Here is a 121896-nt window from a genome sequence, read left to right as displayed (position 1 = left end):
ATATCATTCTGCATCCGCCATGTTTGCATATAGTTAGACTTCAAAGGAAATGTTTTAGTTTTAAATTATAACTCAAACAAGTTGATTTTTGCATCTAGTCTTCCCGCCACGCTCCTCTGTATTTTTGTTTAGGGCAATACATGCGCCTTCCATACTGTGGAGCTGATCTCCACATCCTCCTCTTTCAGTTTTCCCTGCCCAACTTCAGAGTTAATGACAACCAGCCTCATTCCACTCCTTCCTGTGAGCCCAGGCTGTCATGGACCCGCCCCCTGTGGAAGCATCAGACCAGCCTGGGCTCATAGCTCTGCTGCAGTGAATGGTGCTCACATGCTGATATGAGTGCCATTCAGAGCTGCAAGAAGGACTTCTTCCTACACAAGAAGAGGAAAGACTCCCAGCACCCCAGAAGACGGCAGAAATTAGGGAATTAAAAAAAAATGGAGGGTGGGGAGATGGAAATGGGATTGACTCTAACGAGCAGGGCTCTCTGATTCCTACTGTATTAAAGTGTATTGTAGTTGTACTGTCTACCCTCAAGTTGTAAAGTGCTGCATAAGCTATTGGCGCTATATAAATCCTGTATAATAATAATTATTGGGGAATGGACAAAAAAAATGGAGGGCTGAGGGGTGGAAATGGAATTGAATGCAATTTATCATATGACCAGCAGACAGATGATTTTTCTCAGACAATATTAGCCGGATTCACATAGGACTTACGCCGACGTATCTTCTGATACGCCGCATAAGTCCACGGATGCGCCGTCGTATCTATGCGCCTTATTCAGCAAACAAGATACGCCTGAATTTTGGCTTAATACGACCGACGTAAGTCTCCTACGCCGTCGTATCTTGGGCGCATATTTACGCTGGCCGCTAGGGGCGCTTCCATTGATTTACGCGTCGAATATGTAAATGACCTAGATACGCCGATCACGAATGTACTTGCGCCCGTCGCTGTAATCTACGCCGTTTACGTAAGGCGTACGTCCGGCGTAAAGTTATTCCACCTAAAGCAGGGGTAAGTCATGTTAGGGTATGGACGACGGAACAGCCGTCGTATTTTACGCTGTTTACGTAAGTCGTACGTGAATGGGCGTAGAATACGTTCACGTCGAAGGCATTGAGCCGGCGTATCTTAGGGAGTATATGCAACGTGATTATGAGCATGCGCCATTCATTCGGCCCTTCATTTACATGGGGGTCACGCTTCATTTTAATACAGCACGCCCACTACCTGCCTACTTTGAATTAGGCGGGCTTACGCCGGCCCATTTACGCTACGCCGCCGTAACTTAGGGAGCAAGTGCTTTGTGAATACTGGCCTTGCCTCTCTGTTACGTCGGCATAGCGCATATGAGATGCGCTACGCCCGCTCAAATATACGCCGCTCTACCTGATGAGTTAGAGTGCCAGGCCTTCTCGTCTAACATCAGCGCCTAACCTCACAAATGTGCTTCTGGAAGAATGGTCAAACATTCCCATAGACACCCTCCTAAACCTTGTGGACAGCCTTCCCAGAAGAGTTGAATCTTTTATAGCTGCAGAGGGTGGACCAACTCAATATTGAACCCAACAGACTAAGACTGGGGTGCCATTAAAGTTCATGTGCTTGTAAAGGCAGGTGTCCCAATACTTTTGGTAATATAGTGTATTTTATGTGTGTGACTTAAAGCTGAACTCCAAGCAAACAGCTAATTAATATTATATTTGTATGCAATTACAGTTTGACACTTTTAAACTGTTTGCAGACCATCCTGCTGTAAGGACTGGCATTACTTCTCAGGCAGAGCAACCCAAGTCCTGTGTGTACCAGAGACACAAAGAAATGGGGAAGTTTTTGTATTTTTGCTTCACCCAAAACTGTGTCATCATCACGCTTTCAATACTGAAACACGCAGGATGAGGAAGTGAAGGGGCTACATCACATATGACGCCTCATGTTTCCGAGGTGTAGCTCAGCATTACATGCCTCCTGAGTGCGGGACATAATACAGGCCGACATAGCAAAGACCTCTGGGTAACACGGACAGTCCTGAGCAGGTGAGTTTATAAGATATCTTTATGTAGTGATGGGGTTGCTATGGGCTGTGCAGACATCTTTCTGCACGTAAACCCAAACAATGAACTTCTCTTATCTGCTCCCTTTTTGGTCTGTTAATTATTGAAAAACATTAATAGTGTTTTGTTTATGTTTGACAAGTGCAAAATAACACCTGTTGATCCCGCCAGAATGCTTTCCTCTACAATCGTATCTAAAACATTGTTATCTGGAAGTGCGGAAGGATAACAGAACACTTTCTCTTAATGTTATAGGGAACATGAGAGGTGTTTTGTAGTCCTAACATACTTCCTGTCTTGGAGTGACAACGCTTTTCATCCAAAGATAGGACAGACAGTGCATTACTGACATTATTACCAGGTGACATCAAAAGCCTAAAAAACAGAAAACGTCTAAAGACTGGTACACAGCAATATCCACTTGACCTCCAGAAGATTTACCCCCTTTCTGACCAGACAATTTTTTGTGATACTGCACTGTGTTACTTTAACTGACAATTGCACAGGTGTGCAGCACTGTACACAAATAAAATCAATGTCCCTTTCCCCCTACAAATAGAGCTTTCTTTTAGTGGTATTTGATCACCTCTGCAGTTTTTAGTGGCTGCAGTTTGGTGAGGAGCGAGGGCAGTTGCACTGTCCGTGTCCACTTCAGTCTCGTGCCGTGTTTTATAAGTACCCCCCCTCCGGATCACAGCCTTGTGCACCTCCCATACCACCCAGGCATCGCAGCCTGGAGTGATGTTGGCATTGAAATAGTGCCCTATTTCTTTAACTATATCAGTTAGGACCTCCTGGTCCTGTACGAAGCTCTCATTGAGTCTCCACACAGGCCTCTGCTCCCCCTGTACGTCCGAAATGGCATACTTCAGGCTGATCGGGGCATGGTCCGAACATATAATTGATCCTATAGATGTGGCCTTGATTGAGTGTAGTTGGGGTATTAGGACTGCGCTCAACTCCCGGGTTTATCCTGGGCATTGACTATTTCCTAAGTGGGGTGGTGGGAAGACAAAGCCAGTGAGTGAGCTCCCAGCTCTCTCTGTCCACCCCCGGCAACTTGAAATAATAGGACCTGTATCGGTAGAACAATTTTAAGAAAAACATAGTATTCAAACGAGTTCAAAAGCAGGCATTCAAACATATACCAAAGTTAGTGCAAACATTACTATAAAACAGGCTGAGGTAGTGCAAAACAGATGCAACTGAGGATAATAAGCAACTTTTTCCATCCCTGATAATGAGTAAAACAGGTAGTCCATGCCCCCCGCTGTAGCTTCGGTATAGAAGTCCCATGGTGTGTGGGAACCTGTGCGCTACCCAACACTGAGGTGTTCTCCAACCCCTGCGTCAGCTGTCCCGTCGGGAAGCGGGTCTCTAGTTCGAGTGCTGTCAGGGTACAGTGCCAGGGAACCAAAGAGTGGGCACCTCCCCACCCCCTGGGTGATCACCCCCATCATCTCCAGAGTCAGGGAGAATCCCTCTCGGGCCTTCCTGTTATTCCCACCCCCTCGGTGCACATCAGGGGAAAACCCTCTGCCCCTCCAGCCCCCTGTGATCACAGGTGTGAGGCGTGATAGTTCAGTGCTGGACAAGGGGGGCTTATAGTCTCCATAGGTACGTCGGGGTAAGGTATAAATATGGGAGTTTCTGAGAAAGTTCTATGAGGCGTCTTGGTGGGTGGCGCAGTCCCCGCTCTGCAGCGCCATCAATGACCGGGTCTCCTGCTCCCTCACCTGGGAAGCCACATACTCTAGGGCAGTGGTCATCAACCTTGTCCTGCAGGGCCCACTAACAGGCCAGGTTTGCAAGATAACTGAAATACATCACAGCTGATATCATTTGCTCCTCAGTGATTGCAGTATTCTAGACTGCATCTCCCCAAGGTAATACATAAAACCTGGCCTGTTAGTGGGCCCTGCAGCACAGGGTTGATGACCACTGCTCTAGGGGGTGGAAAACTAGGCCCGACAGCCAAGTATCAAAGGGGGGGGGGATCAGCGGATCCACCAAAGCACTGCCACCAACAGCCCACCCGCCAGTACCAGGGGAGAAGTTTTAGATCTCAGTCAAGTTCCGGCGTTACATAACATAGCGTAGGGGGGGCAATGGGGAGCAGGAACGGATACCAGGGATGGGCTGCCCAGGGCCTACTCACGTGTGTCCCCCGATGCCGCTCGTTGTCGCCGTCTGCCTTTCAGCTGCCAGGGGGGTAGAGGGCCCCAAAACGTGGATAAGCCTGATATACCCGCAGCTCGCGGGAGAATCTGCATCCAGTCGGGCACTGGTATCGGGTCGATTTCAAAGAACTGAAATAGAGCCGGGAGATCAGCGGCGGTCAGCAAAGTGAAAGCACTGGATTCTTTGCGAAATGTCACCGTGATGCCCTTGTGTTTCGCCAACTCCAGAAGGGGGCGGGGGCGGAGGTCGTCCTGGACAGATCCGGGAGGATCGTGACCTGTGAGCCCTCTGCCTCTATGGGTCCCCAGTCCCATGCGCGGTGCAGGATGGCCTCCTTCTGGGTAATTCTATGTAGCCGGCACACTACATCGCGTGGCCTACTCGGATCCGCAGGTCTGGGGCCCAAGGCCCTGTGTGCTCTATCCAGCACTACGTCGGCATTCGGGCCTTCCAGGACTGGTTCTCACCGTCTTGCCCAGGTCTTCCATGCCCACGTCCTCAGGCATACCCCGGAGCCGCAAGTTATTACGACGGCTCCGGTCCTCTATATCTCCCAAGTGGAGTTGGAGCGCAATAGCCGTGTCGCGCTGCTGGTCGCGGGACTGCTCCAGAGCCTGCACCCGTCTCTCCAGTGTTGCAACCAAAGTCTCTCCAGTGGTCACCCGATCCGCCACAGTCGCAATCTCTCCTCTCACCTCCTGTATGTCCCCCCGATGAGTTTCCACTAGGCGGAGGATCATGGTCTCAATGTCGGTCCAGGTGGGGAGGGCCGCAATGTCAGACCATGTGGGTAGGGCCTGTAGCAATGCCCTGATGTCCTGGTCTAGCACGCCGACCTCTGGGGGTAGGAGGGAGGACATTGCATCCAGCTGCCCGTTCTCCAGTGCCGGCAGGGAGACCGCAGGTGCGGCGGGGGGGCTAGGCGGGGAAGAAGCCTCAACTTGGTGGTAAGCCTCCTGCGCGGGGCCTTGCTGTGCTGCCGCTCTGAGTCCGGGGGAGATCTCCTGGAGGAGTCTGAAGTAGCGTTGTATTTCGCCAGGTTTCTTGCCCACGGGTGTCCCCCTCGTAGTTGCTCCTGTCCTGTATTTTTTGCCTGAGTTCATACCGATTATAGATGTTTTTTTGCCAGTAGGCAAAAAAGATTTGAGGCTGGGAGCTCTGAAAGAACGCAGCTTCACTCAGCCATGTCCAGGCATCGCCCATCTCTGCAGTTTTTTGATTTTTTGCACTATAAACAAAAACAGACCGACCATTTAAAAAAATAAAACAATATTTTTAACTTTTTGCTATAAATCCTTTCCAATAAAATAAAATCGAATTTCTTTATCAGTATAGGCCAATATGTATTCTGCTTCATACTTTTGGTTAAATCAATCCCAATAAGCGTATATTGATTGGTTTGCACAAGTTATAGCGTCTACAAACTATGGGAAAGATTTATGGAATATTTATTTTCTTTTTATACCAGTTATGGCGGCGATCAGCGACTTATAGTGGGACTGCAAAATTGTAGCGAACAAATCTGACACTTGACACTTTTGACACTTTTTTGGGCACTAGTGACACCAATACGGTGATCAGTGCTAAACAAAATATATACTGTCACTGTACTAATGGCAGGGCAGAGAAAGGGGAATGGCAGGGGAAGGGGTTAACATCAGGGGTGATCAAATGTGTGCCAAGCTGATGTTTGGGTGTAGTGGGGGAGGTTTTTACGAGTGGAAGGCATAGATTGGTGTTCCTGCTTCACAGGAACACAAGATCCATGCCTTTCATACTGACAGAATGGCAATCTGGCTTGTTTACAGATCGGCATTCTGCCTGTGTACAGAATGATCAGCAGGTGCCGGTGGTCATCGGGTTCCGCGGGACCCGGTGATAAGCCCTGTGTTAATTCACAGCAGGAGCGAGCCGGCCGCTGCACGCACTCAGGATGTCGGGATGGGTAAAGAGGATTTTTTGCTAGAAGTGCAGATTTTTGGGGTTTGTGCTAGAAGGCCTGATATGGTAGATAAGGGAATTTGTGATAGGATGGGGAATTTTATGTGGTGAGCCCTGGTCTGTAGATGACCTTGTCCCAGCACTGGCTGCAATGCTAATGTTCTAGCAAGGAATACACTGGAGGAAAGAGCAGAGGGACAGAGAGATGAGCTCTTCAGTCTTCTGCATCTTATTTCACTGTCCAATCACAGGCTGGGGGTGGGACAAAGCCCATAAGGGTTACTTCACTACAGTGGAGAAAATCAGGTCTCTGTGTTGTGTAAATCTGGGGACTGGATAGACAGAAATACAAAAAAAATTTCAGGTAAAACGTCTTCTTAACACGGTATATGTCATCCATATTTTTAGCCTTTTTGCACAGTAAATTCAGCACACTAAAAATTTCAGGTAAAACGTCTTCTTAACACGGTATATGTCATCCATATTTTTAGCCTTTTTGCACAGTAAATTCAGTACTCTAATTAAAGTGGATGTAAACCCACTCATCCTTTCTAAACTCATGCCATAGTGCTGATCTATAAGAATATAGATGCCTCCTGCATATATCCTTACCTGTCAAATATCTCCCCTCTGTCTGTTATAAGAACTGAAAAACTGCAGATTCTGTGGGTGGGTCTGTTGTCTGGAGCTCTGTGGGCGGAGTCGTAATGTCACTATTGGACTTCTGCTATGATCACTAACATCCAGTCAAAATCCAGAAAAGTAACCACATGACTTCAGAAAAGGAGTGGGGGTGGGAATTGAAAAATAATGCCCATCTCCAGGCTGGTGAATGAGTGTAAATAACCTGCCCTCACAGCAAGGGGGCGGAACGGACTAAGGTTTTTCTCTGCAAGTCCGTTTTATTTCACTGAACAATAAGAGGATTGCTCAGAGCTGGATTAACTCTGTGTGGCAAGACTGGACACAGATGATAGGAAATCGTATACTGTACATTGTGACATCAAAAACATAAATAAATTGGGTGTTACATCCACTTTAACCAGTTCCCGACCCCCGCATGTACATATACGTCCACAATATGGCACGTACAGGCACATGGGCGTACACGTACGTCCTCGCCTATTAGCGGGTGGGGGGTCCGATCGGGACCCCCCCCGCTACATGCGGAGGTCGGGTCTGCTCGGGGAGCGATCCGGGACCACGGCGCGGCTATTTGTTTATAGCCGCTCCGTCGCGATCGCTCCCCGGAGCTGAAGAACGGGGAGAGCCGTGTTTAAACACGGCTTCCCCGTCCTTCACTATGGCGGCGCATCGATCGCGTCATTCCCTTTATAGGGAAGACACGATCGATGACGTCATTCCTACAGCCACACCCCCCTACAGTTGTAAACACATACTAGGTGCACCCTAACTCCTACAGCGCCACCTGTGGTTAACTCCCAAACTGCAACTGTCATTTTCACAATAAAGAATGCAATTTAAATGCATTTTTTGCTGTGAAAATGACAATGGTCCCAAAAATGTGTCAAAATTGTCCGAAGTGTCCGCCATAATGTCGCAGTCACGAAAAAAATTGCTGATCGCCGCCATTAGTAGTAAAAAAAAAAAAATTAATAAAAATGCAATAAAACTATCCCCTTTACTAAAAATAGGTAGAAGAATACGTATCGGCCTAAACTGAGAAAAAAAAATGTTTTTATATATGTTTTTGGGGGATATTTATTACAGCAAAAAGTAAAAAATATTGCATTTTTTTCAAAATTGTCGCTCTATTTTTGTTTATAGCGCAAAAACTAAAAACCGCAGATGTGATCAAATACCACCAAAAGAAAGCTATATTTGTGGGGGGGGGGGGGAAAGGACGCCAATTTTGTTTGGGAGCCACGTCGCACGACCGCGCAATTGTCTGTTAAAGCGACGCAGTCCCGAACTGTAAAAACACCTTGGGTCTTTAGGCTGCATATTGGTCCGGGGCTTAACTGGTTAAGGACAATGAAGCCATCCACTTTGTGAATAGTATTATTTCTTGTGATGTGTTCTTTAGAGAATCAGGAATAACCATCATGCCTTGTGACAAATGTCCCTATTTATGGGTCTTGTTTTTAATTTCTCCCACAGGGCAAATGGATCTGTTTGCACAGTCTGGTGATTCACAGATGATATTTAACATAGAAACTCAAGGTAATATTATGTGATTGTAACATTTACAATGCATCCATCATTAATGGGCCCCAATCCATTCCTCCAATAGGTCTATAAAAACAAATCAAGGCCCCTAGGGGTAAAGCTGGCCATACATGGTTATTTTTTGGTAGCGGTACCCCCGGAGGGGCTGCTGAGGATTGTGGTCTGTCTGTCACCCTGCCCAGCCAGGCACACACTTTTACTCCCCTGAGAGACGGTAAAGCAGTCCTTGCATTTTGTTTTTGTTTGTTTTTATTGAGGGATATTAAACTTGGAAAGGGATGGGGACCTATGAGATACCCAAGTGATTACAACATTGCAATTTGGGGCTATATATATACATTCGGTAAATACATCACTACATTACTCCTTCTGCACATTGCTTCCTCTCTAATCTTCTCCAGACAAGATAGCATTGATTTAGTAGGCCTGACACAAGCTCAGCCAGGCCTAAAGCAAGTGCCTTTTACAGGCAGGGACCGCAGGCCCCTATGGTGTAGCGAATAGAAAAGTCCCAGTGCTAGCTGCTGTCCCTGTGGCTACTGCTCCCAGTACCACCTCTTCAGGCCCTGCCATCCCTCCTGGCTGCAGCTGCCTTGCTTCACTGCCCCTGACACCACCATCCTCCAGCCTGGCTCTATACCCATCCCAGACTGCTCCTCAGTCCTCTCAGGTGTGCCTTAAAGTCCTCACCGATGGTGTGCTCACTTACCAGCCCTCCTGGCTGCCTCACTGGAACGCCTGGAGACTTAGTGTTCTCCCACTGTCATCTCTTGCTCTTCCTGTGCCTCCTATCTATCACATTTTCTTGGAGGGCCCTGTCCGCGCCCAAGTCCAGGCCCAAGGTATCCCCCCCCCCAGACTGGGGAGCTCTCTCTAAGGCCCTGACAGCCTAACACTCCATGTAATTCTTCCACCCAATCAACTCCTTCCCAGCTGGGCCGACCCTAGGTATTTAAGGAGGCCTGCCCCCTGCCAATCCAAGTTGGGGATTGGTCAGGGCTCCTTGGAAAACCCCAGGTGGCCCCACCTCCCCTCCAGCCTCTCTTTCTAGAAAACACTGGAACATTCTAGAAAGAAGTAGGAGTTCCTAGTGATGTCATCTGTGTGTCACCCAGCACTACCCTGAGCCACTCCCAGCCCAGATTTATTTTGGCCCACTGTTATGGGAGGCTACCCCACTGACCAATAGAAAGGTGCAGGCCAGTCTATAAAGGGTTAGACCCCCATACACTATGTACTATGTATATATTATGCACTATTAGATTTTCTGCAGATTTACCAAAACCATGTAGTGCCACGGGCCTGCCTGATTGCATACAAATTGAAACTCTTATGCCGCATACACACCATCACTTTTATGTGATGAAAAAAAACGACACTTTCTGTGAAGTAAAAAATTACGTTTTTGAAACTTCAATTTTCAAAGACGAAGTTGCCTACACACCATCGTTTTTCTCACAATGTTCTTGCAAAGTGAGGTTACGTTCCACCACGTTTTACCATTGAAGCTTGCTTCATAAGTAGCTTCTGGGCATGCGTGGATGAAAAAACGTCTTAGAAAACAACGTTTTTTGCTACACACGGTCAATTTCTGTGAAGTAAAAAGTGCACTTTTGAAAAACGACACATAAAATTGAAGCATGCTTCAATTTTTTTTGGTCGTTTTTTACAAGACATAAAACGACGTTTTCCCCCACACACAGTCAATTAAAGTGACGTTTTTTAAAAACGTCATTTTTTTTCATCACATAAAGTGATGGTGTGTACGCGGCATTAAGGTTTGACCTCATATAATATGGTTTTGGTAAATCTGAAGACAAAAATCTGCAGAAAATCTAATAGTGTGTATGAGGCTTTAGTTTATATTTACCAAAAAACTGCCTATGCAGATAAGGGGTGTCTGTAGACAAAAACAAACTGTGCAGTTTTGACCAAAGTTGCATAATGCCCTTGCTGTAGGTGTAGGCTATTTATATACCTCCCAAAGCCTGACTGGAAAACATCTAGGACATTGCTTAGACATGACGAGCTGCTTCTGGTCACCACCAACATCACAGGAGTGAGCTCTCAAACGCTGAGCTCAGAGCTACTGCATCAGGGGAGAGAGAGCACGCGAAGGCTAGCAGTAACACTGGCTTCTTCTAGCAACGTCCTGAGAGATTTGCAGTCAGGCTTCAGGAGGCACATAAATGGCCTACACCTGTAGCAAGGGCAGTTTGTTTTTATCAACAGATGCCCCCTATCTACATAGGCAGTTTTTTGGTAATAGTGAACGAACTACCAGAAAGTGCTGAAGATTGCAGATTAGAATGCTGTTGGTTTTGGTGGGTCCTGAGTGGGCTGAGGGAATCTTTACTTTACCAAGGGACATAGAAATAACTGTATGCATCTTCTACTCTGGTTTTTCTATAAGGCCTTTTTTTCCTGTTTGCAGGTGAAGCCAGGCGGCACCTTCAGCCTAACGCAGAAAATGACCCCAAACTTCAGGAGCTGAAGGCGGTATGTTGTATATAAATGACAGAGACATGACTGAAATTACAGTTAAAAAAATGTGATGAGTTGAAATGTACACCTCTGCACTCCTCACTGCAGCATAGTGAAAAAAACACACAGCTGCCAATACACCAAAACAGCGCATTTATTGTGCAATCAGTATGAACGAGTCCTATGGGCTGTTCATTGTTACCTTGTTTTTGGGTATAGCTTTGCTTTTCAAAGGACAAGAGCAAACCGGCTCTACACCCCATAATAGAAATATCCACAAGTTGTCTGAGGTGGCCAAACAAAGGGAAAAGAGAAAAACTGCTCCTAATTTATACAATGTTGTTTGATGCCCCTTCAAATGAAACTGTGCTTGGCATGGGCCTATGAGTGCCTTATAGCATAAACCAGGGGCATCCAAACATTCTAAACAAAGGGCCGGTTTATTGTCCTTCAGACTCTTGGAGGGCCAAATTTTGGCCAGCGGGAGTGGAAATTTTCCTGTCATCATTGTTAGTAAACATCTGTTATAAGGGGAGGGATAGTGCCCCATTGCTGGTATCATAGGGAGGAATAGTGCTCTATTAGTTGTGTCAGTGAGAGAAATGGTGCTCCATTGTAGGTGTCTCGTATCAGTGGGAGGTATAGTGCATTTTATGCATTAAGGTAAATAACCTTCTGGTTTCAGCTTCCCCCAGTTATTTACCTTATATTTACCTGAGCCCCATCTTAATCCAGTGATGTGCATGAGAGCCTCAGCTTTCCTGGGTCTCTCTCTCCTCATTGGCTCCTACTGCTGTCAATCACAGCCAGTGAGCCAATGAGGCGAGAATTGGGTCAGGGCCGAGCCATGCCTTTGTGTGTGAATGTCCATTCACAGGAGCGTGGCCTGGGAACAAGGCTGCTCAAGTGCTCCCATAGCAAGAGGCTTACTATCGGGGGGGCACTTGGCAGGGAGGAGGAGCAAGGACCGCTGGTGGGGGATCCAAAAAGAAGAGGATTAGGGCTGCTTTGTGCAAAACCATTGCACAGAGCAGGTAAGTAGAACATGTTTGTTATTTTTTTTTTTATTACAACCTTTAGGCTTCGTGCATACTGGACATTTTGTTTTTGGTATTTTCTTCTACAGCCAGTAAACTCCCAGCATGTTATCTTATGTGTCCATACACACATAGGCTGTTAACAGCATTTTTTGGCAGGGGTGTATTATGGCAGAAAAAAATAAACAGAACTAGTGGGTTTTTCATCTGTAAAAATGCTCTAACTCTGATAAAAGCTGAAAAATGCAGAAAAACTCTTTTGTGGGAGTATTGTTTTGTAAAAAAAATCTAAAATAAACGCAACAGCTAAAAAAAAGCTACAAAATTCATTCTACAGCTATAGCTACTGGTGTTTTTATAATGTCCAGTGTGCTTGAAGCATTAAAATTGCTTTAAGACTGTTACTTAACGACCGCCCAATGTAAATATACGTCGGTTTTTTAAAGATGGATATCTCGGTAACGGCAGCAGCTGCTGCCACAACCGAGATATCCATCTCTTCAGTGAGCGGTCCTGTAAACGATAACGGCGGTCTCCGCGGCGGATTCGCCGCGAGTTTGCCGTTATCGGTGGTGGGAGAGGACCCCTCCCGCCGCTCTCCCGCGCCCTCCGCCGCTTACCGGAGCCATCGGTAGCGGCGGAGGCGATCGGGTCCTGCTGTGTGAGGGTTCGAGTGAGGGCAAGATGGCCCCCACCCGTCCCCATAGCATTGCTGGGCGGAAGTGACGTCAAAACGTCAGTCCCGCCCAGCGTCTTAAAGAGACATTTTTTTGTTGTCATTTTTTTAAATCACAAAATTTCTATATTTTTTTTTTTTTTTTGCATTTAAGTGTAAATATGAGATCTGAGGTCTTTTTGACCCCATATCTCATATTTAAGAGGACCTGTCATGCTTTTTTCTATTACAAGGGATGTTTACATTCCTTGTAATAGGATTAAAAGTGATAAAAAAAATTCAGTGTAAAAAATTATAAAATAAATAAAAATAAATAAGAAAACAAAACATTTTATTTTTAAAGCGACCCGTCCCGACGAGCTCGCGCGCAGAAGCGAACGCATACGTGAGTAGCGCCCGCATATGAAAACGGTGTTCAAACCACACAAGTGAGGTATCGCCGCGATCGTTGGAGCAAGAGCAATAATTATAGCCCTAGACCTACTCTGTAGCTCAAAAAATGCAACCTATAGAATTTTTTAAACGTCGCCTATCGAGATTTTTAAGGGTAAAGGTTTGACGCCATGCCACGAGCGGGCGGAATTTTTAAGCGTGACATGTTGGGTATCATTTTACTTGGCGTAACATTATCTTTCACAATATATAAAAAAATTGGGCCAAATTTATTGTTGTCTTATTTTTTAATTAAAAAAAGTGAATTTTTTTCCCAAAAAAGTGCGCTTGTAAGACCACTGCGCAAATACGATGTGACAAAAAGTATTGCAATGATCGCCATTTTATTCTCTATGGTGTTAGAAAAAATATATATATTATGTTTGGGGGTTTTAAGTAATTTTTTAGCAAAAAAAACAGTTTTAGTCTTGTAAACGCCGAATCTGAAAAACAGGCTTGGGGCTTAAGTGGTTAAGCCAAATCATATTTCTTTTGTTTTTGATAGAAGGGATAAAACGCCTTTCAAGTTATTTTTAGCTGGAGAGCATTGAAGTAAAGAGCATTTCCATCTTAGACAGCTGTCACCAGAACAGCTGTCCCCACTGGATGATTTCCTCACAACTCCTGTTCCGGTGACAACTCAAAAAATGTGGATTTCCCATTACTTTCTGTCTTAATGGTCACCAGTCCAGGACACATAATGAGAGTGAATCTTCCCAGCAATGACACAGACAATAAGACCCCTTTCACAGTGAAGCATTTTTACAGCATTTTAGCGGTAAAAATAGTGCTATTAAAACGCTCCTAAAGCGCTCTCCATGCATCTCAATGGATCCTTTCACACTGAGTCCTGCAAGCAGCATCTTTGGAGCAGCTTTTGGGCGCTGAAAAAAACGCTCCAAAAAAACGCCCCTCTCGATTGAAATGAATTGAAAGCGCTGTAAAAACGCCTTACCTTTTCACACTGAGGCACTGCAAAAACGCCCTAAAACTTTAGGGTCTTACGGTGCAGATGCAGATGAGGAATAAAGCTCGAATAACGCCCCAGTGTGAAAGGGGCCTTATACAAACTTTACAGGGGCTCTAATCCACTCTATCCAAAACTAAAAACTAACGTTTTGCCTTCACGCACCCCTTAAAGCGGATGTTCCGCCAAAAAAAAATATTAAAAGCCAGCAGCTACAAATACTGCAGCTGCTGACTTTTAATATTAGGACACTTACCTGTCCTGGAGTCCAGCGGCGTCCGCAGCAGAGGACGAGCGATCGCTCGTCACTCTGCTGCTCCCCCCTCCATCCACGCTGAGGGAACCAGGAAGTGAAGCGCTGCGGCTTCACTGCCCGGTTCCCTTACAGCGCATGCGCGAGTCGCGCCGCGCCCGCCGATTGGCTCCCGCTGTGTGCTGGGAGCCGAGTGTTCCCAGCACACAACGGGGGGGGGGGGGGCGACGGGATGTGACGCAATGCCCGTCTTTTGCCCGGTATCTTTAGACAGGTATCTGCACCCCCCTCCCCCCTGAAAGGTGTCAAATGTGACACCGGAGGGGGGGGGGGGTTCCGATCAGCGGGACTTCACTTTAGGGTGGAGAACCGCTTTAAGATGGTCGTAGCATTCTGCAATTTCTAATAGGCTTCTTTTGTTGTGGCCATGTTGGATATAAATAGCTTGGCGGACTTCTTTAAAATAACACAACAGAGCGTGCAATTACGATTCGCCACCTGATTACAAGAGGAGGCCATGAAAAGATTCCCATTTGCCTGGTTATTAGTTGGATGAGAGGAGAAGAAGTCACAAGTGACGGACTAATTTACAAGTTATTACCCAGAATTCTGCAGTGCCGGTTAATCAGCCTGTGATGGGGAGCTTGCACAATGGAGATTGGGAAGAAACGAATGGAAATGTATTCATAACAATTTAACTGGCCTTTTATTAAAAAGTTATCAACCTGTTATCCTTTCACAAAGGGTTTTGTATAGAAAAAAGGAGGCTTTTGTTATGTAGAATGCGGATTTCACTCGGGATGTGTCAGCTAAGCGGGTTTTGTAATGTTTCAGATTAAGCATGAAATCCTAAAGGAGGGCTCTAATCAGGAAACAAATTACCAGTAAACTTGCACAGCATCTAATTATTTGAAGGGCAGATAAATTGGAGCTAAACGAAAACCCAGCTTTTCGTAAAATACGACATACAGACAATGAAGTGTTTGTTAACCCCACAAAAATACACATCCTGGTCCCTTAAAGCAGATTATACAGCACAGCTACTCTAAATTGTAAAAAAATCTTCCTGAACTTGCCACTTCCTGTATGCCCTCTATATACTGACCACGATTACCAGGGCTACAAAGCCCTGACCACTGTGGTCAGAGTGCATCCCTCCATCATACACTGCTGTCCCCTCTGCTTTCCTCTCTCCCCCTCCTTCCTGCCTGTCAGCTCCCTCTCTCTGTCTCCACCCCACCCCCACCACCGCTATTATTAAAAATTAAAAACCTAAAATTGGCACTGCCAGACCCTCTATTAGAGCCTGGCAAACCACACTATGGAAGTTATATAAAAAAAATACGAGCATTCTAAATACCCATTTACAGCTGTCTTCAGGCAGGTCACATGACTCATGGCTGCTTTACAGCTACGAGACAGGGCTTCTGCGGGAGGAGCCGTGATCTAAATACCAATTTACAGCTCTCTTCAGGCCGGTCACATGACTCGTGGCCGCTTTACAGCTACGACACAGGGCTTTTGCGGGAGGAGCCGAGCGGCCACGTGATCTCACTGACTGATGTCAGAGGGAGATCACAGCTCCTCCCGCAGAAGCCCTGTTTCGTAGCTGTAAAGCAGCCGTGAGTCATGTGACCCGCCTGAAGACAGCTGTAAATAGATATTTAGAAAGCTTGTTTTTTTAAATGACTTCCATAGTGTGGTATACTAGGCTCTAATAGAGGGTCTGGCAGTTACCGTACTTGCAATTTAGACTTCATAAACACTTTAAAGAGAACTGGTCATGATTAGGCTGGTGTTAGGATTCTACTACAAGTGTGTGTTTATATTGCTGTGTTGCTTCCTAGGGGCCTGTAAAAAAAAAAGGAGGGTACTACAAGTGTGTGTTTATATTGCTGTGTTGCTTCCTATAGGCCTGTAAAAAAAAAGGAGTGGGGGGGGGTGTTATTGCTGAAATTTGCAGACCTAAACTTATTCTCTATAGTCCTTTCTTCATCTTATCACATGTATAGTGGTTTTATATATACATAATGATCTTCATTATCTTAAGGACAAAAAAACATTCCATATGAAGATTTCATACTTACCCCGCCAGCCAGCAGCTGGAGCACCAAACTGTTCACCTGTCTGTTCTTAGCTGCTCTGTTGATTTGGTTCTGGATTTTGCTTATTGGAGCTGGCCAGTGACTGGACCATGTTGCTCCCCCCCAGGGCCATCTTAATAGAATCATGGGCCCCTGAGCAAAGCAACACAACGGGGTCCCTACTAGCCTGCCCCAATTTAGGCACCTACTATCAAGAATTAAAGTATATATAGTTGATAGAATTAAACTTATATTTATTAGTACTCTCTATAAAATCAGTTTTAAGCAATAAGAAAACATGCCATAAATAGAGTTGAGCGAACCCGAACTGTAAAGTTCGGGTTCGGTACGACTTTGGATTTTTCTTGAACCCGGACCCGAACCCGAATAATTGTTGAAAGTCCGGGTTCGGAGTTCGGGAAAAAAAAATGCGTGGAGGTCCCCCCAAATTCAATAACCAGACCCTTTAGGTCTGGTATGGATATTAAGGGGAACCCCGCCGTCAATTTAAAAAAAAAATGACGTAGGGTTCCCCCTAAATATCCATAACCAGACCACATGCCCTCAACATTGGGAGGGTGCTTTGGGGTGCCCCCCAAAGCACCTTGTCCTCATGTTGATGGGGACAAGGGTCTCATCCCCACAACCCTTGCCCGGTGGTTGTGGGGGTATGCGGGCAGGGGGCTTGTCAGAATCTGGAAGACCCCTTTAACAAAGGGGACCCCCAGATCCTGCCCCCCCCCTGTGTGAAATGGTAATGGGGTATACTGTACCCTTACCATTTCACGAAGGAAGTGTAAATAGTAGTTTTCAGAAAAAAAAACCACACACACCGTAGAACAAATTACTTTATTAATTAAACCAAAAAAAAATCCTGCGGTGAAAATAGACGATCGATGCAGCGTCGGGTGATGTCTCCAGCGACAGGTGATAAAAGAAACGTCAAAGCATCGGCGCGTCGTTCGCTGAGCTGTGCTCTGAATGGATGGATGTTCTCATCGCTGGACCAATCGCTGGAGACATCACCCGTCGCTGGAGAGATCACCCGACGCTGGAGAGAGACAACGATGGACCAGCGAGCAGCATCGATCATCTATTTTCACCGCTGGATTTTTATTTGGTTTAATTAATAGTCATTTGTTCTACGGTGTGTGTGTTTTTTTGGACAGTGCCCATGCATTAAGACAGCCCTGCTTCTCCTAGTTCAAGTCTACAGGTCAGGTCTGAGTATTTGAAAACAACAGACTGCATCAGGTTCTATTATCCGTATCTATAAAAAGACTACTGTCCCTTTTAATGTGAACCTGTTGGTAACTTGCCAAAAGTCCAACATTTTCTAAAAGTCTTTAAATCTTAAACTCCACTCTTTATCATTAAAAAGCACTGCTTGTTCTTCATTCCAGTGACTTGGGGGGGGGGGGGGGTACTAGGGTTAGAAACAGGGGTCGAGTCCTGGAGAAAAAAGTGTGGGAACTCCCACCCAAGATCCACTCCCCCACCAAAAAAAAAAAAAAAATGATACGCTCATATGCATAATTACTAAAAGCAAGTTCTTTCTAAATCCCACGATAACTCATGGCAGACCTCCGCAATGTCTCCTGGGAACAATGACAAAAGCTCCCAGGAGACAGTGCAGCGTCGAGGAAGTGACGAAATACACTACCTTAGGGGTGTCAAACTGGCGGCCCTCCAGCTGTTCCGAAACTACAAGTTCCATCATGCCTCTGCCTGTGGGAGTCATGCTTGTAACTGTTAGCCTTGCAATGCCTCATGGGACTTGTAGTTTTGCAACAGCTGGAGGGCCGCCAGTTTGACACCCCTGCACTACCTGATGAATCCATATACAGGAAGAGGCCAGTAACATAAAGGATTACTAAGGTTCGCCCTGCCCCTGAAAGTGACTCGAGCTGGGCATCACCGCTTAGTGAAGGATTGGCTCGGGCAGCTCGGCTGCTCTAGTCCTGCAAAGGGAACTGCGTTCCTGCTGTGAAAAAAGTGCAGGAACTCCGTTCCCACGCATTCCCACAGGACTTGAGCCCTGGTTAGAAAGCACCTAGAAACATGGAACAAAGTACCACATGTAGGGCAGAACTGTAAATACAATATATATTCATCTTCCTTAATATAAAGTGATGGTAATCAACAGGGATGTGCAGCGAGGTCAGTGGCTGGTGAGGCACTGGCTAGTATCAGAGCCAGATACACACAGGTTACATACTGTACGACACGATCATTAGAGTGAGAGCAATAATTCTAGCACTAGACCTCCTCTGTAACTCTAAACAGGTAACCTGTAAAACAATTGAAAATGTCGCCTATGGAGATTTTTAAGTAGCAAAGTTTGGCGCCATTCCAGGAGTGTGCACAATTTTAAAGCGTGACATGTTAGGTATCTATTTACTTGGCGTAACATTATCTTTCATAGTTTTTTTATATATTCATGAAAAATTATATTATATAATATTTGGGGGCACTGAGTCATTTTCTAGCAAAAAAAATATATATATATATATATATATATATATATGATTTTTTACATGTGGGAGAGAAGTGTCAGAAGCGGCCTGGGTGGTAGATGGTTAATTACCATCAGTAAGTAATATAGAAATAATTGTTATATATTATTTTTAAGGTAATTTACTATATTTTCAAAAACTGTACTCAAGGACAAATTACTGAAGTTTGAAGTTATAACTTCCAATCAGTAATTTCACAGTAAATAGATAATTAATAAATTATTATGTTATTACAAATGGCATATAAATGTATGATTTAGCTTGATTAGAACAGTACCTTTTCAGCAGGCAGCAGATTATCATTCTTCCTCTCAACTGCATGAAAAAAACATGGGATTATGGGTAAATCTGATGCCGCGTACACACGATCATTTTTCGGCATGTAGAAAAAACAAAGTTTTTCCAACTTCATCATTAAAACAACGTTGCCCACACACTATCGTTTTAAAAAAATGCTCTAGCAAAGCGCGGTGACGTACAACACGTACAACGGCACTATAAAGGGGAAGTTCCATTCGGATGACGCCACCCTTGGGGCTGCTTTAGCTGATTTCGTGTTAGTAAAAGACGATTCACGCTTTTCTGTCTGTTACAGCGTAATGAATGTGCTTACTCCATTATGAACAGTAGTTTTACCAGAACGAGCGCTCCCGTCTCATAACTTCTGAGCATGCGCGGGTTTTTAACGTTGTTTTAGCCCACACACGATCATTTTTTACAACCCGAAAAACAACATGGTTTAAAATGTCGTAAAAAAATGCAGCATGTTTGGAAAATTTTTTTTTCGTTTTTCAGAACCCGAAAAATGATGTGAAGCCCACAGACAATCATTTTAAATTACATTTTTTAAAAACAACGTTTTTTTCATACCGAAAAATGATCGTGTGTTTGCAGCATTATACCAATAAACACATGCTTTTTCCTTCTAGTTAAGAGGGCAGGGCTGGAAGGGAGCATTTTTCTTCTAGACACATGCGCCCTTCTATGACACTGTAGTGAGAGGAGGGCCTCCACTGCTGCATTTTTATTGGACAGCTTGTTCCAATGGTGCTTTACCAATGGTCCAAAGCCCCAAGCTGTCCATTAAGCTCAGTGCTTCTGACAAGAAGAGTGTAGAGTGTGCCAACTTGTATTTAAACTGGCTGCTCTGTATGTAGCATCTGACAGGCTGCACAAGATGCCCCATATCTCGGGAACCATAGGTGACAGTGATCAGTGGTGGGGTATAACTTCCGCTACCTACCCCCAAAATTTGGGGTCTCTGTGACCCCAGGTCGCCGAGTTACGACCCTCAAAGCTCAATAGTTTTTTTGTTTTGTTTTTTCATGACAGGTGAGGCTCTGGCTCACCTGCCTCCCCTGACTGCACATCCCTGGTAATCGCACTCCCTGGATATATAGAGATGATCAGTAGAAGGAGCAATTACAAATATGCATCTGAAATATAAGTCAAAATGTGGAAGTCATGTCAAAAATTACTTCCAGGTAATTGTCACAATGACTTCAAACATGTATGTACAAAGTACTCAGAACAGTAACTTTCCATAGGCTATAGATAATCTATTTTGTAGAGTACTTTCGATCTGGTGATTTTGTCTTTTCGTTTTCTTCCAGTTCCTTATTGACTGGATCAATGATGAATTAAAGCAGGAGCATATCGTAGTAAAGAGCTTAGAGGAAGATCTCTTTGATGGGTTAATTCTTCATCACCTTTTACGTAAGATATTTTTACACCGTCTTCTAATCTACCGGAGATCAGGAGCTCAAGCTGTTGTGATAGATTGGCTGATGGATTTGGCTGAGATTCACATCCCCGACTTGTTTACCATCTCAGGCTTAAACTTGGCTGTGTGTGAAATGCATATCTATTTTCTCCCCCAGACTTAACAAGATCTGAAAGAAAAAAGAGGAACTTAGTTTTATACTTAACGTCTGGCTGCTTGGAAAACATAGACATTGGAGTGTTAGGGTGCATTCGCATGGCAGCCAGGGCTGGTAAAAGCAAAGTGGTAAAATCGGTTGAGCTGTGGTTTTACCACCCCTTCATTGCCTACCTAAACACAGAAATGCAGCCACTCAGGGCTGTACACATGCAATGGCTGTGACGCTTCGCTCCGTAACTCCAGCAACGATTAAACAGGTTGTTGCATCCAGAGGGTGGTACTGCTGCCCAAAGCAACACATTCAAGTGAATAGGGGTGCGCCACAACTGCGGGCAAAGCAAGCAGAGGGGAGACGGCTCACAATGTTGTAACTTCTCCTTACTGCCTGTCAAACACCTCTAAAATGATCATTGATCACTTTTCAAAGGGTCGGCAATGACAGGCATATGTGTGAATGATCCCTTAAGGTGCAATTTTTTTTGTGACGGTTGGAAAATGTATCTTTGTGCCTTCGAGTAAAGTTACCCCTCCTTAAAGTAGTTGTAGGCCTTTAGTTTGCTAAAGCACCATGTAAATAATTGCAATTTTTTTTAAATAAAATAGTTGTTTTCATCTTTTTTTTCCATCTCTGTGCTACTGATCCTGCAGCCTCTTTGCAGTCACTTCATGTCTACATGCACTAGAATGAGTGGACCATGCCTGTATAAGCCAATGTGATAAGGTGACAACACAAGATCATAAATGGGAGACCTGGTCAGAGCGTTGTCACCCTATAACAAAAACTGCCTGAACAAAGATCTTCATGGCGGGATCACCAAGTACTAATTTAATAAAAGCTGCAGATTTAAAAAGATTAAAGGGACATTAAAAATTACAATAACATGTCAAAGCTTGTATAAACAGTGATTGGATTTACTTCTACTTTAACTTCCCGTCATTTTATTTACCCACTGTAGACAAAGTAAAATACTCCATACTTTTTAAAATAGTAGAACTATGACTCTGTGTACAGGCTGTGCTATCGATCACCAAACCCAAATCATGCTATGTGGAATGATCATTACCCCTGTGTAAGCTCTGACCACATTGACATGAAGCTCAGGCACAAGTCTGTGTTATTTTATAAAGACCCAGAACCATCATGAACAAAAAAATTCATGGAACCTTATCATAGCTGCTGATTCCATTGTTTACTGTCTGTGCGCTCAGATTCTCATTGATCCCCAAGTAGTAAAATAATCTTTATCCCATTTTCGCAGTCAAAGGCCATTATCCCCACTGGTGAACCTGTAGCTGGTTGACACCTTTCCAAAGACCGAATCATAGAGGTGCACCTTTCACAGTCCCTTTTTGGGGTTCCATTATGCTATAGATACATGCTAGCAAGGGGCAGTGATGGGGCAACATCTTGTTGGTTTAACCACTGGCCAAGAGACACCATAGTCTGGATAGCACCACTTGGTGCTAAAGCTGGCCACACATCGAGCAAATTTTGGCCAGATCCTGATGATTTGGTTGAAATTTGCACAGTAGGTGGCCTGGTCTGCCACTTGCTCCCTGACATACATAGATTGAAAAATCAAAAAAGCTTTGTGAACAATTGTTGGCTGAAATGCTACATACGATCCTGAGGTTAATCTATTAATTGTGAGTGAGGATTTAGCACCAGCATGAAAGAAAATAATGTGGGTAGCCCAAAGAACTCCTCTGCAATAATCTAACTATGAGGGTACTGCTCTTGGATTAGAGTGGGAGCTCTTTTCATCATTCGTGAATCATTGAAAACTAAAAGGAAAGACAAAAGCACAAAACCCCATAGTGTAGTATATTAAGCAGAAAGTATTTATTAAATTGATAAAATTGCACTCACAAAAAATGGCATGTGCTAGGAACGGTCTGAGAAGCCTAGAAGCCGGAAGTGATCAAGTGTTTACCAGGGCCCCTGCCTTGGCAACTGACAAGGGTATGAGAGGGCCCTTGTGATGGAATAAAGCCATGGTCAGTGAAGGAACACTGTCACAGAAGCATATCCCGGAAGTGGAGGCTGCCTGACATAGCCGATGTTCACATGTGCAGTAGGACACAGGGACGCATGACTAGGGCAGCCGGATAACTTACCGCACCAACCAATACAAGCATATACCCCTTAACATTAAACCTTTCCCAATAATCACACTGACACCTGCTGGATTTAAAATGGCCTGGTAGGCCTTTATTAACAAATACAAAATAACTGTATATATATATATACACAATCATATACATATATATATCACCCAACTTTAAATATTTAACCTATTCCTCAATTGTTAAACCTTTTAACCATACCTTGGTTGTCAGTCCCCCTGACAACCCCTGATCACTCTTATGGGCCTGTGGTACCCTCTTAGCTAACGACATGTCCCCAGTCGCGACTACCGACTCGAAGACCTAGCTGACCACAGACCCACCCACTTCTCCCCTGGTGGTCCAGACTGACACCAGACCACCAAGGCAGACACCATCCCTGTAACTATGCCCCCCCACCGTTTTTACCTAACCACCGTCTATTTCTACCAAACGGCAGGGGAACCCACCGCCACCGCGGCACAAGTGGGACCACCTCACACTTGGGCCCGCCGCCACACCAGGAAAGCCCTCCTAACGCCCTCCTCCAATCCCAGAGCCCAAAGATCGATCCCGATCGGGTTGAGATGAACCCCGTCCCCCCTCAGGTACCTCCAAGTCTCAACTTCCAAATCTGAATGGCGAACCGCTATCCCACCTTGCTGAACCACAAACCTGCCCACCTCTCTATTCACCTTTATCCGGGCCTTATCCAAACGCTCCAATGACCTAGCCTCCCTCCAGGCCATGCGATCCACAATATCTGACCAAACAATGATCAGGTCAGGGAAAGAGGCCCGCAGTCGGCGTATATCCCATTGTATGTCTTTGATCACCTGGCGCATCGGCCGGACGCTCAAATCATTCCCCCCCGCATGTATCACCAAAATGTCCGGGGCCCTGTCTAAGCTAGCCCCCCTGTGAACTTCGGGCAACACCTTCTGCCACATGAGACCCCTAATCCCTATCCATCGTACCCTTCCTTCCTCCCTGGGTACACCCAGCTGTCTCCCCCCAGGCTTGACATCCGCCCTTCTTGCCCCCCAAAACACAAATGAATGTCCTAGGATCCAAATCAGACAACCTTGGGGCTCTGTAAAGACATAAAAGAGAAAAACAATACCCAGCAGGACCAAAAACAACCCCCCGAAAACATCAACATCAGCATTGTCAACCACCGATACCTCATTGTTTACAACAAATGAGGCCGTACATACAGTTTATATCTATTAGACTCCCATCTGCCAATCCGCTTTACAGAATCTGCAGGCAGGCCTCCCCTTGCCGCTTCCGTTGCTGCCCCTATTCGAAACGAATGCGCCGAATATTCCCCCGGGACTAGACCCCCCTCCTTCAGACATTTCCGGAACACCGCCGTAAACTGGAACCTAGACAAACATTCCCCTTTTTGATGGATGAACAGGGCCTCCCCCCCTTTTGGGCCAACGCCCAAAAACCGTCTTAACACCTCAACCGGGCATGTTAGTGGACAATTCCCCCAGAACAACTCTATTTTTACGCCCTTACCTAGTTGATCCGTCTTTGAACGCCTAAGCCAAATCACCACCGATTCCTCCAGGACCTAACGTCCTGCAGTTGCAGCCCACCCCCCACCAACTTGGAGGGGGAAACTAATTCTCCCACCCTGAACGCCCCAAAAAAAAGCCAGAACGAAAACAGCCCGAAAGTATCTGCTCATAAAGCGATGCGCAAACCTTTTCCAAATTCCCCAATAACGTACCCAGGACTGCGAACGACACCGGACGCCTGGAATCCCGTGTAGTACTGCCCTTCCTGTACCCCTTTAGCACCCTGCGCACCACAAAGGATTTTGTAAAATCCCTGAGGCCCGCCATCTGAAATAAAAAAAAAAAAATCTTTTTGCTAATGGCGCCACCCGAGGTTCCCCTCTCGTAATTGCAGCACACAAAGTATAAGACCAACGCCTGCAGGTCTTCCGGATCTTCTGACCCTCCTACCTCCTCCCTCAGTGCGGACCATTCCTGCCACACCTTAGAGTAAGCTCGCCACGTTCCCTCGCTGATCGACTGCCGAATCAATCCTGCGGCGACTCCAGTGCAACGTCCCACAACTTCTGAGGGCAGGGTTCCCCCTGCCCTTCTGCCCCTGGCGCCAGGATCCGGAAATTCCGCCCACTGGAAACGAGATAAAGCATCCGCCAATCTGTTATCCACCCCAGGAATATGCACCGCATATATCAAGGCATTCACTTTGAGACACTTAAGTACCAAGTAACGCAGTAACCTAATCACCGGGGGCGAGGATGCCGATATGCTGTTGATCGCCCACACCACCCCCATGTTGTCGCAATTGAAGCGCACCTTTTTATTCCTGAAGGACTCCCCCCACAATTCCATCGCCACCACGATGGGGAACAACTCCAGCAGCACCAGGTTCCGGAGGAACCCTGCTGCCCTCCAAGACTCCGGCCAGGGCTCCGCGCTCCACCGTCCGTGGAAATAGGCCCCATAGCCCACTGACCCTGCCGCATCGGTAAATAGAGCCAGGTCGGCGTTGCTGACCGGCCCCGTCTGCCACATCGAGCGACCATTGAAAGAGTCCAGGAACGTTCCCCAAACCCTCAAATCGTCTCTCAGTTCATTGGTCAGGCGCACAAAATGGTTCGGCACCCGAACCCCGGCCGTGGCCCCTGAAAGCCTTCGGCTGAAAATGCGTCCCATGGGAATAATCCGACACGCGAAATTTAACTTCCCCAACAAGGATTGGAGCTCCTTCAATCGAATCTTCCGCTTCACCCGGGCCTCACTGACCTCCCTCCTCAAAGCCAACACCTTATCCTCTGGTAGCCTACATTCCATCGCCATCGAGTCAATGGTGATCCCCAAGAACACCAGCTCAGACGCAGGGCCCTCCGTCTTGTCGGGGGCCAAGGGGATCCCAAAACGTTCCGCCAAATACTGCACCGTACCTAACAGAACCCCGCAACAGCGGGAGTCCGGGGGTCCTATGCACAAGAAGTCATCCAAATAGTGGATGACGGAATTCACCCCCGCCACCTCCCTGACCGCCCATTCAAAGAACGAGCTAAACGTCTCAAACAAAGCGCACGATATGGAACAACCCATTGGCAGGCAACGATCAACAAAATACTCCCCTTGCCAGTGGCACCCCAGCAAACGCAAACTAGTGGGGTGCACCGGTAACAGCCTGAAGGCGGATTCCACATCCGTCTTTGCCATCAAAGCCCCCTTCCCGTACTTTCTAACCCAAGACACCGCCGCATCAAATGATGTATAGGTAACCGCACAACTCTGCGGATCAATACCATCGTTGACCGACCCCCCTTTTGGGTGCGACAGATGATGTATCATCCGAAATTGACCCACTTCCTTCTTCGGAACTACGCCCAACGGGGACACCACCAAACCCCCCACCGGTGGTTCCTGAAACGGGCCGGCCATCCGGCCGAGCGCCACCTCCTTGGCCAGCTTAGCCGACACCACCCCCGGATGTCGCAGAGCTGACCGCAAATTGTCCGCCACCGGAGGGACCTCCGCCAACGAACTCGGAATCACGAAACCCTCCCCGAACCCCTGCTCTAGCAAACGCGCCGCCGCCCTGTCCGGATACTTACTTAGAAAAGGCAGCATCCTTTCCAGTCTCAACGGCGTCATTCCCTTTTCCAGCGCCCTCTCCGGCCCGCTTCCCCTGTTTGAAACACCTATTGAACGCGTGCGACCCACCGCACCCTGAGCACTCGTGCTTGAAGCGGCATGATCCTCCAAAACGACAGGTTCCGTCGTTGAACTGCCAGCACACCCCTTTCTTTTTGAGGGCCGGCGATCCCGCGGAGGAAGCGCCGCCGGCCCCCCCAGGAAAGGACTGGCCCGCAGCCCTGGTCGAGGTCATCAACCTCATCCACAGGCTAATGTCCTTATGGTCCCAGCGGATGGAGGGACGCACTGCCTTGCGCTGACGAAACTGTTCGTCATACCTCAACCACGCCAAACCCCCGTATACCCTATGCGCTTCGTGAATGGCATCAAGGTAACAGAATAGGGCCGTGCAGTTCTCGGGGGCCTTTTCCCCGATCACGCTAGCCAGAATCGCAAACGCCTGTAGCCAATTCGTAAACGTCCGCGGAATGAGCCTATACCGACGTTTTTCTTCCTCATCTTTTTTGCTCTCGTCCGGCTTCACCCGGTCGAGGTGAAATTTTTCCAACGGGAGCAGGGAAAATATTTCCACAAACTCGTCCTTCTGAATTTTTTCTCTCACCTCTGGCTTCAGATGGGCACCCAACGGCCCTTCAAAGCAAATGTAAATTTCCCCCCTAGCCGCGTCATCCAGCCGTACCTTGTCCCCGTCCTTGTCCTTGCGTTCCGCCGCCGTTCCCACGCCGTCCTTGTCCGTCTGTGTCCCTGCCACGCCCGTCCCTGGATTCGCCGGCACCGGGGGGGGGACAACTGCCGCTGGCAGCGCCTGAACAGCGGGGGTAGGAACCGAGGGGGGGGGGGACCGGAACCGGGGGGACCCAAGGACCCAGCGGGCTCGCAACCTGAGGAGCACTCCCATCTAGCCTACGTAACAATTCCCGTAAAGCATCCCACACACCCCCTCCCCTGAGGGACTAAGCACCGCCACCCCCCCACTAATGTCCTGCGCCCTAACCCCACCCCTACCCCCCGCAACCAAGTTAGATGTAGTCTTACCGGTTCGGCGCGGCCGTGAAGGTCCTCCAGCCGACAGGTTCCCATAACGTCTATCCTCCGCGGGGTCCTCCGGCAGCTCCCCCTCTTCACTGCTGCTGGAACCGGTCGCCGCCTGCCCGTGTGGTCGTTGACGAACCTCCTCTCTCCTTCCCCGACCGCTGGACACAGCTGGCGTTGTGACAGGTATGGGAGCCACCACCCCCCGAGGGCTCTCGTCTCCCTCGCTGCTGAACTCCTCGATCAGATCATCCCTCAGCACTGCGGCTGCAGCCTGAGCACCACTGCCCCTCCGGTCAACCCTCCCAGACTCAGAACGGTGCCTGGAGGCGGGACCTCCCGACTGACGTGACTGGCCTGGTGTCGCTCCATCCGAATCACTGAACGCGTCCCCACCGCGTGCGAGGCCACCGCCTGTGCCCCGAGCTAGGCCGGCGCCTGTCTGAGAGTCCTTCCCACGCCGGGCCGCCCCCCCGACCGGAACATCGCCACCGGGGGCAGCCATGTGAATCTGGGCCTGCACCAACACAGGGGAGGTAGGCCTGGGCACCCGCGAGGCTCCCCCGCGCTGCGCGCTTCCCGACGGGGGCCTACTGGGACTCCGCACCCGACGCTGTGACCTGGGGGTGTTATCTGGGCTAAAGCGCTCCGGCGGTATCGACCGCCTCGCGCGCGTTGAAGCAGGCCTAGACCCGACCGGGGCCTGCTGCACCCCCCGCAGAGTGGCGGTGATCTGGCTTTGCAGCCAGTCCGCGCCGTGGACCTCCGCAACAGCTTGAAGCTGCGCTAACAACCCGGCTACCTCTGACATTTTTTCTCCCTTCCTTGCCTTTTCCACAGATGACCCGGAGCGCTGACCCGATATACAGACAGGCTGCAGAACTTCTCTCCTTGCTTCTTCCCCCGGACTGACGATGCCCCTCCTCCAGCATCGCCTAGCTAACTGAACTCTCCTCCCCCTCTCCTCACCTCCTCCAATAGTTGTTTTCCAGGGTCCTTCTAACCACCCCCTCTAACTTTAACCCTTTCTTCCCTAAGTTCCCTACACCCTGTCATGCTGTCCTCCGCCTCCATTGCATCTACGAACTTGTCTTTTTAAAGCTGCAAGCCTCAGCTAAATGAGTGCAATTTTCCATTGAATTAAATGCTTTCTGATTATTATACTATACTATGGGGTTTTTCACTCTTGTCCATCATGCAGTTTTGTGCATTGTAACTCTTGAGCACCTACCATGTAAGTTTTTTTTCCTGTCCTTGCATAAAACATCATCAATGGGTTCTACGTGAAAAGGAACCCTTATTCCGATTTCCAACCAGAACCTGTTATTTTTAGTTATGCTGATGATGCAGAAAAATGTAGCCATAAAAACCACTCACTGATGTATTTTTCTTGCAGAAACCCTAAGTTGTTGTCCATCCATAGTGACACCAAGCATAGGGAATCAGTTTCCAGATTCTGTTTTTAAAGTCATATCACTTAATGAACAATTGTTTCTTATGTCCAGAAAAAATTGGATCCCTCACACTGGAAGTGGAAGAAATAACATTGTCCACAGCCAATCAGAAGAGGAAGCTCGGTGTCATTCTGGAGGAGGTCTCCCGATGTCTACAGCTGGAGGACAGTCAACTGAAGTGGAACATGGCCTGTAAGTACCACTTATTCATGCAGCAAGATACTTGACCATTACAGTCTGTTGAAAGATTCATTTTTTATGAGCATCATGTCACCTTCACATACACAAAAGCTGTAACACTGATGCCCCTCTTGTGATGTAACGGTGAATTTGGGCCTCTTAAATTCTGGTGTGGATCACAAAATATTGCCACACGTTGTGCATAATCTCAGCAATGTAAAGGGAAACTATACTGTCTTCTAGGGAGGCACCGATATCAGTATTTGAACAGGAATGTGGTACAATTCCTGTCTGAATCACATGTGATTTCCCCCATGGCTCCTGTGTGTGTTTATAGATAAGGAAAAGTGCCATCTAGTGGGTAGTTTCATTTTTTTAGAACTCACAGTACATATCTGGCCACATGCAAAATAATCTACATAGGTGTCCCGGTCTGCTGATGATAGCAAATCAGGGCCACTGGAGCTACTCACAGGGCTGGAGGAGATGTAAAGGCGGTCTGCCCCCAAGCTGACATCACTTCTGCCTTATAGCCATGGGGTCCTGGAACTTCTCCTCCAGCCCTGTGAGCACCTCCAGCGGCCTGGATTTGCTAACATCGCCGGACCAGGACACCTATGTAGATTATTTTGCATGTGGCCAGACATGTACAGTGAGTTCTAAAAAAAAAGAAGCTGCCCACTAGATGGCGCTTTACCTTTCTATAAACACACACACAAGAGTAGTGGGGGGAATCACTAGAGGTGGGGGGGCTGTGTAATGTAAAGGAAACCAGAGGTGTGGGGGCTGTGTAATGTAAAGGGGTCTTTCTACATTTTACCCGCATTTATAGCCGCAGTCCTATAGACTTCTATAAGGTTGCACGTTTTTTCTGCATTTTCTGAAAGCGCATCAAAAAGTCCAGCATGCTGCATCTTTGTCTCACTTTCAGAAAATGGGAAAATATATATATTTTTTTGGGGGGCATGACACCATGTCTTACTGCACCAGTTGACACCAACCCTAGTGACGCATGTCATGTGCTTGTTTCCTGGAAAAGCTGGCTTAGACTGGCATATTAAACAGTGCCACCACCTCGCCCTGCCATAATTATATATATATATATATATATATATATATATATATATATAAAATCTTTTTTTATGAATAGGTTTAACCCAAGGGTTAAACAAGTGCTGTTTTTTTTAGGTTGCTGTGCTGCAGATTAGTGGAAAGTTCTATGATCTGCACATCAAAAAACTGGCGAAGATACCTTTGGTTACAATGTATTTGTCCACAAAAATCATAAAGCTGTGCAGCAGCTTTTGAGACCCAGCACAAGATTTGGCTGTCAAACATCAGCTGAGTCTCGCCATTTATAGAGACAATGCAGGCACGTAAGGGATAAGGTGCTACATAGATGGGTGAATACTGTTTGAAGTTTTTTTTTTAGGGAGTATCTCATACGCCAACTATAAAGTGGTTGTAAAGGCTGAAGATTTTTTATCTTCATGCATTTTATGTATGAAGGTAAAAAAAAGCCTTCAGTGTGCAGCTCCCCCCTCAGCCCCACCTAATACTTACCTCCTGGGTCTCTTCCTCCTGATTGACTGAGATACAGGAGCCCTTGGCTCCCACTGCTGTCAATCACAGCCAGTGCGGTAGGAGCAGAGGATGGGCCTGAGGTGTGCTCTCTGTGTCTTATGGACGCAGAGAACTGGCTGGGCAGTGAGCATGCATGAGTGCACCCACAGCAAGCGGCTTGGCAAGGAGGAGGGGCCCAAAGCACCAGCGGGAGACCCAAGAAGAGCCACTGCACAGAGCAGGTAAGTATGACATTTTTTATATTTTTTAAAAATAAAAATGTTTCCTTTACAATTACTTAAAACCTAAAATAATAAAACGCAATACAGCTGCTGCACTTCCCTTGTCTGCTGGTTCTTCCCCCTTTTAACGGCCTTTCACTGGGAAGATCAGTGTACTGCTTCTCCTCCCCCAGCTCTAATGCAGCTGGGAACATAAGGAATGTCATCAATTATAAAAAAGGAAGAAAGGGTATTTATAAAGTTTTTTTTTTTTGTTTTTTTTACAGCTATACAGAAATGTTTTACCTTTTTCTATTTTAAACGAATCGGGTTATTTTATAAGGTGATCGTTTATAATCACTTTAAAGGCTTCCCATTTTTCTGATAACAGCTCGGTGAAACCATGATGCCAGGCTGGTACTTTAAAGAAACTCACACACTATATTGTTATTCAGCAGATGTCCACATAAACTCACGTTAATTACTGGCTCATTTACCGCAACCATATCCGTGCCAGAAATATGGCACATTAAACCGTATCAGAAATAAACAGGGAACAGGAGGTGAAATTGTATTTTCTTTTTCAAAGAATTATGAGAAATGGATACAATATTTAATGTCTTAAAATTTGAAATGAACGACATTTGTAATAAATATTATTTGCAAAACAGAGGGTTTCGCTGCTTTGCCTTATCCATAGCATAGCATTATACACAGTGAGTAAGTCTTTGTACTTGAACAGAACTTAAATGGGGGGGTCAAAAATAGTGTTCCTGTTGACTTGTCCCATCATTGCACCCGGGGAAAAACACCAAACATCACTTAAAGAGATCCTGTCACCAGACTATTCTTCTCAACATCAACAACAATCTTCCCACAAGATATGTGCATTTAAAGCGAAACTAGCGTCCCACTTTGGGAAACTGCGAGCAGACAGACTCTTTATTGCAGAAGAGATATGCAATGTCTCTTCTACATTAAAAGATACCTACCTGCTCACAGTCTTCTTTGTAATGTACACGGAGCTGGGCAAGTGCAGCTCAGTCTATATACTGGTACAGTACCTGTGTGCTGGGATGACTGCAGTCCTGGGCACACGCAGAGTGACATCCCATGCCGGACAATGGCAATAGCTGCAGCCAGCCACCTGGAAGAAGCCAGGTAGAAGATGCCAGCTCCGATGAGGGACATCAGACCATTAAAGGGTGGTAAGTATCGTGGAGTTTAGCTCCACTTTGGGGTCTGGTTCACACCAGATGCAGTCTTGTGTATTTTTAATCTCACATCAAAAATGCATTGACAGTGTTTAACATGGATTCCAATGGCCCTAGTTCACACCAATGCAGTGCTTTCCAGTGTAGTCAACCAAAGTAGAACATGCTGCATTTTTTCTTTATGGAACGCACCTAGGATGTGGCAAAAAGGATCCCTGTATCAAAAATGCCATGGAATGCACATGTCCTTTAGGGCTCATTTACACTTGCTTCAACTTCAACATGTATTAAGGAGTCTACCGCTGCAACATGCTTTTTTGATGTGCTTTTAATGCTTCGATGATGCTTTACCCACTTGACCTACAGATGATTTACCCCACTTCGTGACCAGCACATTTTTTTGCAATACGATACTGCGTTACTTTAACTGACAATTTTGTGGTCATGTTTTTTTTATGCTATAATTATATCCAATAAAAAAATCTGGTTTCGTCATAAATTTGGGCCAATGTGTATTCTGCTACATATTTTTGTTAAAAAAATCCCAACAAGCGTATATTGATTGGTTTACATTATCGGTATAGCATATACAAACTATGGAATATATTTATGGAATTTGTATTTATTTTTATACTAGTAATGGCGGCAATCAACGAGTTATAGCAGGACTGCGATATTGCGGTGGCCAATCGGACACTAACTGACATTTTGCATGGAACCAGTGACAGTAATACTGTGATCACTGCTAAAAATATACACTGTCACTGTACTAATGACACCTGCTGGGAAGGGGTTAACCATCTAGGTCTAGGAAGACCAAAGGGTTAACTGTGTGCCTAGCCAATGTTCTTGTGTGTACAGTGTGGTGCTTTCATTAGGGGAAGAGATGGAACTGCTATAGGGTGGTCAGCAAGTGGTTAATGAAGCTTGGCAAATGCCCTGTGTGTGTATTGATTTTCTATTTGTTTTAAAGGGGCACAGTAGAACCGCAGCTCAGTAGTACCTCCAATCAGCAGATCCCTGGCTCATTAGTACCCCTGTTCAGCAGATCCCGAGCTCATTGGTACCCTCATTCAGCAGATCCCAGCTTATTAGTACCCTTGTTCAGCAGACCACCTGTTCAGTAGTATTCCCAGCTCTGCTGAAGCCCCACTCTGTAGTAACCCCCAGCTCTGCTGATCCCCAATTCAGTAGTAACCCCCATCTCTGCTGATCCTCTGGTTTGCTGTTCCTCCTCTCTCTCTCTCTGGTCCCTACTAACCTGCTCAGTAGTACTACAAATTATGCTGATCTCCCACTCAGTATTAACCCAAGCTTTGCTGATCTACCACTCAGTAGTAACCCCCAGCTTTGCTGATCCCTACTCAGTAGTAACCTCCAGCTCTGCTGATCCTTAGGTCTGCTGTTTTTCCTCTCTCTCTCTGGTCTCCTCTCACCTTCCACTATATATCTCCCATGGTGCGCAGCACATGTGACATTGCCAGCCTCTTCTGCTCTGGTCTGCCAGCTCTGCTGGTCCTCTTCTGCACATCTTCTGTCTCCGGTCCCTGGTCACCTTCTGCTATAGCATTGCCATGTTGCACACCATGTGTGCGCCGTCTGCTCTTCTCTGATTCGGACCAAGCTCACCTTCCTGCTGCGCACCAGATGTGACGTCTGCATCAGACACTCTCGGTATATATACACATGAACCGGAAGTGACTGTTGATGATGTCTTTCTGAGAGTCAGCTGTTGTCATACAATCGGAAACATTCTAAAATCTCATTTATGTTATTTATCTGTGAAAGTCTTCCTTGTCTAAACATCCAAAAGTCCTGCTGGGTGACGCCATCTTGGATGTAATGTAAGCATCCCCAGTAGACTGAGAGCTGCCACTCAGGTGACCCTCTAAAGTATTACCTTCACTCCTCCAGTGGCTACTGGTTATGTAGGGAAGTTAGTTTCACTGAAATTTCAAGAAAATTTAAACTAGCAATTTCGCACATCCCCAACTGAAAATACATTATCATTTGAATTTTAGGTATTTGAACCAAAATGTACCAAAACTGGGTGAATGCAACTTTTCTGGCAGCACACCGCAGCACTTCAATGCACATCTGCCACTGAGGTGTGTTGAGGTTGCCATTCTGAGTGAATAGCATACCTACCATGCATTGTGGTAATGTGCACTTTACAGCAACGCAGTATTGTGTTTAGGCCTTAAAGAAAAATACATCAAATGATGATGTAGTGCGATGAGCGAAGTTTGGGGAAAGCCCCTCATAAAACCGATGCAGATGTAAATAAATGCGCTCCACTGGAAAAACGAACAAGTTTACAATCAACAGATGGCTCAGTCCTCCCAGTAATGGGATCGGAGCTCAGACGCATCATGCAGCAGAAGAAAAGAGCATGGGATATCATACAATAGAACTCCAGATAATTATAGTTTCCCTGACAACCGTGTTGCCTTTACGTCAGCTCAGAGCAAATTTAAGCTCGGAAATATTGTGAACGAAAGACAAAAATATCAGCTAAACAGACACTAATAGATAGTACGGATGGTGCTTCCCTTTTAAAATGCTTTTTTTTTTCTACGTTTGATGTTTTTTATATGTGGAGGGTATTTTTAGAGTGCATCCCACCTAAACTTTTATTTGTTAGCTTTGGATAGTGTTGGGAAGCGTCAGAACCTCTCATTTTTTATTTTGATCCCAGGATCCATTGTAGAGAACCTCCTCTCACTTACGCAGGCCATAGATGAATCGAAATTCGGCTGGTTCAGCAGGAACCAGCCGAATTTCAATCTACGTATCGGCCGTAACTGTTCCACAGAACTTGATCTATGGCCAGCTTAACTGCATATCTCCCAACTGTCTCTGATTTCGAGAGATTGTCCCTGATTTGTAACAAAGTTCCTTTGTCCCATTTTCCTCCTCATTTGTCCCTTTTTTTTAGTCTGATCTGTATACTTGTATATAAAATGCACTAAATATCTTTCCAAAAGTGTTTCACAGTGGTAAACTTTTCATCCAAATTGCTACGTGTGTAAATTTCAAAAGCCGGTAAAAAGGAATAGTAGTTGTAAAAAAAAAAAGCATTTGTGGATTTACCTAATATTTGGGGTGTGTCCAATACCTACATACTTTTGCTATTATGTTCCCATCTCAAAAAGGTGGTAGGTATGTAACTTTGCTGGAAACAATTATTTTATCAGACAGAACATAATGGAAAATCTCCTACAGTTAAACAAATGACCAATAAACAATCAATCCCCCATCATTCCCTTCATGCTATACAAGGGGGGTGCATGGTGCCTGTTGATACCGTGATTTTTTTTATAGACAAATAGCCAGCACACAAGAATAAAACCTCAATCCTTTACTGAGGTCATAGATGCAAATAATTAAGAACAAAAAAAGTCGAAATGCAAAAAAGCAGAGTTCAACGGATGTTCTGGGGACATGAAGGACCCCTTTCTCAAGGTGATAGAATAAGTTGGCAAACAATATGTTAATGTTTTTGATAAGTGAGTCCTGCTGCATTTGAATATAGACCTGTGAAATGTTTTCTAAATCATTTATTTCCTGCTAAGACTGTTTCCACTTATTTCTGTTTTCATTGCCACGGTTTGTATCAGATACCTGTGCGGCAAGGCTTGGGAAAGCAGCAGGAATTCCTTATCAGGTCTAGTGGATGAAATTCTCTAGGAAGAAAGAAAAAATAGAAAAAAAATAAATAAAGTTCTATCAGTGAAATAGGGGCCAAAAAAAATTTGATTTGAATTATGGATATTGAAGAAGCATTTTAGCCAAACATTTTATTACCTGTTTTTGGATAGGAAAATTAATATAACCTATTTTTTAACGATATCTGAGCACTGGTAAAGCAAATGAGTGTCTGGGCAATAATAATAATATTTTTAACAATAAATTAAAAAATCAAGATATTTGCATGATACCAGGCCATAAAAAGATGACGGGGGTTGCTGTTTTTTTTAGCACAATGTTAAATGACTAACAATTTCCAAACAGTCCTCAAGTATTTCCCTTTAGCGAATGGCAGATTGGTCGGCCTTGGCCTACTTTTCTGCACAGGAACACATTTAAGTCTTGCGTCAATGAATAAATGCAGTTGCTTTCAGGTGTATGCAGCTTGGATTTCAAATCAGTATGAGATCCTTCTGAGATAATACACAGTTTATTGATAGGTACATTTGACCTGCAGTTGACTTGCTTCTGAAATTAATTTGACCTCTTTCTGGCCCGCAGTTGACCACCTCCTGAGCTGTAGTTGGTCTCCTTCTGGCCTGCAGTTAACCTCCTTCCTGGTCTGAAGTTGACCTCCTTCCTGGTCTGAAATTGACCTCCTTCCTGGTCTGAAGTTGACCTCCTTCCTGGTCTGAAGTTGACCTCCTTCCTGGTCTGAAGTTGACCTCCTTCCTGGTCTGAAGTTGACCTCCTTCCTGGTCTGAAGTTGACCTCCTTCCTGGTCTGAAGTTGACCTCCTTCCTGGTCTGAAGTTGACCTCCTTCCTGGTCTGAAGTTGACCTCCTTCTGAGCTGTAGTTGGCCTCCTCCTGGCCTGCAGTTGACCTCCTTCTGGCCAGCAGTTGATCGCCTTCTAAGCTACAGCAGCCTGTTTCAAGATTCTTTGCATTCCCATTTGCTTGTATGGGGAGAGAAGCGGTTTGACACAAACAAATCCTGTCAACACATATCCTATAATCATTTTTTTTGGATAGCATATGGAAGGGTTAACACCCCTGTAATATTTGTTTTGCTGTCTGTGTCCCTGTGTAGAAGATTTCACCTCAATTTCTGTCCTTGTGACAATTGGATTGTGAAAAATGTGGGTTGTTGTGGAAACAAGGATTGGTGATAAAGCTTCAGTGGAGACATTTTTTCATATGATACCCTAAGGCCCCGTACACACGACCGGATCTGTCCGCTGGAATTTATCCGCGGACAAATCCGGTCATGTGTACGGCCTAGCGGACATTTTTCGGCGGACATGCTAAGAAATCTATCCGCTGGAAACCTATCCTTTGGACTTATCTGGTCGTCTGTACAGATTTACCGGATAAGTCCGTCCGATCCCCATCCCTCGCATGCGTCGAAATGATTCGACGCATGCGTGGAAGTGTTTACCTTCCAGGGTCGCGCACGTCGCCGCGTCATCGCCGCTGCGACGGCGCGGCCACGTCACCACGGATGTTTTCCGCGGGGATTTTGATCTGATGGTGTGTACAGCCATCAGATCAAAATCCGCCAGCGGACATATCCGATGGAAAAGGTCCGGCGGACCGTTTTCATCGGATATCCGCCCGTGTGTACAGGGCCTAAGGGTAGATTTCCTCTCATTTCCTGTTGTCTCCCTCCTTGTCAGATATTTGCAATTCGGCGACTGCCTGTAAGTGGAAAATACAGTACAAAATGTTTATTTTAATTTTTTGATGTGTTTTTCCAAACAGTGATCCACAGCAAAGACCTTTTGGCCACCTTACACTTGCTGATTGCCTTGGCGCAACACTTCCGGCCTGATCTACCGCTTCCCGCAGATGTTTCTATAGAGGTGATTGTGGTGGAGGTAATTATGTTTTTATTATACAGTATATGTATTCTTTATATCTACCATATCAACATACCTCTTAACTTTCTAAATGGCAAAAAAAGGGACATCTTGCAGGAAAATATATGCAAGGGCACACTTCTACAATGCATCCCGGTATACAGGCCATGAAGTATAAATACACTAAAAATTATTAGTTAAACCCACAAGTGTTTTACTTTAACCACTGATATTCTTTCATACTGATATTTGTAATTAATTTTAATGAATCATTTTGTAACAGATGCTATAAATTAGTGGTTGGATGAAAGATTTATGTCTGAATAATGCTGCAGAGAACTAGAGCCTAGATCTGGCCACATGACTTTGACAGGTCATGATTTGGAGTCCTATTCTTGTCACTATTTTAAACTCCCATTAATTAATGAAGCTTCACTTGCTTTGGAACTTTCTGTGCTTACATTTCTGATTGAGACACCTAGTGTAAACTATGTTCTTTATTGGAGCAGTTATTAAACCCATAACATTTTCTAAACTTAACACACTAAGCACAAGTCAGCTTTAACAGTGAACAGTGTAGTCTCCAGCCATCTTATAGCTTGGAGCAAAAAAAGGGTAGGAGTAGGGATGGATCGGGGGATTGCCTTGCCTTCCTAGGCTACAGGGCTGTGTGTTTCTCATGATGCACACAGTGTAGGGAGACACAACTCTAGTCCCTGCATGCAAGGGTGAATCCATAACATACTGCAGGAGAAAAAAGCCACCCTGAAACAGAAAAACTGGCGTCGAGGGCATGGCACTTAAACCGATACATAGGATTAAAGATAAAGAAGCTACATACTTGACAAGTGATTAAATCAGTTGCTGAAAGGGCTTTAAAACGGAAGGTTTAACATTGCTTGAAGATCGCCTGATAAATATGTAAAACGAGGAGCTGCCATGGCTACTTATTAATTATTTACAAGCACTATTTCATATTTACGCAACCAAAACAATTTCAAAACTGATGGCCCTAAAATAAAATATAGACTAAAAACTATATATTCCCTTTAAGGCTTTATTTAAAAAAACAAAACAAAAGCAGTGCAATAAAACTTGTAATGTCTTTCGTTATTAATGATAATATAATTTGTACTCGCATGGCTTCAGTAAAAGGTATTCTGCTTGGTTGCTATGGGTTATGGCACTTTACACATCTCTACTTTATATACTCAGCAAGCCTTTAATAAATGAGAAATTGGCTTCTAATGAACTGTTTTTCAAAATTCAACCATACACTGTATGGCCATCTTGGATCTGAACAAAGCCAGCTCCATGAAGACAAGGTCTGACCAGCTTGGTGTTCAAGAACTTGAGTGTCCTGTACAGAGCCATAACCTTAACCATACTGAAAAGGTTGTAGCCTATGTAGATATAAACTAGATATGGTGTACCATCATCCAATTGGAGAAAAAAAGGGAGACTGGGAGATCGGTCCCCAACCAGTCATCCAAAGCAAAATAAAGAAAAGGACTATCTCGGTACTGACTTGAACGACATATACTAGTGTTTGTAATAGAAAATATTAAACTTTATTAATATACAATTAAAAACACAATATTTGAATACATCAAAGGAAAGCAAAATAGCAATCCATATACGGTATATCACCACCTTTATGGTCCTCTCATAGGAAGGCTCACACTATGGTGGTTGTCCACAGATATAATTGTTCTCAACATGTTTCATGGACTTAATATCGTGTCATCAGGAGAATATCTGCTATTGATCATAAGAGCCGGTTCACACAGGCGTGTCCCGTTCTGTTCAATAGAGTTGCCCCCTCCCTTGGACTACAGGAGAGTCAGGACACCCACTAACAAACAGCTCCTATCTCTATCTGCAACGTAGAGAGCGCCCTGACTCTCCTGTGGTCCAAGGGAGGGGGCGAGCACGACACTCCACATCAGGGAGAAAGCCTTGCATTACTGTGTGGAGTTACAGAAAGAACAGGAAGTGAGGATTTCTCAGAAGAAATAAGGACATTTAAAAGCAAAATCGAAGGATGAGGTAAGTGAAGGAGGACTGCACTAAGGTAAAGGAAGCTATTTAGGAAAAAAAAAAATTACCTTTACAACCCCTTTAAATGAAGACATTAAAACATTTTTTTTTTAATAATATGTAATGATGGCAATTCTCACCTATCATGTGTGTAACAGATACGCTAATCAGAGTCCCGTCTATTCAGGAAGGAGGGGAGCAGTAGGGTAAGAATCCAGTCCAAAAACAACAGGGATCGCAGGGTGGGCACCAGAAAAAAGATTTAACTACTGTACTCATATATTAGGTATAAAGAAACAGCAGTGAGAACAACACCCCTCCCAACCAAAACTTGCTGGCATACTTCTAAATCACATATATATAATGGAGGGAGCAAAGGAGAGCCCTAATAGAGATCTGTAACAGCAGAATGACCAGCATATTGATGTATAGCCCAGGAAAGAAATTAATTACCTGAAACAAAGAAATCCTGATAATGCTTGAAGGATAAGGGTGTGTATAGCTCTTACATCTAGACCAGGGGTCTCCAAACTTTTTAAACAAAGTGACTGTGGCAGGTGGGAGTAGAAAATGTCCTGGCGTCAGTGGGAGTACACAACTCCCCATGATTGGTATTAGGGGGAGTAATAGCGCTCCATCATTGGTATCAGTAGTAGTAATAGTGCTCCATCATTGGTATCAGTAGTAGTAATAGTGCCCCATCAATAGTGGTATCCCATGGTATCAATGGGATTAATAGTACCCCATCCGTGGTATCAAAGGGAGGAATAGGGCCCTATGATTGGTGCCAGTGCTAGTAATAGTACCCCATCATTGGTTGCTGACAGTGGGGGGGAATAATGCCCCAAGGGCCAGGTAAAAGCAAGCAAGGGGCTGCATCTGGCCCCTGGGCCGCAGTTTGGAGACCACTGATCTAGACTTCCAAATAGTGAGGAAAACTCAGTTTCCCAGGGCTGTAGCCCCAGACAGTTAAGGCTAGCACAGCCAATAATCGTCCCAACTGCAAAGTAAAAAGTATCCCATGGAATCAATACTGCAGGGCTATAGACTGTATCTATAGCCCCGCAGTGTTGATTCCAATGGGATACTTTTTAGTTTGCAGTTGGGACGTTCATCATTGGTTGTACTAGCCTTAACTGTCTGGGGCTACAGCCTCAGTACTGAGATAGTCCCTTTCTTTCTTTTCCTTTGGGTGACCAGTTGGGGACCGATCTCCCAGTCTCCTTGTTTTTCTTAACCATACTGAACACCTTTGGGGTGAATTGGAATATCAATTGTGTGTCAGATCTTCTCGTCCAACATGTGTACCTGACCTCACGGGCACACATTCCCAAGTGAAGACTGCTACCTATAGCTGAAAAGAGAGGTTGGTTTGAATTCCATCCACAACACTACTTGCGTGCAGTTCCATGTTATCTCTGTGTTTTGTGTGGCTTTCCTTCCACTTCTCTGGTTTCCTCCCTCACTCCATGCTGGTAGACAGTGTCATACCTAGCTCATTTTACACCCAGGGCCGATAATTTTTTTTGCACCCCCCCCCCCCCCCCCCAGATAAATTGGCAAGATGACATAAAGCACATCGCTTTGTAAAATCTTTACTTTGCACTGAGAACATTTTAAGTCCGGAGTGACACATCTGTTTCCAGGTTTATATTTCGTTTTTCTCCGTCATTTTGGAAAGATACCCTTAATGTTGTTTTAGAGAAAATCTACATGTTTTGTTTAGGAAGTCATTCTAATCTGATTTTCCGTGTGGTGGAAGTTAGCGGGTAACATAAAGGTCACGTCTTAATATGGTTCCCGCATGTCGCCGGCGATTTGTCTTGTCCTCTGCACCAATTATATCTGACATTTGTTTTGGCTGATGCTGAGCGCTCCAATGTTTTTCTGTCCTGTGTCATAGCCAACAAAATCCGGAATGAAGACAGGAAAAGCTATTGAATGCTTCACCGGCCCCAGGTGAGAAGTGTCACCTTATAATGACTACTGACAGCAGGGACTGTCACATGCTGGTAATTGAACCCAAGGTTAGCTTACCATCAAGGAGAAGTTTACAATTCCCGAATATGTACATGCAGTATATAGGTAAAATAGAACCTTCCACTTTATACCAGAGCAAAGCAAATCACCTGTGTGAAAGGTCTCAGATAGAAGGTGTAATTCTTGAGCTCATTACTAGTTCTGGGACAATGAAGGGGGGCAAAGTGACACCTCTGTATTGCATTTAGTATGTAGCCATTCAGTCGAGGATAAAGAGTCACAACAGGCTAAAGCAAAAATCAATAAAATAGCTTAAAGTGTAGAGTATGTAGAGTAAAAGATTTCCTATCATCTGTGCCCAGTCTTGCCACACAGAGTTAATCCAGCTCTGAGCAATCCTCTTTTATTGTTCAGTGAAAATTAACAGACTTCCAGATAAAAACCTGTCTAAATACAAAGTCCATTCCTCTCTACTTGCTTTGAGTGACAGGTTATTTACATATCTAGCTTGGACATGTTTATCATATGTTATGTTTATCATAATATGAGGTGATCCACGGTATAAAAAGTGAGAAATCCACCCCTCCCCCACATAACACATCCTGGTAATATACAATGACCTGTGGATCACCTCATACGGGTACACGAAGGGTACATGTTTAGGAGATATTTACTGTACCTATAGGTAAGCCCATTATATGCTCTTACCTTAAAGAGAAGCTCCTGTCTCCCCAAAAGATTAAAAGTCAGTAGCTACAAATACTGTAGCTGCTGACTTTTAATATAAGGACACTTACCTGCCCCTTGATCCAGCACTGTCGATGTGTACCAGAAGGTTCAATTGGAAGGAAGGGGCCAAACTTCCTCTCAGATCACCACAGCGATCTGACCAAAAGTGGGCGAGCAGGTACCTGTTAAAATAAGGTACCTGCTTCCCCCCAAAAAAGTGCCAAATGTAAAGAAGGAGAGTGGAGAAGGAGGAATAGCAGAACTTTTTAGTGAAGTTCTGCTTTAAAGTGGTTGTAAACACTATTTTTAAACTTTATACCTGTAGCTAACCAGGATATCTCCTAAACCTGCACGGTTTAGGAGATATCCCCTGTCCCCTGCATGTGCCGATGACATCGGCACTGGAGCAAGCTGACGCAATGGCACCTATGTGCCGCTGCATCAGTCTACGTGCCGTTGCCGGCTTCTCCCGTGCGCATGCGCAGGAGTAACGTCATCGCGGCTCCGGACAATCACAGCGCCGGAGCCACGAAACTCGGAAGTTACCCCGGGACAGATGTCTGCGGCCTGAGAGGGAGACGAGGACGGCTTCGATCGAAGGTAAGTAATTCACAATGAGCTAGTATGCTATGCATACTAGCTCATTATGCCTTTGTCCTGCAGTTTTTTTTTACAAGAGTTTACTTCACCTCTTTAAATCCTGACCCATATGTCATATAGATCAAATGGACTCTACCCACCAGGGGGCAGATTACCTCAGGATTCTTCCTCCTTGGGATCCCTGGGAGTGCATGGCCCTGTTCACACGATCAGACCGTTCAGGTCCGCCTGTCAGTTTTGACGGCAGACCTGAACAGCCACTCCATGCAGTCCTATGGAGCGTCGGATGTCAGCGGAGACATGTCCGCTAACATCTGACCCGATACGATCTGCTAAAATCGGACGGATGTCGATACGTCCCCATCCGTCCATGGCGGATCGGGTGAGATCTGATGCTGTCTGTTTTCATCAGATCTCCCCATAGGAAACAGTGGCGCTGCACAAGCCCCTCACCACTCAGTGAGCAGAGAGGGACTTGTCATCCGCCGGCTCAGCGGAGAGATCTCCCGCTGAGCCGGCGGGAGCTGGCGAACTCCGTAGCGGGTCCACCTGTGTATAAGAGGCCTAAGAGGAAGAATCCTGAGGTATTTTTCCTCCCCCTGGTAGGGAAAGCTTGTTTGACATATATGACATATGGATGAGAATTTAAAGCAATTCTTCAGCCTTTTGGATACAAATTTAAAAGTCAGCAGCTACAAATACTATAGCTGCTGTCTTTTAATTAAATGACAATTACCTGTCCCAGGATCCAGAGCTGTCCTCACCCTAGCTGCTTCTTGGCGGGTTCCCGGGCAGTAGCATGTTTAAGCTGTGCATGTGCAAGTCATGCTGGACTTTGTGATTGGTCCCGCAGCCTTCTGGGACCTGTGACATGTCTCAGAAGGTTGCAGGCGGGGGAGAAATTCTGGTGAAGGAGGAGGGAAGCAAAGGACTAAAGTCCTTTAATATGAGAGCATAAGAAACATGGTGTGATTGACACAAGGGAAGAGTAGAAGACTATAGGAGATGTATTTTGGACTTTTTGTAATTATACTTTCACAGTGAAGGTGTATTATTATTAGTTAACATTATTGGTGAAATTACCTCCATGCTGAAATTCTTCCACAGTTTGTGTTTTTTTTCCTTGCTTATATAATTTTGATGCTGGAAACAGATATACCGATAGGGGCTGATTTACTTAAACCGAAGAGTGAAAAATCTGGTGCAACTATGCATAGAGACCAATCTGCTTTCAGGTTTTTTGTCAAAGGTTAATTAACCACTTGCCACCCGCCAATGACAAATTGACGTCGGCAAAGTGGTTGTAGAATCCTGAGTGGACGGGGGGCGCGCGTCGCGGCGATCGTTGTTGCAGGGTGTCAGGCCCCGTACACACGACCGGATCTGTCCGTTGGGATTTATCCGCGGATCAGTTCCAGCAGACAAATCCGGTCGTGTGTACGGCTTAGCGGACATTTTCATTTTCTCCAGCCGACGGTTTTCAAGCGGATACAAATTTCTTAGCATGCTAAGAAATCTATCCGCTGGAAACCTGTCCGTCGGACTGATCCGGTCGTCTGTACAGACTCACCGGATAAGTCCAAGCGATCCCCATCCCTTGCATGCGTCGAAGTGATTTGACGCATGCGTGGAAGTATTTACCTTCCAGGGTCGCGCACGTCGCCGCGTCATCGTCGCGGCGAAGGCGCGGCCACGTCACCACGTATGTTTTCCGCAGGGATTTTGATCTGATGGTGTGTACAGCCATCAGATCAAAATCGGGAGCAGAAATGTCCGCTGAAAACGGTCCGGCGGACCGTTTCCAACGGATATCCTCTTGTGTGTACAGGGCCTCAGTCTGACACCCCGCAACACCGATCAAGGTAAAGAGTCTCTCACTGAGACTCTTTACCACGTGATCAGCCGTGTCCAATCATGGCTGATCACGATGTAAACAGGAAAAGCCGGTAATTGGCTTTTCCTCACTCGCGTCTGTCAGATGCGAGTACACGAGAGCCCATCGGGGGGGGGTTGTGCTGATCGATTATCAGCACAGCCCCCTCGAGGATACCCACTGGACCACCAGGGATGCCCACTGGACCACCAGGGATGCCCACTAGACCACCAGGGATGAGAAGGACACAAAAAATGGATGCCAATCAGTGCCGCAATGGATGCCAATCAGTGCCCACAATGGGCATCACTGATTGGCAGGCATTGTTTGGCACTGTTTGGCATTCATTAGTACAACACATACGATGGTGCCCATCTATGCCCATCCGTGCCACCTATCAGTGCCCATCCATGCCGCCTATCAGTACCCATCCGTGCCGCCTATCCATGCCCATCCGTGCTGCCTATCTGTGCCCATCCGTGCCGCCTATCTATGCCGCCTATCCGTGCCCAGCCGTGCCGCCTATCTGTGCCCATCTGTGCCACCTATCCGTGCCCATCCGTGCCACCTATGCAAGCCCATCCATGCCGCCTATCCGTGCCGCCCATTAGTGCCCATCTGTGCCGCCCATCAGTGCCACATATTAGTGCCCATCAATGCCACCACATCAGTGCCACCTCATCGGTGCCCATCAGTGCAGCATTTTCAGTGTCCCCGTCAGTTCAGTACCATCAGTGACCATCAGTGAAGGAGAAAACGTACTTATTTACAATGTTTTATAACAGAAACAAAAAAAAACATTTTTTTTTCAAAATTTTTGGTCATTTTTTTTTTTTTTTTTTGCAGAAAATAAATATCCCAGAGGTGATCAAATGCCACCAAAAGAAAGCTCTATTTGTGAGTACAAAATTATAAAAATTTAGTTTGGGTACAGTGTAGCATGACCGCGCAATTGTCATTCAAAGTGCAACAGCGCTGAAAGCTAAAAATTGGTCTGGGCGGGAAGGTGTATAAGTGCCCTGTATGGAAGTGGTTAAACAAGTTAGAAGCTGTTGCACAACTGCACCCGATTTTGCACTCTCCAGTTTTAGTAAATGAACCCCATAGAGTGGTAACTTTAGGTAATGCTGCACCATAATTAAGATGTACAATGAATGTGGGAACACATGACAGTGCTGGTGAGCTACTACTATTCTTATAAGTATTAAGATGGATTATTGCGTGAGAGCATATCACATAAAGAATATGTAATCCCTGTAAAATTCAAGGAGAGCCCTACACTATTCTTTTTTTTTTGTACTTGTAAAACAGCAATGTCATTCGGAAATCTAAAAAAAACTGTTTATAATTTGCAGCCAGTTTGCTTATGTTTTTCTCTTGTTTGTTCCCCTCATTAAATCACACTTTGCCTTGCAACGCACTCCCCTGGGTCACCGCAGAGCGGAAGACGCAGCTTCTAGTAAGTCATATCATGTTTAATTCATGACTTTACAGTAAGGTTTATGTTCTGAGCATCAGGTTTGGCAAGACTAAATGGAATGACCCCTCTAAAAGTGACCGAGCCTGACTCGGAGGTGGCGGGACGCCCGTTGTTGCTGTGGCAACTATAGGAGACGCTGACCAGGTCTTATTGGGTGAAGGGAAATCAAGTATAATTGGCATGGATGGGAGCGGTGGAGAACATGCTTAGGCTGTCAGGGCTTCTCTATGAGCTTTCTCTTGCTGTGTGAGCCGTGGCAGGCTGGAGAAAGTGACAGGTCTTTCGACGCACAGAGTGGGCGCACATAAAAGCCATTATTTGATAGGCAGCTTGTAAATGCTGGCAACCATAATTATCGAAGGACAAGAAGGAGCTGATTTTTTTTTTTGGAGAGACTGATATATGGAGGCCTAGAGGCTCATGACGGAGTGATTGACGGGGGCTAAAAAAAAATTAAAAGAAAGTTTCAAAGTTCTGAGAAGTGCTGAACTCGGGTTTTGGAATTTTTGTACCAGAACTTCACATGCTTGTCATATGCCCAGCTATGTGCTTCCTCATCAGTGAAAGCTGGAACTAGCATAGAAGGCAGTTTCAACTGATGTAATCACTTTATCATCTTTAGGTTTTCTCCAGTTCTCAATAGCTACACTTTAACTTTATAACTTTATTTTGCTGCTCAATATTTCAAGCAGTGATTTGTGGCCCCTTTTCCCCGTAAAACATTGTAAATTCCAGTTGTTACCAATGGTGGGGCAAGGTCCTCTGGCACCCAAGGAGAGGATGCCAGAGTGTGATCCCCCCAGCTCTTTAATTCAGCACTAAAAAAACTATCAAAGAAAAAAAAAAAAAAAACAATGTGAAAGAAGAAGTTACTAAAAAAGATTAAGGCCCAGATTCTCAAAGGACTTACGACATGTACGCCGTCGTAAGTCCTAACCTGACCCGTCGTATCTATGCGTCTGATTCTTAGAATCAGTTACGCATAGATATCCATTAGATCCGACAGGCGTAAGTCTCTTACGCCGTCGGATCTTAACTGCATTTTTTTTGACCGCTAGGTGGCGCTTCAGTCAAATTCCGCGTTGAGTATGCAAATGAGCTAGATACGCGAATTCCCGAACGTACGCGCGGCCGAAGCAGTAAAGTTACAACGTTTACATTAGGCTTTCCCGGCATAAAGTTGCCCCTGCTATATGAGGCGCAGCCAATGTTAAGTATGGCCGTCGTTCCCGCGTCGAAATTTGAAAAAGTTACGTTGTTTGCGTAAGTCGTCCGTGAATGGGGCTGGACGTCATTTACGTTCACGTCGAAACCAAGGACGTCCTTGCGGCGTACTTTGGAGCAATGCACACTGGGAAATTCCACGGACGGCGCATGCGCCGTTCCGCAAAAATGTCAATCACGTCGGGTCACAGTAGTTTTGCATAAAACACGCCCCCCTGATCCAAATTTGAATTAGGCGGGCTTACTCCGCCCGATTTACGATACGCCGCCGCAACTTACAGAGCAAGTGCTTTGAGAATACAGCACTTTCCCGTGTAAGTTGCGGTGGCGTAACGTAAATCAGATACGTTACGCCCGCTCAATTTTACGCGGATGTACAAGAATCTGGCCCTAAGAGTTAACCAAAATTGTAACCAAAAATTCTGTGATTTGACACTTTTTCTAAATGCACTAGGATCATGTTTCTTGTACAAATAATGTAATTTTTTAATATATATTTGGCACTACAAACACAGATTTAAAAAGCTTATATACACATAATAAAAAAAAGAAAAAAAAACTCTAAGGCCAGAAGGGAATGACAAACTAATTAGGGTTCACTACAGAATCTGAGCTGTCCAACTGATAGCTCAGTCCTGCAGATTATTTAAGGAGCACTGTTATAGAGGGGCACCATGCATTGATTTGCTGTTTATTGACCTGATCGATCTCCCCGTGTAGGTTCTATAAAAATAGTCAAATCTGAAAAATGAAAAAATACAATGTAACCATTATGCAGTGTTTGTCTGATTAGTGTAAGCAAAGCCTCTACGTTTGTAATATAATTATTGATATAAAATACATTTTGTATTCCAATTTACCTTCTTTCATGTTCTAGAGAAGGATGCCTTTGACCAACTCTTTGAAACGAACCCAGACAAGATAAATGATGTGAAACAGGTAATTTATATAAGCATGGGGGCAAGTGTAACAATTGGGTTTTTCATGGACATCAAAGGTTTTCTATGTGGTGTATTTGTTGTTAATTAAATAATGTCTTTATAATATTTACGTTGTTTTATTTTTTTTATTAGTTCCTTAATCTGCCCTTTGTAATATTCTACTGGTAACCTTTTAAAAATTGCTGCTGAAATTACTGTAACTTCAGCTACAGTAGCCATGCAGGAAAATGTGAATATATATGTATATTTGCCTGTATTTTTTTAAGCCCCATCCAAATAAGACCACAACCAAACTGGCAAATATAGAATCATTTAAAGGAATCAAAATTTCTTGTTTACATTTAAAAATCAGGATTTTTTGCTAGACAATTACTTGGAACCCCCAAACATTACTCTACCAGGTCCGTCACCCCCTCACATTCATATTGGCCTCAGGACGCAGAGCACTGTGCCCCAAGCCATCCCACCCTTTACTACCAGCGGCTTCCGGCTTCTCTGCCAATCAGGACAGGAGGACCCAGAGCCCGGAAAGAAGACCGGGTCAAGACAGAAGTCCAGGTGAGCCATGACAGCTGGAGGGTTCTGCCGTATGGTGAGTGCAGACCTGAAGGGGCCCCCCAAAATCCTTTAGCACCAGCCGCTACTGAACAATGAAATCATTGTTCTTCCTCTGTTAACCATGTAAACATCCCTTGTAATAGAAATAAGGGTGACAGGTCCTCTTTATGAAGAGATCTGGGGTAAAAAGACCACAAATCTCTTCTTTACCTTTAAAAGCAAAATATTTTTTTAAATCTTTTGCTTTCATTTTTTTACTCCAGCCTGGGCTGGAAGTGATGTCATGACGTTACTCCGGTCCTCCAAAGCCATAGTCGATCAAAGGGTGTTAACTATTTGATCGCCTATGGGAGCATACGTATTGGGGTCAGCAAGTGGTTAAGGATGGAACTTATCATGCAAATTTGAATAAGGCCTTAGGTTGCCCTTAGGAATGAATGCTCCTTTTACTGCATGTAAAACAGATCATTGACCAGACCAGCAAGAATTGTAGGGCTGTCATTCTAGGATCCCTGTTGCCTGAAAATTGGTTTACATGTAAAAGTAAAAAAAAAAGGTTCCCTGTATTTTAGTCCAACTTTGTCATGTAAAATACAGTATTTCTTGGATCACATTCTCTACCTAAAAGTAAGTATACTATGTGCTTATGAGAGAATGTGTTCTTGGGTCCAATTTTGGTGATGGGACCCCATCTTGTATAGCTATTTTAGTGGAGACCATTTCCTATACATGCTCGGTGACACCCCCAGGGAGGAGATGGGTAACAGTAGAGCTCCTGAATGATACTCTTCCAGCAGCTGGGGAATTACCATAGCCCAGTAGTTCTCATTCCTCCAAGGCTCTGCCTCCGTCTTCTATAAAGCATTTTGCCATGGTGAAAGTTTTCAGTGGACTCTATTAAACACAAAGTTATAAATATACTCCACTCCACTAGATACAAGGTATCACCAGACACACAGGGGTAGATTCACGTAGATCCGTGTATCTTTGCGGCTGCGTAACGTATCCGATTTACGTTACGCCTCCGCAACTTAGACGGGCAAGTGCTGTATTCTCAAAGCACTTGCTCCGTAAGTTGCGGCGACGTATCGTAAATCGGCCGGCGTAAGCCTGCCTAATTCAAATGTGGGACAGGGGGGCGTGTTTTATGTTAATGTTCTGTGACCCGACAGGCCAGACAAATACGTATCGCCAACTGCGCATGCGCCGTCCCGTGGCTGCATCTCAGTGCGCATGCTCACAATCACGTCGGAACAACTGCCTAAGATACGTCGGATCACTGCCTATGGCGTGAACGTAACCTACGCCTAGTCATATTCACGTCCTACGTAAACAACGTAAAATACGTTGGCTTGTGTTCCCTGGTGCAGCCCTTTGCATGGATGTTGCTGAGTTACACCTCCTTTATGGGGCATAACTTTACGCCGGACGAATGACTTTACGCGCACTGTGTCGGACGGACTTACGTTCGTGAATCGGCATATCTCCCTCATTTGCATATGTGAATGGAAAATTAATGGGAGCGCCAAATACGTCCAGCGTAAATATGCACCCACTCTACGCCGGCAAGTTACGTTGGTCGGATGAAGCCTATTTTCAGGCGTATCTTAGTTTTGTGGGCACGGCGCACAGATACGACGGCGCATATTTGCACTTGCGCGCAAGTGCTTTGTGAATCCGGGCCTAAAGGTATAAGTAGACTCCACTGGACACAAAGTTATCAATTGACCTCACTAGACACACAATTATCAGTAGACTCCATCAGAAACATAGGTATCCGTAGACTCCACTGGACACAAAGTTATCAGTAGCTGGACAAAAAGTTATCAGTGGACACCACTGGACACAACAATATCAATAGACTCCTCTGGACACAGTTATCAGTAGGCTTTACTGGACACAAAATTATCAGTGGATTCTGCTGGACACACAAAGTGATCATTAGACACCACTGGACACAAAGCTATCAAAAGACTCCACCACTGTACACAAAATGATCAGGAGAAGCCACCAGACAAAATGTTATAAGTAGACTCCACTGCACACAAGATTATCAATAGACAACCCTGGACACAGTCATCATGATGCCCCGTACACACGGTAGTTTTTTGTGATGAAAAAAAAACGACATTTTTAAAAACATCATTTAAAATGACTGTGTGTGGGGAAAACGTTGTTTTATGTCTTCTGAAAAACGACAAAAAATTGAGCATGCTTCAATTTTTTATGTCGTTTTTCAAAACATTGTTTTTTGTGTCATAAAAAATGACCATGTGTAGCTAAAACGACGTTTAAAAGTACGTTTTTAAACCCACGCATGCTCAGAAGCAAGTTATGACGTGAGCTTGAATGGAAAAGAGTGCCGCCGTACGTGCTGAACGTCACCGCACTTCGCTAGAGCTCTTTGAAAAAACGATGGTGTGTATGCTACGTCGTTTTTTAAAATGAAGTTTGAAAAGCTTTGTGGTTTTTTTTCATGCTAAAAAATGACCGTGTGTACGCGGCATGAGACTACGCTGGACACAAAGGGGTAGATTTACTAAAACAGGTGCACTCAGAATCTGGTGCAGCTGTGCATGCTAGCCGACCAGCATCTAACGTCAGCTTATTCAATAAGCTTTGGCAATAAAATCTGGAAGCTGATTGGTTTCTATGCAGAGTTGCACTCTCCAGCTTTTAATAAATAACTATAATTATATATAAAGAATTTAAAAAAAGTGAGTACACCCCTCACATTTTTGTAAATATTTTATTATATCTTTTCATGTGACAACACTGGAGAAGTTACACTTTGCTACAATGTAAAGTAGTGAGTGTACAGCTTGTATAACAGTGCAAATTTGCTGTCCCCTCAAAATAACTCAACACACAGCCATTAATGTCTAAACTGCTGGCAACAAAAGTGAGTACACCCCTAAGGCCGTGTACACACGGGCAAACATGTACGATGAAACCGGTCCGCCGGACCGTTTTCACCGTACATGTCTGCCCGGGGATTTCTGTACGATGGCTGTACTAACCATCGTACAGAAATCCGCGCGTAAACAATACGCGGGGCGTGTCCGCGGCGTCACTGCGACGATGACGTGGGCGGGCCTGCCAGTTAAATGCTTCCACGCATGCGTCAAAGTCATTCGACGCATGCGAGGGATGGCGGGCGCTCGGACATGTACGGTAGGTCTGTACAGACGACCGAACATGTCCGAGCGGGCAGGATTCCAGCGGACTGTTTTAAAACAAGTCCAGGAATATTTGTCCGCTGGGAAAAGGCCCGGCGGGCAAATGTTTGCTGGAATTCTGTCCGCTCGGTCCTACACACGACCGAACATGTCTGCTGAAACTGGTCCGCGGACCAGTTTCAGCAGACATGTTTGGTCATGTGTACGGGGCCTTAGTGAACATGTCTAAATTGGGCCCAAAGTGTCAATATTTTGTGTGGCCACCATTATTTTCCAGCATTGCCTTAACCCTCTTGGGCATGGAGTTCACCAGAGCTTCACAGGTTGTCACTGGAATCCTCTTCCACACCTCCATGATGACATCACGGAGCTGGTGGATGTTAGTGACCTTGCGCTCCTCCACCTTTTGTTTGAGGATTCCCCACAGATGCTCAATAGGGTTTAGGTCTGGAGACATGCTTGGCCAGTCCATCACCTTTACCCTCAGCTTCTTTAGCAATGCAGTAGAAAGACAAAAGAAAGAAGCGCCTCTGAGTATGCTGCTTTTAATTTAAAACATAAAAATATATCCAGCACTTACATCATAGTAGTATGGTGCAGTCGTGGACCATACTACTATGATGTAAGTGCTGGATATATTTTTATGTTTTAAATTAAAAGCAGCATACTCAGAGGCGCTTCTCTCTTTTGTCTTTCTCTTGTATACACCGAGCTGGCTTCGCTCCCGGATAGCAGCCCTGAACTACTGCCTTCAACCACATCAGTTCCTCATTTTCATCAATCACAGCCTCTTTAGGCATTTTTGCTGGGACTGAACCTATCATGGATTTTTGAATATGAACAGTCATACTGTATATCCCCAATGTGTTTTGTGATTTTTATCTTAAACTAATCGATCCTTTTAATCAATTTTATTATTATTATTTTTATTAATTTTTAACCCTTTAGTTGATTGTTTTGTGCAAACACCCTGAGCGCTGTACTCCATCCATTTTTTTTTTAGCAATGCAGTGGTCATCTTGAGGCTGTGTTTGGGGTCGTTATCATGTTGGAATATTGTCCTGCGGCCCAGTCTCTGAAGGGAGGGGATCATGCTCTGCTTTAGTATGTCACAGTACATGTTGGCATTCATGGTTCCCTCAATGAACTGTAGCTCCCCAGTGCCGGCAGCACTCATGCAGCCCCAGACCATGACACTCCCTACACCATGCTTGACTGTATGCAAGACACACTTGTCTTTGTACTCCTGCATAGGTTGACGGCGCTGTATATGTACCTGAAATAAAATAAATAAATAATGGAAAAGGATCTGGGAGTCCTAGTAGATGACAGGCTCAGCATGCCATGCTGCTGCTAACAAAGCAAACAGAATATTGGCATGCATTAAAAAGTGGATTAACTCCAGGGATAAAACGATAATTCGCTTTGCTAAAACTGAACCGCCTCTCAGCCAATCAGGTGGCCGGGTCTGTTACTGGTCACCTGATTGGCCACTTCAGGCGCTGTGATTGGACGCCTGAGAGAGGACGGAAGAAGACATGGAGGACGTGCAGGAGACCATCCCTGACCCACTCTGAGACAGGCAAATGCCAGGCAGCATCTGATGGGGCACAGTAGTGGCAAATGATGGGCACACTAGCAGCATCTGATGGGGCACAGTAGCGGCAATTGATGGGCACACTGGTAGCATCGGATGGGCACATTGGCAGCATTTGATGGGGCACAGTAGCGACAATTGTTTGGCACACTGGCAGCATCTGATGGGGCACAGTAGTGGCAATTGATGGGCACACTTGCAGCATTTGATTGGGCACAGTAGCAGCAATTGATGGGCACACTGGTAGCATCGGATGGGCACATTGGCAGCATTTGATGGGGCACAGTAGCGACAATTGTTTGGCACACTGGCAGCATCTGATGGGGCACAGTAGCAGCAATTGATGGGCACACTGGCAGCATTTGATGGGGCACAGTAGTGACAATTTATCGACACACTGGCAGCATCTGATGGGGCACAGTAGCGACAATAGATGAGCACACTGGCAGCATTTGATGGCGCACAGTAGCAACAAATGATGGGCACTGTAGCGGCAAATGATGGGCACACTGGCAGCATTTGATGGCACAGTGGCAGCAATTTATGGGTACAGTGGCGGCAATTTATGGGTACAGTGGCTGCGTTTGATGGCACAGTAGCTGCGTTTGGCACAGTAGTTGTGTTTGATGGGCACAGTGACTGCAATTGATGGTTTTTTTTTCAGTTTGTTTGCTCCTCCCCAAAAATTTTGAGCACCAGCCGCCACTGGTACCACTTGTGGTTCTGCAATGACACCTGCTAATATACTGAATACATTTGCAGAAGAGAACAGTTACAGTAATCTCACAGTAAACTATTTATTATTATTCATCCAAGGACATGTTTCTCTTGCTTCCCTACAGGCCATTATGAATTTTGTGAATAAACAGCTAGTAAACCTGAGTCTTACTGTGACTGACTTGGACTCCCAGGTAAAGTCTAATGTCTTCTTGATCTCCTTTACATTCTTTTTTTTTCACAGAAATGTACCCATTTTTTTTTTAGCTAATTGTAGTTTTGAAAATAGACTAAAGCCTCGTATACACACGATAGGTTAACCAGAGGACAACGGTCTGAAGGACCGTTGTCCTAGGTTAACCGATGAAGCTGACTGATGGTTCATCACACCTACACACCATAGGTTAAATAACCGATAGTGTCAGAACGCGGTGACGTAAAACACGACGACGTGCTGAAAAAAACGAAGTTCAATGCTTCCAAGCATGCGTCGAATTGATTCTGAGCATGCGTGGATTTTTAACTGATGGTCGTGCCTACAGACGATCGGTTTTGACCTATCGGTTAGGAATCCATAGGTTAATTTTAAAGCAAGTTGGCTTTTTTTTAACCTATGGTTAAATAACCTATGGGGCCCACACACGATTGGTTTTGACCGATGAAAACGGTCCATCAGACCGTTGTCCTCTGGTTAACCTATCGTGTGTACGAGGCCTAAGATTTGCTGCTAGACCAGAAAGATGTAAGCAGTAGCTCTAGCAATTCAGAATATTTTGTAATACCTTACAAATCCCTATTACAAATAATGTCAGAATTTGTCAGAAGATATTTGAAATAAGGTTGTGTACTGTTATCAAAAAAAATGGCTCTGTAGCTTGCAAAAGACGGGAGCCACAACAGGAGCATCTCCTTGCTAAAATTCCTGTGGGATTCACAAAACCGATTAAAAGTAGAAATGAAAGACAATTTTTCATTTCATTTTGACTAGAGTAGGGAAGAATCATAACTAGGGTGACCACATTTCCAAACTGCTATTCAGGGACCCCTCCTCCCCAAAAATCAGCTTGTGATGTACCAAATGACAGCACAGCCGGTGCGACGGGTGCGCGTTCTACCCAGGAGCACTGATCATGCCCCGAAAAAAGCCGCCACATCACCACTTCACTCACTGACAGTACTTGTCCTGGCCGCCCGAGACCCGTGGAGGCCTTTTTTGTGGGCATCAGATCGGCCTGGGGGGGGTTGGCTGTGTCAGTTTCATTCTGGGACACTGTATTGTCCTGAAATGAAGGTGCCCGGGACAGACCCGCAAAATGTGGGACTGTCCCAGGCAATCCGGGACACGTGGTCACCCTAGTCATAACCCCTGTCAGGTGTTTCCTTTTGCCATATGTGTCCCACTTGAAGGATTCCCCTTCACTCCCTGTTCCATAGCCACAACTGGAAGTGAAATAAAAATCCACCAGTGAGAAAAATTCCTGGTAGTCAACAGAACTAGTATTTCCTATTGGAAGATTTCCCCTCTATACATGTTCTGGTGACCACTGAAAGGATAAGTTTACTTGTGCAGGTAAAAATTAAAAGCCAGTAAAGCATTAGTGATCAGCAGATCAAGCAGATACAATGATAGGAAAAATCTATGAACTACCACAACGCTCCACAGTGTATGAATGAGGTGGCTATGTGGGCGGAAAGACCGCAAGACCGTGCTGTTTTTAAAAAGTGACAGCTGGTTAGGGTTTAGGGTTAGAGGTAGGGTTAGCACTGGAAGTGAAGTTTGGGCATACAGCTGATTGGAGGAAAGGCACACACCCCCTCTCCTTATAGGCAGAGCCTTGCAGAGCTGTTTTGTGAATAGTTCAGATGCCTTCTAATCTATTTATAGCAACTTACCACTACACACATTTCTGGCTGGTTTTATCTCAGTTGACTGAGAACTTGTCTGAAGTTATCATGCTGATAACACAAGAACTACGCAGGAGAAAGCCACAGGACTTAGTGCTTTGAAGAGAGATAAGAAAACACTGCAGATATATGTGCCCAGCTCAAATTTCATGAATTGGGTTTACATCCACTTTAAAGGAATGGGCGTGCTGAAGGTGGCAGGTATTTTATTTTTTACAGAAATATTTTTTCCATAATAACATGACTATGTTATGTGGTTAATGTAGATACACAAAAAATATAAATATTTTGGTCATATTTTGTTTCTTTAGTTTGCTGATGGGGTCTTTTTGCTGCTGTTAATTGGACAAGTGGAAGGCTATTTTATACCTCTGTCATCATTCTTCCTGTGTCCGGGATCAACAGAAGACAAGGTGAGTTACTGAATGAATATTCCCAGCTATAGACCTATTGTACTGCAAACAGTTATTCTGTATCTGTAGTGTATATAGTCACATACTAGCACATTATGAGAGGCTCACTTTAAAGTGTTACTAAACCCACAACAGTATAATCAGTCTGTATATGCACTAAAGCATGCTTGTTATACTTACTGTGGAAACTAAAGGGATAATCCTCCACATTGTGTAAAAATACTATTTGTTACTGTCTTCTCTGATCCTTTTCTTCTTCCACTGTCCCCCAATCCATCTCCTTATAAGAGAGAACCTTTGGAGTCACTCTGCACATGCTCAGTTTGGTGTGCATTGCTAGAGATTTTCTCTTTTTCTTGGGAGGGTGCATGTGTGACGTCACGGGGCGTCCTTATCATAGGGAACCCCCCCCCCCCCCCCCCCCCGGGTAACAGTTCCAAAGCTGTGTTTTGGAACTGTTACATATGTGAAAATGTAAAGCTTTTTTTGTGCAGTATTTTCATATTTATCTGACTTAAAAGGAATATAAATTGTCTAAAAAAAAAAAAAATTCTCTCCTGAACATAGTACATCAATTTAGAAAATATATGCAGATTGTGCACTGTAATGAGACCCTTGCTCGCTCGCTTCCGCTCTCCCGACACTCCTCTGCTACTATTGAATCAGCTTGCAGATTGCAACGTCTGATGGTTCGGTCATCCAAGGTTTCGGGATCCGAACTACAGCTATGTGCCATTCGGGATCCATTAGAACAAAACACCAGGCAGGCTGTATGTAAGTTCATACAGGAAGACCTTTATTGGAAGTACACAGCACACTTTTAAACAGAATTTGGAACATCCCGCCCCCAACAATCGCTTTCCTATTGGTCAATTGTAAAGTACATCGAGTTCTCCTTCAGGTCCTCATAACCATGCAAATGAGGACTTGAACATGAGTCAGCAGGGATTGGTCCGATAGCTTGAATGGAGGGACTGTTATGTGTATTGAGACAGAAGCCCCAGGGGGCAATCAATGTACACAATAGCCAGACACAGAACAATGGAGCCGTCTGGCCTTAAGACAGAGCAGAAGACCCCCCACTGTGTAACAGATTTCAAAGAGATACCCTTCAGCATTCCAAGGTCCATGACATGCACTATTAGATTTTCTGCAGGTTTTTGTCTTCGGATTTACCAAAACCATGTAGTGCAAGGGCCTGCCTGATTGCATACAAATTGAAACGCTTAAGGTTTGATTTCATAATATATGGTTTTGGTAAATCTGAAGACAAAAATCTGCAGAAAATCGAATAGTGTGTATGGGATGCGCAGTCTCTCTGCCTGGGGTTCTTGGCTCTTCATTGGATAGATTGATAGCAGCGCAGCTATTGGCTCCCACTGTTGTCAATCAAATCCAGTGACACAGGTGCCGGGGTCGGGGCCAAGTCCTGCATTCGGCGACTATGGATGCCAAATGCTGAACACGGGAGCGCGCCCGCAAGGTAACCCCCCGGGAGAGAGCTTCCCAGAGGGGGTTAGCTGATGTGGAGAGGAGCCGAGAGAGCCGCCAGGGGATCCCAGAAGACGGCGTTCGGGGCCACTCTTTGTTCTGCACAGTGGAGGTAAGTATGACATGTTTGTTATTTTATTTTTTTAAGCTTTAGTATCACTTTAAGGACAGTCACATTACCAATAATTCCCCACTCCACAAGCCTCGCTAATCACTGTAATCACTGCAAAATGTCAGATTGCTCCTTTCTCGAAAAAGAACAACCACTCCCCAACTTCCAGGAGTACGCAGGAGCGGGGCGATCGCCCACCCACTTAAAGCCTGATTACAAGAATCGCAGCCAGGGAATGACAGGCTGACAACTTGATTTGAGGTTTGGATTCCTCTATCAGTGCTGACAGACAGGAGGAAGCACAAGCCTATTCACATCCTGCACAAATGTTTTGATTTGAGTGACAGAATAAATAAAATGTTTGCTCGGGAACGCACTCAGTCAGGAGAATCAGAGTCCCGCCAGAGGCTCATGAATCTTTCATCAATCAGGTGGAAATATGTAATTTATGTAAATTTCCCCCTAAAGTAGTCATTGGCGTTGCAGATATAGTTTGTCTCCGAGTGAAGTCAGTGACAAGTCATCTGAAGTGTGTTTGTACAGCATTGCCGAGGCATGTCTTCAGCTACGAGATGCAAAGCTTGATGGTCAGGAGGACAGACAGAGCTGTCATCTGGAAATGTTGCTTTTGCCGACATTACGGGGAAAATACTGGATCACTCAATATTTTTTAAAAGCAGAATGTTTCGGAACCTACCTACAGACATGGATCCTTACCATGTCATTCCCAATGTTCTTTTAAAAATGTGCTATTCTCACTGGGTAAGATAAAGACCAACTCATCTTTCAGTTTAAATCAGCAAAATACATATCTATGAACAATATTCAAACTTTAAAGCCCTGTACACATGATCGGATATCTGATGGAATCTAGTCCGATGGATTTTTTCGTCGGATATCCGATGAAGCTGACTTCCATCAGTCTTGCATACACACTATCAGTAAAAAATCCAACGCGGTGACGGAAAACACTACGACGTGCAGAAAAAAATGAAGTTCAATGCTTCCGAGCATGCGTCGACTTGATTCTGAGCATCCGTAGATTTTTGACCGATGGACTTCCACACAGACGATTGTTTTTTTCTATTGGTTTTTTTATCCATAGGAAAAATTTAAAATATGTTCTATTTTTTTTCACTGATGGAAAACAAACCGATGGAGCCCACTCACGATCGGTTTGTCCGATGAAAACAGTCCATCGGTCTGTTTTCATTGGACAAACCGAGCGTGTGTACAGGGCTTTACAGTTTATTTACTTAAAAAGCAACCACGTTTCTATAGGTAAGTTGCCCCAGGCTCCCACAAGTCTTGATTATTGGTAGTGTAGGCCCTCAATGATCTTTCTAAATCAATAAGTTGCCTTTTGAGGGTCCCCTTCATACTTATAAATACTAGATGGCTGTTTCCACAGTTCTCAATTTGTCAATTATACATTGAAAGGTGCAGTGAAGATATTCAAATGGAAGTAACCCAGAAAACCCAATAATTTTCCAGTTTAGTGTGCCAACAAAAAAAAATTGGTGATTTGTTATTTTGGGTAAACTTTATGTCTAAGCTTTAATATATGTGATATTAAACTGATATTAGATACATTTATGATTCTAATGAAAACCATATATATTCTCTTTTTCAGCTCCACAATGTTAACCTTGCCCTGGATCTCCTTACGGATGAAGGGATCCTAACAAACCCAGTGGACCCTGCAGGTCAGTGTTGCACATGCACTATATATATTTCAATCATTTATATTTCTTTAAATTTACAAAACAAAGAATCAACTAGTCTGTTACCTCCAAGCCATAACTGACTGGTTAGCATAGGCTTAACTAGCTAATAAAGCGGAGGTCCGCCCACCGCTGCAAAAATTAAAAGCCAGCAGCCATACCTGCTGCAGCTGCTGGCTTTTTATGATAGGACACTTAGCATACCTCCCAACTGTCTCTGATTTCGAGGGACTGTCCCTGATTTGGAGCAATGTCCCTCTGTCCCTCATTCCTCCTCCTTTGTCCCTCATTTTGGTCTGATCTCTATAGATGTATATAAAATGCACTTTTTATCTATCAAAAAGTGTTTCCCAGTGCTAAACCTTTCATCTGATTTCTAAATTGCTGCATTTGTAAATTCCAAAAGCCAATATAAAGGAATTGTAGTTGTAAAAACAGCACTTGTGGGTTTAATCAACCGAACAGGATACCTGTCAACCACAGGTATCCTGTCCCCCCTCCCCCCGAAAGGTGCCAAATGTGGCACTGGAAGGGGGGGGGGGGAGACAAATGAACGGAAGTTTCACTTTTGGGTGGAATTCCGCTTTAAACCACATGGCTTGAATAATGGCTGAAAAATTAAAAGCACTTTGCTATTCCCAGATGGACCAGTAAATGTTACATAATCCCTATTAATTATATTACCCTGTCCCTGGAGGTCTAATGGGAAATATATTGCCCATTTCCTGAAAGGCCAGATTATATAATACACTCCTTATTAGCTAGTAAAGCCTATGCTAACCAGTCAGTTATGACTTGGAGGTAACAGGTCTGTGGTGACTCAGTCAAATAATTATTCCCAGTTCCTGATAGCCCAGTGCCAGATACACAATACTGTTCCTTGTAGAAAATGTACAGTTCTTTCATTGATAACTACTGCTTTTCTAGTCTCTAGTGACCAAGTAAAAGGTATATTGTCCTTAATTGATCACTGGTGTGCAACTACCCATTGACCAAGTGTAAGGCAGGCTGTCTTTGTTACCAAGTGGAAGGCAAGCTGTCCTTGGATAATCACTGGTTGGCTAGTCCCTAGTAACCAATTGGAAATGATACTGACCTTCATTGTATTTACAGTCTCTTGAGACCAAGTGGAAAGTATACTGATCTTCATCGATTCACTATTTTGTCAGTCCCTATTAACCAAATGGAAAGTATAAAAAATAAAGGGGAAAAAACTGCACTATTAAAAATAATAAAAAAGTAAAAAATTAAAACGGATGGACCAATCCAAAAGCAGCAGCTAAATGTGGGATATACACAGAACATAAATAAATAGGGAAAAAACGCGCCATTTAAAGTCCAAAAAGAATTAAGTTAATTGATTGGAGAGCATGAACTTAATCCAGTAATTCCAAAGGCAAGATTAATTCATCCAGTAGTAAACACCACAGTGATCAATTCACAAAGTGCACCGTCACCTTATAGAAAACACGCTCACCAGATAACAAGCAAACCAGGCATGTGGCTATAGCCCAGCCAAGGCCTTTGCTTGTATAGAAGATCTCAGGGAACCCTGGATGGATGGTTGCAATGACTCACACACTGATGACACCATAAGGTCTGTATCATAATATTCAGCTATGAGCCCAAAAAGAAAAACTGACCATAGCGTAATACTGTCTAAATCATCATTTTTACTCAGTAAAAATAGTTGCACTTACATTTCCAAAGTTTAAAAATCGCGCATAAATTGTAGAGCCGGCTGGCTACCAAGCAAACTCCCGTCCCCCTAACGAGACAGCGTGGTGACGTCAGTACGTAACTTCCGTCAGACGCGTTTCGTCATATGTGACGTTGTCAGTGGAAAGTATACTTGTTCTTAGTTGACCACCATTTTGACAATCTCTGGTAACACGATGGAAAATATACTGCCCTTGATTGAACATTGTTTTTTCAGTTCCTGGAGACCAAGTAGAAAGTATACTGACTTCGTGATAACTGTTTTGCCTGTCCATATTGACAAAGTGAAAGTATACGGCTCTTGGTTGACCACTGTTTTGTCAGTCACTGGTGGTCAAGTTGAAAGTATATTATCCTTGGTAAACCACTGTTTGTCATTGTCTGGTGACCAAGTGGAATGTATTGTATCATGTCCTTAGTTGAACACTATTTTCCCTGTCCCTATTGACAAAGTGGAAGTATACTGTTGTTGGTTGATTGCTGTTTGCCAGTCACTGATGGTCAAGTGGAAAGTATATTGTTCTTGGTAAACCACTTTTTTTCAATGTCTGGTGACCAAGTGGAATGTACTGTATACTGTCCTTAGTTCACACAGTTTTACCAGTCCCTGGTAAAAGTGGAAAATATTCTGTCCTTGGCTGATCACAATGGGGACTCCATGGAAAGTGTACTCTGCTTAGTTGGTCATTGGGCACTGTCAAACCAGTGATCAAGTGGAAAGTACAGCAAATTGCCCTTCGTTGACCACTGTTTTGCCAGTACCCGGTGAGTGGTATACTATCCTGAGCTGACCACAGTTTTGCCAGTCTCTGAAAGTATTCCTTACAAATAATGCAATTATCCAATGGCTTTGTGGAACAGACATTCCCTGGTAGAACTGAAAAATGTAATGCTCAATCCCTTGTAGCCCAAGTAGAAAAACATCTGTACCATATGAATCAATTGAAAATGTTTTGCTAAAACTTAAACCATTGTGGAAAATGAGTAGACAATTTAAACTAAAATATAGTGCCAGGCCCTCATAGATGCATGTAGACATATAGGGCCAGATTCTCAAAGGCGTTACGACGGCGCAACGCCATTTGCGCCGTCGTAAGTCCTAATCTGGCCCAGGGTATCTATGCGACTGATTCTTAGAATCAGTTACGCATAGATACCCATTAGATCTGACAGGCGTAAGGCTCTTACGCTGTCAGATCTTAAATTCAACTTTTTTTCCCGCCGCTAGGTGTCGCCTCGTCGTTTTCCCTGTCGTCTATGCAAATTAGCTAGTTACGCGATATTCCCGAACGTACGTGCGGACGACGCAGTGATTTTACAACGTTTCCGTAAGCGTAAACTTAGCAGGGGCAAGTTTACGTAGGTCCGTTGTATGCCATGTTAAGTATAGCGTCGGGTCAGCGTCGGCTTTTTGTGTAGTTTACGTCGTTTTCGTAAGTCGTTCGCGAATACGACTTTACGTCATTGACGTTTTCCGTTGTGAGCTGGAGAATGCGCACTGGGCTATTTTTCCGCCCGGCGCATGCGCAGTTCGATTGGCGCGGGGGCGCGCTTAATTTAAATACAAGCCGCCCCCTTTGAATTACGCGGCCTTACGCCGGCCCAATTACACTACGCCGACGCAAATTACGGAGCAAGTGCTTGGAGAATACGGCACTTGCTCCAGTAATTTGCGGCGGCGTAGTGTAAATGGCTTACGCTACGCCGCCGCAGATTCTACAAGAATCTGGCCCATACTTTTCCCTCTGTGTGCTTAACTTGCCATTGTTCTTGTTGTTAACAATCGAACATATAAAGGACTTGCATATAAATATACCACTTTAGGGAGAAACGTTTTACTAAAACTTGAAGCTACTGCAAAACCATAGAGTACATCTCATAGCAGTCATCAAAATAATAAAAAAAATCTAAAATAGATAAGTTATCATCAATAACATTTTACATTCAATTATAAATAAATGTTTTATCTCTTCTGTTACTTTTCTCTTTGCTGCCATCTCCAGAGATTGTGAATAGAGATTTAAAAACCACCCTGCGAGTTTTGTACAGCCTGTTCCTCAAACACAAAAACATGCTGAAATCTTCATGAAAAAAAGGATTTGGACGAAGCAGAGTCACCGGGAGCCCAGCTGAGCCAAGGATGAAAACACAATTTATTACAAAAAAAATGTATATACTATATATATTTGTATTCTCTGCACCTCTAGATTTCTAAATATAAAAGCACAATAAGGGTTAGTGTTCATTTTATTTTCAGTGTCAGAGTCAGAGATGCTTTTCTAGCTATCAAGAATGATCTGTGGGTTTACAGCATCGGTCTTCGCCGTGTCTCAGCTGAACTAAGCGTATATATAAAAATACATTTTGTTGTTAAAATAAGTAGGACAACAGCTGCAGAGCTAGAGATTGTTCAATATGCTGCATTATGAAGCAACGAAATCTATTTTTACCCTATGTCTTGATAAAATAAATCTATATGAATCTCACACATAAAAGTAAAAAGAAACCTACGCTTAATTAAAGGAAAGCTATAAACACTTTGAACCATAGAGAGTATCAGCATGAAATAAATGCAGGCATCTAGGGGTGTCCCCACATACTGTGAGATTTTCCCTTTGTGCTCTGGGAGCCTCAAAATCCAGGGCGCGCTCTCATGTAAATCTTGACAGCTCTTAAAGGGTTTGTAAAGGAAATTTATTTTTTTATCTTAATAGCTTCCTTTACCTTAATGCAGTGCTGTTTTCATGTCCTCATTGTTCGTTTTTGCTCTCAAGTTGCTGTAATTCTTCTCTGATCTTTACACTTCCTGGTTGTCTGTTTCCTGATGACCACAGTGCTGGGAGCTTTCTCTCTGTGGTCACTAATCAAGGAGGTGTGATTACTGTGTTTCTAAAACCCCACAGCACCAATCAGTTTAGTTTTCCAAATCATCACTGCCCTGTATTGGCTCTGTGCTCTGTACATCACAGAAGCAGGAAACAACATGCAAAAACTAAACTAGAAACTGTAGGTACATTATATGATTGACTTTTATCTATTTTTTATCATTTTTAAAAGGAATCAGTTAACTATTATGTCTCTATACCCTGTAAACCAGGGGTGGCCAACCAGGGGCCCGGGGGCCACATGTGGCCCGCGGAGCCCTCTGATGTGGCCCGCGACCTCCTGTTCTGGAATAGCGGGTTGGCAAGCCCAGATCGCAGGTTGCCGATCTGCCATACCACAGCATCAATGTTGTGAATGAAGCTGGTGGTACAGGAAGAAAGTGGCTGCAGACCAGAGCCCCATAAGCTGATGTTTCCTCTACAGCGCCGGCTTTGCCACAGGTGGAGTCTATGGCAAAGTTCAGCTAACCCGCAGGATAGACACAGGTGCACTACGCTGCACCAGTGGTGTGGGTAAACTGCAGCACATCAGTTAAAAGCAGTCTTGGGCCTTTTTCACGTGATCAGCCCGACCAAATGGGACCCTCAATTCACCTCTACAGAGCGACAGATGTCCATTTACACTCGCCTACCTCCAATCCAAAAAACAGAAGGGAATTCATCCCCTTCCATCTGGGCAGATCAGAGGGCCCATAGAGTAGCCGTGACCTGTCATCTGCCCGCTTCGCTCATTGTGGCCCACGACTGGTTACCAAGTTGCTTAAGTGGCTCTCGCTATTCAAAAGGTTGGGCACCCCTGCTGTAAACAGTCATTTCAGCAAACAATTTTTTTTCCTTTACAACTCCTTTAAAGCTAAAAGCCAGGCAAGCAGTGAATTACACAGATAGCAGACAAGGTTTGTATGTCTGTTCATTCAGTCCTGAGATTTGCCCAGCTGTGCCACAGAGCTCAGCCCTGTCTGGCAGGAGAGAAGACCTCATTATTTATCTGCCGTTGCTAGGTTACACTTACAGGTCTTGTCCCTCCCCCATCCTGTGACTGGCCAGCGATGGGAGAAGCACCAGGCTGGTGAGTTCATCTCTCTGTCACTCTTCCTTTCATGCATAAAATGTGTTAGTATATGCAGCCCATCTTACTTGCTTCCTTTGCTGCTTTTCCCTCCCCAAGTCTGATCTCTGCTGATCTCTGGATTACATCAATACCAGGTAAATTCTGATACACAGACTACTTGCATTAAAAAATGGGTTACAAAACACATTCCCTTTTCCATTACATAGGGGAAGGAAAGTGTTCTGTAGTTAACAGAAGTGAATTGGGAAGGGCTGAAAGAAGCTTGGGATTTTAGTGAGGTAGAGAGCACAAGACCTTATGAGTTTACTGGATTTATGGCAGGATCAAATTTTTATAAAATTTTTTTTTCCAATTAACCACTTCCCGTCCTCGCTATAGCCGAATGACGGCTACAGCGCAGACCCCCAATTGCCGGGAGGACGTCAATAGACGTCCTCCCCTTCGCACGCTCCTCGCACGTGCTTGTGATCACCCGCGTCACTGAGTCTCGGGTGATCACAGATCCGAGTAAGGAGCCGGTCCCGACCCCTTACCATGTGATTGGCTGTCAGCCAGTGACAGCTGATCACGTGATGTAAACAAAGCTTGGAAATCGTTTTTTTTTCCTCCTCACCCCGACAGCGTGAAGAGAAAAAAAAGCCGATCACCGGCTTAGGTTGCAAGGGACATCAATCCCTAACAGGAAAGAGGCACATCTGCCTCTATGTGGCAATCTAAACCCCCTGCCAGTGCCACCTATTAATGCCCACAAGTGCCACCTATCAATGCTCAGTCACCACCATTGGTGCCAATCAGTGCCACCTAGCAGTGCTGCCTATCAGTGCCCATTATTGCCACCCATCAGTGTCCATCACTGCCACCCATCAGTGCCCATCACTTCCATACATCACTGCCAGCTATCAGTGCCACCTATCAATGCCACCTCTCAGAGCCCACTAGTGCCACCTATCAATGCCCTTCAATGCCACCCACTAGAGCCGCCTATCGGTGCCCACTAGAGCCGCCTATCGTTGCCCACTAGTGCCGACTTATCGGTGCCCATTGGTGCCCATCAGTGCAGCCTCATCAGCGTACATCAATGAAGGAGAAAAATTACCTGTTTGCAAAATTTTATAACAACATTAAAAAAAATATATATATATATATATATATATATATATATATATATATTTTTTAATTCTGTCTTTTGAATTTTTTTAACCATATATAAAAATGATCAAATACCACCAAAAGAGAGCTCTATTTGTGGGAAAAAAATTATAACAATTTCATTTGAGTACAGTGTTGTATGACCGCGCAATTGTCATTCAAAGTGCATCAGCGCTGAAAGCTGAAAATTGGTCTGGGCAGGAGGGGGGTTTAAGTGCCCAGTAAACTAGTGGTTAACAGATATAATAATGCCTAGCAACAAAAAAATACTGCAGCTAGCAATCATGTAGGTTGAAACGGGCATCCTTAAAGCGGAGTTCCGGCCACAATTTTAAAAATATAAACTTTTTAAATATGAATACCCCTGTAATACACAAACTTAATGTATTCTACTACAGTTAGTCTGTAAACTAAGGTCCGTTTTGTTAGGTTTTTACAGCATTTAGACACTTTATAAAACAGAAATTGACTGGGGCCATCTTAAGTGTGGGCATCATGAAGCCAGACTGTATGACTTCCTGGATTTCAGCCTCGCACATGCTCAGTGCTACACAAGCAATGTAATGGTTTCAGATCAGGTTTCAATAGCAATGGGAGTGCCAGAGGAAGTTACCGCCCCTTATCTATGCAAACCTCTCCTCCCCTCCTCCTTCCAGGAACCAGTAAATATAATAAATAATTTGTTCCTGTGCAGATATATCTACATAACAAGATGATATATATCTCTTGTTATATATGTGGTGTGTATACATATACCAGACATGTGCACTGTCAATAAATTAATTTTGTTTAGTTCCGTTTCGCATTATTAGCCGTTATTTCGTATTTTGTGCCCGAAACTCAATTCGGATTCGTACGCTCATAATGGGCACAGCAGGAGTACAGCCACAGGAAGTCAGTACAGAACAGGGATGGTGGGAACCCTTCATGAGGGATTCCCACCATCCCTGTGCTGAGTTCCTGGGTCTGTACACCCGCTGTGCCCATTATGAGGAGTTCCCACCATCCCTGTGCTGAGTTCCCAGGTCTCTACACCCGCTGTGCCCCATTATGAGGGGTTCCCACCATCCCTGTGCTGAGTTCCCGGGTCTGTACCCCCCGCTGTGCCCCATTATGAGGGGTTCCCACCATCCCTGTGCTGAGTTCCCGGGTCTGTACCCCCCGCTGTGCCCCATTATGAGGAGTTCCCACCATCCCTGTGCTGAGTTCCCGGGTCTGTACACCCGCTGTGCCCATTATGAGGGTTTCCCACCATCCCTGTGCTGAGTTCCCGGGTCTGTACACCCGCTGTGCCCATTATGAGGAGTTCCCACCATCCCTGTGCTGAGTTCCCGGGTCTGTACACCCGCTGTGCCCATTATGAGGAGTTCCCACCATCCCTGTGCTGAGTTCCCAGGTCTCTACACCCGCTGTGCCCCATTATGAGGGGTTCCCACCATCCCTGTGCTGAGTTCCCAGGTCTCTACACCCGCTGTGCCCATTATGAGGAGTTCCCACCATCCCTGTGCTGAGTTCCCAGGTCTCTACACCCGCTGTGCCCCATTATGAGGAGTTCCCACCATCCCTGTGCTGAGTTCCCGGGTCTGTACACCCGCTGTGCCCCATTATGAGGGGTTACCACCATCCCTGTGCTGAGTTCCCGGGTCTGTACACCCGCTGTGCCCCATTATGAGGGGTTCCCACCATCCCTGTGCTGAGTTCCCGGGTCTGTACCCCCCCGCTGTGCCCCATTATGAGGAGTTCCCACCATCCCTGTGCTGAGTTCCCGGGTCTGTACACCCGCTGTGCCCCATTATGAGGGGTTCCCACCATCCCTGTGCTGAGTTCCCAGGTCTGTACCCCCCGCTGTGCCCCATTATGAGGAGTTCCCACCATCCCTGTGCTGAGTTCCCGGGTCTGTACACCCGCTGTGCCCCATTATGAGGGGTTCCCACCATCCCTGTGCTGAGTTCCCGGGTCTGTACCCCCCGCTGTGCCCCATTATGAGGAGTTCCCACCATCCCTGTGCTGAGTTCCCAGGTCTCTACACCCGCTGTGCCCCATTATGAGGGGTTCCCACCATCCCTCTGCTGAGTTCCCGGGTCTGTACACCTGCTGTGCCCCATTATGAGGGGTTCCCACCATCCCTGTGCTGAGTTCCCAGGTCTGTACCCCCCGCTGTGCCCCATTATGAGGGGTTCCCACCATCCCTCTGCTGAGTTCCCGGGTCTGTACACCCGCTGTGCCCCATTATGAGGGGTTACCACCATCCCTGTGCTGAGTTCCCGGGTCTGTACACCCGCTGTGCCCCATTATGAGGGGTTCCCACCATCCCTGTGCTGAGTTCCCGGGTCTGTACCCCCCGCTGTGCCCCATTATGAGGGGTTCCCACCATCCCTGTGCTGAGTTCCCGGGTCTGTACCCCCTGCTGTGCCCCATTATGAGGGGTTCCCACCATCCCTGTGCTGAGTTCCCAGGTCTGTACCCCCCGCTGTGCCCCATTATGAGGAGTTCCCACCATCCCTGTGCTGAGTTCCCGGGTCTGTACACCCGCTGTGCCCCATTATGAGGGGTTCCCACCATCCCTGTGCTGAGTTCCCGGGTCTGTACACCCGCTGTGCCCATTATGAGGGGTTCCCACCATCCCTGTGCTGAGTTCCTGGATCTGTACACCCGCTGTGCCCATTATGAGGGGTTCCCACCATCCCTGTGCTGAGTTCCCGGATCTGTACACCCGCTGTGCCCATTATGAGGAGTTCCCACCATCCCTGTGCCGAGTTCCTCCTGCTTCCTTCTTCCCCCAGCACAGCACATTGCCACCATACCATTGCCCACCGCATCGTCTCCGGCACAGCACCCCGCATCGGCCTCGGCACCCTGCATCGGCCTCGGCACCCCGCATTGACCCCGGCACCCCGCATCGACCTCGGCACCCCGCATCGGCCTCCCGCATCGACCTCGGCACCCCACATCGGCCTCGGCACCCCGCATCGGCCCCGGTACCCCACATCGGCCTCCCGCATCGGCTCCGGCACCCCGCATTGGCCCCAGCACCCCGCATCGGCCCCTGTACCCCGAATCGGCCTCGGTACCCCGCATCGGCCCCGGCACAGCACCCCGTATCGGCCCCGGCACCCCGCATCGGCCCCTGTACCCCGCATTGGCCTCGGCACCCCGCATCGGCCCTGGCCCAGCACCCCGCATCGGCCCATGTACCCCGCATCGGCCCCGGCATAGCACCCCGCATCGGTACAGTGAGGGCTCAGTTACGGGCACAGTGAGGGCACAGTTACGGGTGCAGTGAGGGCACAGTGAGGCAGCGTTGGGCACAGTGAGGGCACAGTTACGGGCACAGTTACGACAGCGTTGGGCACAGTGTTGGGCACAGTGAGGGCACAGTTATGGGCACAGTTACGGGCACAGTGAGGGCACAGTGAGGCAGCGTTGGGCACAGTGTTGGGCACAGTGAGGGCACAGTTACGGGCACAGTGTTGGGCACAATGAGGGCACAGTTACGGGCACATTGAGGCAGCATTGGGCACAGTGTTGGGCACAGTGAGGGCACAGTGTTGGGCACAGTGAGGGCACAGTCAGGGCACAGTGAGGGCAGCGTTGGGCACAGTTATGACACAGGGCACAGTTACGGGCACAGTGAGGTCACAGTGTTGGGCACAGTGTTGGGCACAGTGAGGGCAGCGTTGGGCACAGTTACGGGCACAGTGTTGGGCACAGTGAAGGGCACAGTAAGGGCAGCATTGGGCACAGTAAGGGCACAGTGGATGGCAAGCTCGCTCTCCCACTAACTCTGTGACACCAGTGCAGAGTGGGGAGAGTTACAGATCATCAGGATGACAGAGGAGCGCATCTCTGATAGATCTGTATGTGAGAACACCCGCTCGTAGTACTGCCCCGCCTCCCTGCACTAGATTGTAACACACAGTGCAAAGCGCGCTGTTTCTATGTACAGGGAGGCGGGGCAGTACTACGAGCGGGTGTTCTCACATACAGATCTATCAGAGATGCGCTCTGTCATCCTGATGATCTGTATCTCCGCAAACCGGAGACAGACGGCGGGCGGGTGGTGGAGGCGGGGGGGCGGTGCTAGCAGGGGGGAGTTGGAGAGGAGGAAGAGGACACCACCTCTATGGGCGGCACTGTCCTCCCTCCCGCCCCCCCGAGATTCAACTACTGTACGGCGGCGCTCGTTCAGCCCAGCCTCCTGGGATTGATGACACACATCACCCAGGAGGCATAGCAGCGCTGGATGCGGCGGAGAAGCCATCCGCCGCAACGGGAAGACAAACTCACAGGAATAAAACCGTGAGTTTGTCAAACAAAAAAAAAAAACATGCCAGTTCTATTTAAGGGGGCAGTGTTAATTAAAATGCAAACAGGTTGAAAAATAGGGTGGAACTCCGCTTTAATGGACAGATCATTCATTTCATTTTGGCTGACCTAATTTATTTTAAGGCCATGTCAGGCAGCTATGGGGCAATTACAAGCAGACCAAAAAAGAGCAAATGATAGAAGTCCATTAAGAGGGCTTGTGACACACTTAACCAGGACAGGGGCTTTTGGAGGGGATTGCAGGTTAGCCTCTTGCCTACTGACTATGGGCCCCGGTTTTTGAGGGGGCTCTATTCTTTGGGAGGTGTGTGCCTGGGAGACCTTTGGAGTGGTTTTGTTTTAGGTTTGGGACTCTGGGAACCTAGGACCTGGATACAGATTGGGGTAGCTGTGTTTAGTTGGGGTATATAATCAGCAGCCCAAGCTAGTAATGACTACTTCAGCCCCTCCTAGACTGAGACTCACACTAGAAGATTATGATCCGTTCAAACAACCTAAATCAGGTCTCCTGCTGCTTTGTGTAAGACCTCATTCACACTTGGCGGACTCCGTCTGCTCCCGTCGGCTCAGCGGGAGATCAGTCTGCAGATCTCCGCTGAGCCGACGGATGACAAGCTCCTCTCTGCTCACTGAGCGGGGAGGGGCTTGTCGGGCACCGCTGTGTCCTATGGAGCAATCTGATGAAAACGGACAGCATGTCCATTTTCATCAGATCTTACCCGATCCGATCCGCATGGACGGATGGGGACATGGCCCCCATACGTCTGTTTTTATCGGATCGGGTCGGATGTCAGCGGACATGTCTCCGCTGACATCCAACGCTCCATAGGAATGCATGGAGCGGCCGTTCAGGTTCGTGACAGATGGACCCAAACGGCCCGTAGTGTGAATGAGGCCTAAATCTGTTTATTCTGTACCTACAGGCAAAGGGTTGGATCCAGGCCACTGACACATTGAGACTGTTTGCAAAAGAACTTTGGAAACATCACTGAAAACTTGGTGTGAAAATTCACTTAAATATTCCAATTTATGTGAAAAGCATCTGTACATGATTGGGTATTCAAAGTGAAGAGGAATTCGCTATTTACATGATTGGATAATTTTATTAAATATTCACACAATTTTGAGAACTTCTTTAGTAAATCAGCCTCTTTGTCTTTTTAAAGCTTGTCTTTGTATTCGCATATCATCTAGCAGAAAATATTCTAAAGCAGATGTCCTCTCTTGATCAATTGAAACCAAGAACTGACTGGAATCCCAAACCCACCCGTGTCATAAAACCAGTCCTTATTCTTCCAGAGACCCCCATTTAGTGGAACCAAATGCCATCAAGTACGACTTTGGCAGGCACAAGGGAAATTGCACTGAGTTTCTGCCTCCGCTAGTCACTTCTGCTGTTCTTTTTTTTTTTCTCAATAAAAGATTTTTATTGAAAGATTAGGCAAAGTATACAGTAGACATTCTGCTGTTCTTATACGAGTGCCCCAGCCATCTCATTGGCCAAAACACAATGGCCCAGATTCTCGTAGATGGGCATAAAACTGCGGCGGCGTAACTTATGTCATTTACGTTACGCCGCCGCAAGTTTTACAGGCAAGTGCTTTATTCACAAAGAACTTGCCTGTAAAGTTGCGGCGGCGTAGTGTAAATCCCCTGGTGCAAGCCCGCCTAATTCAAATGAGCCGGGTAGGGGGCGTGGAGCATTTAAATTAGGCGCGTTCCCGCGCCGAACGTACTGCGCATGCGCCGTCCCTAAAATTTCCCGACGTGCATTGCGCTAAATGACGTCGCAAGGACGTCATTGGTTTCCATGTCCAACCCCATTTATGGACGACTTACGCAAACAAAGTAAATGTTTAAATTTCGACGCGGGAACGACGGCCATACTTAACATTGGTTGCCCCTCATATAGCAGGGGCAACTTTACGCATCGCAAATCTAACGTAAACGTCGTAACTTCACTGCGTCGACCGCGCGTACGTTCGGGAATTCGCGTATTTTGCTAATTTGCATACTCGACGGGGAAAACGACGGAGCCGACACCTAGCGGTGAAAAAAAAAATTGCATTTAAGATCCGACAGCGTAAGAGCCTTACGCCTGTCGGATCTAATGGTTATCTATGCGTAACTGATTCTAAGAATCAGTCGCATAGATACGACGGCCCAGATTAGAACTTACGACGGCGTACATTGCGTTGCGCCGTCGTAAGCCCTTTGAGAATCTGGGCCAATGTGTAGAAGGGACACACCAGCATGCCTCTGACATCACCAGTGGCAGATATGACTTTTGTCTAATGCACAGGAACACTCCCTTAGCAAAAAAGAAATGTTCTTTCATCGTTTCTTGTCCCCATCCATGCTCATCCATCCTCATCCATGCCTAAACTCTTCCTGCCCCAAATTCATGTTACGATACTCTTTTAGAGTTCCTACCAGGACTTTCCATGATACTTACACAATCCCTGCAAGGATCTCCAGGTTTCACTGAAACCGCACTTGGCATGTTCTTTGACAAAAAATGTATTTAAGCTCCAGCCTTTTAAAGGGTCACTAAAGGAAAAAAAAATTTGCCTAAAATTAGTGGGCCAGATTCATGAAGCACTTACACCGTTTTTTTTGGTAGATGCACGGCGTAAGTGCAGATTTGCGCCGGCGGATCGCTGCGCCTTACCCAGAGAACCAGATTACGCCTCCAAATAGACTTCATCGCCTCGGTGTAACCTTTCCACGCCGGCGCGGCGTTGGTGCAGATTTACACTGGTCGGATCTGGCGTGGCCATGGTTTTTTTGTTTTAAATATGCAAATTAGGTTTTTGGGCCGATTCATCAACTTAAGCTTGACCGGCGCAGGCTACTCCCGGTGAGCGGAGCTGAAACTTCCGGTGCAAAGTTACCCCTCATAAAAGCAGGGGTAACTTTGCACCAAACTTGCAGAGGTCAGCTGAAGAGCAGCTAAAGCAGCAGCATTACAAACGAACTGAGCAACAACACTTGCTGGACAACACATAGAGGCGGTCCCCATGTTGGCAGAGGCCCTCAATAATTACAGCCCTCTCCTCTGGGCTGAAATTGGTCATCCGCCCACCTGATTCCTCATCAGCCATAACTGCCCCACCACAATGCAAACGACCTAGCTTAGAAAAAAAAAAGCTTCAGTACATTTGCACCTGCAGGGCGGAAGTCTGGGCTGATTCATAGACTGGGCTTTGGTAGTGGGTCGGCGTAGCTCAGGGATCACGCCGGGGCGCAGTTCTGAGCATGTGCAGATTGGGGCATTTACCCCTGGATGTCACTGAGCATGTGCGGTCTAAGATGCGCCCGGCATGACCCCTGCGCCACGGTCGGCACTTCATTAGCATAGGGTGACTCCCAGTTGGCCTTACCCCGCCTTACGCCGTCTAAAATCCGCCCCGCTGGGGCATCGTAGACAAAAAAAGTTTCTTGAATCACCTAACTGCCTCTCCGCGCTGGACCGGTGTAGTCTAAAAATGATGCACCACGCCGGTGCAAATCTGCACCATTGTATATGAATCTGCCCCAGTGTCTGCAAGGTAGACAGACAGAATAGTGTAATGATTCTGTTAAAAAACTAGTAAATACCTATTAAATTCCTTCATCTATATCACCTCCGGCATTCTAGTTTCTGTTCTCTCATTCACTTCCTGGTTTGCATCGCTTGTTCATGTAAGAACTACATTTCCCAGTATGAATTGCGGCACGCCCAGTAATTCACACCTCCTTGAAGTCTCTAACACGTAGAGAGCGTCCTGCCACACAGATGTAGTTCCCAGGAGGGGGTGAGCACGTTACTGACCACCGCAGTAAAGCCTCCCATCACGGTGGTCAGTAAAATCAGACAAGCAGGAAGTGAACAGAACAGAGAAGAAATAGAGCAACTTCTGAGCAAAAACGAACAATGAGGAAGTGAAAAGAGGAATGTCTGCAGGTAAAGGATGCTTATTATGAAAAAAAAAATGTTTCCTTTACAACCCCTTTAAGTGGCTAATGCTATGTCTTATTGCCTGCTATCTTTTATGCAACAAGCTATAATACTTCCTGATTGCCTTGCTTGTTACTGGCCTGGATTGTCCTGACTCCTCCTGCCTGCCCATAACCTCCGCCTGGACCTGACTACTTGGCTACTTAGACCTGACTACTGCTCTGCTTGGACCTGACTACTTATCTGCCTAGTGTTTCATGCACAGTCTCCACACCATAGCAGTTCTGTTTCAGCTGCCCCATGGAAGGGCAATCTTGAGGGTTTTTGACCCTTTGACATCTTGCAGTGAACAAAACTAGGACCACAAGGGTGTTTGGCCCATCTCCAACATCAGGAGCTCTGGTGAAAAGCAACTGAAACTTAGATTCTGTGCCTCATCTGAGGCAGCGTCACCTATCGGGACCTCCATAACATTTCGACCTGATCATAGACCATGCTCTTGTTTGTTAAATTTATTATTAAAGTGGTTTTAAACCCAAAACCAAAAATTTTATATTTTTTTCACTTTGCTTACTATTTCTTAAAGTGGATGCAATTGATTCTGTTTTCTAGGCCTTTATATTGTCACCTGGTGATCTGGCCAGTAACATACTATCTGCCACTTTTGCTGGACAGCTTGGTGTGTTAAAGGAAACTGAAAAAATAAATAAAAAAAAAACTGGCCTTACACTTGTAACGCTACCCCTGGAGGGGCTGCTGAGATTAACCAGGTCCTCCCTTGCTAAAGTAAAGTGGATACCAGACCCACACACAGATCTAAGCACACTGACAAATGTCCAGGGGTTGTCTTTTTCTGGGTTTATTGCAGAAATGTGAACAGGAGAGGGGTATGGGTGCAGGATACTCTAAATGTTAGGAGAAATTAGCAAGAGGGCAAACTTTAGACAAAATCCTCGTGTAACAGCCTTTGCTAGAGGTAAGAGAGAATGGCCAGCTGATCTGGAGCTCTATGTGAGCAGTCCTTGCAACAACCTCTGGTACTTACACCCTCTGTGCACATGCAAACCTAGGATCCATAATCAGTCCTTCTCACAAGGTCCAAGGTCTGTCACTCAGGTTCACCCGCCTCGAAACTGATATCCTCCAGCAAATATCCTTAAGTCAAGCTTCCTTCAGGCCCTCAGCTAAGCACAAGCTAAATGCCTCCCATAGCTGAGCATCCCTTCTCAGTAATACACAGTGGCTGCCTCCCAGGGAACAGCAATCCCAGGAGAATAGCCCTCCTGAACAGGACTCTCAAACATCTATCATCTCCCCAACCACCTTCTGGACACACCTTCCCAGGGATTGGCTAAGGTCCCATAAATATTCATAACTCAGTGCTTTACCCTCCAACTCTATTTTCTGGAAGCTTCTTCCAGAAACAGGCAGGGGTAACCGACCACCAAGCTTAGGTAACCCTGACCTGTTTAAAAAAACAGATCACCACTCTACTGGATACAGTGGAGCCAAAAAAACGAATCTAGTCCAACTAGGGCAGGGAGCTACACACTGATAGTAAAACAATTAATAGTTTACTCCATCTACACTATACAGTGAGGAAAGATCTCCCACGGCAACTAATGCAAGCTCTTTGGCAAGGCCACCCATACAGTGTATGACCAGCTTTACTGGCTGGATCAACAAGTGAAAGCTGAAATATATAACATTTTTGTTTTTGCGTTTGACACCACCTTAATTTCTATTATCTGCCTGCATAGCAGTCATAAGCTGCAATATTGGAACTTTATGAAACTCATGCCTCAATGAACTGAGTTTTGGTGAAGGTTTAATGTGCTTTAGACTACACATCTGAGCAGACGTTGGGCTAAAGACAAAGGCCCAGATTCACTTAGATAGGCATAAATATAAGCGGGCGTAGCGTATCGTAGTTACACTACGCCGCCGCAACTTAGAGAGGCAAGTGCTGTATTCACAAAGCACTTGCGTCTAAAGTTATGGCGGCGTAGTGTAAATGTGCCAGCGTAAGCGCGCCTAAATCAAATGAGAAACAGGGGGGCGTGTTTTATGTAAACTAAGCATGACCCCACGTAAATGACGCTTTTTTTGAACGGCGCGTATGCTCAGTATAACGTCGAATTTTCAAATTAAATTACGCCCGCTTAATGCCTAGACGACGTGAACGTAACTTACGCAAAGCCCTATTCGCGAACGTTTTACGCAAACGACGTAAATTTGACGCTGTCCCGACGTCCATACTTAACATTGCGTACGCCTCACTATAGCAGGGGTAACTTTACACCGGCCTGACGCCTTACGCAAACGACGCATATAGATACGCCGGGCGCACGTACGTTCGTGAATCAGCGTATCTACCTAATTTGCATATTCTGCGTGTAAATCTACGGAAGCGCCACCTAGCGGCCAGCGTAAATATGCAACTAAGATACGACGGCGTAGGAGACTTACGTCAGTCGTATCTAAGCAAAAATCAGGCGTATCTTGCTTTCTGGATACAGAAAAAAGATACGCCGGCGCATCCTAGAAGTTACGCGGCGTATCAATAGATACGCCGACGTAACTTCTTTGTGGATCTGGCCCAAAGAAAGTTCACACACACTCATAATACTCTGGCTGTACCTATGGAAAGGATTCCCGCCATTATCTTTTTTTTTCCTGTTTTAATTTGTCCTGTCTGTTCAAGGCCTAGTTTTCCTGATAGTCGCACCAGTAAGGTTAATTTTGTCTAACAGAGAACAGGGAAACCCTGCCAGGGCCTGACAGTACTGATTAGGAGACGGCTCTCAGTCTGTGGACTGCATAGAACAATCAACTTCATATTCATGGATTGCAAATCGCAGACAAAAGACAGTCCGACGTCTCTAAAAATAGTGTGGTGACATTTACATGTGAAACTCCATACGTGCCAGAGAGGGATCCATCCCCATCTGCTATTCATTAGATTAGAATTCTGCCTGACAAAACAGGAGTCTCTTATTTATTCTATTTATTTGGTTGGTTACAATAATGAGATGCTCCTATTTCAACTCACCAGTGTCACACATGCAAGTTATTTTAATAAAGCAGCTGAACGAGCTATTAGGAGAGCAACCAATGAGATTTCCGTTTAATGCTGTCGGGTCACTGAAACCTAAACTCAGTGGTCACTTATAGACCTCATTAATGCAAATAGCCAGACAGCAAATTATGTGGCCGAAACGCGATACTAGCATGCAGACAGGGTCAAGAGGCTTCATTTTTGTTTTACGAAGTACAGTCAAAATAATTCCATTTTGGAGAGCATAAGAAATGCCATCTGTGTCCTATTTGAGAGATTTCTCTTTATTTCCTCTTCTTCATGCACAACTGTTCTTCCAAGTGCCCCCCCCCCCCTTTATTTCTGATCTGGTGAAGACTCAAACATTTGTAGGTAGATTCACAAAGAGTTAGGTCGGCTTATCTACAGATAAGCCGACCTAACTCTGAATCTAAGCCAGCCTATGTTTAAGTGTATTCTCAAACAGAGATACACTTAAACATACCTAAGATAGGCTGGCTTGCGCCATTCTATCTTAGGCTGCAATGTTTCTTTTGCCTGCTAGATGGCGCTGCCATTGCGGCCGGCATAGATTATGTAAATGAGGGGCTACGCTGATTCCCGACGATTTATGAGCATATGCCGGGCCTACACCGTCGAGTGACGTCGTTTACGTACGCGATAGGCCGCCTAAAGTTATTCCACCTATGAGGTGGAATAACAATGTTAAGTATGGCCGCCATTCCCGCCGCGAGGTTCGAATTTTTTACGTCGTTTGCGCAAGTCGTCTGCGAATCGGGATTTACGTTGTTTACGTACGCGTCAAAATCAATAGGCCCGTACGGCCTACTTAGCCGCAATGCGCACTGGGAAATGTAGTCGCCCGGCGCATGCGCAGTGTAAAAAACGTCAAAAAACGTGAGGTCAAGCCTCATTTCAATAATACACGCCCCCCCTCCCAGTCATTTGAATTAGGCGTGCTTACGCCCGCTCGTTTTAGGCTACGCCGCCTAAAATTTGAAGGTAAGTGGTTTGGGAATCACTTTTAACCTAAATAATTTAAGGCGGTGTAGCCTAAAAATAGTAGGCTAGGCCGTCCTAATTTTAGGCCAATCTCTCCGAATCTACCTATTGGAGTTCTATCATTTCCGCACAGTAGAACAGATAGAATGAGTAAATAAATTCAATCTCTTTGTAAATCACCAATTAAAGTGCTTCACCGATCCCCTTTGTGTGCCAAACTCACCAGAGGAATTCGCCTCAGACAAATGTTTGGAAAATATCGCTTGGGTGTATGCTAATCACAACGTTTCATCTGGCGGCTGGAAGGTCCGAGTGTTACCAGCACTTCGCCTTCATTTATTCCTGAAATATAAAAACGCTCCCATAGTGCATTATCGTAATACAAGTTAAAATTTATTTAAAACAAAATCCTACTCACAAACACATTAGAAATACAAACATGTCTTGTCACAAGATCACGTAACACTTCTCAAACCTCAAACATCCCCGCGCTTCCCCATGGGCCTGTCTCGGCATCTCATCCAACACCAAATACTTCCAGGCTCACGGTCACTGCCGGAAGGGTGCGTGACGTCACCAATAGTCACTGTGCAGCTGCGCCCTGAAGCAGCGTTTCGTCCACTGACTTCTTTAAAAGGGAAAAAGTAAAGCTGTTAGTTTCAATAAATTTCATTGAATGCTATAAATATTCTGTAGCAGAATCTCTAACCTCTTCCAGTCTAATGATAGCCTTTGAGGCCACAGACCGCTGACATCCTTCAATAAGTAGTGGGTTGTGAGGCATAGTGAAAGAAAAGGTGTTAAGGCATTGGGCGCCAGACACTTATTGGATACAAAAGAGGCTTTATTTATTTTAGCAGTCCTTTAATATTTTGCAAGGCAAAGAGGGTTGGGGCCAGGACACCCTTAAGTAGTTGCAATTTCAATAGGCAGACTCCAAAGCTTCAATAGGCAGACAGCCGTACAGGGAAAGGCCCCCAGCAAGGTGCCACTTCTGCACGTGCAGGTTTGCTGTCCCCCATGGCTACAGTACCCAGTTCCTAATTCAAACGTAACAGTTCTCTCAGCTATACTACAACTTTTACTTGTAGTTCTTCAGCCCCTTGAACTCCTAGTCTCTCATTGGACCCTCTGATTCCCTAACTCTGAATCCTGTGAGCTCCTCAAGCGTCACCCATGCTCCCCTGCTGGGTCCCTAGCTTGGCACTTTGCATACCTTCAAGCTTCACCCCTGCTGGGTGGCTTGGTCCCTAGCTTGACACACATGGCTGCTCTGCAAGCGGCACCTCCGCTGGTTGGGCCCCTGACTTGAACACCGCCTGAAGTTTCCCAATTATCCACCGTGGTCGGTTGTTGAGAATGTTGCTCCGGTACTTGCTTTAGTTACTCACTGTGGTCCCTGGTAAAGGTGGTTGGCCCCCTAGTGGCGACAGCTTCCCTTCTACCTCCGACCATGACAGGTTCTCAAGCCGGCAGAACTGTCACTTTTGGTTGGACTGCAAGCCGCAGTCCCAACCCTGCGCTGTCCTCTTACTTCTGGATAGGTCCTCACACAGCCTGGCAGCCAAATTTCCCTGGGATAGGCCCACTCCCTGGCCTAGCAGCCCAGGGCAGACAACACATGTACACCAAGACGGCAGTCAAGGTGGCACAGAACATACCTAACTCCACCCAAATATATAGGCTCTACCAGCAGGCCAAGGGATTCAAGAAAACCACTACCCATTGGCTGAGATATCTCATATACCCATAACCTGGCCTTGAGTTGTCCTACTGTAGTACCACCAATTGCCTGGCCCCCTAGTGGTAGAAGAGAAAAAAGTACAACAAGGCCAAACTTAGGGAGAAATCAATGGATCTCTAACAATTTAACTATGGTAGCTGCCCCTGACAAGGAATTTGGTGAGGAGCTCCCTGACTAAACCCCAGGGTGCTAAAATTAAATAATAAAAAGCAGTACAAAATAGTGAGAAGTTTTTCCAGGCTTCTTGTTGACGGATATGTCTCCTGGGTTTCAAATATCAGTTAATCGAAGTTCAGGGGTTCCCGAGGGAGAGTTTGCTTAGATAGCTACTGCTCCTTGTATGAAATTGTCGCTAGGTGAAAGTGGGAAGTCAGAATAAAAGAATAGGAGAGTATTGGAAGTAACAGAGAATTCTAAAAACAAGGCTGAGAGGCAGTAAAACCCTGTTGTTGAGCCAAAGTTTTTGTCACACATTACCAACCACTCTCCTTTTAGCTGCAGAAGCAGCGGTCAGGTTGGTACACATTCCGTGACCACCATGCTTTGCTTCACAGCTGAGGCAGAAATGATACCCCCTGACACTTTTGGCGCAAAGTGAATGGGGCTGCTCGTCAAGCTATGCATGATGTACTGGTGTGAGATCCAAGGGATTTAAGCAGCTGTCAAATGCGGATTGCTCTTTAGAGATCAAAACACACTTGAATGAGCCCTTAGAGGTGGGTGGGGTTGGGACCTTGTTGTTTATTGTTGGTGTTATTGACTGCTTTGTCAACGCTCCAACCGCATGCAATCACAATCAAATTGGTAATATTGATCAATCCAGGAGGTCCAAATTCATTTGAACTTAGAGATGGAGTATTTGAGGAACTCCGCCATTTTTCCATTGAAAAGAAACCAATTAATCTTCTGTTTCACTTGGCCAATTGTAGGGGTCTACGAACACCATGTTGTTCCTTGAACCTATTTGGTTGTCATAAGGATAAATGTCAGCAAACAAATATGGTTATTTATACAGAATTTAGGTTTAGTAGAGTTAATGGGGTTGTAAAGGTTTGTTTTTAATTTTCTAAATAGGTTCCTTTAAAGCGGGAGTTCACCCGAAAAACAATTTTTAACATTAGATTGATGCTCATTTTGTCAAGGGGAATCGGGTGTTTTTTTTAAATCGAAGCAGTACTTACCCTTTTAAGAGATAGATCTTCTCCGCCGCTTCCGGGTATGGTCTTCGGGACTGGGCGTTCCTATTTGATTGACAGGCTTCCGACAGACTTCCGACGGTCACATACATCGCGTCACGAGTAGCCGAAAGAAGCCGAACGTCGGGGCGATTCCCGATTCCCCTTGACAAAATAAGCCTCAATCTAATGTTAAAAATTACATTTTTGGGTGAACCTCCACTTTAAGCTAGTGCATTGTTGGTTCACTTACCTTTTCCTTCGATTTCCCTGCTAAAATTTTTTTTCTTTCAATTTCTCACTTCCTTTTTTCTCCTCAGTAAGCTTTCCACCATCATCTGGCTGGGGGTTAGTCAGCCAGAACAGCTTACTGAGGAGGAACAGGAAGTGAGAAATTCATACAAAGAAAACAAAGAGAAAAAAAAAGGAGGGAAATCGAAGGAAAAGGTAAGTGAACCAACAATGCACTAGCTTAAAGGAACCAATTTAGAAAATAAAAAAATAACCTTTACAACCCCTCTAAAGTATTTTTTTTATGTGTGATTGTAGCAAAACTTTTATAACACCAAAGTGCCTATAACTTTGTTTTTCTCCAGCAATGACCATTTGAGCATAACTTGCTTTGACGGGATTGGACAGGGTCTGCTTTGCAAAGTATAATGACTTTTAACACAATGACAGCAAAATGGCTTTCTTTACCCGGCAACAAGTCTGTGGGCAGTAGCTGCTATTTTAAAAAGATGGTAGTGATATTTCTTAATTCGAAAGGCAAACACATATTTTAACGATTTCCAAGTATTTGCGTGCTTCCAACATGTCACGCAGCCAAGAAAGCTTGTTTTATCCACCATATGTAGAATCACTTTGCTTTGTTGTCTATAGTGGGAACTATACCATACAATCCACTTCCTCTCTGCAAAAGTACATTTGAAAGAAAAAGCGTCCAAGTTTTATCTGAGCTGTGCGCACACAGTATTACGGATAGGATGCACTGTATGAGTTTTGGCTGAACAGATTAAAAAATAAATAAATTAAAAGGTCTTTTCTTTGGCAAGTCGATAATGGAGTCCAGAGCTTCTGGCACATAAATCTAATATTACTTCAGAACTTGAAAAATCAGACCTAAGACTTGAGGTTTTTACGGCCTTGTTAAAAACTATCGTGTTACGTCTTTTGGAAAACACATGGAATGCTTGACTCCAAACCTATTAAACGTGAAGGGAGTTTCTGAATGTGATTATGTTTTCGTGATCTGTGCCATTAGATTTTCTCAAGTTCTAACTGCTGGAATCTCCAGGGGTTTGCTTATGGTTTTTCCAGCCAGTGGTGGTTTGTGTGTTAACTCTTGCACTCACGCAAAGAGAAGACAATGCCGTCATGTGTTACGATACATTTTATTTTGCTGCAGCTTACTTTGTATGCGTTACTGCTTTTTCCCTTGCTTTGTAGAATTCTCGTTATTTCCTTAAGCCTAGGTTCACACTAGAGCGATTTGTCATGCGATTTGAGCGATCAAATCGCATGACAAGTCGCAGCCTATTGGCGGCAATGGCACTGTTCCAATCGGTGCGACACCGATTTTGCGGCGCTGCACCGATTTGCAAAAGTAGTTCCTGCACTACTTTTGCCGATTTCAGGTGCGATTTCTATAGACATCTGTGTAGGAAGCCACACAAATGTCTATCAAGTAGCACCTGAAATCGCGCTGACCTTGCTACTTTGAAATCGCGCTACTTCAAAGTAAAGTAGCACGATTTCAAAGTAGCATCAATGTGAACCAGGGCTAAAGTGTTACTAAACCCAGGACCCTGCATTTATTATATCTAGGGCTGTTACAAAATTTTTGTGTTCGATTAATCGATTTTTTTTTTAATCGATTAATCGACTAATTTCGATTAAGTATAACGCACATACAGATCCAACTACTTTTAGCTGATCTCCTTGCAGGCTGATTCCCAGTGCAGCTACCAACAACTGGAAAAATGGATAGCAGGATACAAAAAACACACAAAGGCAGCGCTCGATGGGAATAGCATTAAAACTTTTATAGTCTTCAAGTAGGTAACAAAATAAATATTGCACTGGAGATAAAATCGATGTAGCTACATAAACTGTAAAAATGGTGCGAGTAATACCAAACGCAGTCATAAAAACATGTAGCCAAGTATGATACTGGTATAAAAATGTGTACAACGATACCACTGCTGAATCCAGATGAGGAGAGGTTAACATCAGTCCGTTGGCATGTAGATGTCCCCTGAAGGGAACTATCACAACTCCCAGAGGATGGTTGTAGAATCCCAGGTTGATAGAGGGAAGTGATAGAAGAAAGTGTAACAGCCCTTGCGTGTGTTAGATAGTAAGGTCCCGCCCGCATGCAGATATGAAGGCACAGCAAAGGAGCCCTTCAGATGGACATGGCAAGCCCCGCTGGTGTCCGTGACGTCACCGGATCTCCCTGAAGGCCCGGAAGCCGGCAGAGAAGTGAGTACCAATCAAAAGAATTTTGATCGATCAAAAAAATTAAAGATTAATCGGTGAATTAATAGTTAATTAACACAGCCCTAGTTATAGCTGGCCCCCCACAGTACACAGAACTTGGAAATGCAATTCATTTTAATAAAATAACTGCAAAAATACTTTTTCTCATCAGCAGTATATAGCAGTCTTATGACTTCTATCAGTGTCTGGCAGAGCACTGCTTAAAGCTTGTATTCTCCTCTGACTGTTCTATAAAGGCTGCATTAACCCTGATCCTCTGTCTGGACAGTGCTGATTGGCCCTGTGCTGGTCACATGCACCCCCCCCTCCCCAAAAAACAAAAAAACTCTGCAATGAGCATGAGCAGTGTGCCTCCTAGGGCTCTGATCTATCAGGAGATGGATTGTGGACAGTAAAGAAATATCTTATTATTATTAACCACTTCAGCCCCGGAGGATTTGGCTGCCTAATGACCACTTTTTGCGATTCGTCACTGCAACGTCGCTCCCAAACAAAATTGACACCTTTACCCCCCCAAAAATAGAGCTTTATTTTGATGGTATTTGATCACCTCAGTGGTTTTTATTTTTTTCTCTATGAACAAAAATAGAGTGATAATTTTGAAAAATAAAGCAATATTTTTTATATTTTGCTATAATAAATATCCCCCAAATATATATATATATATATATATATATATATATAAAGTGTTTTTTTCCCCCTCAGTTTAGGCTGATACATATTCTTCTACATATTTTTGGTAAAAAAAAATCATAATAAGCGTATACTGATTGGTTTGCACAAAAGTTATAGCATCTACAAAATAGGGGTCGTTTTATGGCATTTTTATTATTATTGTTTTTTTTTTACTAGTTATGGCGGTGGTCTGCGATTTTTATCATGATTGCGACATTATGGCAGACACATCGGACACTTTTGACACTATTTTGGGACCATTGTCATTTATACAGCGATCAGTGCTGTAAAAATGGACTTATTACTGTGTAAATGACACTGGCAGTGAAGGGCTTAAAGCGGAGGTTCACCCAAAAATCAACTTTCTGCCATTAGTCCAGCATACTGCTGACATCTACAGTATGCTGTTTTTTTTGTACTTATCGTTTTATCAGCCGTTGTTATGCGGCTCCGAGCGGGGATTCCTGCGGGGAATAGGCGTTCCTAAGCCAAGCAGAGTTGATTGACGGGCTGCTAAAGCGCGTCACGCCTTCCGAAAATACCCGAAGTGACACTCGGGTGTTTACGGCGCCTGCGCAGTCAGCTCTACACGGCAGGCGCAGGCGCCGTATAGCGCCGTAAACACCCGAGTGTGACTTCGGGTATTTTCGGAAGGCGTGACGCGCTTTAGCAGCCCGTCAATCAAATCCGCTTGGCTTAGGAACGCCTAAAAGTACAAAAAAAAAAAAACAGCATACTGCAGATGTCAGCAGTATGCTGGACTAATGGCAGAAAGTTGATTTTTGGGTGAACCTCCGCTTTAACCAGTAGGGGGCGGGGAAAGGGGTTAAGTGTGTCCTAGGGAGTGATTCTAACTCTGTGGGTGTGGGGCTTACTGTGACACGATAGTGATCACTGCTCCCGATGAGACGGAGCAAACGATCAGTATCCCGTCACTAGGCAGAACAGGGAGATGCCTTGTTTACAAAGGGATCCCCCCGTTCTGCCGTTCCGTGACATGATTGTAGGACAACGGCGGACATCGAGTCCACGGGTCCCGCGGACACTGTCACAAGGACTGTGGTGGGCGCACGCACGCCCGCTAGGCAGCAGATTCAAAGCAACATACGTTGCTTTGCCTGCCCATGCCATTCTGCCAACGTACAAGTGAGTGGGGCAGTCGGCAAGCGGTTAAACATAGTGAATTATTATTATTATTTAAACATAATCCCAAAAATGTCTCATGATGTACATCAATTATCAGCCATGTTGTCCAGAGTTGCAGATCCAACATCAATCACTAGATGGAGATGAGGCAAACCACACCAATAGAATAAGGGGTTAAGGGGAAGAATGGATGTATAATTGTTTATTTGTTTTTGATGAAATAATTATTAAGGACATTTTATGGAGCTCCTGTGAGAGCAAATTAATGTAAGTTGTGGAATGTATATTTGGATATTGAAAAATCAATAAAAAGATTTATAAAAAAAAAAAGATCCCATCAACCAATAGACACATCTAATCTTCTCACTGACTAGCACTGAATGACATCTCCCAGCCTCGCGGGGGCTCTCGGGTAACGCATTAACCAATATGGTCACAGCCACAACTGCTCAATGCCATTGCCCAAATATTGCCATATTTGGTCAGTAATGCCACACTACTGCCAGGGATTCCCAGCTAGTAAATGAACAGGGCTGGCTGATGATATTGGTTGCTTAGAACAAGGCGGGTGCTGTCAACAGACGCTTCCTTAGCAACCATGGACAGATAGGAAGCTGTTGTGGATTGTAGTGGTACAAATACCTCTACTATATATATATGATGTTCAGCTCTCTCCGAGCGTTTGGGCTGAACCTTGAGCTTATCCCTAGTCCCTATTAGAGAGATACCCTACAGCTTCCTGTCCTGGTAACGTGTCGCTGGGAGAGGAAGTGAGGATAAATGTCCCCAGTGGGAACACAGACAGTAAAACCTGATAGTGGGTTTAACCCTTTCTCTTTCTACAACAAAAATAAATTGAGTTTACCCACAAAAACAGATTTTACTAGGAATGTTGGTTGTCACTTTAAACAAGTTGCTAGATGGCTTCAGTATTACTTGAAGCTTGATGAAAGCAGAGAATTCCACACTGAAAATGTTTTCCTGGCATTGGGATCAGTTTTTCTAGCAGAAATGCGGGTCTGCCAGTCCTGACTTCCTTGTGAAAATGCTAGTTGCCTGGCTTGATAACTTTATGAGGCATGGATTTGAGGCAAATTCAAATCAGGAAAGTCAGCAAAATTCAGAAGTCCTTGGGCCAGATTCAGATAGGAGATACGCCGTCGTATCTCTAAGGCCGGCCGGTCGTATCTATGCGACTGATTCATAGAATCAGTTACGCATAGATATCCCTAAGATCCACCAGGTGTAACTGTGTTACACCGTCGGATCTTAGGCTGCAATTCCAGGCCGGCCGCTAGGTGGCGCTTCCGTATCTTTTACGCGTTGAATATGCAAATGAGGAGTTACGCCGATTCAGAAACGAACGACCGCCCGGCGCTTTTTTTTACGCCGTTTGCGTTCGGCTTTTTCCAGCGTAAAGTTACCCCTGCTATATGAGGGGTAAGTGCGGCGTATCCTATGTTAAGTATGGCCGTCGTTCCCGCGCCGAGTTCTGAAATTTTTATGTCGTTTGCGTAAGTCGTTTGCGAATACGGCCGGACATAATTTACGTTAACGTCGAAACCAATGACGTCCTTGCAACGTCATTTGGAGCAATGCACGCTGGGAAATTTTGCAGGCTGCGCATGCGCAGTTCGTTCAGCGCAGGGACGCACCTGATTTAAATGTTACACGCCCCCTACCCGCCGAATTTGAATTCGGTCGGGGGAATTGTATATGTATACCGCTCCTTCACCGCTCCTTCCCATTTAAAACAATGGGAAACCGCGCTAATACCGCCCACAATGCGCCTCTGCAGAGGCTTATTGCGGGCGGTATTAACCCTTTATCAGCGGGGGTTAATACCGCACTGCTAGCGGCCGAATCCCGCAGCAAATCCGACGCTATAGCGCTGCTACTTTTAGTGGCGCTATACCGCCACCGCGCCTCCCACCCCAGTGTGAAAGGGGCCTAAGTGTTACTAAACTGCAGCAGAGAAAAATAAGGTCTCCTGCCCTGCCAGACAGAGCTGTGTAAATCTCAGCACTACAAATCCTTTGGTAGGTAAAACAGCTCAATATTTGTATTTCACCTGTGTCTGAAAATTAGGTTTAAAGTATATTTTTAGCATTAGATGGAAGTTAAAACACATTGGGGGTTATTTACGAAAGGCAAATCCACTTTGCACTACAAGTGCAAACTGCACTTGAAATTGCACTGAAAGTGCACTTGGAAATGCAGTCGCGGTAAATCTGAGAGGAAGATCTGAAATGAGGGGAAGCTCTGCTGATTTTATTATTCAATCATTTGCAAGCTAAAATGCTGTTTTTTATTTTCCTTGCATGAAATCTACAGCGACTGCACTTCCTTTCAGTGCAATTTCAAGTGCACTTTGTAGGGGCAGATCCACAGAGCGAGTACGCCGGTGTATCTACTGATACGCCGGCGTACTTTCAAATTTTTAATCCTCAAACCAAGATACGACGGCATCTGGGTTAGATCCGACAGGCGTACGGCTTCGTACGCCTTCGGATCTTAGATGCAATACTTCGGCGTCCGCTGGGTGGAGTTTGCGTCGTTTTCCGCGTCGGTTATGCAAATTAGCGATTTCCAACGATCCACGAACGTACGCGCGGCCGTCGCATTCTGTTACGTCGTCTCTAGTCGGCTTTTTGCTGGCGTATAGTTAAAGCTGGTGTTTTGCGGCGTATAGTTAGATTTGCCATGTTAAGTATGGCCGTCGTTCCCGCTTTTAATTTGAATTTTTTTATTTTTTTTGCGTAACTCGTCCGTGAATCGGAATGTACGTAAGTCACGACTATGTTAAAAAAATGACGTCCTTGCGACGTCATTTTGCGCAATGCACGGCAGGAAATTTCGGGACTGCGCATGCGCAGTTCATTCGGCACAGGGACGCGCTTCATTTAAATGAAACACGCCCCCTAATCGCCAATTTAAATTTCCGCCGCCAGAGATAGACTACGCCGCCGTAACTTACGGCGCGAAATCTTCCTGGATTCGAACTAAAGCCAGGTAAGGTACAGCGGCGTAGTGTATCTCTGATACGATGCGCGGGTGCAGATCTCTGTGGATCTGCCCTCTAGTTTGCACTTGCAGTGCAAAGTGGATTTTCCTTTAGTAAATTACCCCCATTGTTTTCTAATGCCTAGTACACACGAGAGGATTTATCCGCGGAAACGGTCCTGAGGACCGTTTCCGCGGATAAATCCTCTGGCGGATTTTGATCTCATGGTTGTACTAACCAGGAGATCAAAATCCCCGCGGAATTCCGTCCGCGGTGACGCGTCGCGCCGTCGCCGCGATGATGACGCGGCGACGTACGCGACGCGGTGATATAAGGAATTCCACGCATGCGTCGAATCATTACGACGCATGCGATGGATGGGTTCGGACGGATCGATCCGGTGAGTCTGTACAGACCACCGGATCGATCCGCTGGAGCCGATTCCAGCGGATAGATTTCTTAGCATGTTCGAAAATTTTTATCCGCTGGAAATCGGTCGGCCCGAAATATATCCGCGGATCAAATCCAGCAGATCGATCCTCTCGTGTGTACGGGGCCTTAGTCATTTTAATTTATTTTTTTCATAAATCCTTTTCTCTATGACTGATTTCCCAAATTTTCTTTCTTCTGATGTCACAAATTATCGCCAGGTGGAAATATGTCTTCATTTTGGGAATTAGCGCACCAAGTCTTCCCACCAATACGTTAGGGGTGTGCAAACCTTGTGATCTTCTCCTTGCCCTTTCTTCATTAGTACTGCACAGCTGGCCTCGGAGTCTCTGAGCATGCGCACACCTGACAGTTACTGGAGCAATGCATCTGAGAATTTATAGAGGGGGATTAAGAAAAGGCTTTTGTTGTTCCGGCTCAGATGGTGGGGATGGTTTTTCGAATATTGGTGCCTGACACTTACAGCTGCTTTCTTCATCTTCATCACTCATCTGGTTCTCCTCTTATTGCTAACTTCAATCCAGTCTAAATGAGTACAGTACGTCTCTGAGTAGAGTTTGCTTTGTGGGGTACAATGAGTGAAAATGCCTGAGCAGGTCCAGCCAACTATCATGTGTTAAATAGATTCTCCAGGAAAAAAAAGACTTCTTTTAATTTACAGGGAAGCAGTAGTGCGACGAGGAGTTCTACTGTGCCTTTATAGTGGTTCTAAACCCTTATATACACTGTACCCAGTGAAGTGACTATCCTCAGGTGATACACAGAGGTGAAACTAATTATTCCCCATACATAAGTTATACCTGTTTATCTGCAAACTTCTCTTCTCGACATCCATTCAAAATCCAGAATTTATAAAGCTTGTCTTAGCCGTCAGAAAAAAGGGGGATGGAGAGCTGAAGCTACACTCTGCAGAGCTCAGCGAAGAGAGTCCTGACAGCTGATTGGAGGGAAGAGACACACCCTCTTCGCACAGAAACCTAGCTGAGGCTGTCAATCAGCTGTAGGTCCCTCCCTGTCACCTTTTTTTCTCTTGGTGTCAGGAAAACTTGTCAGAAGTGATTCATGCTGATAGCAGAGGAATGAAGCAGCAGAGAGACATGATACGTGTTCATATTTCATGTCTGATCGCTGATCACTTTAATTAAAAGCCAAATTCCAGATTGATATTTAGGTTATAGGTGGAAGCTGGTGGACTGAGAAAGTCCTGGCTTCTTAAATGTCTTGGATACTCCAACAGTGAGCTCTTCCTGCTGCAATTCCTTTCCTGATTCTGTTCACATGGAAGTCTTGAGACGTTTGCAAAACTAGGAAGATCGGAGTTCAGCTTTAAAGTGGTTCTAAACACTTAAGGTTATTTTTTACCTTTATGCATGCAGGTAAAAAAAAAAATTGTGTGCAGCATCCCCCCATCCCTCCCCGATACTTACCTAAACCCCATCTATATTCAGGGACGTGCACAAGTGCCTTGGCTCACTGGGGATTCTTAGTCCTCATTGGCTGAGGCAGTAGCTGGAGCCATTGTCAATCACAGCGAGTGAGCCAATGAGGAGAGAGAGGGTGTGGGCCAAGCTGCGGCTCCATGTGTGAATGCACTCGCAGAGCCATGGCTCAGGAGCAAACCTGCTTGGGTACCCCCAGAGCATGGAAAGGGGGAGGGGCCAGGAGAGCTGGCGGGGGACCAGAGGAGAGGAGGACCGGTGCTGCTCTGTGCAAAACCACTGCATAGAGCAGGTAAGTATAACATGTTTGTTATAAAAAAAAGCAAGAAGAAGACTTTAATTTCACTTTAAGTGACCTATATACAGCGGGTAAAATAAGTATTGAACACGTCTAGGTAAATATATTTCTAAAGGTGCTATTGACATGTTTACCACATTTCGGTAACAAACAATGCAATCCAGACATACAAAGAAACCAAAACAAATAAGTTCAAAAATTAAGTTATGTGTAATAAAATAGAATGTCACAGGGAAAAAGTATTGAACACACTAACTGAACTGTATTTAAAGCGGTTGTAAACCTGCATATACATTTTTTTTTAACCCTGCAAGGCAAAAGCCATAATGAGCTAGTATGCAACGCATATTAGCTCATTATGAAATAATTACCTCGGAACGAGGTAGGGAACTTACCTGGTCCACGCCGAGCAATCAGCGGCGCATTGCGAGGGGAATATCTCCTAAACCGTACAGGTTTAGGAGATATTCTTTATACCTACAGGTAAGCCTTAATATAGGCTTACCTGTAGGCAAAAGTAAAAAAAGTGGGTTTACAGTGGCATCAATTGGCACAGTGGCGACAATTAATAGGCACAGTTGCGACAAAGGGCACAGTGGCGACAATTGGCGCAGTGGCGACAATTGATGGGCACAGTGGCTGCGTTTGATGGCATGGCACAGTGGCTGCGTTTGATGGCATGGCACAGTGGTGACAATTGATGGCACAGTGGCTGAGTTTGATGGCATGGCACAGTAGCTGCGTTTGATGGCATGGCACAGTGGTGACAATTGATGGCACAGTGGCTGCGTTTGATGGCATGGCACAGTGGTGACAATTGATGGCACAGTGGCTGTGTTTGATGGCATGGCACAGTGACTGCGTTTGATGGCATGGCACAGTGGTGACAATTGATGGCACAGTGGCTGTGTTTGATGGCATGGCACAGTGACTGTGTTTTATGGCATGGCACAGTGGTGACAATTTATGGCACAGTGGCTGCGTTTGATAGCATGGCACAGTGGCTGCGTTTGATGGCATGGCACAGTGGTGACAATTGATGGCACAGTGGCTGCATTGATGGGCCCAGAGGCTGCATTTGATGGGCACACTGGCTGCATTTGATGGGCACAGTGAGGCTGCAATTGTTTTTTTGTTTTTTTTTCGTTTGCGCCCCCCCAAAATTTTTGAGCACCAGCCGCCACTGAAATAAACCAACAAGATTTTAAACTTTCTACTTCAGAGCAGTTGCAGAGTTTGCTGGATAACATTACCATATTGACTGGATGGTTGGACTGACCTTGGGAAGTTAAATCCCAGCTGTTTTTTTTTTTCTCAGTATAGGCTTAAAATGTGTGTAAACATCTGATTGGTTGTAACGGACAACACCTTCTTCTTTCCCTTCCAGCTTTTATACATGAACCCGTCTGTTTTACAAACCAGACAAGAGGAGTGTTTTGTTTGGCACTTGTCTGGCTATGCTGTGTTCCCTCCAAAAGATTCCAAAACGAACCTCCCAGCATCCTGTGGCTGACCAACTTTGTGTAGCAGCTCCAACATAAACCCCATTACACTTTATAACCCAGGGTACTCGGCTTTCAAATACCGCCAAATATTTGCCAGAAAGGCACTTGCTATGGGATCTCCACCACACCCCGGACCCCGGCTGTGTCTGCTCTGCTTGGAAGATGTGATAGAACGCAGCAAGCCAACATACACACCAACATGTGTTATTTTGCAGACTTAGTCCACTCTAGGTGGTATTTTCCAGTTTCAGAGCTTCTCGTATTCACAGTATTCAGGGTAACGTTCAATTAGAACAAGTTTTGTTCAATACTTATCTGTTACACAAGTCATTTCATTATATAACTGCTAAAACAAAATATAGTTATTAACGTGATTGTAAAGTCTTGTTTTTAAAAAAAATGTAAAACAAGCAAACATGTTATACTTACCGGCTCTGTGCAGTTAGTTTTGCACAGGGCAGCCTGGATCCTCCTCTTCTCGGATCCCTCTTCGCTGCTCCTGGCCCCTCCCTCCTGTTGAGTGCCCCCACAGCAAGCAGCTTGCTATGGGGGCACATGAGCCAAGTTACAGCTCTGTGTGTCCATTCAGACATGGCGCCTGACCCAGCCCCACCCTCTCTCTTCTGATTGGCTAACTGACTTTGATTGACAGCTGCTGGAGCCAATGGCACTGCTGCTGTGTCTCAGCCAATCAGGAGGAGAGTCCCAGATGACTAAGGCACTCGTAGACATCACTGGAGAGAGAGAGGAGGCTAAGTTAAGTAATTAGGGGGTGCTTGGGAGGCTGTTACACACAGAGGGTTTTTATCCTAATGCATAGAATGCCTTAAAGTCAATGTAAACCCGGATTATTGAAATCTGAGCTGGGCACATATATCTGCAGTGTTTTCTTATTTCTCTTCAAAGCACTATGTCCCGTAGCTGTCTCCTGCTCCACTCTTCTGTTATCAGCCTGATAACTCCTGACAAACTCTCTGTCAACTGAGATAAAAGCAGCCTGAGTTTTGGGGAGGATGCTATAAACAGATTTGCAGAGAACAAAACTATTCAACTAACAGAGCTGAAAGTCTCTACCTATAAGGAGAGGGGGCGTGTGCCTTTCCTCCAATCAGCTGTCTTGGCTGTATGCCCAGGCTTCACTGTAGTGTTGAACAGGAAGAGAAAATCTCCTAACATGATCTGAACTTTCTAAACAGTATGTAAAGATGAAGACAGCAGATATACAAGTAAAACTTATGTAGAAGGATTTGTTTCATCCCTGTGTATCATCTGAGGTTGTTCACTTCACTGGGTATATGTGAGGGTTTACATTCACTTTAAGGTAAATAACCTTCTGCCTTTACAACTCCTTTAAATTAATATTAAACCCTCAATTTTAAAGCATCTGATTTAATTGCTTAGGCTCTTAATCTGCTTTTCTGGGACCCTTTGGCATATCTGCACATGCGCTATAATGACAAAACAAGAAGGGGGTCGAGCTACGAAAAACAAGAGCTAAAGGTCTGCTTTAGGCTGGATTCACACTATTGCGAATTGGGGAAACCACATCCAATTCACAATAGCAGAAGATTTTGACCAGCTCTCTATGGAGCCATATTCACATATCTCCTCTGCGGCTCCGGTGAGATTTTGCACAGGAACGCTGTGCGTCTTTTGGTCCATTTCAGGTCCGAAATCAGCCAAAAATTCGGCCTGAAATGGAACCTGACACGGTGAACCAGGACGCACCGGACCCCTGCTGTGAGCCGCATGCGATGATAGTGTGAACCCAGCCTTAAAGTGGTTGTAAAGGTAAAAAAAAAATTCCCTAAAGAGCTTCCTTTACTTTAGTGCAGTCCTCCTTCACTTATCTCATCCTTCCATTTTGCTTTTAAATGTCCTTATTTCTTTTGAGAAATCCTGACTTCCTGTTCTTCTGTCGGTAACTCCACACAGTAATGCAAGGCTTTCTCCCTGGTGTGGAGAAAGCCTCTTGAGGGGGCGAGCAGGAGTGTCAGAACGCCCACTAACACACAGCTCCTTTCTCTATCTGCAAAGTAGAGAGCGTCCTGACACTCCTGCTCGCCCCCTCATAAGGCTTTCTCCACACCTTGCATTACTGTGTATAGTTACAGACAGAAGAACAGGAAGTGAGCATTTCTCAGAAGAAATAAGGACATTTAAAAGCAAAATGGAAGGATGAGGTAAGTGAAGGAGGACTGCACTAAGGTAAAGGAAGCTATTTAGGGATTTTTTTTTACCTTTACAACCCCTTTAATGTTCAGTAGCTGCATTAATTTGTGCCTTTATATCTGCCTGTTTTAAATAGAAAACACTATAATTTGCATTGGTGTGCCACGATTGCAGAGACTAAAATGTATAGTATATTGCTCCTTTTATTTAGCTGAAAGCAAGGCATTGCCCGTGCGGTATAGCAGTATATAGCATATTATAGTGGCCCCCAAACTGCTGAATGGATGACCAAAAAATGTCCATACTTAGTCAGCTTTTGAACAGGTCAGATGTTTTTTTTTTTTTTACTTACGCTCTTTTAGTGAAACGTCCCTTTTTTTAGACATCCCTCTCCTCCATTCGTTTGATATATATCTCCACAGATTTGTCTTTTCATGACTTTCCAGCAGTGCATATTTTCCTCTCTCTCTCTCTCTTTAGTGTTTTGTAGAGCTGTCATACTATATAATATATTATACCATACGCCGCTTTTGTCTGCCACAATATAATTGTATTCACCTTAACAGAAACGCGTTGGTGACAAGCTTGGAATGTTACCGCTCATGTACAAGCCCATTAAATATACACATAATAATCCTTTGTGAAACTCAATCTGGCTTTTTTGAAATCGCAGCAGGAAGGTGCTCAGCGTGGAAGGGAGACACATGCCGGAGAATGGAAGTCTTTCTTGAAATAATAGAAGTCGAAATAAAGGAGAAAAAAAAAGGTGAACAGCGATTTAACAGGAGATGCTGGTTACTATGGTGATGGAACTGTTTTCTATGTAAAGATAAGGAGCTGCTTTAAGCCAGTGTATTGTCACTCTGTGAATGTGAAGCTACTTATGGAAAAGCTAAGATTTAGAGATGTAGAGACAAACTCTATGAAACTCTTGACCTCTAGACCTCCCTACTGCCTCTTTCAGTTTGTTGTAATGGGACTCTTGCATAAAAACCCTAAAGTGATTGTAAACGTTTTTTTTTTAATGAAATAACATACTTACCTGCTCTGTGTAATGGTTTTGTACAGAGCAGCCCCAATCCTCTTCTTCTCGGGTCCCCTGCTGCAGCTCCTGGCTCCGCCCTCCTGTCAAGTGCCAAGCCACATGCTATGGGAACACTCGGGTGGGCTTGCTCCCGAGCTGGCTCTGTGTGGCTCGGTCCCGCTCCCATGCTCCTTCCTCACTGGCTGTGATTGACAGCAGTGAGAGCCAATGGCTCCCACTGTGTCTGAGCCTATGAGGTGGGAGAAACCCAAGAGAGAAACCCAAGAGAGACACTGCTCTTGGGCACAGTGCTGGACTGAGATCAGGCTAAGGATTTTTTTTTAAGGTTTTTGACCTTAAAGGGGAGTTCCAGCCTTTTTTTAAGTTTATTAAAAGTCAGCAGCTACAAAAAGTGTAGCTGCTGGCTTTTAATAAACAGACACTTACCTGCTCCACGTCTCCAGCGACGCGCCGTCCGGGGCTCCGCTCCTTGCCCCCCTCGTCTTCATTCCTAGTGTGGGCACCCGGCAGTGACAGCTTTCGGCTTCACGGCCGGGCACCCACTGCGCATGCGCGAGCGGCACTGCGCATGCGCGAGCGGCGCGGCGCCGTCCGATTGGACAGGCGCTCGCCTACAGGGAGGGGCTGCAAGAAGGTGATGAAGATAATCGCCTTTCCAGCCCCTCGGCGGAAGGAGGAAGTGGGACAGGAAGTCCCCTTCTCCTGAAGCCCCCACTCCCCCCCCAAAAAAAATTACATGCCAAATGTGGCATGTAAGGGGGCGAGGAGTGGGTTAAGCGGAAGTTCCATTTTTAGGTGGAACTCCGCTTTAATGCAGAGAATGCTTTAAATTAAAAAAAAAAAGAAAAAAAGCCACTTTAATTAGAATTTGAATATATCCTTCTTTAGCCACAAAGTATGAAAATCCACGTTGTGAGTGCCAAATGCTTTTGCAAAATCAGGTATTATCTTGTAAAAGTAGCAGTGACATCATCACTGTGACTGTGCAGAGAGCAGAGCTGTGGGAGGGACCTGGAAAGCTCCATCTACTGCAGACTGACTACAGAAAACAACAGGTGGGCGGGGACAAGACCAAGCTCCCTGTACATAAAGAGAGAACAGCAGTGATCGGTCTTTGTTACAGGAAGTTCCTGTACAGAGGCAACCTTTTTTTACACTGGACTACTGGATCTGGAAGAAATACATAAAGCACACCTAGATTTCAGTAAGACTACACATGGCTCTTGTATTTAGACAATATTTGCTTATCCTGGCATTCTACTTTAACAACTTCCATACCAGGCACTTACGCACCTTCCCGCCCAAGCCAATTTTCAGCTTTCAGCACTGTCGCACTTTGAATGGCAATTGCGCGGTCATGCTACACCGTACCCAAACAAAATTGGTGTCCTTTTTTTCCCACAAATAGAGCTTTCTCTTGGTGGTATTTGATCACCTCTGCGATTTTTTTTTTTTTGCGCAACAACTAAAAAAAGACTGAAAATGACGAAAAAAAAATACGTTTTAATTTTTTTCTGTTAATTTTTTTGTAAATAAGTAAGTTTTCTCTTTCAATTACGGGCACTGATATGGCGGCACTGATGGGCACCAATGAGATGGCACTGATGGACATCGATGAGGTAGTACTGACGGGCACAGATGAGGTGGCACTGATTGGCGGCGCTGGTATGTGGCACTGATGGGCACACATAGGCGGCACTGATGGGCACACATAGGCGGCACTGATGGGCACACATAGGCGGCACTGACGGGCACTCATGGGCGGCACTGATGGGCACTCATGGGCGGCACTGATGGGCACTCATGGGCGGCACTGGGCACTCATAGGCGGCACAGATGGGCACTCATGGGCGGCACTTATGGGTGGCACTGATGGATACTTATGGGTGGCAAAGATGGGCACTGATAGGTGGGCACTGGGCATGGATGGGCACTGTGGGGTGGCACTGATGAACACTGTGGGTTGGCACTGATGGACACTGTGGGGCGGCACTGATTTACCCATGTTGCCAGTCAGTGCCCATTTGTGGGCACTGATTGGCATCTTTTTTATTTTTTAATGTTTTTTTTTCCAGACTTTTTTTTTTTTGCCCCTTTTTTTTTTTTTGCCCTTCCCTGGTGGTCCAGGGTGGGCTTCCCTGGTGGTCCAGTGTGGCAACCTGAGGGGGGGCTGTGCTGATAAACAATCAGTGCAAACCCCCCCTGTCAGGAGAGCCGCCGATCGGCTCTCCTCTACTCGCATCTGTCAGACGCGAGTGAGGAAGAGCCATCAACGGCTCTTCCTGTTTACATCGTGATCAGCCGTGGTTGGACACGGCTGATCACGTGGTAAAGAGCCTCCGTGAGAGACTCTTTACCTTGATCGGTGTTGCGGGGTGTCAGACTGACACCCTGCAACAACGATCGCGCGCCCCAGGCGTCCTGTCAGGATTCTACAACCACTTTGCCGACGTCAATATGTCATTGGCGGGCGGCAAGTGGTTAAATACATATAATACACATACACTATATTACCAAAATTATTGGGACCAGTGACCATAATGGGGATAACAAAACAAAACAATAACAAAAAAAAGTTCCTGTAAGTGCACTGTGTTTGGGCGCCAGACACAGTGCATATGGGAAGCGTGACGTCTATACAATCACGTGATTGCAGACGAGACACTTAATTTGCCAGTTTTTTTGCTGCATTGTGGCACAATGCAATGCGCCTGAACACTCCATTCATGTTGATCTCTTTTTTTGATTGGCACCGCTGCAAGACATGGGCAGTGCTTTCCCTCAGAGCCGCAGCATCACTTTTCCGGTTTCTCGGTGCCAGTGAGAAACTGGAAGTGATGTAGCGACTCTGGGGATAGAACGCACGACCCGAGCTGTGCATTTTTACAGAATCAAGAATTGGTAGGCTCTTAGGAAAAGTAAAGTTGTTATTGCTGCATTACAATTTGTTTGCTAAAACCAACTGAAACATCAACTGATGAGTCTGTCCCCCTTCTGTGCTAGAGTGATGAGTCACAAGTTAGAGAGAAATATATGTTTCTGGTTGCTACCTTTATTAGCAAGATCTGCACTGACTGCATCCTCTCCGCAGACCCATAGTAAAATACACCATGGGGAACTGGATATAGATCGATAAGCATCAGTCAGTGCTGGGGCTGTCTACTCTGTCCTGTGCTGCTGGGGCTGTATATTCAGTCCTGTGGTGCTGGGGCTGTATACTCTGTCCTGTGGTGCTGGGGCTGTATACTCTGTCCTGTGATGCTGGGGCTGTATACTCTGTCCTGTGATGCTGGGGCTGTATACTCTGTCCTGTGGTGCTGGGGCTGTATACTCTGTCCTGTGCTGCTGGGGCTGTATATTCAGTCCTGTGGTGCTGGGGCTGTATACTCTGTCCTGTGGTGCTGGGGCTGTATACTCTGTCCTGTGATGCTGGGGCTGTATACTCTGTCCTGTGGTGCTGGGGCTGTATACTCTGTCCTGTGATGCTGGGGCTGTATACTCTGTCCTGTGATGCTGGGGCTGTATAGTCTGTCCTGTGGTGCTGGGGCTGTATAGTCTGTCCTGTGGTGCTGGGGCTGTATACTCTGTCCTGTGGTGCTGGGGCTGTATATTCAGTCCTGTGGTGCTGGGGCTGTATAGTCTGTCCTGTGGTGCTGGGGCTGTATTCTCTGTCCTGTGATGCTGTATAATCTGTCCTGTGATGCTGGGGCTCTATACTCTGTCCTGTGATGCTGGGGCTCTATACTCTGTCCTATGGTGCTGGGCAGGGGTCAAGTCCCAGGAAAAAAAGTGTGGGAACTCCCACCCAAGATCCACTCTCCCACCAAAAAAAATAATACGCTCATATGCATAATTACTAAACCACATGTTTGTTTGTTTTTTTTATCCACTGTACCTTAGTAATCCTTTATGTTACTGGCCGCTTCCTGTATATCGCCGGATTTAGAAAGAACTTGCTTCTTTCTAAATCCCGCGATAACTCGCGGCAGACCTCCGCAATGTCTCCTGGGAACAATGACAAAAGCTCCCAGGAGACATTGCGGCATCGAGGAAGTGACGATGAATCCATATACAGGAAGCGGCCTGTAACATAAAGGATTACAAAGGTTCGCCTGCCCCTGACAGTGACTCGAGCTGGGCATCGCCGTTTAGTGAAGGATTGGCTCAGGCGGCTCAGCTGCTCTAGTCCTGCAAAGGGAACCGAGTTCCTGCTGTGAAAAAAGTGCAGGAACTCCGTTCCCACGCGTTCCCGCAGGACTTGAGCCCTGGTGCTGGGGCTGTATACTCTTTCCTATGATGCTGGGGCTGTATACTCTGTCCTATGGTGCTGGGGCTGTATACTCCTGTTCTGTGATTCTGGGGCTGTATACTCTTTTCTGTGATGCTGAGCTAAATACTCCTCTCACTATGGGTGGAAGCTAGTGGAATACAGGGGACGGAGTGGGTGTGTTCTATAAGGGATGGGGTTTATGAGAAGTGGGAGGGGTCAAAAAAGAGGGGTGGGGTCGGGCAACCCCCCATTATAAAACGTCACCAGCCATTGAGACGCCTGCCTTTACACGTACTTGAACTTTAGTGGCATCCCAGTTATAGTCCGTAGGGTTCAGTATTGCGTTGGCCCGCCCTTTACAGCTATAACAGCTTCCAGCCTTCCAGAAGGCTGTCCACTAGTGTTGAGCAGAATATGCCATATTCGATTTCGCGATATATCTCGAATATATATTCGAATATTCGAGATATATTCGCTAAATTCGAATATTCGTGATATTTTATCGAAATTAATTGATTGCGATTTTTCGCTATTGCGAATGCGAAAATAATTGCGATTTTTTTTATAACTGCGGTAGGAGCGCTCTGATTGGCTCAGAATATTCGTGATATTTTATCGAAATATCGCAACATGCGAATGCGATATTTATTGCGCAATTTCGAGATATGCTGGAGGAGCGCTCTGATTGGCTCAGAATAGTCGTGATATTTTATCGAAATATCGCAACATGCGAATGCGATATTTATTGCGCAATTTCGAGATATGCTGGAGGAGCGCTCTGATTGGCTCAGAATATTCGTGATATTTTATCGAAATATCGCAACATGCGAATGCGATATTTATTGCGCAATTTCCAGAAATGCTGTAGGAGCGCTCTGATTGGCTCACTCTGAAATCGAATATTCAAGATATTTTAACGCAATTTCACAAAATGCGAATGCGAAATTGATTGCAGATATTTCGAAAACTGCTGTAGCAGCACTCTGAAATCGAATATTTATGATATTTTAACCAAAAAACATATTGCGATTGCGATTTTTCGATCGCGCATGCGCAATCGCGCGAACAACACGCGACCATTTCCTGGAGCCTTGCCAGTTTCCAACTTATGATCGCAACGCAATCACAGAGCAACATGGTTGGAAGCAATTTCACTAAATCTGAGGAAAAGATGCTGATTTGTGTAAGTATTTTGACCACTGTTATTTCATCATCTTCAACTGCATTTTAGTCTAGTTTAAAAGTTAGTATATATGATCAGATATTAGTATTTCACAAAAAATGTGTCTCCTGCTTTTACAAAACTACAAGTCCCAGCATGCCTGGACAGCTGCAGACACCCTGGTTGGCAAATGTGTATTTAGGCACTTTTCCTTGTTATTTAGCATAATGAATTTAACATTTTTTTGGACATAGGACGTATGCGAACGTCCTGACTTCAGTGTCCTCAAGGCCCAAGGACGTTCGAATACATATTGCCCTTTAGATGTTGCAGAACTACAACTTCCAGCATGCCTGGGAATGCTGGCACTTCTAGTATTGTAAGTTCTGCAGGCCCCCATTTTTCAGGCCTTTATGCACGGGTCTCTAAACTGTGGCACCCTAGATGCAGCAAAAGTAAAATTCTTAGCATGCACTGACAGACCGTGGCTGATGGGAGTAGTAGTTTTGCAACAGCTGGAGGTGGACTGGTCTTGAAACCCAGAGTTAGGTAACAAACCCGTAGTGTTTTGCAACCATTCTGCCTCCAGCTGGTTTTTTTCTGTTGAAAAGCCTGTGGCGTGCAAAACACAACCCAAAAACTCCACCCGGTGCAAGGAAAAATTTGCACACACCTAAAGAGTGACATCACAAAAAACTGCGACGGTTGCATACGTCAGTGGTCCTCCGAAAAGGTCCCGTCTCTGACCCCCCGGGGCGTTAGGCTCCTGACAGGGAAAAGAGTTACTGTGGTCCATACAGCCGAAGCCATATGGACCCATCTCGGTCCAAGCAGCGCAATCGTGCGAACAACACGCGAACAACACGCGACCATTTCCTGGACCCTTGCCAGTTTCCAACTTTATGATCGCAACGCAATCGCAGAGCAAGATGGTTGGAAGTAATTTCACTGTATCTGAGGAAAAGATGCTGATTTGTGTAAGTATTTTGACCACTGTTATTTCATTATCTTCAACTGCATTTTAGTCTAGTTTAAAAGTTAGTATATATGATCAGATATTAGTATTTCACAAAAAATGTGTCTCCTGCTTTTACAAAACTACAAGTCCCAGCATGCCTGGACAGCTGCAGACACCCTGGTTGGCAAATGTGTATTTAGGCACTTTTCCTTGTTATTTAGCATAATGAATTTAACATTTTTTTGGACATAGGACGTATGCGAACGTCCTGACTTCAGTGTCCTCAAGGCCCAAGGACGTTCGAATACATATTGCCCTTTAGATGTTGCAGAACTACAACTTCCAGCATGCCTTGGAATGCTGGCACTTCTAGTATTGTAAGTTCTGCAGGCCCCCATTTTTCAGGCCTTTATGCACGGGTCTCTAAACTGTGGCACCCTAGATGCAGCAAAAGTAAAATTCTTAGCATGCACTGACAGACCGTGGCTGATGGGAGTAGTAGTTTTGCAACAGCTGGAGGTGGACTGGTCTTGAAACCCAGAGTTAGGTAACAAACCCGTAGTGTTTTGCAACCATTCTGCCTCCAGCTGTTTTTTTCTGTTGAAAAGCCGGTGGCGTGCAAAACACAACCCAAAAACTCCACCCGGTGCAGTGAAAAATGTGCACACACCTAAAGAGTGACATCACAAAAAACTGCGACGGGTACATACGTCAGTGGTCCTCCGAAAAGGTCCCGTCTCTGACCCCCCGGGGCGTTAGGCTCCTGACAGGGAAAAGAGTTAGCAACGCATATCTCCCCTATACGTGTATCCTGTGTTGTTAATAATATATTCATAATTATGCAAATGATAATGGCTGCTATATTTATGCAAAAAAGGTGGCGACCGAAATGGCAGGATATAAAATCTGTCATGTTACCCCTGTCATTGATTAATAAGGCGAGAATGCTTCCAATTGTTGAATAGCATACATTAACGTCATATATCCATAAGGCTGTCAACAGAAGTATTACAATATACTTTGTTCTCCATCTTGCAGAAGTTCCTGGAAACAGGATACGACCTGCTCCGCAGGCAGCCAGAGAAACAAGGCAATAGTGAAGAAGTGGTCTGACCTGAAGAGGCGCCAAATGGATCAGGTCAGACGTCTTCGGGATAGATATCATCCAGGTAAGTTATTGTTGACAGTTATGTTTTTTTTTTCAAAAGTGTATTTTGTGCGTAAACTCGAAAGAGAGAGGAGCCGGCCTGCAGGAGTTGGGAGGCCTCCCCCAGAGGCAATCTGCCATCTTTCTCCATGCCCCGGGTGGCAATGGCGGGTGTGAGGGGGTCCTCCCAACCCAACCTCGCATAGCACACCCACCGGGGCGGGGCTGAGACCACCAAACTCAATTCACATGTAGCCGAGAGCGGGATCCGAACCCCTAGCTGCAGAGGTGAATCACTTGTCAGCGCAGTGGCAATCGCGTGGAGCCACCGCAGCTCCTTTGGTGACAGTTATGTAAGGTCATATGTAATTCATGTAAGGTCAGATGTTGTTAACCAAGATGCCATGTTGTGCTAACATATATCACCACCAGCCAAGGTATTCATAGTACTGTTGAAAAAAGACATGGGACAGCAGACAGGAACACAGAAGTTATGTGGGAACATACTTTTCCCATTGCTTTGCATGGGACTTTAAAGAAAAACCCCGACCATGGCAAATGGGGGTGGGTAAGGGTTAAACCATCTATCCTATGTTTGTGGCTGACATATAAGTAACCTGTGTGCCAAGTTTCATGTAAATATCTTTAGCCGTTTGTACGTGATGCTGGAACATACATACATACATACATACATGCACACACACGTTGAGTTTTATATATATATAGATTCCCACTAAATTCCTGTGTTAGGCGTGGGGTTGTTATAGTAATCCCGTGTGCTCCATCAGGCCCTTTTTTTAACATGAGATCGTCTGAACAAAACAAAGGAGACAAAAACAGCTCATTTTAACATGGTGGCATCCCAGCTCACGCTCAGTCCCCTGTAGTGCCCACAAGACCCTTTAATATAACATTGTCCCATTGGTTAACTGTCTATATAAATCAATTTGTATTCATATACAATACAGCAGAGTACACAGAATTTGCATACGTCATTAGAAAACATTTTTATAATATATGAACATTGTGTTATTATAGGTGCTCCAATACCAGTTGTGCGCGCCAAGCGCAGAAGGCGCCAGGCCGATGAGGAGGAGGAGGAGGATGCGGCAGAGGAGGATGCGGCAGAGGAGGAGATGGATAAGGAGGAGCAGCCAGGGCCCTCCCACTCCCCAACCCCAGCTCCTGTTGAGGAGCAAGCTGAGGAGCTTCCCCCCCCCCACCACCCCAACTTCTCAAGCAGAAGAGCAGGAGGAAGACAGCGGTCCTGTGAGCCTCGTTCAGGAAGGTAAATATGTGCACAATGATTAATAACATTTCAACAATAAAATGTAGATATAAAAATGGACAACATATAAAGCGCACCTGTCAGATTGTAGAACCATAATATGGTATTGATGCTAGAAGTATACAGGTAGTGCATAATTATTAGGTAAGTTGTATTTTTGAGGATTCATTTTATTATTGAACAACAACCATGTTCTCAATGAACCCCAAAAACTCATTAATATCAAAGCTGAATTTTTTTGGAAGTAGTTTTTAGTTTGTTTTTAATGTTAGTTATTTTCGGGGGATATCTGTGTGTGCAGGTGACTACTATTACTGTGCAGAATTATTAGGCAACTTAACAAAAAAATAAATAGATACCCATTTCAATGATTTATTTTTAACAGTGAAACCAATATAACATCTCAACATTCACAAATACACATTTCTGACATTTAAAAACAAAACAAAAACAAATCAGTGACCAATATAGCCACCTTTCTTTGCAAGGACACTCAAAAGCCTGACATCCATGGATTCTGTCAGTGTTTTGATCTGTTCACCATCAACATTGCGTGCAGCAGCAACCACAGCCTCCCAGACACTGTTCATAGAGGTGTACTGTTTTCCCTCCTTGTAAATCCCACATTTGATGATGGACCACAGGTTCTCAATGGGGTTCAGATCAGGTGAACAAGGAGGCCATGTCATTACTTTTTTTAATTTAATACCCTTTCTTGCCAGCCACGCTGTGGAGTACTTTGACACGTGTGATGGAGCATTGTCCTGCATGAAAATCATGTTTTTCTTGAAGGATGGTGACTTCTTCCTGTACCACTGCTTGAAGAAGGTCTCTTCCATAATCTGGCAGTAGGACTGGGAGTTGAGCTTGACTCCATCCTCAATCCGAAAAGGCCCCACAAGCTCATCTTTGATGATACCAGCCCAAACCAGTACTCCACCACCACCTTGCTGGCGTCTGAGTCGGACTGGAGCTCCCTGCCCTTTACCAATCCAGCCACGGGCTCTTCCATCTGGCCCATCAAGACTCACTCTCATTTCAGCAGTCCATAAAACCTTAGAAAAATCTTTCTTGAGATATTTATTGGCACAGTCTTGACGTTGCAGCTTGTGTGTCTTGTTCAGTGGTCGTCGTCTTTCAGCCTTTCTTACCTTGGCCATGTCTCTGGGTATTGCACACCTTGTGCTTTTGGGCACCCCAGTGATGTTGCAGCTCTGAAATATGGCCAATCTGGTGGCAAGTGGCATCTTGGCAGCTGCACGCTTAACTTTTCTCAGTTCATGGGCAGTTATTTTGCACCTTTGTTTTTCCACACGCTTCTTTTGTTTGATGATCACGCTTCAGAAGCTTTGCAATTTTAAGAGTGCTGCATCCCTCTGCTAGATATCTCTCTATTTTGGACTTTTCAGAGTCTGTCAAGTCCTTCTTTTGGCCCATTTTGCCAAAGAAAAGGAAATTGACTAATAATTATGCACACCTGATATAGAGTGTTGATGTCATTAGACCACACACCTTCTCATTACAGAGATGTACATTACCTAATATGCCTAATCGGTAGTAGGCTTTCGAGCCTATACAGCTTGGAGTAAGACAACATGCATAAAGAGGATGATGTGGTCCAAATACTCATTTGCCTAATAATTCTGCACTCCCGGGATGTGTTAGACACATAACAAGTGTATACACATGATAATGATTGATTAATAAGCAAAAAAAATATTTTATTTATTTGGTAACGTTCTTTGAAATCCAAATGTTTTTTTATTATATCAGCATCAAGAGATCTGAGAAGGCAGAACAGACTCATCAAAAAGACCCACCAGAGGATCCTGCAAAACCAACGCAAGATCCGCTACCTGACGCAACAAAATGCTCTGCTAGAGCAGCAGCAATCCGAACATATTGCGGAACTGGAATGGATTCAGAAACGCATTGATAGTTATATTTGAATTTATTTTTTTATTAAAAAATCTTATTTTTTGGAAATGTTTCATTTCTTTTTGAGATAGATTTGTAGGTTTTTCAACACATCTAACTTCACATCAAACAAATCAACATCAACACATTTAACTTCATAATAAGCAAAAACATTTTATACTATTATTTTATTTAACAGTAACCTAGGACAAACTAAAGCACACGACACAGACACGACGAACACAAAATAAACTGTTGAAAAATGAACATAACAAAAGCAACAATATATATATATATACAAAGAGAGAGAGAGGGAGAGCAAGAAAGAGAGAGAGAATGCAGATGAGCTCTTGCAGACAGCCCAATGGTTGCAGTATAAATGCCGCAAAACAGGGTTTAACATAAGGTTCATTGTTATAGTTACACTTGCTGTTTAGATCCGGTCTGGTAGCTTGTAGCGGAGGCTGTTGGTGGATCCGCTGTGCCAGAGAGGTCATGAAGCTTTACTCAGCATGGAGGCAGCAGCAGGAGTATTAAAATATAATATAACTAGACAATGCATTTCCTGAGGAAAATGCGAGTGGGAATGCTGAATAGCTTAATTGGTGAGCCCCTTGCCAAAGACATTCACCATAACCACTACACTATCTTTAGGACACACAGCTTCTTTCTCTATCTGCAAAGTATAGAGTATGCTGACTTCCTGGTCGCCCCTCCCCCCTCAATAGGTTTCCCCTCCCCCCCAGGTCAGTGAGGAGGAATATTGCACTGAGGTCAGGAAAGTTATTTATGGAAAGAAATAACATTACAAACGCTTTTAATTCACAGATCTAATACATGATTTAAGCCTCCAAACAAAGCTTAATAAATCCTCAACCGTACATGCGATCGATACAACGACTACACCGTTTGAAATACACGGCCCTTGTAAACGCATCGATATGAAATTTATGTTGATAAACTTAAAAATGTGGCCATGTCTGCGATTTAGAAAAGAGCGTCTTTGTGAGTTCTGCAGCAACATTTTTTAGATAATTTAACATGAGAGTCTATGAGACATAATTTCTGGCTGTTGCTCCAATAACTAAAACTAAAATACGTATCGCAGAATTGATCACATTGCCATAAACCAGACAAGCATAGCTACGTTTTGATATAAAAATTGTGTATGAAAAGTAGATCTTGTGGGCGTGAGACCAATTTGTTTCCCCTTTTTCTAAAGATATTTTTAATTACAAAGATCTCCAATGTTAAGGTCACATGACAGACTCTAAATCCCCTCCATAGGATTACATTATAACCGATTGCATTTTTGTGAAAAATACGCCAAACGTAAATTGCGTTTTCACCAAAAAATTGTAAACGATAACGATCTGAAAAGTCATAGCCGGATAGCTAAATATTTTGTGACCGCTTTAAAGTTTGTTTAGTGTCTGTAAGTGAAAGTATGAAGTAGCTGAAACTTTTGGCAGGGCATGTGAATTCAAAGGGGAAAAGGATGTTCTCATTGACTTCAATGTTAAAAAAAGGGTCTAAAAGCTTAAAATTTATAAAAGTGTAAATAGTCGAAAAAAACTTGAAGAAGTCCCATCATTAGCTGAACGAGACGAACATTTTTACAGTTGAATGGTCTCAATAGCTGAAAGTATGCCGAAGTTACGCAGAACCAAAAAACGTAAGGAATAATAAGATTACTAAATTTACGGATATCAATACTGGAAATGTTTATTAAAGCATTCACACTAATTAAGATTAATACATTTACGGGTATCCATACTGGGAATGCTTATTAAAGCATTCCCACTAAGTATCACACAGGCAGGATTTACAAGCAGTAGTGGTAATAGTACTAGATAGCATAAAAACACTTGGGGAATACTTTACAGCATCAGTAGTGGTCATAGTAGTCAATAGTGTACCAAAAAATTGGGACACAGGTGTCTTGACTGAGCTGTAATAGTAGTAGTAGACATTGACAATACAGTGTCAAATCACTCGGGCAAGAGGTGCCATGATGAACAGCAGCAGCATCAGTAGTGGTAATAGTAGTATAGAGTGGCAAATAACTAGTGACATAGGTGTCTTGATTGAGCAGTAGTAGTAGTAGTAGTAGACATTGACAATACAGAGTCATATCACTTGGGCAGGAGGTGCCATGATGAACAGCAGTGGTAATAGGAGTATATAGAGTGTGAATTAACTGCTGACATAGGTGTATTGACTGAGCAGCAGAAGCAGCAGTAGTAGTATTAGCAGTAGTAGTTGATACAGAGTCATATCACTTGGGCAGGAGGTGCCATGATGAACAGCAGTGTTAATAAGAGTATATAGGGTGTGAAATAACTGCTGACATAGATGTCTTGACTGGGCAGCAGAAGCAGCAGTAGTAGTATTACCAGTAGTAGTTGATACAGAGTCATATCACTTGGGCAGGAGGTGCCATGATGAACAGCAGTAGGAATAGGAGTATATAGAGTGTGAAATAACTGCTGACATAGGTGTAATGACTGGGCAGCAGCAGCAGCAGCAGAAGCAGCAGTAGTAGTATTAGCAGTAGTAGTTGATACAGAGTCATATCACTTGGGCAGGAGGTGCCATGATGAACAGCAGTAGGAATAGGAGTATATAGAGTGTGAAATAACTGCTGACATATGTGTATTGACTGGGCAGCAGCAGCAGAAGCAGCAGTAGTAGTATTAGCAGTAGTAGTTGATACAGAGTCATATCACATGGGCAGGAGGTGCCATGATGAACAGCAGTAGGAATAGGAGTATATAGAGTGTGAAATAACTGCTGACATAGGTGTATTGACTGGGCAGCAGCAGCAGAAGCAGCAGTAGTAGTATTAGCAGTAGTAGTTGATACAGAGTCATATCACTTGGGCAGTAGGTGCCATGATGAACAGCAGTAGGAATAGGAGTATATAGAGTGTGAAATAACTGCTGACATAGGTGTATTGACTGGGCAGCAGCAGCAGAAGCAGCAGTAGTAGTATTAGCAGTAGTAGTTGATACAGAGTCATATCACATGGGCAGGAGGTGCCATGATGAACAGCAGTAGGAATAGGAGTATATAGAGTGTGAAATAACTGCTGACATAGGTGTATTGACTGGGCAGCAGCAGCAGAAGCAGCAGTAGTAGTATTACCAGTAGTAGTTGATACAGAGTCATATCACTTGGGCAGGAGGTGCCATGATGAACAGCAGTGTTAATAAGAGTATATAGGGTGTGAAATAACTGCTGACATAGATGTCTTGACTGGGCAGTAGAAGCAGCAGTAGTAGTATTACCAGTAGTAGTTGATACAGAGTCATATCACTTGGGCAGGAGGTGCCATGATGAACAGCAGTGTTAATAAGAGTATATAGGGTGTGAAATAATTGCTGACATAGATGTCTTGACTGGGCAGCAGAAGCAGCAGTAGTAGTATTACCAGTAGTAGTTGATACAGAGTCATATCACTTGGGCAGGAGGTGCCATGATGAACAGCAGTAGGAATAGGAGTATATAAAGTGTGAAATAACTGCTGACATAGGTGTATTGACTGGGCAGCAGCAGCAGAAGCAGCAGTAGTAGTATTACCAGTAGTAGTTGATACAGAGTCATATCACTTGGGCAGGAGGTGCCATGATGAACAGCAGTGTTAATAAGAGTATATAGGGTGTGAAATAACTGCTGACATAGATGTCTTGACTGGGCAGCAGAAGCAGCAGTAGTAGTATTACCAGTAGTAGTTGATACAGAGTCATATCACTTGGGCAGGAGGTGCCATGATGAACAGCAGTGTTAATAAGAGTATATAGGGTGTGAAATAACTGCTGACATAGATGTCTTGACTGGGCAGCAGAAGCAGCAGTAGTAGTATTACCAGTAGTAGTTGATACAGAGTCATATCACTTGGGCAGGAGGTGCCATGATGAACAGCAGTAGGAATAGGAGTATATAGAGTGTGAAATAACTGCTGACATAGGTGTATTGACTGGGCAGCAGCAGCAGAAGCATCAGTAGTAGTATTAGCAGTAGTAGTTGATACAGAGTCATATCACTTGGGCAGGAGGTGCCATGATGAGCAGCAGTGTTAATAAGAGTATATAGGGTGTGAAATAACTGCTGACATAGATGTCTTGACTGGGCAGCAGAAGCAGCAGTAGTAGTATTACCAGTAGTAGTTGATACAGAGTCATATCACTTGGGCAGGAGGTGCCATGATGAACAGCAGTGTTAATAAGAGTATATAGGGTGTGAAATAACTGCTGACATAGGTGTCTTGACTGATCCAGAGGAGTCATGGGAGAAAATCATGTGGTCAGATGAGACCATAATATAACTTTTTGATCATAATTTCACTAACCGTGTTCGGAGGAAGAATAATGATGAGTACCATGCCAAGAACGCCATCCCTAATGTGAAGCATGGTGGTGGTAGCATCATGCTTTGGTGGTGTTTTTCTGCACATGGGACAGGGTGACTGCACTGTATTAAGGAGAGGATGACCGTGGCCATGTATTGCGAGATTTTGGGCAACAACCTCCTTCCCTGAGTTAGAGCTTTGAAGATGGGTCGAGGCTGGGTCTTCCAACATGACAATGACCCAAAGCACACAGCCAGGATAACCAAGGATTGGCTCTGTAAGGAGCATATCAAGGTTCTGGCGTGGCCTAGCCAGTCTCCAGACCTAAACCCAATAGAGAATCTTTGGAGGGAGCTCAAACTCCGTGTTTCTCAGCGAGAGCCCAGAAACCTGACTGATGTAGAGAAGATCTGTGTGGAGGAGTGGGCCAAAATCCCTCCTCCAGTGTGTGCAAAGCTGGTGTAAAACTACAAGAAAGGTTTGACCGCTGTAATTGCAAAGAAAGCCTACTGTACCAAATATTAACATTGATTTTCTCAGATGTTAAAATAGTTATATTCAGTACTGTAAATACATCAGGTCCGGGGCTCCATCAGGGAATGCATGACAAGGGACCCTTCAGCGCCCTGAACCGACGACGGGTGCCAGAAAGTCACCGCCGATCCAGGACTCATTCATCTTTATGAATGTGAGTCTGTCCACGGAGTCTGTGGACAGACGGGTCCTCTTGTCCGTGACCACCCCTCCTGCCGCGCTGAATGTCCGCTCAGATAGTACGCTGGAGGGGGGGCAAGACAATAACTCCAGCGCATACTGAGCGAGCTCGCGGCAGGTGTCCAATCTGGCAACCCAGTACTCCATGGGGTCGTCGGTGCTCATACTGTCAGAAGCACCGACGGACGCCATGTAGTCTGCCACCATGTGGGCCAGCCGCTGGTGGTGACTGCTGCTGCTGCTGGTGCTGGTACTGGGTCGCTCGGTTTGGAAGAACATCCTCATCTCATCCATTAGGTCCCCTGCTCGGCTGCTGCTGGGTGCAGCCACCTGCTGGGTGAGATGAGGGGGGACAACTGGAGGCCGGGGAGTTGCCTGCTCCAACCGTCTGACAATGCCTGCCTGCAGTTCCTCCATCCGGTGCTGCCTCCGGCTGGCTGGGATGAACTGCTCCAGTTTCCCCTTGCACCTGGCATCCAAAAGGGTGGCCATCCAGAAATCATCCCTCGCCTTGATGGTCTTAACCCGGGGGTCCCTCCTGAGGCATCTCAGCATGTGGGCAGCCATGGGGAAGAGCACAGCCCGCTGTGACTGCTCACTGCTGGCCAGGTGAATGAGGTCCGACTCTTCATCCCTGAGGCGCTGCTGGTCAAACTCAGAGATGCCCAACCCCCGGACTATCGGTGCCCCCAACACCGGCTCTCCCTCCTGACCAGGCCCTGACTCCGGGACAACACCAGCAACCACCTCCTCCTCATCATCATCATCCTCCTCCTCCTCCTCGTCCTGGCCCTGGTCTCGGTGGAGCATTGCTGACTCCTCCTGCTCCACCAAGGCACTCTCCCCAGCTTCGAGCAGGCGATCTAGTGTCCTCTCCAGCATGAACACTATTGGCAGCACGCTATTGAGGCCGACGTGCTCACTGCTGACCATCTTGGTCGCCTGCTCGAAGGAGGACAACACTTGGCAGACCTGCTTTATCTGCCCCCACTCCGCACAGGCGATGAAAGGGAGTTGTGGTGAAGCCCTCTCAGTGCGTAGTTCCATCAGGTACTCCCTCACCGCCCTTTGCTGCTCCCACAACCTCTTCAGCATGTGGAGGGTGGAGTTCCACCGCGTCACACTGTCCACAATCAGCCTGTGAAGGGGCAGACTGTACTTCCGCTGCAACTCGGACAGGGACGCGGTAGCGGTTGGGGAGCGCCTGAAGTGGCTGGCAATCCTACGCGCCTTTGCCACAATGTCACTCAACCCGGGATAAGTGCGCAGGAACTTCTGCACCACCAGGTTGAGGACATGTGCCAGACAGGGCACGTGGGTCAGACTGCCAGCACTGAGGGCGGCGAGTAGGTTGCTGCCGTTATCGCAGACAACCATACCTGCCTGGAGCCTTCGGGGTGTCAGCCACTTCTGGACCTGAGCCTGAAGTGCTTTCAGCACTTCTTCTCCAGTGTGTCTCCGGTCCCCTAAACTAACAAGCTGGAGCACGGCCTGACAGCGCACGTGCCCCACACTTGAGTAGCTACGGGGGCGCTTGCTGGGAGGCTCAGCAGCTGCGGAGACAGTGGCTTGAGGGAGACCAGCAGTTCTCCCCTGGACACCCCGGGGCGGCACCACAAGATCGGTTGCCGCCGATCCCTCACCGACGCCTCGGAGGGAAACCCAATGGGCCGTGAAGCTGATGTAGCGCCCCTGCCCATGCCTGCTGGTCCAGCCATCCATTGTCAGATGAACCCTGTCGCTGACAGCGTGATCCAGCGACAGGGTTACATTCTGCACAATGTGCTGGTGTAGGGCAGGGACACCAGTCCTGGCAAAGAAATGGCGGGTGGGGACACGCCATTGGGGTTGGGCCTGCTCCAACATCTGCCTGAAGGGGTTGCTGTCAACTATGTTGAAGGGCAGCAGATGTTGGGCAATAACCCTTGCCAGGAGCCCATTGAGGGAACGCACACGTCGGTCTCCAGGGGGGAAGGGAGTGGTGCGGTCAAAGGCGTCTGAAATTGACGCCTGGCGCCGGACGGCAGTGCGGGACACAGACGTGGAGGGTGCTGTGGAAGTAGAGGTCTGGCTGCCGGTACCAGTACCTCTACTAGAGGGAGCGGGGGGGCATGACCTGCTGGAAAGAGATGAAGATGTGGCAGGGGCTGCTGTACCCTGCTCACTTGTGGTGGTGGCGCTGCTACCACCACCACGCTTCATCTCGTCAAACACCGCCCAGTGGTTTATCCTCAGGTGCTGGTTCAGGGCTGTGGTACCCACCCGAGCCAAACACTTCCCTCTCTTCACCCTCACTTTACAAATCCGGCAGATGGCCACGGTAGGGTTGTCTGCCACCAGGGTAAAGTAGTTCCAGACAGGTGACTTCAGCACCGCCCTCCTGTCAGATGGGGTGACGCTTACTTGCACCTGCTGGGACTCGGTGCGCACAGGTGGAGCTGCCTGCTGCTGCTGCTGCTGCTGCTGCTCCTCCTGACACCTCCTGCTGCCATCACCAGTGGAGACCCTGACGATGGTCTCCCTGGTGGTGACCTGGCGCACCGTTTCACCAGGGTGCCTACCTTCCCCGTCGTCACTGACGTAGTGAGCCGACGCGTCAGATGGCAACCATGATGGGTCACCCTCTTCGCCCCCAGAGATGTCAGACCAAGGGCTGAGATGTGTTGGTCTGAGGGAACCAACTGACATGGAGCCTCTAGCCTGGCTCCGCTGTCCCCTCACCCACGCCTGGGTCTGACTAGGTGCTGCTGTTTCCTGCACCAAAACAGCAGCACCAGTTTGAAGGGATGTCTCTGGGATACTGCCAGCAGGTATCCCATCCTCCTCATCCATCCCTTCAAAAAGGTCCTGACCATCAGGACAGAGCTGAAGGTCTGCCTGATGCATGGCCTCCCCCAAGATATCCCTCTCACTGTCGCTGTCGAACAGTAAGATGCTGGACTCTTGGGGGCTGGGGGGGGTACTACAGGCACCAGTGTAATGGTGGTACTACTGTGAGTCGGGACCGACGACTCAGTGGCACTGCTGTGCCCCATGTAGTCCACCACTACTTCAGCCTGAGATGGCAATATCGGGCGGCTGCCCGATGGGAAGAACTCCCGGATCAGGCGGACTCCCCTTGCACCCGATCCTCTACCACTAGTAGGGGCACGAGAGGTACCCCGTGCTGGCAGCGACCCAGCACTGGGAGTAACTCCCCTACCCCTGCTGCCACGGCCACGGATGCCGCTCATAATTGCTGATATGTGTGTGGGGGGGGGGGGTAAACTTTATTGGGGGGGGGAAATGTGAGGAAAATGTGTTTTTGTGTTTTTTTTACAAGACAGGCACGCAGACAAAGACGTACACAGACAGCTACTAAACTATAAGAAAAGTAGTACACCAAAGACAAGGACTACAAAATTAAAGAAAAAAAAAAAGCACTAAACAAACACTAACTTTTTTTTTTTTTTTTTAAACACAAAACACAGACACTAAACACACACTAAGCTAAGCTAGATGAAATAAATGTGCACTAACAGTGTGTACACTTACTACACAAAATTTAACTAAACTGAACACAAAACTTAGCTTTTAGAAAAGCTCTTTAGGAAAAACTAAGCAAAATGTGCACTGAAATGACTAGCAAATATCACTGAACAGCGAAGCTGCAAGATCAAACAGTAACACAAGATGAACAAAACTTAGCTTTTAGAAAAGCTCTTTTAGAAAGCTCAGCAAAATGTGCACTGAAATCTCTAGCAAATATCACTGAACAGCGAAGATGCAGGATCAAACAGTAACACAAATGAACAAAACAGCACAAAACAGCACAAAACGTAGCTTTGAAAAAAGCTCTTGGGTCTATTGCTTTGAAAAAAGCAGTTGATATACTGGAAAAGATGCACTGGAATCACTAAATAGCAATGCAGCACTATGCTGGTGATGATATAAATCAATCAGGAACAAAGACACAGGAACACAGAAACAGCCTCCACACTCTCTAGCCAGCTTCTGAATCTGCAATGAAATGGTGCTGGGAGTGAGCTTATATAATGTCCATGCAGGCAGGTTCCTATTGGTTGCTAACCTCTGACGAGTGTGGAAGGAGAACTTTGATTGGCTCTGATGCAAAAGGGCGGAGAAAATAATCGCGCAATATTCCTATTGCCGAATATTCGCATTGCGAATATTCGGCAATATAAAATGATCGCTTCAGCTACTCGGCCCAAGGTCTCTAATCATACCAGCAATGCTTTTAGACGTCTATGGAGATCACTAGGATGTGATCTGTTTTAAAAATGAAACTGTAAAAATCGCTCTGATGCGGAAGATAGGGGCGAAGAAAATAATCGCGCGATATTGCGTTTGCCGAATAATCGCATTGCGATTTTTCGAGAAAATTCAATGAACGCTTCAGCTACTCGGCCCAGGGTCTCTAATCATACCAGCAATGCTTTTAGACGTCGATGGAGATATCTAGGATGTGATCTGTTTTAAAAAAAAAATTGTAAAAAATCGAATATTCGGAATTGCGAATATTCACCGCGAAATTCGAAATATAGCGCGATTTCTCGAATATGCTATATTCGAGTCGAATATTCGCAATGCGAATATTCGTGAGCAACACTACTGTCCACAAGGTTTAGGAGTGTGTCTATGGGAATGTTTGACCATTCTTCCAGAAGCACATTTGTGAGGTCAGGAACTGATGTTGGACCAGAAGGCCTGGCTCGCAGTCTTCTCTCTAATTCATTCCAAAGGTGTTCTATCTATCGGGTTAAGGTCAGGAATCTGTTAAGGCCAGTCAAGTTCCTCCACCCCAAATTTGTTCATCCATGTCTTTATGGACCTTGATTTGTGCACTCGTGCGCATTCATGTTGGAACAAGAAGGAGCCACCCCCAAACTGTTCCCACAAAGCATGCGCGCATCGCAGACCTTGTGCACAAAATCACGTACAGGAACATGATTTAGTGCAGGAGGGCCAGCCTGCCTGGCAGTAAATCTGCGTTGGGCGCGGTTAATCAATATTGTTTTGCATATTGTTTGTAATTCCCGTGGCATGGTAAGGGGTTGTGCCTTTTGCCCACCTATTTTGTATTTAAAAGTGTCCCTCTTTTATATCTCAACAAAGTTGGGAAGTATGCTTGGAGTTCCACTTTAAAGGTACTTAAAATGTATTTCCACTTTTTAAGTCAATTTAAAAAACCCCCACCAAGTTTTTTTTTATGTGTTCTTATTCAAACAGCATACATTAAAATATTCAAATATTTCTTACCCTTCTGATTGTATTGTTGGCGCAGGTTTATACATAGCACTCTCTAGGCAGCTTCTATTGTTTAGAATTGCTTCCAATGTGCAATTAGAGCACAAACTGGGGGACACTTTTCCTTTAAGCACATTAACATACATGTGCTGCCCAAGACTTTAGGGGCAGATCCACAAAAGAATTACGCCGGCATATCTATTGATACGCCGCGTAATTTAAAATTTTGCGCGTCGTATCTTTGTTTTGTATCTACAAAACAAGATACAACGGCATCTCGGATGGATCCGACAAGCGTACGTCTTAGTACGCCGTCGGATCTTAGGTGCAATTTTTCGGTGGCCACTAGGTGGCGTTTCCGTCGAATTCCGCATTGAGTATGCAAATTAGCTAGTTACGGCGATCCACGAACATACGTCCGGCCGGCGCATTTTTTTACGTCGTTTGCGTTCGGCTTTTTCCGGCGTATAGTTAAACCTGCTATTATGAGGCGTACTCAATGTTAAATATGGCCGACGTTCCCGCCTCGCATTTTTTACGTTGTTTGCGTAAGTCGTTCGCGAATAGGGATTTGCGTAGAATGAGATCACTCGTCGTAAGCATTGGCTTGTTCCGGTTTAATTTCGAGCATGCGCACTGGGATACCCCCACGGACGGCGCATGCGCAGTTAAAAAAAACGTTGTTTACGTCGGGTCACAACGTATTTACATAAAACACGCCCCCATCACATCTATTTGAATTCCGCGCCCTTACGCCGCCAAAGATACACTACGCCGCCGTAACTTACGGCGCAAATTCTTTGAGGATTCGAAAAAAATAAAGTTACGGCGGGGTAGTGTATCTTAGATACGCTGCGCCCGGCGGAAAGATGCGCAGAGGTACATGAATCTACCCCTAGATCTTTCCTTTGTTAGAACAGACAGTGGACTAGTTTACAACGGATAATGCGATCTGCCAGCACAGTATACAGACAGGGTTATTAATGGTAAACATAACTCTCCTGCCCCCTCCTTTACAGTACATAGAAGGGAGATGCTAAGTAAGATTGTTAAGTAAGTAATAAAGTAAGCAACACTTTTTTTATACAGTGATGCTATGTGAATGGGGATATGTGAGAGATATAAGCAGATGTTATCCCAAAAGTGGAAATATACTTTAAAAATACATTAGAGATAACAAAATGTAAACTGCTTGAGGTTTGTTTTCAGCAGCTTTGCCTATGATGCCCTCACACCAGATTATTACTGCAGGTCCATCGTTTTAATTGCTGGCAATGTAGCAGCCTGTGCTACTGTTACTTTTGAGATAATTTTATCGGGATCTTATCCAGAGCCCTGGAGGATCCATCTTTCCCTCTAGATTCAACGTTCCATTTGAGGATAAAATTTATAACCAGCCAAGCCTGCCAGAAGGCATGCAATGAATGTTTGTCGTAGATACCGGTGCCCAGCCAATGAGTCTGAATTCCAAAACAGTGTATGTAGTGAATGGGCACAGTGGTCACCTGCCTAAGGCCAGTGAGTGACATGACAACTGATGGAAAACGGAAGAGCGGAAGATTAGACTAGGCTATGTTTATATGTATTTTATTACATTTATTAATATTTATAGTATGTTAATTTTTCTTTCCTCCCTTCACATCAACTATTAGGCTTCATTTCCATGGACGTTTTTACAGCCACTTTTTATAGCCTTTTTTACAGCTTAAAAACGGCTGTCCATGTTTTTTTTTTTTATATACAGTATATATATTTTTTTGAGCTGGAGCTTAAAAACGCAGCAGTAGTGTTTTTTAGCGTTTTTGCGCGTTTTTTTGCGTTTTTTAACGTCTGGCGTTTTTACAGCTCTAAGGCTGGAGCTTCAGAACGCACTGGTCCTGGTTTTTTTTTGCAGCTTAAAAACGGCTCAGCCATCTACAGCTCAAAAACGTCATGGTGGGCATGAGGCCATAGACTAACATAGGGAGCCGTTTTTAACCACTTGCCACCCGCCAATGACAAATTGACATCGGCAAAGTGGTTTTAGAATCCTGACTGGACGTCGTATGCATCGCCGCGATCGTTGTTGCAGGGTGTCAGTCTGCCCCCCCCCGCAACACCGATCAAGGTAAAGAGTCTCTCACAGAGACTCTTTACCACGTGATCAGCCGTGTTCAATCACGGCTTATCACAATGTAAACAGGAAAAGCCGGTAATCGGCTTTTCCTCACTCGCGTCTGTCAGACGCGAGTAGAGGAGAGCTGATCGGCTGCTCCTGTGACAGGGGGGGTTTGTGCTGATCGATTATCAGCACAGCCCCCCCGAGGATGCCCACTGGACCACCAGGGATGCCCACTGGACCACCAGGGATGCCCACTGGACCACCAGGGATTAAAAAAATAAAAATAAAGGTATGCCATCCTAGACCACCAGGAATGAGGACACAAAAAATGGATGCCAATCAGTGCCGCAATGGATTCCAATCAGTGCCCACAATGGGCATCACTGATTGGCAGGCATTGTTTGGCACTGATTGGCATCCATTAGTAAAACACATACAATAGTGCCCATCTATGCCCATCCGTGCCACCTATCAGTGCCCATCCGTGCCGCCTATCAGTGCCCATCCGTGCCGCCTATCAGTGCCCATCCGTGCCGCCTATCCGTGCCCATCCGTGCCGCCTATCCGTGCCCATCCGTGCCGCCTATCCGTGCCCAGCCGTGCCACCTATCTGTGCCCATCTGTGCCACCTATCCGTGCCCATCCGTGCCGCCTATCCAAGACTATCCATGCCCCCTATCCGTGCCGCCTATCAGTGCCCATCCATGCCACCCATCAGTGCCCATCAATGCCTCCACATCAGTGCCACCTCATCGGTGCCCATCAGTGCTGCCTTATCAGTGCCCGTCAGTGCAGTACCATCAGTGCCCATCAGTGAAGGAGAAAACTTACTTATTTACAATGTTTTATAATAGAAACAAAAAAAAACTATTTTTTTCAAAATTTTCGGTCATTTTTTATTTTTTTTTTGCAGAAAATAAATATCCCAGAGGTGATCAAATACCACCAAAAGAAAGCTCTATTTGTGGGTACAAAATGATAAAAATTTTGTTTGGGTACAGTGTAGCATGACCGCACAATTGTCATTCAAAGTGCAGCAGCGCTGAAAGCTAAAAATTGGTCTGGGCGGGAAGGTGTATAAGTGCCCTGTATGGAAGTGGTTAAGCTGCAAAAAAAGCTCAGAAAAGTGGCTGTAAAAACATCCAAAAGCGTCCATGAAAATGAAGCCTTAACCTTTCGGTTTCTCCTCCTTTAGCTTTCACTGTCTCACCCCTACTGGCTGTTTATATGATAAACAGACCAATCAGCATACTTCATGAACGATGACGGAAAGAAAATTAATTAAAGCTCCAGGCAAACAACTAAATATCAAATATTATATGGGACATTTTTTACCTGTCAAAAGATTTTTATTTCGGCCCCCCATTCCTGAGATTAGGGTTCGATTCACGTTAGTGTGGGTGCATGCATTCCTAAACCCCCATGGAGCTGCACACAAAACACGCTGCTTTAAAGAAAATGTGATGGGTGCCATTAACTCTTAATGACACCCCCACGCTCTGAAAAATGCGATGTGTTTTCCCACACACAGAATTGCATGGTGCCAAAGCAGAAGAGACATACAATGTTTTACAAAAAAAGAAACATATTATATAGACACTATATTACCAAAAGTATTGGGACACCTGTCTTTACACACACAAACTTTAATGGCATCCCAGTCTTAGTCTGTTGGGTTCAATATTGAGTTGGCACACCCTTTGCAGCTATAACAGCTTCAACTCTTCTGGGAAGGCTGTCCACAAGATTTAGGAGTGTGTCTATGGGAATGTTTGACCATTCTTCCAGAAGCCTATTTGTTAGGTGGACGAGAAGGCCTGGCTCGCAGTCTCCGCTTTAATTTATCCCAAAGGTGTTCTATCAGGTTTAGGTCAGGACTCTGTGCAGGCCAGTCAAGTTCCTCTACCCCAAACTCACACATGCATGTCTTTATGGTCCTAGCTTTGTGCACTGTTGCGCAGTCATGTTGGAACAGGAAGGGGCCATCCCCAAACTGTTTCCACAAAGTTGGGAGCATGAAACTGTCCAAAATGTCTTGGTATGCCGACGCCTTAAGAGTTCCCTTCACTGGAACTAAGGGGCCAAGCCCAACTCCTGAAAAATGACTCCACACCATAATCTCCCTCCACTAAGTGGTTTCGACCAGTGCACAAAGTAAGGTCCATAAAGACACAAATGAATGAGTCT

At 45.4% G+C, this 121896-nt stretch overlaps 1 protein-coding gene across 1 annotated transcript; it reads left to right on the top strand.

Moving 5' to 3' along the window:
- Positions 1–1903: 1903 nt before the first annotated feature.
- On the top strand, positions 1904–64550 carry PARVG (parvin gamma). Its single transcript, XM_040345815.1, has 13 exons — positions 1904–2045; positions 8307–8369; positions 10810–10874; positions 20438–20540; positions 29009–29149; positions 37588–37703; positions 41629–41684; positions 46347–46366; positions 48489–48550; positions 54729–54797; positions 56820–56921; positions 60158–60230; positions 63971–64550. The coding sequence occupies exons 2-13, from the start codon at positions 8312–8314 to the stop codon at positions 64054–64056; spliced, it is 951 nt and encodes a 316-aa protein (XP_040201749.1). The 5' UTR covers positions 1904–2045; positions 8307–8311; the 3' UTR covers positions 64057–64550.
- Positions 64551–121896: the final 57346 nt, after the last annotated feature.

The sequence above is a fragment of the Rana temporaria genome, chromosome 3 (assembly GCF_905171775.1).
Source record: "Rana temporaria chromosome 3, aRanTem1.1, whole genome shotgun sequence".
NCBI lineage: Eukaryota > Metazoa > Chordata > Amphibia > Anura > Ranidae > Rana > Rana temporaria.
The sequence above is the reverse complement of the archived record's forward strand: the minus strand, read 5'-3'. Positions and strand labels throughout refer to the sequence as shown.

Excerpts from the sequence above, each read along its gene's own strand:
- PARVG (XM_040345815.1), top strand. The coding sequence starts at position 8,312 with ATGGATCTGTTTGCACAGTCTGGTGATTCACAGATGATATTTAACATA. Across the intron at positions 10,875-20,437 it reads AACTTCAGGAGCTGAAGGCG|TTCCTTATTGACTGGATCAA; the intron begins GTATGTTGTATA and ends GTTTTCTTCCAG. Across the intron at positions 20,541-29,008 it reads AATTCTTCATCACCTTTTAC|AAAAAATTGGATCCCTCACA; the intron begins GTAAGATATTTT and ends TCTTATGTCCAG.